This window comes from Symphodus melops (assembly GCF_947650265.1).
Source record: "Symphodus melops genome assembly, chromosome: 4".
NCBI classification, from domain to species: Eukaryota; Metazoa; Chordata; class Actinopteri; order Labriformes; family Labridae; genus Symphodus; species Symphodus melops.
Window position 1 is genome coordinate 4,644,871 of NC_136694.1, and position 120,842 is coordinate 4,765,712.

At 40.9% G+C, this 120,842-nt stretch overlaps 1 protein-coding gene across 1 annotated transcript; it reads right to left on the reverse strand.

Annotated features, from left to right (window-relative positions):
* Nucleotides 1-30,033: 30,033 nt before the first annotated feature.
* Nucleotides 30,034-99,748, reverse strand: fbln2 (fibulin 2). The gene is made up of 17 exons (XM_079340686.1): nt 99,493-99,748; nt 94,639-96,574; nt 68,542-68,665; nt 68,049-68,178; nt 66,918-67,104; nt 61,908-62,117; nt 58,944-59,063; nt 56,907-57,008; nt 46,659-46,793; nt 44,282-44,419; nt 43,033-43,176; nt 41,521-41,649; nt 38,362-38,487; nt 37,241-37,357; nt 34,354-34,482; nt 33,381-33,504; nt 30,034-31,794 (listed from the first exon to the last, which is right to left on the reverse strand). Exons 2-17 carry the CDS (start codon nt 96,464-96,466, stop codon nt 31,434-31,436), a joined length of 4,104 nt encoding a protein of 1,367 aa, XP_079196812.1. The 5' UTR covers nt 96,467-96,574; nt 99,493-99,748; the 3' UTR covers nt 30,034-31,433.
* Between the last annotated feature and the right edge of the window lie 21,094 nt (nt 99,749-120,842).

Genomic DNA, 120,842 nt, shown 5'->3' on the forward strand with positions numbered 1-120,842 from the left:
GCTACAGTATTCTAGGGACAGTCCATCAGCTATGGGAAGTGTGTGATAGAAAACGTCAGTGGTAAATGATTACTTTACCTTTTTAAAAAACTGATGTTCTGCAAAACGTAAATACAGCCTGTTTGCCGTACATTTGACTTAAACAACATTGTGTTAGTCTTCCTTTTAACCATGAATCAACCACTCTATATGCAACAGTCTACTTTTAACTAACTTCTAACTTTTGCGTGCCGTACCAAGTCGAATCGAATCGGACCGCTCAGTGGAAACAGGGCTATACTCTCTTCAGTGTGTCCTGGGTCGACCCCGAGGCCTCCTCCCAGAGGGACATGGCCTGGAACACCTCCCTAGGGAGGCGTCCAGGGGGCATCCGGAACAGATGCCCGAACCACCACAGCTGACTCCTCTTGATGTGAGGGAGTACAGCTCTTCTCCGAGCTCCTCCTTGGTGGCCGAGCTCCTCACCCTATCTCTAAGGGGGAGCCCAGCCACCCTACGGAGGAAGCCCATTTCAGCCACTTGTATCCGGGATCTTGTTCTTTCGGTCATGAAAAAGCTTATGACCCCCCGGACACAACTTCCTTTAAAACACTTGATTGAATTTTCTTTAATCTATCTTACACAAACAATCATCAGGTAACATAACTGGTAAAAAAAAATATTACGACAGAAACACCCACAGCGTTGAGACACTTTTTCAAAATGTTCAAAAGTCTTCAGCTAATTGTTAGCTGTCGACATTTATCTACATCACAGTCTGTCTGAGTTTATCTCTCTACGTCCATCTCTGTTCAGTTTGGATGTGGACAGGATCAGACTGCAGCAGACAGCCAGGTGTGCAGAGAGAATCATGGGAACTGACCTGCCCTCCATCCAGGTCTCACCCCAGTCCAGGGTCAGGAACTGATAATAGACACGCAGGTGCAAAACATGCAAGTAATTTAAATTGTATCCCGATACATCCCTCTTGGAATTAAAGTGAATATGAAGCCATTTGAAGGTTTTGTTTTCTGGTTTTGAGGATGTGACATAAGCATGTTTATTGCAGCTGAAAAGTCGGTGCTTCAGTCTGAGCTTGGGGTTACCTTGTGCAGGCATTTGTGGTTAATGACAGAGAGAGTGACAGCCCTTTCACAAGAATGCTGAATATCTCTATTCAGGAAGTTCAACACCTGGTCCATGCTGTTCATTGTCACAGTGAGAGCATGCAGGCTGCGTCCTAAAATTATCATGTCTTCATAGACGTCCCCTTACGCACCCTACCTCCATATTAAGTCATTAAGTTCTCAACCTCTCCCATGCAGGTTATTAATAGGCATAATTTGGACTTAATTACAGGTTTATAACTCACCAGTAATGATAGGAAGCACTGAGCTCCTCTTTGAAGTCAGATCCCAATCTTCTGGAAGATGGATAAACACCAGTACTGCAGATCAGCCTGATATCTTTATGTCAACAGCTTCGGGTTCAGAAAGGGGAAGGTTTCTTAATTTGTGAAACACACTTTGCTTTAACTTTGAGGAATACACAGGTCGTCTACTGCCTTAGTGAAAAGGAAAGAAATATATTTCTAATGCATTTTGTGTGTGTGTGTGTGTGTCTCTTCCTTTTGTGTACCTAATGAGGGGTCATTAGTTGAGGAATTTCAAGCCTTTGGCATGTTTGAGAAAAATCTGTGATGGATTACTTATTTCTAGATTTTTTTTTTCATGTTTCAGAGGAAAAAAGGAAGGAAAAAAAACATCACTGCTTTCCGAGATATTTATCTTAATCAGACAGTAAGCAAAGTACTCAGAAGGTCAGGCTGCAGTATAGGTGGATGTCTGTCACAAGGTCATATGAACACACAGATATTCACTGCGAGTGGCTGATTTAAAGGTGGCCTGTTTTAACACAGAGTTGTCTTTATATGCCGGCCTGCAGTGATTGTTCATCAGCTCTCCCCTCCCTTGTGTTTCCCAGCACTCAGACAGCTTCAGATCATTCTGTCAGGGAAGTTTTACCTGCACCTGAACTCTGCACCACCTCCCGTTGTAGCCGGCAGCACCGGCAGCGCTCTCTTATCCACTAAGCAAACGGTGAATTCCAGGTTCATGCCCACAGGCTGTGATACTTCCACCACACATTGCCCTAATATGTTTTTACATGGCGCTGCTTATAGAAAAAAAGTAGGATCTGTTCATTTCCCTAACTTAAGATGATCATGTTGCTGGTTGTCAGAACATTTTCCTCCTTAGAAAAACATTGTTATGCACTTAAGGATAAATTTTCTTTTGCACGTCGACAGATCTCTCATCTCAGCCATTGTAAACAGAGGTCTTTCTTTCTCACAGAATAGAGAACCAATGATGTTTCAATTTCTGTTTAAAGGGCATTAAGGGACGCATGGCAAAGTCGCTTTATTCCTACTTCAAATATGAATGACTAAGGAGCTGGTGGTGAGCTGAGTGGCTAGTTTGCACAGCCCATGTGATGACTCCTCAAGGTTAAACTACGAGGTTTAGGTCTGACCAGTAGCTCCTTTCCTGCATGCCATTTCGCACTCTTTTCCCACACTTTCCACCGTCCTGTCTCTTCAGTAAACAAACGGGGTGCCCAAAAATAAATAGTTGAGACTTAAAGATGTAATAATCTCTTGGAGCAACTTGGGGTTAAGTGTCTTGCCCAAGGACATGTTGCTGCAGGAGCTGGGATCTAACCCCCAACCGTCTTGTTAAGAGATCACCAGCTCTACCAACTTAGCCACAGCAAATATTGATCTGCTGCTAAATGCAATTTGACCTAAACAGCTGATAGGAAGCACTGAGCTCCTCTTTGAAGTCAGATCCCAATCTTCTGGAAGATGGATAAACACCAGTACTGCAGATCAGCCTGATATCTTTATGTCAACAGCTTCGGGTTCAGAAAGGGGAAGGTTTCTTAATTTGTGAAACACACTTTGCTTTAACTTTGAGGAATACACAGGTCGTCTACTGCCTTAGTGAAAAGGAAAGAAATATATTTCTAATGCATTTTGTGTGTGTGTGTGTGTGTCTCTTCCTTTTGTGTACCTAATGAGGGGTCATTAGTTGAGGAATTTCAAGCCTTTGGCATGTTTGAGAAAAATCTGTGATGGATTACTTATTTCTAGATTTTTTTTTTCATGTTTCAGAGGAAAAAAGGAAGGAAAAAAAACATCACTGCTTTCCGAGATATTTATCTTAATCAGACAGTAAGCAAAGTACTCAGAAGGTCAGGCTGCAGTATAGGTGGATGTCTGTCACAAGGTCATATGAACACACAGATATTCACTGCGAGTGGCTGATTTAAAGGTGGCCTGTTTTAACACAGAGTTGTCTTTATATGCCGGCCTGCAGTGATTGTTCATCAGCTCTCCCCTCCCTTGTGTTTCCCAGCACTCAGACAGCTTCAGATCATTCTGTCAGGGAAGTTTTACCTGCACCTGAACTCTGCACCACCTCCCGTTGTAGCCGGCAGCACCGGCAGCGCTCTCTTATCCACTAAGCAAACGGTGAATTCCAGGTTCATGCCCACAGGCTGTGATACTTCCACCACACATTGCCCTAATATGTTTTTACATGGCGCTGCTTATAGAAAAAAAGTAGGATCTGTTCATTTCCCTAACTTAAGATGATCATGTTGCTGGTTGTCAGAACATTTTCCTCCTTAGAAAAACATTGTTATGCACTTAAGGATAAATTTTCTTTTGCACGTCGACAGATCTCTCATCTCAGCCATTGTAAACAGAGGTCTTTCTTTCTCACAGAATAGAGAACCAATGATGTTTCAATTTCTGTTTAAAGGGCATTAAGGGACGCATGGCAAAGTCGCTTTATTCCTACTTCAAATATGAATGACTAAGGAGCTGGTGGTGAGCTGAGTGGCTAGTTTGCACAGCCCATGTGATGACTCCTCAAGGTTAAACTACGAGGTTTAGGTCTGACCAGTAGCTCCTTTCCTGCATGCCATTTCGCACTCTTTTCCCACACTTTCCACCGTCCTGTCTCTTCAGTAAACAAACGGGGTGCCCAAAAATAAATAGTTGAGACTTAAAGATGTAATAATCTCTTGGAGCAACTTGGGGTTAAGTGTCTTGCCCAAGGACATGTTGCTGCAGGAGCTGGGATCTAACCCCCAACCGTCTTGTTAAGAGATCACCAGCTCTACCAACTTAGCCACAGCAAATATTGATCTGCTGCTAAATGCAATTTGACCTAAACAGCTGACCAGCGCACTAAAGGCTACAGTGTACAGACATAGTGCTTCAATAACTGGCGTGGAGGATTTTGAAATTATATAAATTTCATTGTACTGTCAAATAAACCTGTTACTGCTTTATTTTTAATTGCTTATCTGTTTATATTTTAACTTAACGTGCAAACATTTCCCACACAGTGAAGTTCGTCACAGACACCAAAGGTTTACAACACACCAGTCTAATACACACTTTCTTTTTTGCCTCACTGTACCGCAACGTGATATGCACAAAGAGCTCTGAAATACTTTGCACATAACGGTTTTCAGCTTGGCACGCTTTCAGATCGCCAAAGGAACAACACATCAGGTTACAGGCAGCAGTAAGAAAACAAAACAGGATTATGGCAGCTTCTGCCAACTCTGAGGTCCATGAACCCGTTACCTGATGTTTCTTTGATTCAGGAATGGAATGTCTCCTCGTCATCACAGAAACATCTAAAGGTATACGTTTACGGAGGCAGAAATACGGCCCGTGCACGCCTCCAAGATTCAGACAAACAACTTTTAAAAGGTGGAATTTTGTTGCTGATCATTGGAAATTCTCGGGCGCAGTTATCACCTTGGCTGAGCAGAGGTTATTTGCTGCATTCTAACTGCGTGTGGCTGTGAGGGCCTGTCACAGTTCTGCTTCTCTGCACACCTGCTCACACTCAGTACATTCTTCTTTTTCGGCAGACTCGGCACGCTATGTGCATTGCTGCAACCCACTAGTGTGATGAGGATAGTCAATTTGCGACTCTATCAGGCTTCTATCCAGGGTTATAGACCTGTGTCTTAAGAAACATTTCACTGCCTTGACTCCCTCTTTTTGTCATTCTTCATTCACAAATATTGATGTCAGAGAGAAGTATGGTATTCAGCAGGGGTGTCCAAAGTGCGGCCCGGGGGCCATTTGTGGCCCTTGAGTGGATTGTTTGTGGCCCTTGACTTCGTTCGAAGAATTAGAAGATTTTGGCCCGAGGCCTCATCAGATGGCATATTTCATATTTACTTTTTTTCTTTTTCATGTTAGCGAGGGAGACCTATAAAAGCCTGACTATTCTTTCCAAAAAATTAGAACATAACAGTTTCCCACTGCAATTAGTTATTGTGTATTTACATTATTTTTTGAAGAGGTCAAAATACAAAAAGTTCCTTCCAATATTTAAGAAAACAAAAAAAAAACAACCTGTGGCCCGAGAGCGATTCTAACACAACAATTTTGGCCCGCAAGAAAAAAAGTTTGGACACCGCTGGTATTCAGTGATAAACAGTACTTCTGCACTCTGCCTTCCAGCCACGCCCACATCATCAAGCTCAGCTCTGCTCACCTGTGCACACAGCTGCTCCTCGTCAGTAATCAAGCAGTATAAAAGCTTCTCCTTTTCACCCTCGCTTTGTCAGATTCCCCTGAGCCCTGATGCAATACTTTGAAACGCTTTGCCTTGGATTGATTACCCGCTTTTAAACTCGGCCAGCCTCTGACCTGTCCTCCATCTTTGCTCATTTGGACAGTTTACTATTACCCGTTTCTAATCCTGCTGCCTCCTCGTTTACGTCATGAACCTAAAACTTTCTTTTCAGTTGTTTCTTGAACACTCAGGATTCTGGACTTTAGATGCTTCTGGCATTATGAACTGAATAGATTTACTGCATTATTTGAAATTGTACTTTAACATGTTTCTTGTGTGTCCTGAGTGCACGTGTGCTGCGTCTGGGTTCAAACACTCTCTAAACACTTTCCCCTCATAAATGTGTAATAGCTCATTTGAACACTAACAACCAGCAGTGGCACATGGAGACGCTGTTTGCTCTGCAGCTCAGTTATGGGAGCATTTAACCCTTTGTCTGTGTTGTGTGAATTAGACGCTGTCTTTTCTACATATCTGCACAGGTTAAGCAGGATATGAATCAGGCCCTCTGTTTATCGTTCTTTGTCAACAATGAAAGAAGGAAAATGAGTTCATGAAATAATTTACAGATCATACGTTCATTAAAAACAGAGTTAATATTTTTAAACTAAACAGTTTGACACATTTACTATGTCAATGGTAAATGGCTCTTTTCTAGACTTCTCAAAGTGCTGGTCCAACCAAGAGTCACACTTATCCATTCACACGCTGACTATGTAAAGTTACTTTCAGAAGTAAATAAACCCAATCACATTCAACTTGGGATTAAGTGTCTTGCTCAAGGAGGCGTCGGATATGTGGCCGCAGTGAACTGGGGATCAAACCTCCAACCTTTCTGTTGAGAGATGCCCGACTCAACCACTGACCCACATCCACTGTGTATAATGATATATATATCTGACAACCTCTTGATATGACCTGACAGACAATTGGCAGAAAAATAAAAAAATAAAAAATCACACTTGCACATAGAGTCTTTCCACATCGTTCCATTAATGAACAAAGGTGTTCAGAATGAAATGGCTCAGAAATGACTGAGAAAACATAGTCTGGCATTAAGTCACTCTGTTCCAAAACTGATGACATGATTATTGTACTCTGGCTGACAGGGTGGTATAATAAAGAAAGGATTCAAGTTCAGTCACGTTAACTTCATTTTTCAAGTTGACCCCTCAAATCATCCTGTAAAACTTGAATGAGCAACAGCGAGGTTCCTTCCTCTCTCAGAAATATAATCTGACCTTTAATCACAGCTTTTCAGTTTATCATTGTGCTGAATCATCAACACTGAATCATCAAACTGTCTGCTAAGCCTCCAGATTCTCATAAACAACCTCAGAATGAGAGCAGCAGGGTGTTACATTTTGTCCTGATTTATTCCACCAAGTGATATGTTCATGTGACAGGTGGAGAAAACTTAGGCACTTCTACTTTGCAGGCCCCTACCACAGACAATTAACACACATGGCTGTTTGGAATAGGGCTCACAAGCAGGTTTTACTAGTGAGGACAGGACTGTGCTGGAATTCCTGAGGTGTGCACTAAGTCGGCAGTAAAAACACTCCATGTATCTATCGAGGACTCCCACACACAGGCAGCCCAGTGTAAAGTGGTCATGCATCCCGACGGATCTGTCACCAGACGCTTAGTATGTCCCACAGCCGCTGACGGCCCTGGCCCGGCTCTTTGTCTGCCTGACTGCTGCACAACAGAACAGATTCGCATTCCCCACATCCACAGGCAGCACTCGGCACCGCTCTGTGGGAGAACACGTTATGATGGCATGACACACATTTTGTCTCTCAATTTGTCTTCCAGTGAAAGGACGTTCATTAGCTGTGGATGGAGTCAATTTTCAATCTGAGTGGCAGAGAGCGTCTGGCCTTTGAGGGATGGTCTACCACTCACCCCCAGGTCAGGCTACATTTAGTCTACAGTGCCTGTTCATTTCAGGGTTTCATCTGCGGCACTGTGTCTGGGAGTCATTGATGATTAAATCAGAGCGGCTTCCTGCTCGACAGAGAGTTGGAGCTCAGCAAGCTGAAACTCAGTGAAGATTCATCCTTAAAAAAGGAAAACTGGCTTTTGAAAGAACAAATTCTCCCAAGCATTTAAAGCTGGTGCATTGTTCTGCAGGCTGGGCATAATGTCAAGGATATATATTTCTTAGTTATGTTGCTTACACATTCAGGAAAAGGCCAATAAATGGCAAACACAACGAACATGCTAATCATTTTAACTTAAACAATCTATTTAAGTTAGCATACTTAACAAATCACACCATATACACTTGTACTCACAGGCATATCTTTTCTAAACTCTGTGGAGGGAAACTGAAATTGCTGACTCATGCTTCTCTTGTCTGCTCCATCTTTATAAAACAGTCAATGCTCTGATCCAGTGACACTACATGAAATGCTCCTTATGTCTCAGTATCTCTCTCTCTGCCTAGCTTTGGTTGGTGGTACGTAATGGATTTATGTACACATTTTTCCTGCACTCCTTGATGCTCTTATCTCTTGTAAAAGAGCAAACATGCATGTGCGCCTTGGCGCCCTCTAATGACCAGCCCCCACGGCTCGCAAGATAACTATTCTCCAGCAAACACTGTTTCTCTAAATGCAGGGAACGAACCTTAAATTATTTTGAGGCACTGTTTATTAATTGACTTTGAGTAATGCGTTGGCGCTAAATTCATTTGCAAGAGGCAACATGCATTCCTCAGCTGATTTGTTTCTCAAGGCAGAAACAACTCACTGAAAAAGAGCAAAGGAATGCACAGTGAAGAGGGAGATAAAGATAGAATCACTGATAGACAGGATTATGTCCAAAGTTGATATTTGTAAGACATATTTTGTACAACTGGCAGAAATACTAAAAGATACTTACATTGCATTAGTTTAAGGCATAGAGGAAAACGTGTTACATCTGTACATATCAGTGCAGGACTGTTTGACAATGCTAAAAAAAAGAAAAGCTGGAACAAGTAACAAAATAAGGGAAACAATTGGATAAATATTCTTTTTAATGATTCCTCAGATTTGCAGGAGTTAAAAAAAGTGTTTTTCAGTTAAACTGTTGGCTAAATTAAAACGATCATCTCGTATGATTCTAATAATGTTGGACCTGTGGATCGAGTGCGCACAATGACAACATGCAGGATTCTATCTCCAGATCTCCTCTGAAGCAAATCTTCATATCTGCAGCCTAAACATGACCATAAATAAAACATCCTCTGAATTATGTTTGGAAATTATGCTGATCAAAGGACACAATAATTTATGTCAATCCAGAAGCACCCAGAGTACATTTAGCTACTAAAATGCATTTTTCCCGAGAGCTTCAATACCCTTAAGCATGAAATAAATCTATGACAGCATGTTTTACATTTCTTGAAACCTATCCGTTAACAGTTTTTTTCTGTAAAGACAAGCGATGACCCTGAGGGTGCTAACACAAGACCAATTCACAAAAAGATGACTAAATGGCTATATCATGAATCAATGGTCAAGAATTATATTGTGGGACTGTGAGTAACACTGCTTGTCATTGCGTGCCTTTTTTTAAAAGTTAAAACTCTGTAAGCATGATTCACCAACGAAGTCTGGTGGACGTCTTTTCACCTGAAACAAAATAAATCACCTTGAAACTGAGCTGATCTTGGCAGAGCCCAACAAGTACCTTTGATTGAGGCCCACAGCAATGTCCCAGTGTGTGTGTGTGTGTGTGAGAGAGAGAGAGAGAGAGAGGGAACGTGTCACAGCAGTAGCACAGAAGCAGTCTGCATGCCACACAGTGAGACAGCCCTGGGATCCGTCGTCAGAACCATTATCCTTTGTTGTAGCCAGACCAACCTACGTCAGGCGATGAAAGTTCAGGTTAAAGTGCACTCGGCTGAGGAAGGCTGGATGCTCTCTGCTTTCTTAAGCCCCCAAATTAATTTGGCTTGATAGGACAGAAATGTGTGCCCATTATGTAGCTGAATGACTTACCATGCAAGAACCTTCAAGGAGACCTTTTTTACCAAAACACACTTTGATGCTTTCCTTATTAACAGTATACAAAAACAATACTACTATATGTGGACAAAGAGTCAGTTTGCACAATGTGTTCTTATGCTCATTTTGACAGCAAAATCAACATGTTTACGGCCTCTTTCAAAAACTGAATTTACATTAACCGTAGAATGGTGAATGGACTTGAGCCCCTATTGCACTCTAGCATTTAGAAAAGTAACTAATCCCGTTCATACACATGCATATGCTGCAGATGAAGAAGTGGCAGCCATTCGGGGTTAGGGTGTCTAGCCCATATCAGACATGTTGCTGCAGGAGCTGGGGATTGAACCCCCAACCTTGTGGTTTAGAGACATCCCACACTACCAACTGAGCCACAGCGGTTAAACTTTTTCTAACTGGGACTGCATTCACAACGATTCTAATCACATAGCTATCAGAGATGATGATGTGACCTAAAATGTCAAAAGGGTCGACTAAGGAAGTCGGTGCAAAAACGCTTTTTCTTTTTTATGCGTTCAGTGAAATGGTTCTTTATGTTAGGGTTTGCAACCTATTTTTGTGCGATTGTGCTGGTAGCTTAACATTGCCACATTAGAGAAAAGCTGAGATGAGATGTGGGATTGAGTTGTGATCGAGTGTGCACTATGACAACATGCAGGATAAAGATTCCCACAAGACTACAGTTAATTCCCTCCGAGCCTCGCAGCCAAACCACAACACACAGGAGAGGCCACCCACAAAAAATATTCCTCATAACAGCTCCAATCTCCACTGATAAACCAAGAGCCAAGATAAATAAGAACACGCTCCTCTGCCAGCCTGCTGGTTTACACAGTAAATACTGCAGGAGTGCGCAAGGCACTTGGTCAACATTTCCTCTTTTAAGTCTGCCACACCCCACCAGGTCCTCAGTCATGGGCTCGTCACAGCCAGAGGTAAAAAAAGAAAAAAAACTGCTGGTGGAGTTTCCCAGAAATCTACTGCAGAGATCTGTAAAAACAACTCCAGTGAATTAATCTGCTTTTCACGCTGATGCATTGTTATTGTGTTTGAAAAAGAAAGTGTAAATACATAAAATGAATTTCACGCTAATAAGCAATTAAAAAAAAAACAACTTAAAAATATCAGCTGTAAAAATCACTTCTCATGGCCCTATGTGCACATGACCTCTAAATACACAGTCACCTGTGATGGGCATAGCTTGAACGCATGAAACAGATCTTTGAACCTGTTTTTGTTTATCAAACAGAGCTAGGTAAAATATCTCACACTTCAGATGGGAAAAAAAAGCGTGTGGTCGTTCTCAAAGGGGGGAATTAACAGGAAACACAAAGTCGTGTGTCGAAAGACGGCTGATGGATCGGAAGCAGAGGTGTGCTTTGTTGGCTGGTCAGGTGTCATCTCTCTGCTGACCCCAGAGTAAACTAGAGCTCTCAGACAGCACACAAACACCTTCTTTGTGGAAGGGCTGGAGTAGTTTAGACTTCTAGTCTGAACAATCTGTATTTGGTTTCGTGCTGTTAAAAGCTTAGTTTTTCTTGTTGTTACTGTTTTTCCACAGTTACAAACCTGGAACAAGAAGGTTTTTTTTTTTTTTTTTAGAACTAAATGTCCAGTGGGTCCAGGGGTTGCTGGTTGTCAGAACATTTTCCTCCTTAGAATAACATCGTTATGCACTAAAGGAGAAATTCAGTTCTTTTCTAGCTTCCTACTTTCTTTTGCACATCTACAGATCTCTCATCTCAGCCATTGTAAACAAAGGTCTTTCTTTCTCACAGAATAGAGAACCAACAGTGTTTTAAGGGAAGCATGACAAAGTCGCTTTATTCCTACTTCAAATATTAACCGAATACGTTAACGACAAATTCGTCTGCCGCATGCATTTAGTGCTTAATTATGGTGTGTTGATGATGATTTGATGACTCCTTAGTGTAGAAAAGAGGGGAGAGAGGTTGGAGGTGTGTGGCGCTGTAAGGGAGCAGAGGATTCAACGCGTTGGAGTCGTCACCAATCAGCAGTTTGTTTTGGTCTAATGCTGGTGCTGATGGGGCGACATCTACCGGATCAAAAGGTCGTACATTCCTCTAAATCAAAAAAGACTTTTTGACAAGTTTGTTAAAGCTAAAAATGTGAGCTAAAAACTCCAGAGTGCAGCATTGATAACTAATATTCCATTGTTTCACTGGTGATTAATACTGTTTTTAACTGTCCTAATCATATGTTCAATGATTGGCTTTAAAAGGTTCATTGGAATACATTAATTTATTAGATATGAGTTTAGATAATTATTATAATATCCTGACACCTCCACACTTTGCTGAATAACCTGGAATTGAACACAGAGGCCAGGACCAGTTGTAGATAAAGCCCTGCTCAGCATACAAGCCTCTTCAGACTTTAATTACACAGTTAAAAATGAAAGGGGAAAAAAACAGCCTTGTATCGGTTTGTGTACAAATATTGAAGAAGGATTAAGGGATAACTATAGGGAAAGGGTTTTCACAGGTGATAAAGCTATATGTAGGTACACAAGATACCAAAGCAAGAAACAGCTGACATTTAAATACGAGTCACTGGAATCCTCTGGTTTTAATGTACATCTACACCTCATGCTTTCTTTTACACACATGACATGTCTTTGCACTGTCTTTGGTATCTGTGTATGTCTCTGAACTGATTATCTTTTTAGCTTCATACAACAGTCGATCGTCACACCTTCTGAAATCTGCAGGATCAGACAAACGCAGCATGACCAGCAGCCTGAGGTTTGGAAAGTGGGAATTCCCTGCAGTGCAGCTGGCACAAAATCCCTCTCCCTGTGATTTATGACAGCTGTTAGCTAATTCCCTTATAAAAAGCAAAGGGCTCTAAATAAAGAGCATCACCCATACATCGAGATGAATAGCTGTTTCCCCACATAATATGGGTTATTAGAAACCAGGATTCAATTATTTCCCCCCCAGCTGTTTGAATCACTTTAAGGGTCTTCTTCTGAGAGGATATCTTACACTCTAACTGAATAATGGGAAGAAAGCATGCAGCAGCAGATGGCTGCTCAACATACTGTGAGTCTAGTTCTGCTCGGGGTGTCTGCCTGTTAGAAGGAAGCTTTTCTTTGCTACTGCTTTTTGAAAAAGGTTGTCTAGACCTGCTTTTTTGTCTCATTTGTGTCTTGAGATTACATTTGTTATGCACTGACTCATGCTTTTGTAGGAATTCTTAATCCCTGTTGGCAACAGCTTGCCGAGTACTGCAAGTTGCTAAAACGCTGATCATGCTGCATAAATGATTGCTAATGGTAGCAATTATTGTAGTATTTACATAGAGTTACTTATGACAACTGTCAGAGATCATGGTGGCACAGACTGGACTCATCCATTCAGAGGACTGTTTGAGTGCAACATTTCACTTTAGCAGAGTGCATGGATTCTCGGAGCAGTGAGAGCACTGACAATCAGAATGTCATCCATGACTGGAGCAACTGTGTTGTGCAAATTATTCTAAAATATTTGGCAATCAATTAATCAATCATTATTTGCATAGCGCCAATTAAAAAAAGTTATCTCAAGTAATTACAAAAATATCATATTGGATAAGATGCAGGAAGGATTTCTCCTTTGTATTCACACTTCCTGACTGTTGAGGCGGAGGTTGGAGCAGGTTTGTGTATGAATCATGTATTTTGTTGTGCATTTCGTTGCGTGCTAAGGGACTGCAGATGTAAATCAGCCTAACCTGGTCTGACTGTTACTCTTGAACCACTTTTTCTTATTGCAAAATGTCATAACCCGGCCAGACTAGAATGCATCATTTGCTGCTCCAAAGCCTGCTCACGAGAAAGCGGCAATCAGAAAATATAAATATAAACCATCAATTCTTTGGTGGTTTTTGCGACAACTCTTCTGTCTTTAAGTGAACAAACCGCCCCGCAGGAGGGACAACTCACACCTGTCCCTCCTTTTCCTGACTTGCGTTTTAAAATCTCACTCATCTGAAATGGAAGCCTTGTTAGAGGTCCGCTCTGCACTGATCTCAGTGAACTAGAGGCTCTGTGAGCAGCATGTTAATGTTATCATTTTCAAGTGGACCACTCGTGGTGTACCTGAGGCTTCAACACTGGTTGATCTTTTCATGATAAGAGCGCAGCCAGAGGTCGCTTCATTTATCATGTTGGAAAAAACTGGTTGATAACTCCGACCATTAAGAACATTCGTTTTGTTTTTGCGTTCTTTAGCAGATAATACATCTGCAGAGAATGTCTCTATCAATGGAAATTAATACCAAATAGGAAAAGTGTGAGAGGAGAAGGAAAAATTGACAGAATGAACGCTTTAATATAATTACCCGACAGTTTATAAACCTGGAAAGATTGACCCAGGTGTTCAGAGAAAGAACATATCTGCTGTTATCATGAGGGCAAGCTCCTTCTGTGTACCTCCTGTAAACTAAGAGCTTTTGGAAGAAGAGCAGAGGGAATTACCAGCGTGCCTCAGGGCAGAGACAGAGCTGATAATAGCTGAACTGCACTCATCATGACATGCAGTGAGTAATTAAAAAGCTACCTGTAGTTTCTTGCTGCCTTACAAAAGAAATCAGGCCGACTGTAAAGGTCAAGGTGATGAAACATTTTTTCATCTTCTGTCTGAAATCAAAAAGCATCTGTTATTTTTACATGGACAAAATACATGTGAAGTATTTATATGGTTTGCAAACAGTTATGAATTGGAGATTGTTTATGATTTCTGGCCTATGACTGTTAAATGGGCTGAACTAAATGACTTGTCAGCAACATGTCACATTGACCCATTCACTGATGGCACAGGATGCTATAAGTGACTTTCATTTTTAACTCAACCCTATTAATACACATCCACATGTCAATGTAAGTGCAAGCGGGAGCCCTTTGGGGATCAGTTTCCGCCAACCGTCTGAACGACAGACGATACACTCCACCAGTGATCCAAAGCTGCTAATAAGGCTCCCTTTTCATTTCTCAACTCCAAATGTCTGTGGAATCTTATCATCCTCATCTGCTAATTATTATTATTTTGGTTGTACTGCAGTTTACTTTCAGTATCAGTGTATGAAACACAGGAAGGTAAACCTCTCTGCAAGAAGAGTTATGGTATTTGCACCATATCAAAAACAACAAGCAGAGAGAGGAAAACAAACTATGCTACAGCATGGAAACATTTTAGCGGAGGTGCAAGTTACCTTCAGTTGATCAAGAGCAAAAACAGATAAAAGGAATGTGACTTGGACTCACATAAAGCACAGTTGACAAGACAATTGACTCTTAATGAAAGTACATTAGCCTGTATAGCCCAGACAGCTGGATCTGGTCATCTGCACAGATTTCAAACAATACTTAATCCACTTTCATGAGGCAGAAATTAGTTTCAGGAAATAGTTTTTCAACCTTTTTGAAGTCCTTCTGCCCTTTAGGACCATTGGAATCAATCAGCACAGCTTTAATCGACAATGTCATCAAGGTGAATGCACAAACTGCAGTGAGCCTGTTACACTATGGAGACAACTATTCTAAATGGTTTCCAATGTAGAGGTCAACAGGTCCCCCCCCCCCAGTTTATTTTAACACCAACGTCTGCCCCACCCGACCCCTGGACAAAACACCAATCATTGGCATCTTGGTCTGTCTGTCTGTCTGTCTGTCTGTCTGGTTAATTCCATTTAAAAGAAAAACAAAAGGTTATTTTAGATGTTTAATCATTGGTGCTATGAGGTAAATATAAAACTTGACGTACCAACCTTTCCTTTCAGCATTCTAATATGTTTGTATGAACCAATTTCTGCTGAAGTCTATGAGGATGATCTTGCCTTTTTTCGGCCATTTTCATATCTGACAATGTAGCCCAGTATTTTAAGGAGTACGAGGCTACATTGTCATTCACTCTCGTAATGATTCTAATGAAATCAGTTGAATCTGTTAAAATTAGGTTCTGATTGCGGTGTATCACTTATTTTTCCTGTAGGTCCTGGGATATTTTTAGATTTAGATAGTACTTTTAGATAGTATGGCAGCTCCAAGTGAAAAGGTTCAAAACAACTGATCCAATACTTAGAATCAAAGTCCACAGACTTAATTGTTGGAATTCCCTTAATTGGGTTGTCTGAAGTGTTTTTGAGTAGATCTTCTATTATCATTCCAAATTGAAAAAGTGGAATTTGTGAAAAAAAAAAAGGTTTCACATTTAAGCATATTTAAAAAAAATATGTATTCATGTATAGAGTTAGATTTTTAAAGACATGTTCTTAATTTGCTTGCTTCTACCTGTTTTATCTGTTCCCATGTTTTATTCCAAAGTTTGTTCAGCCCAATCCACAAGAGGTTAAAGAGATTATTAAAAAAAAAAGTGATACTTTTTTTACTGTGATGAAGATAATCAAAGAGACACCCTTTCTGTGGACACAGATGCTTGGTTCAAACAAACTGAAACATATCTTCCCGAGTGCAGCTTGAGCGTCATAATCACAGCTCTGGAGTGACCTGTGAGGGATTCAGCTGACCCGAGGATCAAAGGAGCATGGCGTACCTGTGCGAGCATCTCTTGTTAAGTACAAAGAGCTGTGCTGTCAAACCAGCCCTCTGTGAAGCTGACCTGACTCAGACGAGGACCCACCCAGCCTCGACGAACACGCTGGACGACTTCAAACAAAGCACTCAGCTCTGAACTTCATTACCTCACATGAAAGAAAGAAGACGACTCAGTTGAGATTTGAGCGAGACAATTCGTTTGATGCACTGCACTGAACTTTATGGGTACAGTGCAGGTTTGATTCTTGAATATCAAGCACCAGTCCGTCTTATTATATGACTGCAACACATGAATATAGCAGCTCTAATAATATCTGATCTCTTTGACTGCATGATGTAGCTTTGACTAAACCATTGGACGACTAACGACTATCCTCATCAAACACCGCTGTTGATGATAAAAGGGAAGTCACTTTTCAGTAAACATGGGATGTACAATATTTCAAAATCAGGGTCCACTGCATTTGGCAAAGTCCATAATGTGCAGTTCAGTGCAGTTGTGATGGTCCACAGTTGTAGGGACTTGGAGCCTGTGACCAATTTGCCCACAGTTTTTTTTAATAATAGATATCCCCATGAAACTTTCTCAGTTGATTACTTATGTAAAGATGAGAAAATAAAGTATTGCAGTTTTTTTGTATATTTTAATGTTTAAATATGCAAATTAGGCACTATCTAACTAAATATGCGCACATTTGCATACATTTTGAAAAATGAAATCTTATCATGTGATAGTCAGTTTCAAAATTCCTTTTTTATTTTGTTGCCATTAGATGGAGAAACAAATTACAAAGGGATTTATGGATATCTACTTTTGTTATCCTGTAAATCAGAATATACTGTCAATAGCCTTAAAAATGCCATTTTCGCTAAGTTTTTTGGAATAAAATGTTACATAAATTATGCTAGGAATAATATTTTTCACAAATCCCTCTGTAAAAGTCTTTATACTTTAGGCACAGGACTGGAAAGTTTGGTGTATATCGGTGCATCTGAAGTGGAGATTTCAGACTTTGAGACTCATTTTAAGAAATTTCACACAATTCTTAAGGAGAACATTGCTAACAAGCAAAACAACTAGTCAGTCCAATGATTATAACAATGTTGACTATGTCTAGCACATGGACAATAACAATTGGATAAAACAACATTGCCATATAAGACCTTCAACTGTATACACAACCACAGAAAACCCCAAATACAGACACTAATGAGCACCAGAAGTGCAGCTCTCGTCCGCTTTATGTCCATCAGAAGACTAGTGCGCAACTCACAGCTGGACAGTGCATTTATTGCAATTAAAGTCAATTTAACTATATTTTTTACTTTATTTAATTTGGTTTATGAAAATATTGAATGAATGGTTGTAGGTGATTTAAAATGATGATTTAATAATGAGCCGAATGCGCGCAATACAGAGTGAGTTTGGGTGTTTGGGTTCTGTGAGAGAGGGGAAAAGAGAGACTATAGGCTGGGGGTGGCACAGTCCCCTGTGAGTGTAAAATATAAACTCTGGAGCATGTTTTGACCCTGATCCAGCACAATTCGGACAAATAATCAAATAAACCAAGCAGCTCATTCAATCGCGCCACATAAAATTGACCAGTGCATAAAAAATTGATGTCTCGCCTTAAACAAAGCTCAGCTTCCAAAGATGTTTTCTGAACAAAGTACACGTAAATGTAAAAACCTTGTGGTTCACATTGTGTACTTTGTTTTATTCAAAATGCATTTAGAGACCTTTCTCTGTTAAAATACAGAAAGAATGCTTATTTCACAACTGTTTTAAATAATTAATTGAACTTTTATTGAAATTTGTGCCAAATCTTTAATTAAGTCCGAATTTATATGTGGGAATAAACCGGAGTGTCCCGGAGTAAAAAAACCCACGCAGACCCAGAGTGAACACGTCAAGTCCTGATGGGCAGAAACCAGCCGGCTTCAGACTGTCAGGACTCTACATGTCCCCACTGTGACTGCTCGGCCTGTTACAGCCGGTGTGTTGGGGGAGGGGGAAGGCGGGGAGAGGATGGAGACGTTGAGGTGGTCACATACGGGGCAGCATCTGTTTTTTTCTGATGCTTGTATTGGCGGCGAGCACTTGGAGTGAAGGCCTTCTTGACCTTCCTCCAAGTAGAGATCTTCTCCTGCTCACACAGGTTTTTATTCTCTGCTGCCGGTTTAGCGCACAGCTCCAGACTCTCCTCAGGTTGAAGACTGAGCTCCTCCACTTCCTTCTGGAGGCTCTCAGCCCTCAACAGTTGGGCCTCGTCTTGTGTTGGGAGGTCCACCTTCTTCTGCAGCGCCTGACTTGTTTCCTCCTGTGTTCTGAGTCCAGAGGACAGGTCAAGGCAGCTGCTCTTTAACACCTCATCACTCAGGACCTCTTCCTTCAGCTCAAGACTCTCAGCTTTAAGCTTGATCTCCTCCAGTTCTTTCTGGAAGCTCTCAACCCTCAACCACTGGGCCTCCCTTTCTTCCACCTTTTTCTGCAGCGCCCGACTTGACTCCTTCTTGGGTTTAGCGAAGTAATCACGCAAGTCTATTTCGAACTTCAGGTGCTCGATTTCATCTTTCAGAGTCTTGTTCTCTTTTTCACACTCCAGCTTGTCAGCTCTCTCTACCTTCAACTCTTCCTCCAACCCCTTGATGTTCTGGAGGTTTCTTCCTGACCCGGCTTTGTTCAGATCCTTCTCCCTTTTCAGATGGAGTTCCACCCGATTCAGTTCGATCTTCAGGTCTGCAATCGTCTGCCAGTCTGTTTGTTTGGAGGACCGCTCAAGACTCTTCTCATGTTGGAGCCTGATCTCCTCCAGTTCTATCTGGAGGATCTCAGCCCTCCACCACTGGGTGTCCTGTTGTACGTAGAGGTCCCTCACCTTCTTCTGCAGGTTCTCGTTGGTTGCCTCTTGTGCTGCCAGTTGGGAGGACAGCTCATGATCCCTGCTGGTCATTTCCTCCTTGGTTTTAGAAGAGAAATCAAGCATGTCTGGTTGTATCTCTGAGGACAGCTTAAGGTGCTTCATTTTTTCTTTCAGCATCCTGTTCTCTTTTTCACACTCCAGCCGTCGTGACTTCTCCTTTTTCAGATGGGTTTCCGTACGAACAAGCTCGATCCTCAGGTCTGCAACCATCTGCCAGTCTAGTGGCTTTCCCAGAATTGATGGGGGATGGGGATCACACTGGTTTTCCCAGCTCTCTTCTTCTTCCCTCCTTTGACGGGAAGTTTGAGCTTCACTGTGCTGGGATCTGTAGTACTGCATGACTGTTTGGAGGTGAAACAGGGTCTTGGATGTAGTACTCTCTGTGTAGTTGATGACGAGTCTATTCGATAATGCTGTTTCTCAGAATGACTCTGCGAGCTGTTAAAGTCTCTGAATGAGTGTGTGAACTGTTCGTCTCAGATCGGTTCCGTGAACTAAAGAGGCTTCTGGTCAGAGCTGGTATTTATAAGATTCTAAATGGCCTTGATGTAACAAGTTCCAGAATGGCATTGATCTCTGTTTCCCAAACATTCTATCACCATGACAACATAACATAACATTTAAATTAGTGCTGGTTGATTCAACATGGCCACCCCCAGCATTAACATTAGACGTAACCTGACACTGATGGCTGAAAAAAAAGGACTTGCACCTCCGTCTTTTGGAGCTTACAAAGGAAACTTCATTGATATTGGTCAACGCTCCGTCCTGATTTAACTCGTTAACTCAGATGAACAGATCCAGCTGTCTGGACAGGAGGGCTCAACAGTGTGTTACCGGAAGTTAAAATCCTGTTCATTTGATTGTTCGCCATGATGTCATAACCATCACAGGTAGAGTGACCCGAGTGTAGAAGGACGATTTATGCTCCTGTAAGAGACACAAGCTCATCTGATATCAGCCTCGTTTGAAGAAAAAGAAGATTTATTCTCCATATCTGTTGAAAGAACTACACTACCCATGATCATAGAGTGTCACAGCAACGTCTCTAATTGATGGAGCTCGCTGTTACCATGGCAATGGTTCCCGCCCCTCAGTAACGGCTAGCTAATTCGTAAGGTATCTTTAAATGTGCTAATAACCTTGTCATGCTGCCAAGAATGTAGTTTATATATTCCAAAACACAAACTACAAGATTGAACAACACCCGCATTAATAGTTTAAACACTCTAACAGTGACTCAAGTTACTTTTAAGAAGAAGACATATCATTCTACAGTGGATTGTGGGATATGTAGTTCCTTGACTCTCAATAGAATGTATGTACACAGTATTGTACCTCTGTAGGGTGGCTGGGCGCACCCTTAGAGATAGGGTGAGGAGCTCGGTCCGCTACTCCTTCACATCGAGAGGAGTCAGTTGAGGTGGTTCGGGCATCTGGTCCCGCGACCCGGCCCCGGATATGCGGCAGAAAAGGGATGGATGATATTGTACCTTTGCCTTCCTTTTTATGACGTTTTGTAGCCAAATTAAATGTATTCACTGAGGAAGTTTTAAAAAGTGGGCATTCACTGTTGAATTCAAAAAAATTATGATGAATAATCTGATCGAATGTTAAGATTTAGGTCTTTTTGGACAAATTCCTAAAGAGCAATAAAAAGTTCAATGTAACAGTCTCTCTCTCTCCCTCTCCTTCTCTTTCTCATCACTAAATATTTTCCATCTGACCATCCTCTTTACAGCCTGGTTCCAAAAAACCAAATAGGCATTCCCTCCAGGATTTCGTGGACTTTTTGGGGGATTGTTGAGGCCTAAAATGCCTGATTTCGCGGCAGCTTTCCCAAAAAGATTGCAATGCATGTTGAGATGTTTTTTGCTATTAAATTGCAGCAGGAAGCAAAAATTGCAAAATAGTTGCGATTTTTTTTTATGTCAATTATTTTGTTGCACACACTTCAATGTGATTAAGTGATATTTTAACCTGAGCAGGGCGATTTACTTTGTGAAGCACATTCCTTTGCCTCTCCCTCTCACACACACTCTGCGTGTCTGCTGGGTTAAAGAACGATCTCAAATATTAAACGTGTAGTAAAAAGTGACGGTGCAGTGTCAGCTACACAGCAGCACGTTGTCAACAAACGGTTGTCACGGAGACAGGACGGACCTTCAGCGCTACATGCTCACTCTCCTGAGTGCAGATAAACAGGAAGTGAGTTTGGCTCATGGTCACTAACCTTTGGTGACGTACAGCTCGCTGTTTTCGCGGATTGGTGAAAGTTGCGTGGAAAATTGTACAAATTTGCAGAAAAATTGCGGAGATTGGATAAAATTGCAAGGTCGCCCAGAAATCGCGGGGATTGGTCGAATTTGCGTGAATTGTTGCGATCACAACATCGCGACTTCCTGGAGGGACTGGATAGTGATTAGCTCATGTCTCCATCCACACACACTGTTTTTTGGAGTATTTAACAGAATACCACCATGTTATTTCAATATATAATTATTACCTAATAAAAGATTTAAGAAGTGGAGCTGCAAGCCTGCTTTCCTTCACTAGCACACGGCCGCTCCCGTTACAGGATGACTGGATTGATAGGTTTGCGTGCAATGGGGGATGTTGGCGGCTGAACTTGAAGTCATGACAGTGCATGCCTCAGCATTTCCTTCTGCTTTATTGGTCGCTCCGGTAGAGAGGACACAGCTTGCTTTTTGGATGAAAAAATAATGTATTAAAAGTGTGTTTTATACAGCAGATTGGTGATGATGGAACATGCTTAGTCCTTGCAGTCCCATGATTGATACTGAAATCCTTGGATGGGGTATTTGAAGAAGCAGAGGAATTTTATTTTGAATTAGCCTGTTAAACTGGATGTGAACAACACTGTTAAATTTCTTGTTGGTATGGTGTCTCAGGGGTCAGTTTTAAGAGCATTTAACATTTCTTGATGTTTACTTCTCTGACATCGAGTTCCTTTATTCTGATGATGTACCAGCCTGCTTTTTTTTGTTGAACTGAATTCAGATGAATAAAGCAAACAAAAAATAAATAAATAACAAATCCTCCCATCTGCTGGTTCCCACAGTGGGCCTGATCCATTCTTGATATCTGGTTTGGAAATGTTACAAGTTTGCATTAGCAATTCCATTTATCTTTTATTGTAGTCAATCAATTTCTAATATTTTAATTTAAAAAAAGTGCAACTTTTAAAAAAAAAAAAGAAAAAACATGAACCAAAGCCCTTTTGTTGGAATAAAGTTACTATTCTCAAACTGGGCCATAAATGAATAAAAACTAAATGTACCTATTTGACAGTTTTATTTGTTCCCTGTTTAGACACTATATAAACATGGAGTTCTCCGATAGGTAATTAATTTGAGCAGTCCTGTACATGTTAAACACATGAAACTGGCTCAAACAATGATAAGCTACCTGTCAGCCAGATTCCCTGAAGGCCGGAAACAGGAATGTTAACGAATGATGAAGTGAGCTTTCAAGTCCTTTCCCTCTTTTTACTGTCACTGCCTCAGGCATAGTCAGTGGTTGGTATTTTAGGGAAAGTCTCTTTTTTCCTGCGGTCATATATCCATGAACATAATAAATTGCCACTCATTCCTCTTAGGTCACGTGAAACCAAATCAGTTAACCTGCAGGGTGTTACATGTTCAACTTTCTTTAGTGTCAAGTGTTTATGGAACACAATTCGCTGAAATTGTAAACGGATGAATATTTTATTGTCATTTATCACAAAATGTTAACTATTTGAAGGACTGCAGATTATTAACATTGATCTTTTTTTTTTTTCATTTTCTGCTGATTTCAAGTGTCAAATTGAGGCATAAAGACAGGGTCTTTAATATGGCTGCTCCAGTATCCAGGCCTTATGATTTTAATCACACTTAATTATTGGCAGCTGGTTAATAGTGGGCGCTACAGCTGTGGGTCACTGTTAAAGTCAGTTTTATCTTAACCGGAAGGTCAGAGGTTCAATCCCCAGCAAAAGCAGCTACATACATGTCCAGTGTGTCCTTAGGCTACTTAACCCCAAACTGCTCCTGCTGCTTTGTTGGCAGCATTTGAATGAGGATGAATGGTAATTATTTACTTCCGATGGTTGCATTCCATAGGAGAGACTACTATTAGTGTGTGAATGGATAGGGGGGGACCTGTGGTGTGAAGTTTGAGTGGTCAGAATACAAGAAAAGTGCTCAACAAACTCAAATCCATTTAACATTAAACCCCTACCTACATGGAGAATGACAGGCGGCTCCGTCACTGAGTGCAGGCGCACACACCAACACACACGCTGACACACGTGCACCAAACTTTTCCCTCTGCCAATGCTCCTAATCACGCAATAAACAACAACATCATCCCCCTTCCCCTTCCCCGTTCCATAGCGCGAACAAGGGTGCACACTTGAAAGCTTTATTTTGTTTTTTCATACATTTATATCAATTTATAGCGCTCTTACCATTTAGGGCGTTAGGTATGCGCTCCGCAGTGTCCCGTTCTGTGCCAAACAGAGGCGGCCCATTTCCGCCAGGTAAATAGACGGACGTGGTGCGCCATTATGATCACATGATGTAATTGATTGTTGAAATGTGTGTTTTTAAATTATCTCTAATTATTATGTTATTCATAACACAGAAACGTTTCTGTGTTGTGAGTAACATATTAATTAAAAAGGGTAAGTTAGTGCTGAGGAATCCAAAGGGATGTAAAGGGTTAAAACCTGTCCATTTATGAGAAAATGTCTGTTGTTTAAAATGTAATGTAAATCATAACGCCCGGTGGGAGGGGCTTTTTGTTTAGAAAGAAGGCTGCTTGAGACAGTTAACAGCGATTGGAAAGAGTTCTTTGTTTTCTCACTGCTCATGTGGGAGCTTTTTTTGTGTAAGTATTTATTGTAGATATGTAAATAATATTATTTCTATTTTTGTTTTTCTCATTTTTGTAAATATTGTGCACTGCACTTGTGGAGGCCAGTGAAAAATATATCCGCAGTCACAATATGTGACTACGCCTGTGTGTTTTTTCAAACTTTTCTGGGTGTTTAAAAAGAGAAACCTGCCACATAGACCTTCACTTAAGTAGTTTAAAATTTTAAAAAGAAAGTAAAAAGATGAAGGCTAACAATGAGGGTGGGACACCACCCTATTGGGCAGATGAGATCAGCTGATGAGACTGCTAATTTACCAATTACAGCCCCAGATGATAACCACATTAATTTTGATCCATTGTTCACCATGAAAGGGATGAATGAGAAATAATCAACAACCATTAATACAAAATATCTCAATCTTTCTGACTGAACTTACAGCTTCATTTCATGGTAGGGAAAAAAATCTGCCTCAGTGTTTTAATGGCCTCTGTGATTTCAGTTCAACCATATTCATACATACAGACGTGTCATGCAACAAATACATGATGAATCTAGCACAATTCCACATGCTGCACTTTGCTGTTTACTTGTTGGACCTGAAATGCAAACATTATCCTTTTTTTTTAAGTAACACTCAAACATACATATTCAATGTGTATACCTTTTCATAAATACTATGTCATTTAAAAAGAGCAACAGGAGCAATAATGATAAAAAAACAAGGGGGGATTTTCTGAATCAGGCTGTCCAAGACAAACACTTCCTTCTCAATCATCCTAAGAAGCAATATATCAAGAATTCAGTCATTACATGGAAGGAATCACAATGAGATGCTGCGTGTCCCATTAAGGAGCCACATCCCAGACACACTCAGATGGCTAATCATTCGCTTGCTGAATATAATGATTATTTAAAACAACATACAAAAGTTTGTTGATTCCTCCGTCAGGTTTTGTTTGTTATACACATGCTTTACAAATGTGACAGTGAAAGAGATGTCAAAAGAGTACTTTCATGTCTCTGTATAAAAAGTGGTTTATCATTCAATTAAATACAACATATAACTGTGGCCCTTTCGAAGTCCTGGTGCTGCATCCGCAGAGGGAGTTCACTGTTTTGGAAGAAACACAATCACATCTGTCCACGGAAAAGCTGACTCATGATTTCACACAGAGTCTGCATGATATCCATCACCTAATAACTTGGACTGACACGTTATTACAATGGGAATATGATCAAATACAGCAGCTCAATGGAATCAGAGGCGTGTTAGTGAGGAAGCCCCTGCAGGGGAGAAGAAAGGGAGGGAGTTTTGTGCTCACATGTGCTGGAATGGAAAATGTAGACATGCGTTTGATGAGCAGACAGGTTACGCAAGTGTATTGTGCAAGTTTACATTCTGTGGCTGTGATTGGATCAGTCTGCTGCCCTCTGTTGTCAACCAGCAGCACTCTAAAGTTACCATAAGGACAATTACAGAGAATAAGCCTGAGGCTGGAAAACATGCGGATAAAGAATACATCCAAAAAGATGTGTAATCTAATGTAATTAATGAAACCACTGCAGCTGAAAATCACTGGTACAACGTTGTGCATGCATTTTTCTCTGCATGTACTTTAAAGTATAAACAAAGAAACATATGTGAAGCAAGAAAGACAAACTGGCACCTGCATCCCAAAAACCTAAGATAGTTTCAGTCTTCTATTTATACAGGTTTCTATACTGGGACTCCTTAATAGAAAAGAACCCTCTTTATATGACACGCAGACTGAAACAGTTTAGACTAGGCCATGATGTCTGCGTGACTGATATCATATTTGTAGAAGCAAACAAAAAATGAAACATGAAAACAATAACAAGAAACATTGAGGCAATCTGACAGAACTGAATCGATTGTCTAATAAGGCTGCAAAAGGTTGTAAGGGAGTTAAAAATACTATCAGAATGTAGTTTTTGTAGTTTGGTTTCTTTTGGTGTTCATTGTTAAACATTTTTGTTTCTTAAATTGCAGATTCAGTAGTTTTTTCTAAAAAATAAAATATAGGCAAATACAAAGGTAATGCTGCTCTCTCATAACTTATTGGCCATCATGTGTGCTGGTGACTGTCTGCAGGGATTCTGTCCTCTGCTTGGATTTTCATCATTTATTTGGTTTGTTTTGGTTGAAATCGGATGTTTCTGGGTGGGAAACTGGGGCATTTCCCTCAGCCAATAACGGCGTGCAGGTGAGTTTAGGAGTGGAGTTCTGTTGGACAGATCAAACACTGGCGGTTAGCTTGTGCTAGCGTGCTATAGCTTGCAGTGAACTGTAGCTAGAAGCATTAAGCGAACACACTGCGTTGTGCAGTGGGCGTGTGCTTCTGGGGGCGATAACCACAGGGGGAGGGAATTTTACTTTACAACAAAGCCTCCTACATTTACATATTAAGCTGTTGCCAAGGCGGTTCTTACTTTTGTCACATTTTGAAGCAAAGGTCAACTAACCAAGCTTCTAAATTTGACCAGAACCTGTTGGAAATGGCAGGTCTATATTAACACATATATGACAGTTCTGTTTGGTCATGATCCGACATTGACATTTTAACTCTGGATGGGAAAGGCCCGACAGCTGAGGAACTGACCAACCCGCAACAACAGAAGCTTTTCATGGTTCATGACAGCACTGAACAAACAGGATACCTGGAAGTTTTCTTCATGTCATGCAATATGACGCTTTTTGCATCACATGAAGAAAACTTGCAAGCAAAGAAAAACACATTTTTCTCGTCTCAGGGCAAAATGAGGGCTGGATTCACGACCATTCAACACTACTACCATGTTTCTAATGATACACAGCTTCATGCAAATGGGTGAAGTATCCCTTTAAGTCTTTAACAACTGCTGCACCAAACTGACCTCCTTCAGTTAGTACCTATCCACAGTAACAGCCTGTGTTGTGCATGTTAAGTATTGGTAAGCATCCATTGTATCACTGAGGCATGAGGAAGGTTCACACACAGAAGATCTATTTGAAGTTTCACTGCTGGATTTCTCTGCTGCTCAGTGTATGAGCTCTGACTCACTTCACCATGTTGGAGTAAGAATACATTTCCCTCATATCTCCACTCAAGATCAAAGCCAGCCTGCCTTGATGCACATTGTCAGGGTCACTGATCACTTTCATTTAGTTCCCTCCTGAATGATCTGATGTACTTTTACTGGAGCCTGTTAACGGTAGTGGTTTTCTTCATAGGAGTCAAGAAGTCTGTCTGTTGTTTTGAAATCTTATTCTTCAGAGCTGCCAGATCCTCACAACCAACATTTATTTGCCTCGTAGACTTTTATGAGTCACATGAGACGCTACAGTGAAGCCTTCCAGTCAAATCCGGCAAATTAAACTCTATTAAACTCACACTCTTCAATCTATATCTAAACTCTAAAGTATGGCCGAGAGCTCTGTAAATATAACACACTGAATTTGATGTGACACTGAGGAGTTAATGTGAACATTTTCAAATTAAATGTGCATACCCACTTGATTTTTATCACTATTTTTTTATGACTGTGTTTCTTTTTTCTCTTGTTAACGCTGTGAATAAAAACTGCTCTGACTGGCTGATATAGATTTAGATCATTAGCCGGCATTCACTGTTTATCACAGCAGCCCTGTTTATGCGTTGTCCACAATTTGATTAAGTTAATCTGACCGTTGAAGCTTATAGACAGTTGATGTTTGAACCTTTTTCATCCTGTACCACGAGCAAACCGAGCCTGCCTTATATATATATATATATATATACACACATACATACATACATACATACATACATACATACACATACATATATACATACACACACACACACACACACACACACACACACACATATACATACATACATACATACATACATACATACATACATACATACATACATACATACATACATACATACATACATACATACATACATACATACATATATATATACACAAACTTGTTATTTTAATTAACGGCAAATACCACTACCAGGTTGGGCTGTTACGCTACATTTTTAAAACACTCCTGCTCTCAAAAGTCAGTTTATCTTTACAGTGCTGAGAGTGTGTGATATTAAATGTGTGTGTCTATTGTCTATCTTAAGGAGTTATTTGCACACCTGGTATTCATGTTGTCTCCTATCAACATGTTGCTGGAGAGGTTAATCAACCAAAAACTTAAGAGTTATGCCTCTTTAATATCACAGAAACATCATTAGATGTATATTAAACTTATTTACCTGTTAAAATGTTTAATTGTTAAAAACACTGTATGAAATATCCTGAAGTTGCAAATATAAATATACACTTAAACTTAAATGCAGTAAAACACTGAAAGCTTTAAGGTGTTAGTCGAATAATGTCAGCTAAGGTCTGTTTTTTCTCATGCTACAGTCCTGGGACTTAATCAGGTGCATTTAGTTTACGTGATAACACTTTGAAATTGAGTCAGAAAATCAGAGGTCACACCCTGTGTGGGATGACATAGCACTCGCCGGATGTGTTTAGGCCTCAGCGGAGCCTGGAGAGGGGACCCTGTGTAGACCAGTGTCTCTGCTGAACACACTGAGCCGCCTCCCACATAAAGAATAATAATAGAAACAGATTAGCACATTTGTGGTTTTGTTCACAGAAAGTTAAGTTGTTCCATTGGTGGACAAGAAGAAATGTGATCACTATTATAATCTGTTTGACAGAAGACCTGCCTCAGCTTCAGCTCTGCGACCGCCACAGACGGGCTTCAAAAACAGCCTTTAAACACCAATAGGTGACATCACTCAGGCGTCTTCCACTATTATTTAAGATAAATGACTAAAGTCACAGTTTTGATTATCTGTGCTTCAATTGGAGGAACACATGGTGTGCTGAAGTAGTGTATATGGCGATCATTTACCCAACGTTTGTTTCATAAATGAGCTCAGTTATGTGAAGCAAACATCTGCATAGTTGTATAACCTAGCTTACATGCCTGCACTCCTGTGGTCTCTGGTTAAAGGGGCCACGCTGACCCACATCTCCTGTGGATAAGACACTCACGTACTGCGGACAATACAACCCTTCTTCAAAAATACCAAACTATCCCTTTAAACTCTGCTGCATCGACTCTGTTTAGAGATGCAGCAGGAAGCTTTACGAAGGGTTATCAACATTCTAAAAACATCAAGGAGCCAAATGCTTTTTCTGTGGTTAAGAAGGAAAGAGCCGAGGGAGGATAAATATGAATATTCGTGTGTTGCTGATTATTGTGTTAATCATATTTCATGAGCTTCACAGCGTCTGGATCTCAACTCAACCAGGCTATGATGAAGGAAACTTTGCAAAGCAGAAATGAATCTCGTCATAAGATACTCTGATTCTGTCCATTTGTCACTCAATATCATCAGCCTAAAAATGTCACTGTTTTTATTACTCTCTGAATCCTCACCTGACTCAGACTGCTGTCTGTTTATATGGCGACCTGAGAGATTCACCCTCCCTACTTTCCATTTGAAAGTTTATCAGTTGGGATGTACTAATAGGCGGGGGTAGAAAAGTACACACACTTTCCGGGTGGGAATGTAGGAGGGTGTAACACACATGCTAAATGTTCCTTGTGGATCAGTGGAATAAGTGATAATGACAGATTAGATAAGGACTTCTCACATCGACTAGGAAAAGTTGATTTTGGAAAAAAAGCTCTAAATTTAGATTGTTCTGTGTCCATAATGATCTGTGTATTGTTTCCCTTTCGCCATTATATTCTTGCCTTAGTGTTCAAAGGTACAACACATGATCACTTGCCTTGTCTCCATGAGTCGAGTTGTGGATACGATGGACTTTGTCTGCTGACACTTTCACCAGTAGATGGGGATGTTTACTCACTATTCCCTTGCAGTGAAGTCATACTTCTGCACCCACAGCCCACACGGGTCACCCTCTGCAAACTGACCGTGACGCTCCACTGTTTGAGCTGCACTTGAACAAAGCTGATGACAATAGTTTGATCTTCATTTAATGATTGGTTTATAGATCAAATGTCACTGTACAGTCTGCGTGAGGCCGGTCTGGAGTTACAACAGCAGGCCGGTTCATTCCTGCAAACCGCACAAGTATTTGACACGTCGACACTAATCTACATGAATTTTTACCCTGAGATGATTACAGCACAGTTACACATAGAGATATGTCCAGTAATAAATGAAAGAATACGACACATTAGGAACAGGAAGGCAACATTCATATTTTCAGTGCTGCATTTGACCATGAATGAGCATGAATGGGGGCTGGATCCCAGCTGTCACTGAGCGAGAGAGCTTTCACCCTGGTCAATCACAGGGCTGACATACTCTCATTCACTCCTACACTACAAGCAATTTAGAATCACCAATCGAACCTAACGAGCATGTCTTTGGACTGCGGGAGGAAGCCGGAGGGAAACCATGCATGCACACGGAGAACATGCAAACTCATCACAGAGAGGATCTGTCCGACGGGGATTCAAACCTGGATCAACTCAATGTGAGGCAACGTGCAGACCCTCTATTAAAATCAATACAGCTAGATACATTTTACATGTTTAAATCTGCGGCTCAGTTGGTGAGTCCTCGTCTCTCAACTGGAATGTCTGATGTGTCCTTGAGCAAGACACTTGACCCTGAATACATTTGTATTTGTTATCACTTCTTATTAATTTAATTTAGGTTCTTGTTATTCTGCTGTATTTCCTTTATGAACTGTTTTTTGCAACAATGCACCAAGGCATATTCCTTAAATGTGTAAATGTACTTGGCAATAAAAAAAGATGAGAATGAGACTGAGATAGTTACTTCTGATGGTCTCACTACATAGCAACCTCTGCTGTCACTGTGTGAATCGGTGCTATAAAAGCTAAAGCCTATTTACTAACAACCAACTTATTACAGCGAGAAAAAAAAAAAAAGATTGGAAAGAACCAAAACATTTAAAGACTTCCTTTTGTATTTTTTAACATCTAAAATGCTTAATTAATTGATGACTTTAGTTTAGTCACAGAGACTTTGAGAACATTCAGTCAGTTTTGTGTCTCATTTCTTCAGGTTTTCATGAATAACTCTCATGAGGGTTTAAATAAAAGGCAGCAGACCTGTGAGTCAGACCGGTGCAGCACCGTGCTCCTCTCTGTTTGAACTACACATGTGATGTTATACTGTGTACTGAAATGTCAAATGAATATACTTTAGTAAATACAAATACAAGTTATCTCAGTAAAAAAAAAAAAAAGATTGCGATGATAAGCTCTTTGGCAACATTTTCACGATTCTCTAGCAACGCTTGTTTTGCGGGGAGTCTTTACGAAAAAGAGTTTGCACATTAAAAATAGCACCATCTGAAAGTTCCAGTCCATCCCTCCTCGGTGTCTCTTTGGCCTTACATGGTGCTCGATGTGATGAAGACATAAATCCTGGTGAGGAAGGAGGTGAGCGAGCCTTGCCTCAGCAGCTTCATCTCCACATCGATCAGGAAGTCTTTGGGCTTGCGCACCTGTCTCTGCAGGTAGACAGCTCCTGTGAAGCTGTTCAGCTTCCTGGTGCTGAAGTAGCCCTCCTCGTTGCCCTTCGTAATGCTGATGGTGACGTGATCGCCGGAGTAGGCAGGGGACGGTCCGATTCGGAAGATCTGTGCAGGGATGATGATGTTTGTCTGGAAGCTGAGCTGGTAGTACGTGATGCGGAGCGGGGACTTCTGACAGTCTAAGGAGTTAGCAGGACAACTGATCCGCTCACAGCGACTGAGGAAGAGTGAGAGACAGATTAGAAAGAGAACATGTGTGTGCGATGTTTTCAGCATCTTCCGACTGTCTGGCTTTGATGTGAGTCCTGCTTCAAGCTGTTTTTTGTCTTCAAAAACAGACACAGCGAAACAAACAACGACACTAACAAGGGTCAGTTTGCCGTCAGTCACAACATAGTTTTCGAGCTAAGCTAAGCTCCTGGTATCCTGGGGGAACGCTGGCATTACCTGATGCCTGACAGCTCTCTCACGACTCTCCCATCCCAACTGTGTGGTTGTCGTGCCAGATTCAGAATCCCAGTTTGAGTTACGTTAAGGTAATTCCTGATGTCAAAATCCTCCATGTTTCTCCATGAAGTACTACTAACGTACAGTCTCGACAGACACATGCCAACCGGGAGAAAAGTGATTTGTTCCCCAGGTTCTGCAGCTGCATGTCAGATGAGTCCCTGGGCAAGACACTTGACCCTGAATACATATATTTGTAATTACTTATTATATTTATTTATTTAAGTTGTTGCTATTTTGCTGTATTTCCTTTATGAACTGTTTTTTTTTTGCATGAAAGCAACCTCTATAATCTGGCTTCAGTGTGCGAATGGGTGTGAATATGTAGGTGTGAGCTGCTGTGTAAAGTGCCTTCAGGAGACTAGAAAAGAGCTACACGAGCTCAAGATCATCCAAATGTAAGCTAATAATATTAACGATACATTTTATTCATAGAGCACTTTACATGTGTAAATCTCAAAGTGCTAAAGCGTTTAAAAGAATAAAAGAGTTGTTAAAACATCCTATAAATCAGCAAAACACAAAAACTATAGAGAGCCTCTGTCCTCCAGTGCGAGCGGAAAGGCTGTCCCAGTCTGTGTTATTGTTTGCATGCTCTCCCACTGGTTATCCATCTCACATCCCATTTGTGGAGTAAATTTTGATGTATTGCTCCATAAACCTTGCACGGCTCTTGCCAAAACAAAAGTGTTTTGGTACCTGCTCTATGACTCACACAGGGCAGCACTTAAGGCAGACCAGGACGGACACTTTAATCTCAGCCTTGGTCTGTGGCTGCCAAGTCTTGTCATGAATGAAGGATGTCTCTCCATAACAAGCCAGGCCATGTCACACTTAAATTAACAAGGTGTCTCTTGATAACACTGATAAGATGTCTCCTCTCGGCTGACTGTGTGTGTGCTCCTTCTGTTCACTGGAGCGCAGAGAGCTACAGAGACAAACCCAGGAAGCACCAGCTGATCGAAGCCATCTGACTTCATTCTTGGGCTCCATAGGATTCATGTTCAATTACCAGCTCGCCTCTACAGCAAGATCAGACCTAACAAGGCCACTCTGTGCGGCACGCTTGACTGCGTGGACATGGATGTACAGTCTGACCATTAAAAGAGCATGAGCAGAGAGAAACTGAGGGGGAAAGCCTTCTGGGAAACCCATTGTTATAAATCAACGTTTTAGGGGTGTAGGATCTCAAATATTCAATGCTGAAGTGACGGGAGAAGTTAAGAAGAGCAGAAACTTTTGTGTTTCCACCTACTGTATAGATTCAACTTTCATTTTCAATGAAACATGACTTACGTTTCAGAAACCTTCTTGTAGTTGTGAGGGCAGTTGAAGGAAAGACATCTGAAGCCTCCCTGCAGGTTATAGCAGGTCTGTGTCAGGGAACAGTTGTGTGTGCCAGCTGAGCATTCATCAATATCTGTTAAAAAAAAAAAAAAAAAAAAAAAAAAGATGAAACAAAAATGGATACCCAAGGTAAAAGTAATTTTACACAAATAAGTAAAGTATCTGCTTTAGGTTGAATTTAGTTGTGTACTGGTAATCTGTATGCCACTTCATCTTCAGGGAGATATTTTGACACAATTAAACGAAGATCTCTCACTTCAAGTTCTACTTACGAGTTGTCTCAACATCTTTCTACCATGACCACAGAGTGTAAATATTAACGGACGAAGCCGGAATGATGTCACCCATCTTTATGGCAGGGAGCTCCGGAGGCTCATGGGCAGCCGCCATGCTGGAAATCCTGTCTCAGCCTAACTTTCATTCAACCTAACGACAGGCTGAGAGCTGAAGCTGAGGAGGGTTTTAAACCTCTTGACGAACCGTTACATCACACTCTCCTGTCAGCTACGCACCCAAGTATGGATAACGCGTAGAGATTTCAAAATCAAAACGGAGCTGTTTTAAAAAATTCACCTCTCGTGTGCCAGTGATGACAATAACTAATCAGATCTATTTAGTTTATTTGTCCCAGGCTGTAAACATGTTTGTTTATGCTGCAAAAACGAATGTAAAAAATGTGTTCTAAAAAAAAAAAATCAAAAAAATCCTGACTCTTTTGTCTGCCCTTTGTGTCCAGTGTACATTTAAAATCAATGATGGTAATTAAAGGTTCTGTGAAGACAGAACAGGCTTAAATTGCAAAAAACACAACTTGTTCTTTTGGACCTTGTGAACTGCCTGCTGAAAAAAAAACAATGTCATAAGATGTAAGTATCATTAAATGGACATGTCAAGTTAAAAAAAGAGCCTGGGTGAGCCTCACCTCTGCAGGTGTGTCCATTGGCGGACATGGAGTATCCATGAGGAGGACAGGCACACTTATAACTGCCGACGACATTCACACACTGGAAGGCACAGAGGCTCCCAATGCTCTGGGAGCACTCATCAATATCTGATCAGGAAAAAAGAAACACATGTCATATATCATTAGTGTGTATGTGTGTGTGTTCTGAACACCTTAATTACTGTTTTTTCCTTTTGGGGGTTTTTGCAAGAAGCTATTAGGAAAGTCATGGTTTTTGCTTTCAATCTGGTCTCAGTATTTACAGAAATATTTACCGTAAATTCCGGACTATAAGCCGCTACTTTTTTCTCACACTTCGAGCACTGCGGCTTCTACTCCGGTGCGGCTAATGCATGGATTTTTTATGGGGGACAATGAGCTTCTGCCGCAAAAACATTTGACTTCGTCACGTCGGATCTTAATATCAGTCATTTTGCGCTTCATGCACGCACCCTCATCATGGAAAACACACGGAGAAATACATATGATGCAGCTTTCAAGTTAAAGGCGATCGACCTGGCTGTCAAAGAAGCTAACAGAGCTGCTGCACGTTAAGATGACACTGACAGCGACAACAGAGACTGAGGAAGTGAGTAATGAAGTCATTCTGAGGCAGTGAATGGATGGACTTTTTCTTGTGAAATATATTACGGTCATCTTTTTCATCAGCCGTGTTACAGACACCGTCGGCTAGGCTTCGTATTGTAACGGTTCATGTTGTAAAGTCAGTAGTTGATAATGTGTTCATAATTCCGATTATGTGGAGAGTCAGTGAATGCACCAGCGAGAACGTGTTGAGTGGCTGTATGAGAGAACGCTGGGGGAGAGAGTTGGATTGTTACGGCAAGTTACGTGTGTTGTTCTCCGCTGTAAACGGCGTGGTCACGGCCGACAGTGATCGGGTTATTAAAAGTTATTATTTGAACGCTCTCGTCGTCCTTTAACGTCCGTACGGACGCTACAGTATTTGCGGATGTTACCGGTAGCCTACGTCTGTGTAAATAGCTCTTGTTATAGCGTGGACACCTGCGGCTTATAATCAAGTGCGGCTTATATATGTACAAATACATTTATTTACTTATTTTTAGCCGGTGCGGCTTATATCCAGGTGCGCTCAATAGTACGGAATTTACGGTAGTCATATCTGAATCAATTAAACTAAATCAAAGCAGTTAAGATTGTTTTAGGGGTTTAAAGTCTTCACACATTTGGTGTAGTGTAAACCTATTCAATAATCAGTCAATAAAGTATCTATCTATCTAAAAAAATAAAAAATTCCCTGAATTTTCCTCGGGATCAATAAAGTATCTATCTATCTATCTATCTATCTATCTATCTATCTATCTATCTATCTATCTACTTCACTACATGGATACACATGCTCTTTAGAGAGAATGCTCTGCAGACATTCTGCTCATTTGTTGCAGATACAAGAATAACTGGTAAACGGACTTGAGCTTGTGTAGCAAATTTCTACTCAAATCGCTTTTACACCGCAGGTCACACCTACACATTCACACCCTGATGGTGGAGGTTGATATGTAAAGTGACCATCAGAGGTAACTAATCCAATTCACAAACATTCACACATGCAGCGGGTGTAAGGACGTGGGGGTTAAGTGTCTTGCCCAAGGACACATTGGAGATGTTGCTGCAAAAGCTTGGGATTGAACCCTCTACTTTCCAGTTAAGAGACCAACTGGGCCACAGCCTTCAATAACTGTGCATGAGAACATATGTAGTGCCGTTTTTAGACATCATGCAAAACCTTGTACTGATTTAGCTGATGTATAGCCATTTTCCTGAAGCATTAAACAAGCAATAATTACAAGCACTGATGGAATCCAATGTAAGTCCCTTCATGCAGCCTTTGTCTTTGAAGCATCCTTTCATAAAAATGAGTAGACTGGACGTCAGAAAGGTTTGGGCTGAGGTAAGGTATGAGTGGTTATCTTATCAGACACGACCACAAGGGAGCGCCAAAGTCTGCAACTTTGACATTTGTATAATGAGAGACCATGTTCTTTTTAATTTCAATGGCACACTCGAGTAAAAAAACACACACACACACACACACACACACACACACACACACACACACAGAAGCATTGTCTAATTATCATGAGCAGTTTAACCAGCTGTCTGTTTTTAACACAGGTTTGTGATGGAGTTGTACTCGAGTCTGCTACTCTACCTCATTCCACCATGTGATGACAGAGAGAAACATGACATAACACTCACAATCTAAAGCAGTAATAGGTCAAACTCATTGAAGTACGCCATGGCAGATCACACTACATTCAGACATTGATGGCAGAGGCTGCTAAGTAAAGTGTCAATCACACGCACATGCAGAACCTATTTGGGGTTGAGTGTCTTGCACTTCGACACATCTGTGCAGTAACTTTGGATCAGACCCCCGACCTTCTTGTTCAGAGGCGAGCAGCTCCAGCACAACACAGACAACACACACTCAGCACACCCAATACACGTAGTCAATAAAAACCTCTTTGACAGGGTCAATTAAAGATTTTATCACCACTTTTACTTTGTGAGGTTGAGTTTATGGTTGAACTGCGTCAGTGAATTAAATCAATTTTAAAGGTGCACTTGACACAGATATAATTACCATATAAAATCTTTACCAATAAAGTTCAAGCAATAAATGGCGTCTTTAACCCAGATAAATGTGTACATATTTGAGGCTGCTCCATGTTTAATGTGTCCTTCTGACTTGGCGTAAACAAGGAGGAACTCTATATGAAGCTGTATGAAAGTCAAATAATAAATAAATAGTTTTACAAATGTTTTGGTTGCCCTTTATTCTTCGAGTAAAAATCTAGGTTTCTTTGTGAAAAAAACATACCTTCACAAGTGTGTCCATCCTCTTTCAGGTAGTAACCTTGGCGACAGTAGCACTGGTATGAGCCATAGATGTTTGCACACTCCTGGCTGCAGGGGTTTTTCTCACATTCATTAACATCTAAGCACACAGAAGAAGATACATGACATGACTTGTTCCTGTTTAGGGCACAGATGGCTGAGCGGTTATGTCGCCTGTCCTATGTACAGAGGCTTTAGTTCTCATCGCAGCAGCGAAGGGTTTGAATCCGACCTCGCTCCTCTGCTGCATGCCATCCCCCTCTCTTTCCTGTCTCTGTCTTCAGCTGTTCTATCTAATGAAGGTGAAAAGGTACAAGAAATAACATAAAAAATGTTCCTGTAATCCATGTTGTTAAAGGATCCTCCGTTCTTTCTCATGCTACATAAATCCTGTATGAAGCACCAACTATTAAAATCACTGCTCAAACCAAGCTCATTGGTTTCTGGTGAAGCTAATATTATAATTTAGTAACAATTAAGAAGCTTCATTGTCCAAATATGTTGAAAAACAGCTGACTACTGTATATTTTAGCTAAGTTGTTGGTGAATTTAAACATGAAGAAAACAAAAAAAAAACATAGGAAGAGACACATTGTAGAATCAAAACTGTAGCTTTGACTCTGTAGCTTTGATTTCTCCTCCGTGTCTGTGTTATAGAGCTGTTTCCCTGAGAACGATATGCTACGAATGTCTGAAGCAAATTAATCTAAAACGCAGTTAAAAAAAAAAATCTCATTATGTTGCTCAGACAAGCGTGATAAATGACAACCTTGATAAATGAAAAAGGTTGCACCCGGATAGAGAAACGACACCCTCACACTTCGACAGAGCTTCCTCAATTTTGGCTGCAACAAACTGAACATAATGTAAATCACGCTCCTGTTCAGCTCTACTCCTTGAAGCACAACTGTGACTTGAACACACTGAAGACTAATGGTGACTAAACCTGTAACTCATTCTATATGCATGTGAGACACCTCTGCATCCCAGAGATGGAGGCTGAAGACTTGGATGCTAATGTTGTCCCTAGAGGCCGACCTTTAAGGTCTTTAAAAAAGTAAAATAAGACAGCGTAAGTGAACAGTGTGTTTGAGTCAGGCTTACCTTCACAGTTCTTGCCATCAAATGCCAGGGAGAAGCCGGCAGTGCATGAGCAGTGGTAAGAGCCTTGGGTGTTTTCACAGGTCTGGGCACACAGCCTGCCAGGATAGCGCCAACACTCATTTACATCTGTCAGTGCAGAGGAAAGAGCCATTAGACCGCAAGAAGGTACCTCTGGGCCTCTGAGGACTTAATGCCAGTTCTCATCAGGACACACACCCGCTGATTTGGACAGCCACTTCTTAACAATTTAGGCTAATTATTCTTATCTAGCTAATTTGAAAATGGGATTACATTAGGAGCGAGTACAGAAGAGCACGCTAACACCGACTCTGTAAACCTTACTTATACAGGCAGAGGGAAATGAAAGGCGAAAGGCTGCACAGGTTAGGACGGAGGTACTCAAAGTTTTTCTATAATTATCCCTGTGTGATTCTTGTTTCTATTAATTGTTGTGTACATGACATCAAAAGCGTGTGTGGAAAATAATCTGTCTAATGTCTGAATTTTGGGACCAACCATTAAACCTCCTCCTCTTTCACCGCTATCTCCTACAATTTTAAACATAGACATGACACTCGTAGAATGAATTTATATAGATACTCGTTCTGATACCATGGCAACAAAAACAGGCCTGCACTCCCAGTGTTGGGTAATTCCTTTGTTTGAATTCCCCAAAAATGCAGGCAGAACTACACACTGTCCAAAATTGCACAAATCCGTTAGCAACGTTTTGCTACCGAAACGTTTCTAACGTATTTGCAGTTAATACAACACAATATGACTCAATATCTGGGGTCATGTTCATAAAGCCTCCTAGTAACTAAGAGTGTCTCCTGGTGACAAAACTCTCTGAAAATTCTTAGAATCAGGACATTAGAAGTGCTCCTCACAACGCCACACCTGAGGAGCTCTCTTTGTAAATAACTTTCACCTTTACAAGGACCTAGTCTGAAATTTCTTTCAAAGTTATATGTATTCAAGTTTTGCATTTTCACACACATCAACCTGAAAACAGAGAATCTCGTCTTAACTTTCAGGGGAAATTCTTGTCATGAAAATGGGTTAAACGTTTCTCAAGCTGAGGAAAAAAATGGAGAAATGTTCTTCAAACCAAACATGAAGAATATATTTGACTCATAGTTCGGCTGAACAAACAAAACATATTTACAGTATGTTAACCTTTTTAAACCATCACTGACTGTTTTCAGCGCAAAATGAGACGAGATGTGTGTTGAGTTTCTCTACATGCGGTCACCTCCACAGGTGAATCCAATCACTAATTAAGACCCTTCACATGCTGATGTAAAGATCAGCAGATGAGGAAGCTGCTACAAAAGTGAACATGTTATTTCAAACATGTATATACCTGTAAGGTACTTTTTACAAATGATCACATGACCATTTCAAAGTGTTCATAATTACACAATGAAATGTCTGACTATTATAATATAGAACTTTAGATTAACCAATCACAGCTTCTGAAAAAAATGTGTCATACCCTGCAATGGGCTCAACCCCGGGGGGATTCCTTCCTGGCTCAGAGTCACTCTGACAAAGTTCCTAAATCACTCCTAAGCGAAGACTCCTCACAAGGATTTATTAAACTTTCTGACAGGATTCTCAGAACGTTTATGAATATGGGCCAAGGAGTTAAAAGAAAAAAAAGCTCTGGTCCTCTTCAATACTATTGATCATCTAATAATAGAGATTGCATCATTTTAAAATACCTGATATTGAAACAGTATGAAAGAATAAAAACTATTTGACAATCTTTCCTCATGCAGTGATGAAGGTGCTAATGTTGGCACCCTTTCATATCCTGTCACCCAGTTTAATCAGATATTTCTATGAGACCCGTCATTTTGATTTTATTAAAGGAAGAATGTGCAACATCACCACATAAATAAAGCAGAAATCAAATATATCCTCTGCAACTGTCTCTCTGAGTCATGACTGTAAACAACGAGTGAGAAGCGACCCACTGGCTGTGTTGTTGTTGGACCCGTTTTTCTCTCTCATGTGTTCCTGCTATAAAAAGTCATTTCTGGTTGATCTTGACTTTTCTAAGTAGTCTCAACATAATGCAGTTTTTAAGGCCAGCTCCTCTCTTTGAGTATAAAAGCTACTTTAGTTGAGTAAGAAAGAGCAACATAACGTGCTCACTGGCTATTCGGATATCATGTCAGGGTTTTTACAGTCATTCCAAGTACATTTCATGCAATGTGAAGCTACGAGCTAAACTGACCAGTGTGCTAACATTAGCCCGCTAACACAACAATGCAGTCCACAGGCAATTTGTTCTGGTTTCATGCTGGTGCTGGAGTGAGACATCAACTGGATCAGAAAGTGTTCGTTTTATTTCGAGTAATTTGGAAACAGGACAGCACACAGGTAAAAAAAGAGAAAGAGAGAGAAAGTGGGAAACAATAAAGTAAAGGAGCCTGGACCACCTGCCGAGGGGACTACAGCCTCCTTAAAAGTCCCATATTCTGCTTTTTCTTGTTGTATACGCTCTGTGGTGTGTTTTCCAGGTGTCTTGTCCATGTTAAGGCACATCTATTTGGAAAAATTCAAAGTCCACGGAAACATGGCTTCTCCCACGTCCTCCTGTTAGTTATAGCAATAGCTGCATGAAACGCTGGGCCCCTAGCCCCCTTCCTTGAGAATATGCGGCATTACAAGCAAGCACAAGCTCCCTTCAGACTGACTGTAGCATAACCAATATGGTAAAAGGGGCGGAACAATTAAGTTAGAGCAGATCGGTCGACCAATCTGATCAGACAATGCACATGTGGGGACCCTTATTTTTTCTCTTCATGAACCCCAAAAAAGGTATAATATAATATAATATAAATGAGGCGTGCAAACCAACCACTAGGCCACCAGTGGCCCAGTTGTATGATTTTTGCAGTAGACTACATATAAAGAATTCAACCCTCTTGGTTATAGAAGTCTGCCTGTGATGTTTTCAGCGTATAAGTCTATTGAATCTTTTTGGATTGGATTTCTTTTCTTTTTGGCTGAGGGTTAAAAAAAAACCAACATCTTAGATTTTTCCCCCCACTTTGGAGCTGGCTTGGCCTTCAAAAAGTATTTGGGCATCAAACCTTAAATCTGCTCATCATCATATTCTTGCAGCCCTGACACAGCGAAACTTACCATTGCAGGCCTTGTGAAGTGCGTCATACTGGTAGCCCGTCTGACAGTCACAGCGGTAGCTGCCAGCCAGGTTGTGACAGATTTGGCCCACTCCACAGCGGTGTGTCCCCATCTGACACTCATCAATGTCTAGACAGGCAGAGAGGAAGATAAAGCACCTCAGCACTGACCCAGTCCACACCTGCCTGAGTGTGGCTGAAATACAGCCAAACACCACCGACACAGCACAAACACAAACCTCCTTCTCTCATAGACTTACAGAAAACACGGCACTAAAGAATTGTATTTAAAAATGTGGAAAACGACAGAGCACGATTCAAGCTGCATGACATACCAACTATTCCAGGTTTGTTTATTTAAAGCTCCTGTCAGGACCTCCCGGATTGTGTCAAGACAAGACAATCATTTCATCCTGCTATGTTTTATCAGTCGAACACATGTCTGCCATGGACTCTGTAACTAAAGTCTGTTTCTACAGCATGCCGTAACTCACTTTGTCTGACACCTACCCCCTGGCAGCGGTTAGAGGCATTCAAAAGGACTCAATAAAAACGATCAATCTAGTCCCTGATGTTCATGTTTGCCTTTGGAGCTCATAAAAAGGTACTTGTGTTAATTTCAGACAGTTTTAATTTTCAAACATTTCATGTTGGCCTGATCTTTTTTACCCACCACTCCGGTGTAAAAAGCAATAGAACAGTGTCATCTTTGGCTCTCGGAAATTTGGAGCTGGAGTTGTTTCATATTTGGTGCCTTTATATCTTAAAAAAAGAGTCTCCTCGGGGCGCCGATAGCTCAGCGGCAGCGACAGCGCGCGTACCATGTTGCGAGGATTCGGTCCTCGCGCGGGCGGCCCGGGTTCGCGTCCGGCCTGTGGCCACTTTCCCGCATGTCTCTCCCCACTCTCTCCCCATTTCCGACTCTATCCACTTTCCTATCAATAAAGGCAAAAAGGCCAAAAATAAATCTTTAAAAAAAAAAAAAAAAGAGTCTCCTCTCAGTGTTATGTTCAATTTGGGACATTTCACGACCTTTGTCCTTCTTATGTTTGTATGCTGACTGCTGGCTGTAGGTATATATTTTAGGGATGACTGCAAAACAAATGACCCTCTCACAGGAACAATAAAATACAAACTTGAACCTTTAATATTTCAAATCATTTTTCAATTCAGTCTTTTTTGTCATTCAGTCTTTAGTTTGGCTCTCTTCTCATTCAGCTCCATCGGTTATGCTATTCAGAATGAAAACTATGGGAGAGAAAGTGGCTTAATGAAATAAAACATGTACATTTCTCATTGATAGACTTTTTCAGGATTTTACTCTCCTTCTAACTGACCAGAGAGGCTTACATTCAGGTTCATTCTTTCGTTTTTTTAAAGGCATTTTGTGGCAACTAAACAGGACATTTGTGTCTGAGTCAAAAAAACAAACAATGCAACGTCCATACTTTCAAATACATCTTTCCATTCCCGCGTCTCTGTCCGTGCTGTCTGCTAAAGAAGTAAATCTCACCAACACACTTGGCTCCATCTGGGCTGGCGTGGTAGCCAGGGCTGCACACTACGCTCTTCTGCTGGCAGGTGAAGGAGCCCACTGTGTTGATACAGTGAGAACCGGGGCTGCACGGCTCACTAAGGCTGCTGCACTCATTTATGTCTGCATAAACAGAGAGAGAGAGAGAGAGAGACAGAGAGAGAGAGAGAGAGAGAGAGAGAGAGAGAGAGAGAGAGAGAGAGAATGAAGTCTCAAGATAGCTGAGAAATGTCTCCACAGGAGAGTGATTGTGAGCAGGTTAAATCCTGAATGACATGTTGACGTATGACTGGAACAATACTGCAGTGCTGACTTGTTGCTGATTTCATGCTTTCCATATTGTGGGGAGCAGTGCTGTCGAAGCAAAATCCAAATGACAACTGTATGTAACACATGCATGCATTCAGGGGAATGAAGGTAATGGAAAAAATCTGAAATATGGGAGAGGATTTTGACTATACAAGTTAGTGAATAAGGAATTAAAATGCCATGCTAAATGTTATTAGTGGCACTGGTTACTTTTCTAGCCCCCTATGTGAACTGATTGAGCAGCTTAAAGGAGCTAAAAGAGTAGTTCAAGGCTTGAATAGAAGATACAGAGTTTTAAAAATGGTTAGAAATGGGTTTGCCAAAAATGTGATATATAACTACAACAACAAGAGACAGGAGATTTACAAAACACACAAGTTAGTATTCAAAGATGAAAAGGAAGCCTTCCATCCTCAGTGATAAATCTGTGGTAGATCTATGGGACTCTGGGCTTCATGATAGTGTTTATATCAGGAGCATCCAGGGGTGAACTTTAGGGCTGCACTATTATATCATACCTCACAAAGGCGTAAATGACTTGACTGAATGGTTTTTGTTTCCTCAAAGCAAAGGAGGGAAGTGTCAAAACAAAAAGATGGAGTTCCGTCTGACAACTTTGTATTCTACGCTCCGACCTCCTCACTCCTCACTGTTTGAATTTACATGCAGACATTTGAGGAGTGATGGGATTGATATCTTAAACAGCCAACTGGAGCCTACAGGTGGATGCTGAGGTGGGGGAGGGGCGGAGGAAGAGCGCAGTACTGGTGTAGGTCAGAGCAGATGGAGAGAGCAGAAGTTGTACAGCTTTAAAGGAAGGAGGTGTTGTCATGTGAGCATGAGGCAGGTCCAGTGTGAAATCGAACCCACTCTTAACCTCCCGCTTAAGAGACAATGACTCGACTCGACTTTGTCTTACCGATGCAGTTGCCATGAGAGTCCTGTGTGAAGCCGCTCATGCACTTCTGCTTGTGTTTACACTGGAAAGAGCCCATGGTGTTCCGACACACAAAGCCCATTCCACAGTTATGGGTGCGCAGCACACATTCATCGATGTCTAGAGGAGGAGAGACAAGATGAACATCAATCCAATGAGTCAGAGTGAAAACCAAAACAATCCACTAAATCATCTAAGAGTTTCAATCTGCAGTCAACGGTCTCAGCTTCAGCCTTTGCTGTCACTTTGTAAACAGTACAGTAGGTGGCACTGTGGCTCAAGCACAGAATAAAACATGTTCACCGCCCGAGAAGTGATTAAGTCTGACAATGTTCAACTTGAGGAAAAACCCCACTTCCATAAAAATATCATTTGTTCCAACTTTGCAATTAACAGAAGTTGAGCAGAACTTTTTGAAAGACAGGTATTGATATCCAAGCAGGAGAATTCAAATAAAAACATTTGTCCTTTCTACCGCCAGCCACTTTCTCAGAAGTTCACACAGTATTGACTGCTTGGAGGCTCGTCCCGTGGTAGAAAATCACAAGGTCTTCATTTGGGTTTTTCTCTAACAGGCATCATCACAGAGATACATTTCCAGCGCTACAGCAGCCATCCATCTTCCCTTTCGAGCAGCTAATTAGTTTTTCCCCTGTTGGATGGTCGACTAAATATTACCTTCATTATCTCGCTACATTGATTAGCCCTGCCTGCTGCCAAGTGTTGGTGACACAAGCCACAGAGCTACAAAGCGCTTTCCCGCCTGCGCAATGCTGCCTCTCTGGGTGACTCCCTTGTCACATATTGAACCTGGGCATCTACTCAAGCATAAACATTACGACTAGGGCCAAGAAAAATCAGCAGAAATCTCAATGTCTCGCTGACTGAGCACTTTAGATCATGACATTGGACCTAAAACTGGTCAAGTATTGTTGAAACCACAGTATGAAAACGATTTTTACTGATCTATATCATTTCTTCACATCACTGAGGATTTCTGTTGATTTTTTTGCCACTAATGTTAATTGTAGTCATCTAAACTGGGACTGAGGGAAACAATGAGATGCCTAAATATATCCTGTTCCTGAAAGCAACTGTCTGCCATCAATAATGCTGTGACACTTTTATACCCTCAATACCTATTGATGATGCACTACACTGAGTCAGATATTTAGGGGTTTGTATATTCCCAAAGGGCCCTTAGAGGACAACTTATTTCAGCTTTTTTTGGGTACAGTTAGACTGAGTCAAACAGGGGAAGTTGGTGACGAATTTTGGGACCAGAATAGACTGTGTGCGCATGCAGGAGAATGGAGCTTGATGTCCCAAAGTGCCAGGGGAGTTGGACAAACCTGTTGTGTGTTGCTGGGTGCTCTTTAAAGTACTGTTAGTGTTAGTGTTGGAGTTTCACACTCCAACACTAACACAAACTAGCTGTTATCCTAGGCTTGGCATGCTTTCTCCATTCTTCTTAAAGTACAGAAATCCACATTTATAAAGTCTTAGGCTTTGTTCAGACTGCCGTCCAAATCCAATTTTTCCCCAAATCTGATTAGAATCCGATCTAACTGACTGACTGTCCACATTGCAAATTGCAAGTGACCAGATCTGCTCTGCCTGTCCGTATTGACATGGCCTGATCCACATTGATTTTGATGGTAACAGGTAACGCCCAGGAAACACAACCGCAAAATGGATGACAGAGAAGTGTGATTATTTCTGATGCGAACAATCTTGTGGAGCAGTCCATCCACGGGCTTGTATTATACTACGTCAGTTTTGATTCTTGCTTGTTTTCTTTCACTGACCAAAGTTAACTTCTGGCCTGCCAGATCTAGGTCGTTGTTATCGATGGTATCGCGTTAAGAGTGAAGCAGAAGACACACTGAAGCGACTGAGACGTTCAGATTGAGTTGGATCTGTAGGAATCAGATTTGAATCGCATTCGAAACCACCTGCGTATGTGGTTTGAATCAGATTTGGAAAAATCAGATCTCATGTGGCTTTTTGTATCCAGACTGGAAAAAACAAACCACTTTATCTGGATGTGCTAAAAATCTGATTTGGAGTTGCTGTGTGAACAAGGCCTTAGCATTAAAACACATGTACATGAGCATGGTGTAAACATGATGGCCCTTCTTGGAGTTTGGTCTGACCTCCAAAGGTCTGCTGATAGCACTTCTGTTTGCACTTCTGTTCTTTTTTGATCTGTCCAATTTGACTCTCTTGCCACTCAAAATAAATTACAATCCTTACTGCTTGCAGAAGAAGACATAATCAGCATCCCTGCTTTGGTGACTCTGGAAGTGACTGCTGGGTAAATTGGCTTAATGAAACACATCAGTTACAATGAACTCACCCTCACAAACACTGTTCCTCCGCTGGTATCCGGCAGGACAAGTGACCTGCAGTTCGCATACAAATGATCCCACTGTGTTCACACAGTGCTCACTGGGACGACAACTGTGGGTGTTAGTCACACACTCGTCCACATCTGCAGGAGAAAGAACAAGGGAGAGTGTGTGAGAGAAATGGCAGGAGGGAGGTGGAGGCAGAGAGAGGGGGTATGAGCACGAGGCAGAGGTGACGCTGACTGTCAGAGGATGCTGATGGACAGGGCCTGAATTTAATCCCCCCCACCCCGACTGGTCCTGACACTGTCCCCATGATGAGGCTCAATGACTCAGCAGCAGATTGACGTCAGCAAAATAATATTGAAAAAACCTAACAAAGCAAGTCCTTATAAGAGTTAGTTGAAACCCAGAAAATTGCATATTTTGCTTTTGCCAGCATGATAATCACTAGCTGGGAAGCTTTCATGAGAGTCTCAGGCTGAGACACTTCAATGGAACTAAAGTCATCCATTTGTGCAGTCCAAACCATGTGGAAGTGGTTTTCAAATTCATTGTTTACATTTTCTTCAAAAGAAAAGTTAGAAAGGAGAACACCATAATTTGTCTTTTTGCTTCGAAGCCTCTGACAGTGCTCGCCTACAGGGCACAGAGACAACACGCACTGCTGACTCGAGCTTAGAAAACCAAGAACAGACAGTTTTTTGTTCCCAAAGCCTCTTCAAACATGAAACTCCTGTGATGCGTCTTTGGTGTCATCATGTGGTGTTTTACTGTTGACATCTCACAGGTGTGGCTCTCATTGGCAGTGACTCAGCAGACCACAGCAGAACAGATGCTTGTGTTGGTTTGGAGAAGACAGTCATGCTTAAGGAAACTTCCTCTCTAAAATCCAGTATTGGATTCTGTAAGGTAAGGCAATTTCTGGACCATCAGCTCCTCAAATTATGAAAAAAAGTGAACAGCCACAGCAGGGTTCATGTCAAAGCAGCATGAGTAAAAGTTCTTCTGTAAAACATCACACTGATGAATGGGGGGGGGGGGGGAAAGGGGTAAAAAAAAAAAAAAAGATTCAAATGTATCATGGGTAGTAAAAAAACAAACACCTGCTATAATCTCTAATACAGTGTTATAAAGACGATACCATAGCATTAGCGACTCGACTGACTGAATTAACATCTTTGGGGAAATTCCAGCAGGGCTATAATGTTACAGCTGATTTGCTAACTAATAGCAAAGCTAGCTTTGCAGCATTTGGTAACTTGTCCAACACATTAAGGTGCAAACAGTCTACATGCTTTGGAAAGTTGTGTTTGTGTTCAAAGCCTAAGCTCCCACTTCTGAAGCCTTGCCTGGTCCTTAGTCAGCTTTGCTGTCAGCGAGCGAGCTTAACAATGAGGATTAACATTTCATGCAAATAGTCTTTCAAAAATAAATGATATGTGAGTCCACAGAAGCCCACGTATACAGTCACTGACGGTGCAATTAATACGATAATATCAATATATATGTTCTCTCCTTTGCACATAGCAATGGGCCGTGATTAAAGTTACAGGCCATTTAACTTAAGCTAGACTGAGTCCGATTTATTATTACAACAACTCATACTGCCCACATTACGCTCCCAGAATACATCATGCAGCGCTGTTCTGCAGGCCGTTATATCAACTTGTGACATGACTGATTTGCAAAGCCCCAGTCAAATTTAAAATATCAGGTCTTGGCAAAGGCTAAGTGGTGTTTTGCTTGTGATGCTTGTTTGTGTGAAATAAACTTCACAGTTGCAAACCTTTAAATCTTTATCAGCCAGAAAGCTCTGCAGCCAGTAAACAGGCGCTCTTGATTTATGACACTGTTGTGCTCATGCCGAGACGGTGGGTCGTTGCTCTGTTGTGGCTCATCTTTATCAAACTGCTGCATACTGTTATCACGCAAAAAGAGTGCACGGCCGATTAGCTGGATGCACTGATAATGTTGGATTGGGAATATAATGGTGTATGTGTCTGTGTGAATGCACGAGCGTGGCATTCTCCCAGATTCGAAGATTACCCCCAAAATATTCCACAGGGAACCAGACGAAAAGGTCTTGTATATATCTGCGAGAAGGAGCCAAGGCTGAAGAACAAAAGGAAGAAACAAGAGGGGAACATATTCTCCTGTGTTGCCTTTGTATCTGTTGGCAGTCCCTTGCTGGAATCCCTTTCTCGACTTTCAAAGCTTTTGCTACGGGGAATTTGAATGAACGGTGTGTCTTACAACACCTTCCAGCCAGGAGCAGCAGGAGAAAAAAAACACTGATCTGAGGTTTCCATCGTGCACCTGGTGTGTGAGAAAGATTCTGCAGCTCTTTCCCTGAAAGGTTATTCACCTCAGAAAACAACTCTCACAGCACAGAACACAGTTTATTCTATTATATGGAGCCTCCTAGGAGCTGCAAAAAAACGCACATTCACCTTACTCACTTAAATGAACACTTTCCCCTTCTGACACTGTAGCAGAGACTTAGTTTGCTGTGCATGCAGCGCTGTGCTGACAGAGTCTCGTTTGGGACCTGCCTTTGCAAATGTCCTCGTTTGTTCCCCAATCGAGACACATCTGCTGTCTTCATTGTAGGGAGGATATTTCCAGGGGCAAAACAAACCGAGTGCTGTATCTGCCTCATCCTCTGGGTCTAGCTCCCCGTCAAGCCGAGGGATGGATGGGACTGTTTCCAATGTTTATGTATTGCCAGTCTTGCAGAAAGTCGCCTTCTCCTTCCACTATGGTGGCCAGCATTTTTCCAGTGCGTCGTTCCAAGAGCCAAAAAAAGAAAATAAAGGGAAAAAAGTTCCTATTGCCTCAAGGTTCCTTTCCCCCAGGGACACCGAGATTAGACAGCAGTGAGGAGTGAAGTGATCCAATACATACAAGGTGGGAACAAGGACTCTATTTTTTTTAAAAATATGAATGCTTCGTCGAACACAGAGGGGAGAGCAACTCGCAGCCTTTGGAAGAATTTCACCTAGAGGCCAGAGGAGAGTGTGCACGGGGAGATGTCTGAGAGGCAGAACGATTAGGCACAGAAGTAAACACACACCCCGTTGTGCTTTCACACCAGAGCCAGCAGACCATGAGGTTTTTGAAAAGTTCAAGCTGAGATAGTGAAGTCAGCCTTGGCTTATTTGCAGATGTGGTTCTAGACATGAGGGCTAGGATTACACATGCACAGACAGGTGGGAGTGTGAGGATAGCAAGCTGTGATCTCCACATCACTAATATGAGGGATTAAGTCAGGAGGATGTTCCACAAAAATGAAACAAATGATTTGAATACATGCAGAGTGATGGGTTTTTTTATGCTTCAGTAAAACGTGCACAAGACAAGTTTGCCTGCATACCTCTACTTATCTAGTGATGACTGTACAAGATGAGCAGTCGTCTAAGAATCTGCTCTTTGAAGTAAAAATCCTGCTACTCATTACTGCCATAATTTTTCAAAGAGAAGACAAAAACTGTATTTTTTTTTAATATACAATGAGAACTGTCATCTCAGGGATTCAGAGGTAGCTAGGTCGAGTGTCAGCGACAAGGATTCATGGGGCAGATCGATACAATTCAGATGATGCTCTGTCATCAGTGATTGTAGGCCTGAGCATTTTGCGGCGCAGAGCCAACGTTGAACGGACGGCGCTCACAAGGCTTACCAGTTTGAAAGTGTTACAAGCTTGTTACGCCACCAACTTCTCTGGCTTCTTGAAATAAATGTCCTCAGCAATCTTGATGATGTTGTTGGTATCAAATCAATATTTAAGACAAACAAAGCATTTTTAAACAATAGAAAATGAGCAATAGCAAATGGTTAGTACTGAATATCTATACTGTATAACTTTAGTTTATTTGGAACTGGATAATGGACTTGAGCTTGTACATGTCACACCTTCACATGCACACACTGATGACAGAGGCTGCTGTGTAAAGTCATCAGAAGTACCTACAGTAATCACATTCATACGCTGCTGACGAAGCAGTGGGAACCCGAAACATTTGGTTTAGAGTCGACCGACTCTTCCACCGAGCCACAGCTGGCTCAGGTGGTAATGGCGAACAAACACTTGTGCCTACAAGTTTGGAAGTATTTCATGCTGTCACACCACCAACTTTTGCAGCTACTTGCAATATCGACAAAGTTTATGTTTGAAGGGTGAAATGGTCGAATGAGTTCATCCAAACTTAAAATGTGACGAAATCAAGAAATTCAATGTGTTCTCATCGCAAACAGAATCTTCCCAGTGATGTATGGAAAGCAACAAAACACCTTGAAGAACGCTATGAAAATATTTTTCTGTATTTGGAAAAATTGGATTGTTCATCATTTGTGACATAAGAAAGAAAATGCAGAGCCAAGCCGTATTATCTTATCCAAACATTGACAAAAATGTGGTATTCTTGAATTATTATAAGCTTGAGCAATAAAACATAAAGGAATATAAGTCAGTAATGTTCTTACTTACTAACCGTAAATCAGAACCTTGCTAAATTTGGATGAGTTATGGCCAGAAGTGGTGCTAAATTAAGAGCTGCTGATGGCTGATGCTGATGCTCTTACTGCTGAACTGAGCCAAATGATCTGGCTCACTTTAAAGAGCTGGTTTTAAACCTCAGTGCACCCAGGGTCCAAATGCATTTAATTGATTAGACTTCTTGAGAGTTGACAGACGTCTCTTAAACTCTCCTCTTAGCTCTGCAGCACCAACAAAGATTGATAAATGACAACTGTACCATTCTTATTGGGTGCCCTCCAAAACCTGTTTATCTCGTTCCCAAAGGCAGATAATGGGTGCTAACAAATGTACTTGATACTACCCGTGTACCACTTGGACATGAGATCTGAATATCAGGAAGAAACACATTGGAACATTTTAGCTACTGATGACACGGGCAAGGAGATGTTTGACTGTCCTCCTCTTTCCTCTTTTTCTATAGAAAAAACATGTTCAGGACACACGTTGATACATGAGCCTTCTATCCACCTGGGACAATGCAACATGTTCCTAACCTGGCTGAAATGATACACCTTGTTTTAACTGTACAACGGTCAAAACCGTTATCATTCTGTGACCAAAAAAAAAGAATATGAAATTAAAAATGGATCACATGCAGCTTTTTGTAATGTCTAATGAATGTGGCGTTCGATATGTTGGAAAAACAACTTGGATTCAGAATCAAAGAAGTTCTATTGTTCCAGCTGATCCATCCAGTTAAGTGTGAACGCCAGCACTCTCACCATTGAGTGAGGCCACAACAAAACCTCCCCTAAGCCTTTGTGCCTTAAGTGTTTGATTGGAGTAACTCTAATTTGGATGAAGTCTTCCCTTTGCTCTGTAAAGCACTTTGAAAGGGTTGTAAACCCCTTTGTTTAGCTCCACTGTGATTCATTCAGAATCAACCAAGACTGCCGTCTGTACTGCCTTTGTTCTCTGTGTGCAAAACCATCCTTGCTGCAGCTACTTTTAAAGAGTGATATATTAAAAAAGGTATCATATTAAACACCTTTCTTAACCTGTCAACCTAATTCCCCACTTAAACTTAGACATGCAAACCCATTAGCACTTTGACCGACAGCTCTAGAAAACTAATAAAAATACAAACACTTTACATAGCTGGTCATAGCAGAATCAAAAGGATCACTTATTTCGATGAAATCCTTATTAACATCTCAAACAACACTACCTGACGCTGAGGAAAACAAAAGTGAAGTAGCTCCAGGCAAAGTGGAAATGTCAGGAATCATGATGAGGTTTTGTCTAAATATTTAATTCATTTCTAAACACTTCATTGGTGTATTTTGTTTGACATTTTCATTCCCAGTTAACAGGGACTTCTTGAAGATACTTTCTTCTACTGCTGTATTCATTAAAGCATCAGCAAACAAAACATTAAAGATAAAAGAGACAAAAACACAGTGGTGCTCTTTAAACGAGCCCTGCAGTGCATCCAAAATCCCTTCACGGTAGATCGTTTACAATTCAATGATCATGCATTCTGTGTGATACAGCACAATGAGATGACCTTTAGCTTGGATTAACCCACAATTTTTCTCTTTGTTTGGCTGGGCAGTGTCTCCGGTACAAAAGAAAAACTGTGATCAATTGGCTGTGATATCTTGCACAACGTTCTGTCAGGAAATCCCACACATAAACCCAAAAAGGATGTTAGAACGAGACCACAGAGATGATCACGCAGTCGGCCTTGAGAACTTTTTGGACAGCAGAAGCTCATTGTGTCAGGACTTGTGTTGGGAACTTGAAGGTCGTCGGTTCAATTCCTGGTGCAGAAGTATGGAAGTTGGCCTGGTAGCTAGAAAGGTGCCAGGTCCCTTTCTGAGCCCAGCTGAGGTGCCGTCGTGCAAGACACGGAACCATCAACTGCTCGGCCGCTCTTTCATGTGATGCCACTTGCTCTGACTTCTCTTCATTTGTGCATGTCCAATTTTCCATAGGTTCCTGTTTGTGCATTTGTGTCTATGTGTGCAAGTATATTTAATGACAGAGTGTAAACGTTCATTCCCCTCATTCAATAATAAAGTGAAAATAATGGAATCAAATGTTTAGTGCAAGGTCATATCTGCGTAAAAGCTCTCAGGGCTGACCTGAATGCACTTATTCATGCAGCTCCTTTGCAAAAGAAAAATCCGACCCTGATCTCAAACACTTTGTTTAGGCCACATTTGGGGATTTTTTATTCATGGATGAAGGTTGAAACCACATGGTTCTAAGCCAGAGACGATCTCTGAATTTGGAGTTGTTGGTGTGCTTTTGGATTGTAAAATGTCTGCATGTGTATCCATTCACAGCTACGTGATGGAGAGAGATAATGACAGATCTCTGATTAACTCTTGAACCCAAACTCTTACTGTTCAGATGTTTAAAGCTCTCTCTACACAGCTCATTTCTGATGACACCAACAGGATCCTGCTTATACACACACACACACATACAACCACATCTCCATGGGAACAGCTGTGTGTGAAAGCTTTATGTGTATACTGCACATCTGTGAATCAAATTCTCACACAGTCAAATGGAGGTGCTTACATTTACTGAACACATTTTAGATTACTCATCTGCAAGGAGTTAATCATTCAGTGTTTTCACAGTCTGTATGATAAACCCCAAGCAACAGGTACTCCATAGTTTACAGTACTTCACACAGTAATTAGATCTCTATTAAATCCTCTAAACCCCCCCTCACACTCACATCTTGTCATGCTATTTGTTTGATTCCAGTCCAGGCCTAAAGTTGCCCACCCACGTGTTCACATGTGGAAACAGTTTGTGAGAAGGTCCCCACTCTGCTCTCTGAATGAGGTGATATGAGGGAAACACAAACTCATGTGTCGAGCTCGTGCATGCAGAGGTTTTATTCCATTGGCCGACTGACAGACAGTTTAAATAAACTCAAAGATAAACTACACTCTGACTGTATATACATTGCAATAACTGAAGGGACTCCCTCTGTCACAGTGGACCTTCAATGAAGTACAATGTGTTAGAAAGCGTTTATGAAAAACTACTGTGATAGTACAATCATTCACTCGTTTGCATTTCTGTCCTAACATCTGGTACACTCACAGGTTTACAATAAATCTACAAGGAGGGATTTGAAAAAGAAACACTTCTGGAGTTGGTGTGTATTGGATTCCAGAGTTGGACCATAAATCACTTTATTCACAAAAGAAAACTGCTGCTAAGTTCTAACCTTGTAACAAATTCACCGACCAATATACTAACTACAGCAGGAAATATATTACTGTAAGGCCGATCCTGGAAAATGGTATTTGGCATGAAAAGACTCCCATTTTTTTCTGTAGGGAGTTTAAATGTTGGATCCATGTCCAAGATAAATAAAGCTTTTTTATTAATTTGATTTGTTTTGATTCTCAGCGGCAGCACCCTCTGCTCTGCCACTTCTCTTGATTTTCACTGAGGGGCGAGAACTAGTTACAGTAACTATCAAAAAGTAACAGAGTTACTGCATGATAAAAGTAACTACTACTTGGGAAAGAAGCATCACCTTTACTTTTTTCTGTCCAATACTCATATCAATATCACATTTATTTATTGAGCTATTTTAAATATGTTAGTATTTTTATTATTGGTTCTTTTAGAAGCCCCTAGGAAGTGCACCGACTGTTGAAGCCAGTTTTAAATTGGGCCCAAAGATAAGTTTTACCACAAGATAATAATGAAAAGAAAAAAGTCAAACTGTAAAGAATATATTACAAAAATCTAAACAATGCTACTGTGCTGATGTTAGCGTGACTTTGCCCGCTAAATTCACGACAAGAAACCTCAATCTCATGTAGCCATCTGCTAAAATATCAAATTAAAGGGTCGTTGCACCTGATTGATGAATAAAAGAGGTGTTACACCTGATTGATGAATAAAAGGGAAGTTACACCTGATTGATGAATAAAACACCTGATTGATGAATAAAACACCTGATTGATGAATAAAGGAGGTGTTACACCTGATTTTATGAATAAAAGAGGCGTTACACCTGATTGATGAATAAAAGAGAAGTTACACCTGATTGATGAATAAAAGAGGTGCTACACCTGATTGATGAATACAACTTTGAGTTGTATTTAATTGAACTCTCTGATTTTACTTGTCTAGTAATTAAGAAATATGAGTTTTAAATTAAAATTGATTTTAAACAAATGATATAGGGGAAGTCTCGGTACATCCCTTTCTTGTTTTATAAAAACAGCTTTATCCCCCAAACTGACCATGAAGTGAAATCAATACGTCTCTAAAAAGCTCACTGCACCTTCATTATGATAACATCTATTGTCAGAATGTATCAGATTTAGCTCAGTGATTGAATGTGGTGTTTTACCATTTTGAACTTGTTATGGATATCATGTTAGAAGATCTTTACCTATTTATTTATGTATTCAGCAGGCTTGGGATCCCATAGCGTGGTTCTGATCAAGTCCAATATCCCTAGGTACGGTGCAAGGATTTTTTTTCCCCCACTATGAATCACACATTTCTTTAACTTCTCTGTTTTTTGTTAAAAAAATATAAAGCAGACATACAGTATGTGAGGGGGGTTAATGATGAGGCTAATTTTCCATGTCCCTTTGGGTCTGTTTTGGTCTCCACCAGCTCAGAAAAATAAATGATTAATAACATTTTCTGCTGCTTGAGTTAGGTCTGCTTGAAACTAGAAAGCCTGGCTGTTAAAAATATATATATTTGTGAACATATGTGTACTTAAACAGGGGACATAGAGGAACATATTAATTGCTTGTAAGGCAACCAATAATTTCAATAATTTATGGCACTGTAAGCAAGATGATCTATTGCTCCCCTTTATGATTCTACATTGGTCTTTTTTCCTTTTATCAATCGGCCGGTGTGCTTCTGTTATCGATACGTTGGCAACAAAAGGCCAGATAGCTTCAATCCAATTACAACATCCAGCAGTCCAGTGTTTAACACAGTACAGATGTAACACCTTCCATGATCAATGGACCTTTATGAATAAGTACTGTACATTTAAATAATATCACTTTATGAAGTACATGTCTTTTTTCCACACCTGGTGCATTATTGGTTTGGAATAGTTTTCAGGGAATAAAACATATAAAACATCGTAGTACTTATGGTTCATACTGAGAATATAGGACTTAAGAATGGTGTCAGAATGTGTCTCTGCTTATGTTTTCAAGCATCCTGTAGCTAGGCTTCATTTTTTTCATAAAAAAAAAACACAAATATGTTTTGAGCTCCACTTTTCTGTTTCTCCAGTGACACTGTTGTTCCATGTTTCCGTCTTTTTGAAAGGGAAAGGTGTCAAAGTGCACAGACACAATGTACAGTGGTTTTGTTCTTGCAGCTTTTGCTCCCACCAGGAGTAATTGGCTAAGGTTGACTAATGCTCCAGGCACCAGGAAGTTGGAACCCAATCAGTCGATGCATTGTTTAGCCAAACAAAAGCTGAGTTTTTCCTGCTTCATGAGTGACTGCATCCAATTAGAAAGTGTCCTGATCTCTGGACATACTGCTCCAAAGCACATCTGTTCTGTTGCCATGACTGTATGTGTTTGTTGTTGTTCATTTATACAGCAGTGAGTGGTATTGTTACTCGTGTTGGGTTGTTTGTTACCTTGTTCCAACCCTGTTTTGTGGGGGAGACAGCTTAAAGGATACATACAAGCGTCGTGAAAGGCTCCAATTACTGCCAAGAAGGAGAACAAGCAGCCCTTACCTTCACACGTGTGTCTGTCCATCATCAGAGAGAAGCCTGGGAAGCAGGAGCAGCGAGCTCGGCCTGCCACCACCGTACACTGTTGACTGCAAGGACCATTTTCTGTAGAAAACAAAAATATGAGCTGCATGACTTCACACAGCTGTGCCTGCAGGACAGCCATTCACTCATAATGTCTTAAATTCGTCATCCTTGTGCTGTTTGTCTGCTGTCCTGCTAACTCACTGCCCTGTTGTTTTGCTCCCTCAGGCTCCATACCTTCACACCCTCACACTGATCATCACCCCCCTGCAGGAAGAAGCCTCTCATGAGCCGTCACATTCAGCACAACAGAATCAATTCTCGCTATTTAACAGCTCGATAGTCCTGTCACAAAGAGGCATAGACCAAGCAGGAACTGTTTCACATTAAAGCAATGCAGGAGAAAGAGGGTCAGAAGGACGCTCCATTCATTGATCAGAATATTCTTATAAATAACAATCAGACACTCCAGGAAGGAGGGCCTGTGTTAAAGGCTCTGGAGAAGAGATTCTTGCATCTCATGTGTTTGCACTGTTGTACTCGATATTCAGCTTAGGATACTTAGCTTGGATGATGCAGCGTCATCACAGCAGGGTAAAAAGAAAGTAGAGCTGTTTTCACGCAAGAACTCGTGAATATTTCAGAAAGATTTCAGGAGAGTCTGCCCCTGAAAACTTCCTGAGTTAATATTCACACGTGTGAAGTTTTCCGTAGAAAAGACGCTACAGAAATCCAAGAAAGCGAACAAAGTGAACGCATTTGAAACTTTAATGAAGTTGTTTGCCTTAATAAAGACATTTTAACAGTATCGACAAAAAGAGTGGGAAAGAACAGACAGGCAAGCGAAGAGAAACAGAGAGTCGATGAAGCAGCTAGTTAAGTAAACAAAGATAGCTCAGGTCGGTAGATATAGTGTAACATAATTAACATTGCTTGCTTGCAGTGAATTTTCCTGAATTATTCCTGCTGTTTTCATACTTCATGCAGAAATATTACAAGACAGTTGGCAGGAAAACGACACATGCAGCTCACCCTGAACATTTGGGGAATTTTCAAGAGTTTCTAGCATGTGTAAAAACACGTTGTTTTCTTAGTTTATCAGGAGGAATGCATGCCCTCTGCTAAGGGCAGTCAAACTGTGCACAGATGCATCCTGCCAGCTCTCCTCAGGTCTGCTCACCTTCTTTGTTATATTAAAGCAGAAGTGATGCACCAAGCAGAGGCATCTGTGTGCTGTAGGCAGAAGAGATGAGTGCTTACACTTCAGCGCCTTCTATGAAACCTTCTCTAAAGCCTCAAACACTCTCGTCACCCACTACACATGAAGCTGCGACACTGAACTTAAGCCAAGCAGGGATCCATCAAGACAAGCTGTCACTGCAAGAAGAAGACATTCCAGCCCTTAATCTGCCGATCACATTTCAAATTCCTATGTTAATATAATAAGGTAAGTCCAGAACTCTCTCTCTCTCAGCGATGGTAAGTAATGCAGCATCAGTGAGTCATCTGAAATCCTGTGGCTTCATTGCTCCTGGATAGGTCATCCATTGTTTCAAATGAGGTCAATTTGCATTGATCACAGTCCCACTCATTTTCACACTTCACCGTTCAATGTTGTGTACGCTGCAGGGGGGACTGGCTCTTACAGACACATATGAGAGACATTAACAGTAATCCTTCCCGATACCTGAAAACAGGCTGAGACATCTGCATCATTGTCTTATTGCTCTGGGTTGAATGAAATGTGTCTCTACTGTTTTACATCAGAGGAAAAGGATGCTAATGAAGAATCACACACAGCTGTGTAATAATGGAACACAAGTGAAAGAAAAGCACGAAAGATCCAATATGAGTTCAGCTGCTCATCACCTGCATCGAATGATCTAAATCATGTCTTGGCTGTCAGTAAATAAAGCAAAGAGGTTTTTGACATTTACATATGGCATTTAAACATCAGGCGTGAATCCTGTGCACATTGGTGTTAAATGCATTGGAGTGTGAGGTTGCTGGGGTTACCTGTGCAAGGGTTGGTGCGGGCACGTGGCGGGCTGGTGGTGGTGGTTGTACTGGTTGTTGTAGCTTGTGTTGGGACCACAGCAGGCTCCTCTCTGACTCTATTGTCCTCTTCAGGACTCACTGGACATGGAAGGAAAAAGCCCAGAGGGAACCGTGAGTGTGTGTGTTTATAAGGTCAGTGAAGGGTTAACCCCCCAAAAGGAAATGACTTCACACTGAGGATGCTGAATAAATGGAGGCAGGCTGAGTCAAGGATTAAATATCCTACATGTGTAACTATTTCCGAAACACACGATATGATTCGACTCCGGCTGGATGTTTTTGTCATTAGGCTCTTTTATAAAGCAGAGAATGTCTGTGAATAAATCATCATTCACTTGAGGTTGTGGGGAATTTTTATGAGTCTGTTTAATTGGCTTTAGCTCGAGTGCCGTAAGTATAATGATGAAACCTGTTGTTGCTTTGAACCATGGCATGGTGGTAGTAAAAGGACCATAAACATGCGCACAATAAAAAAATACGATTCCTTAATTAAAGCTTATAATGGACATAGACGTTACACCATCTCCCCCTCGTTGAATTACAAAGAGATGTTTGAATTGAAATATGACCACAATAACAAAAGGTCAAAAAGGAGGCAACATATAAAGCTTCTGAGAGGCTGCAAACACTAAACAGGAAACACACCAAACCTCTACTAGAGCATAGAGTCAGAGCTGGATGGTTGGAAACACATTCAACAGGCATTCAGCTTTCTCAATTTGGATTGATTAGGTTGTGGAATCTCTGTTTATATATAATATGTGGACCTGAAAATAAGGTGTATGTCATGGTCATTAAAGGAGGTTTATCAACTGATTTTTAATACAATAATCCCCCAAACGCACACGCTAGACGACTCACAGGCAAACTGGCAGCTCTACAGAAGAAACATTGTTTATTTTTAATGCAACAAAAACTATATTATAATATGTTTATATATGGTCTTTCAGAGGACCTATGTGGCGCTCTACATGGTTGACTAACAATAAGAATATGAGACCAAACAGGAAACAAAAACAAGACGAAGACAAGTAACATAGGTAGGATGTCATGACAGACTGTCGGCTGTGGAGAACAGTTTTTAATCTGTCCAAATATGGGGTGGTGGGGATGTCTAAGTGGGAGTCAGAGAAGGATGACCTGAGTTGGTAGTTATTTTTGAAATGGAAGAGGGCAGGTCTGGTAACGGATTAGATGTGGGAGTGGAATAAGGGGGTTGACTCGAGGTTGACGTCCAGGTTGTGGATCTCAGAGGAAGGAGCGGATGGGGCACCCTTCTACTTCCAACAGCAAATCTCCAACCTTCCTGAGCAGCACCTTGAGGTCTTCAACCATGAGCTCAGTTTTATTGCTGTTAAGCTTAAGGACATTGGTTGACATCCAGGTTCTGATGTTACGCATGCAGTTGACCCTCGAGTGTGAGTGTGTGTGTAAAGTGTGCATGTATTGCATGTTTATGTGTAGGCTTACATTGAATTATATCTTAAGAATTTACACCTAAAACCAGATGACGTAAACATCAAATATTATGCAAAATAAACTTCACCATGTTTTTCCAACACTAATATGTGTTCCAAGCAGGGTGCAAAACACCCGGTGGCATTCGGGGCGTCCTCCATCCAACATGGGGCTTAAATCTTCCCCCAGACGATTTTGGACACCTAAGATTCATTTTCCTGTTTTAATGCCCCTAGTTTGTGCCTTTTCTGAAAAACAATTATGATCCAATCTTTTTATTTACGTTCCAAGTGTTAGTCAGATACATGTTCACACAACAATGCATTCATTCTGTAAACATGCGGACTGGTGAGTTGCAATGTTTCGGGTCGGGATCACTGTAATGACAGACACACTCACGCTTGGTGCACGCCACTGAGCGCTGACAGTTCGCTGTAAAGAATTAATGTCCAATGGTTTGGACGACTGCAGTGAACGCACCAAGTCTCCGGTAGCTCCGTGCAAGACAACAAAACACCTGTTTTCAAAAGATCCGATCCCGCACCCAAGCGTGGGAGATTTCTTATTAAGATGCAGCAAACCCAAAAGAGTACCGAATCACATCATCTACAGCAAGCAGCTGCACAAAACGGGAAAATACGTTGTTTGAAGTTGTGTACTTTGTATTGAAAGACCAAACAGTAGACGTCGCTCTCCTTTTCTTTCTTTCTCTCTCTCTTTCTCTCTCTCTCTGTTTCACTGTAGAGTATATAGTCAAATGCAGGTGGGGTTTTTTTTCCAGAGACCTCCCAACACAACACAACTTTTGAGGTTTTCAGAGGGTATTTTGCACCCTGGTTCCAAGTCTTTCTACAAACACCCCCCCCCCCCCCCCCCCCCCCCCCCCCCCCCAACTTATGAGAAAAGTCCATCTTCTCTGTCTTTTACAAGCTCCACTTTTCAGAAAATTGGTGCTGGAAGAGACCGTTTTGGAGATTTTCCCTTCATGACATCACAAAGGGCAGTAACCCCTCCCCCAGGTGGGTGACACTTCCACAGCTAGGTGTTTGAGTCTGCCGTCTTGTAATAATAATAACAACATTGCATTTAACTTTTATAACTTTTATAACTTATAACTTATATAAATACTCAAAGACGTTTAACAAAGAATAACAACAAAACAAAATGTCTTTCTGTAAACAAAAGCCCAAAAACCAGAACCACCCAATCCCATCCAGAGAGGGGCGTGGTCTAACAGAGCTCATTTACATTTAAAGCTACAGGCACTGAAACAGCCTGTTCTGAGCAGGGTTGGAATAGAGGGATTTTAGGCGTGATCAAATACAGAATCTGAGAGGAAGAAACTTCACACACATGTTTTGGGGATCTCTAAGAATTATTTAAACTGGTAGAAAATTAGTACAATATGTGACCTTTAAAAAACCGCATGTGTTTAAACCAACCCTGCCAGATGACTTAATATACCTGGTGCACAGGAGTGTCCGTCCTGCTGCAGGATGTAGCCCTGATGACATTCACAGTGGTAGGAGCCCCAGATGTTGGTGCATGTGTGCTGGCACAGCTGGCCTGCGTAGAGTAGACACTCATCCACGTCCCCCTGCTCCTCCACCGTGTTGGCAGCTTCATCCATGGCACTGATGGAGAAGGCTTCCTTAGGGAACTTGCTGTCAGTGACTGAAGGGAAAGAGAGACAGGACGAGAGGGGTTCTTTAAATTGGACCAGATTGCCTGTATACTTTATCTCCAACACTTACCTCACGAAACTGACTTGAAGACACAAAACAACATCTGCTGCTCCATTTCATTTACATTCAGTGTTAGAGTGAGGCTTTTATCCCAGACTTCAATTCCTAAATTGCCATCATTAGAAAAACTAACAGTAACGAGTGCAAAGAACAGAGCCTGTGCAGTGCATTAAAGGAACTCTTATGAACTCAGGACACTAATGTGAGAGTAAAGTGCACAGAAACAAAATGATAAGTGTTTCTGGAGAGCAATTACACTGAGTAAAGATGAGAAAAATATTAAGCAAAGAGGGAATGAAATGAGCTACTTACCTAAAAAGGGGTTTTTAGGTCATTGCTTCTGTTTTTGCACAATGAACATTGTCTCTGTAACATCTGCTTAACTTCATCAAGACTGTGCACTAAATTTCTTTTAACTTGTGTGTTCATAGATTGGACTAGATTGTACTCAGCTACAGAGCAACACAAATAAATGAGTCAAAAGAAGCCAAAGTGTCATCAACACTTCATGGTCAAGAAAAGTAAAAAAAACAAAAAAAAAGCACACAACTTGCTGTGCATTACTTGACATAAATTGTAGGTCACTCAATTTCTGACTTCTCCACAAATTGTAATAGAGCATGTGAACAAAGGACCCTGGGATAAAATAATATAGATTACAACATTTTGCTAGTGACACATTTTATATTTTATCATGTAAGAACATATCACAGCATTTTAAAAACAAACAATGCTGGAAACAGTAAAAAGTGTTTCAGAAGCACTAAAGAATGAATGTAAATTGTGATAATAGCTAGCCAGCTACAACTGATAAAATATGCAATGAATGTAGTTACATTTTCACGGGTTACAAACAATGACTGCATTTGTTTGCTTTGTGGTCAGTTAAAGACCAGCTGTTTGCGTCATTTGTGTGAACTGTAAATTGTAAACTTCCTACTGTCACTGTTAACTGTGGGTGGGCAATGCAAGATCTGAAATAGTACAAACACATGATTAAAACAAAAGTTAATCTAATTAGATAGGGACAGTACAATCAGTGTGAATTATAAATACTACAGCACAGTCTAATCCAAGGCTGCAAAACCAAAATGTGTTAAATAAAAAAGGTAAAACTTGGGTTGCTTTCCCTGAACTGTGGCCCATGAGGGAATCATTGTTTGAGAAAAAAAAAACCCACATGGGAGAGACATTTTCAACGGAGCAAACACTGTTAACATTTGCTCTCTTAATGATCATAAAGTGAAAGAAAAGAGAGGATGTGTGTGCTGGCTCGATGGATGAGAAGAATGCATCTTTTTTAAATATAAAGTTCTCTGGACTGGATGCGATTCAATGGGGGGGAGTTGCTAGATTGTTGCATTTTTTATTTGCTTTCACATTGCTCTTTGTCAATCGCACCAAAGCCTCTAATGCACTTAAAGCACTCCGGCCTTAATGTAAACCACAGGACAGTGGAAGAATAGTATCCTCCTGTAGTGCGGTGCACTTTGGTAGTATTTTGATCTATAAAATGGAGATAAAGTAAGTTAGTTAGTACTTTATTGTCCCCGTGGGGAGATTCATTTTCACAGCTGTACAGGCAGGGAGACACCATAGCACACACTCACACATATAACACACTACAGTCCTTTGTGGCCAAGCACAGTTATCGATTTCCGTGATCACATATTGTTCAGAGTGTTGATGGCTGTGGGGATTTGACTGTTTTTAAAATGTACTCTGTTGTATCTGACGGACCTGTATCGTCAGCCAGAGGGTAACAGGGAGAAGCAATGGTTCAGTGGGTGAGTGTGGTCCTGGGTTATTGCCTGTGTGATGTGTGTAATGGCCTTAGTGTTTAACTGTGCGAGGTTGGGAGTGGGGAGACCAATGAGTTTAGCTGCTATGGAGGTTATTTTAGTGAACATGTTTTTGTCTGTGAGCAAGTAACATGTCGACTTTGTCAGGGTAAACCGGTTATTTACCAAAACAATGTGTAACAACATTTAGCACAGGCATGTGGATGTTAAACTGCAAACAGGACTAAGGGCTGGCGTTGTTAGCAATGCTAACATTAGCCACGCGTGATAAACCTATTTGACGTTTGTTACATTCAACACACAATGCACTGCTTCGTGGTCCACTTCCCTTGTTTGGTAGAGACCGCATTCTCACCTAAAGTGAACCAAACTGGTGCACTTGGAGGCGTAAGGGAGTTTAGTTCTTTGGTACACACCAGAGTTCATTTGAGCGTTCACATCATATCAAACTCAACCAAACACACAAATGGACCAAACAGCTGAGGTATAAATACCTCCTTACAGACACCACTCTCTTTAGACGTATACAATACTTTTACGTTAGTTTAAATAAAGCGAAAGATCAAATGACAGCTGATGAGGGAGACAATCTGCTAAATAAGTCAGACAACTGTATGGTTTAAGCCGCTTTAACTCTACAGAGTCTGTCCAACATTAGCAAGAACCTTACAGCAGAAAGAAGAACGAAAAGAAAGTTCTTTCACAAAGTAATTATAGCGTCACAGTAATGGCATGGGAATCCTTTTCTTCCACTGTATTGCTGTTGGTGTGTAGCAGCTATGGCTCCAGTTGCGGGGTTTCAAGTAAATATTTCTCACAGTCATTACCTGTGGTTTAAATTCAGAGGAGCAAGGCGATTACATTTTTTCCAGTTTTAATTAAAAGGCGGTGAGTCATAAGAGTGAAAACATATCCCCCAAGGAAATAATTACAGTGCATCTCATCCTTATTTTCATCCATACATAACTCACAGAGTAAAGGCATCCTTCATGCATTGTGAATGAGAGACAAAGAGTGTGTATGTGTGTGTGGAAGAGAGACTTTTTTTTTTTTGCTGCTCCAAAACCGTCCTCAGCTTTCAGCAGGTTAATTGATTCCCACTTCAGAATGACATCATTCACATATCCCTTAAAAGCCGAAGGAAATGAGCCTCAGTTGATGGTAAGAACAGAGCGTATTAAAGTTTAGGATTAGAAGGAATTCTTCTGATGTTGTAAATGAAATAACAGGCTGCATGAGGTAGTGAGAAGTCTGACCTTAATTCACCATCAAACTATGATATAACTCTTTTCATTGAAGTACAACCACAAAGGCTGACTCATAATGAGCTTCAACTCATGATGATGCATGTCTGGTTGCAATATAGGTAACTAAAACACTGAAGAAATGTCCTTTTAATTCCACATAAATACTTTTTTAGAAAAGGTTACAAACTTGATTTAAGACCTTGTGTTTTCTTACAAAGAGATTTAATATTCTAATTGCACAGAAGAGTACAGACAGACCAACACACTAACAAAAGCTGCTTCTTATTAAGTCTTATTTCAACCACTACAATTCTGATGTCATCGATGAAAAACATGCAAATCCCTGCTCACGAAGCATACAGCTGCAAACAGGATACATATAAGGTCATATTCAGAGGTCAGTGTGCTGAACAGAAGAAGAAGTGCTCCAAGACAAACTGCTCCACTGAACAGGTATGTTCTGAACCTCTGCTTCTTGTTCACACATTGACGTAAATGTCACAGGCATTCGATTCTTGATGGATCAGAGATGGAGGGAAACTTTGCTGGCACAAGTAGAGAGACAACAGCCTGAGCTTCCATCTGCTCCTGATTCATCCCAGCTTGCACATTTCTTTTCCCATTACTCTGAAAGCTAACATGACTGCTGACCAATCAACTGAGAGCAGCTGTCTCTTCAGAAGATCAAACTTGATCTGTACTCCACCTCTGACATACACTTCAATGAGGACGAAATATTGATGACTCGCACCAGGACAATTCCATAATAACACTACAGAGCAAAGTTTGTGGAAAGGAGTTCATGGAAAATTGTTTTGTTGATGGAGCAACTAAGGAGCAAGAGTCAGCACGATGTTTTGTGCAAAAGTTCACCAATTCTTTTCTTTGTGACCAATGTCAAAATCACCTCTTAAAAAAATCGTCTCTTAAGTTGGGAAGCTTCACACAATTAAAGTATTATCATCTTAAACTCAATAAAGACTGTTCATTCCTCACATTGGAAAGAGCTCTTGAGAATAAAATGTCCTCTGTTAAAATGTCCGGTAGAATTTGCTGACTTATTACATAACATGAGGGAATGTCTTTTCATTGGAAAGATTGTGTTGAATGATCAGTGGCTCTTCAAAAAATACTCACACATTAAAGGTCACATATGATAATTTCATTTTCTACAATGTTCAATAATTCTCTGATCTTCTCAAAACATATCTGTGAAGTGTCTTGCCAAATAACCTCTGTGATCCTGTATTTGATCATGCCAACAAATCCCTCTATTCCAACCCTGCTCAGAACAGGCTGTTTCAGTGTCTGTAGCTTTAAATGTAAATGAGCTCTGTTTGACCACGCCCCTCTCTGGAGGTACTTAGGTGGCTCCGGTTTTTCTTGCACCTGGGGATTTGTTTACAGTAAGACATTTAGTTTTGCTGTTATTCTTGGTAAACGTCTTTGAGTGTTTAGAGTTGGACGCGTTATAAGAGTTGAATGCATTGTTATTATTATTATCATTATTACAAGGAGGCAGACTCAAACACCTAACTGCGGGAGTGTGATCCACCAGGGGGGAGGGGTTACGGCCCTTTGTGATGTCATGAAGGGAAAATCTCCAAACGGCCTGTTTAAGCACCCATTTTCTGAAAAGTGGAGCAGGCAAACGGAATCAAAACATGCTGTGCTCTGTACCTTTTCTAGGCAAAGCAGTGGGTCTGGGCATCTGCTTTCTCCTCAGCTGGATCTGGCGTGAACTTTCCCCTTCCTCGCAGCAGGTGAGGAAGACGTGACCACACGGGTAGCTTAGGTACTGGTGAGCATCACAGCCACGCCCTTCACCACGAAGCCGTAAACCAAGGGCACAGCAGCTGCAGCACACCTGCCAATCCACACACAACAGCAGTGCTTATTAATGTTGAGTGTGTCCTTCACATCTCTCATCACCTCCTCTTTATTGCTCTCCACTTTGAGCCCTGTTTAGTAAATAGCAGAGAAGGAGGAGGAGACAGAAGAGCTAAACAGCCAAGTGAATATAGCTGCAAAGGATTTCAGCTGCCACCTCAACCTAAAACACAGGAAGAAACCCAGACTTTCACTCTTTTTCCCCCCCAACTAAAACAGTGATCTGGCACAATGGTTTGGCTCAGCAGCCTCAACACATGAAGAGTTTGCCCGAGGGCCAAACCACTGGGTTTCCTCTTTGAGAAATAGTCTCCTGAGCTGAGACATGATTCTCATTTCCATATGGAAGTATTCACATGTCTGCTGGATGCAAACACAAGTGGAAGACCTTGGCAGTTCTTTACAAATATATTTCAACGTGCTTGCCAGCAAACACAAATAAGCTGCCTGGACTTTAAAACAGCTTCTCTGCTGGCATCGACATTTGAAATTAAGTGCTCAGGCTTGCCAAGCGAACATACAATCAATGGGATGTTTAAACTGTGTGAAATAAAAAAAAACACTGGCACATTCCAGGCTCATCATATTAAGGATTCACACTGACCATGACCATTAGTCTGAACTTGCATGGTCTGGTTTTGTTGTCTTTAATTATTCTCAAAAGTAAGTGTTACCCTACCTGACTTTCTTATTGAAGAGGAAGACGTAATCACCTGTAATTAACTCAGTGTTTGTTTATATGAAGCCTTTGTCTCACAAAAATGTGAGCTCCATCCATTCTTCGAGCCACGACTCCACCGTCTTCTTCTTTGTTGTGTCCCAACACGCACTCTTCAATGCATGCTTTTGAATTAAGGCAATTGACGGTGGATGAAAACAACACTGTACTGTAGTTGTCATGGTGGTGAGAAAGTAAAGTACCTGATGGAAGTCATCTGCGCACTGGTCCTCTTCATTCACTTCACATGTGTCACCTCCTCTGGCTGACATCACACCCATTTCACAGCGGCTCTCTCTCACAGCGCTGAGGCAGCACTGCTTCTCTGCAACACTGACACACACACACCCACACACACACATACGCACACACACACGCACACGCACACACACACACACACACACACACACAGAGTGGATTTTTTCATAACATGTCTCCTTTAAACTTTCTAAACAAATTAAAATTCATATTCAGATTTTTCCCAAATAGTATGACTGCCCTTTTAAAAATGTACAAAGAAAAGAAAAGTACTGTAACACCACAGACACTCCTTTGATTGGAACTTCATTAAATGTAATTTTAGGTTGTAGTTCAGTTAAAACCCTTGTTCTAAAAATTTAAATTGTGGTGTTTTTGGCCCCATCCATTAAGTAATTATACAGCCTGTGATACATGTTTTGTTTGTCTTTCACTTACCTGCACAGGGATTGCTTGTCATTGTTCAGAACTGGCATGTTGTTGCAGTGGTGCTTTTCTGAGGCCCATCTGTGGCCTGCAGCACAGCAGCTCTGCAGCAGGGCTTCAGCAGAGACAGCTGGACCTGCAGCACAGAGACATGCAGGTATGCATACATCATCACATGCAAGGCTGATGGAATAAAAAAAAGGAAGCTCAGCAGTAAATCCTTTGAGCCTGCACAGCTAGACTGCATGGAACAGACAGACAAGTGCAGTGAACACTGTCAGCAATCTGATAGAAACATATGACTGAAACATATGGTAGACTGCAGAAGGCCTCAAAGGCGCCTTAAACTTTTCTACAGCTGAATAAGTCACGTAACCAGAAAACAGTAGCCCATTTAATGATTGGAAACTTTTTTCACTCAGGTCTGGGGAGAGTTAAAGTTTAAGTAAATAAGTGGAATAGCAGATATGGTTACCAACAAGAAGTTTGACAAATGGATACTGACATGTAAATAGTTTGGCCAAATCCCCAATTAAGCAGCAAATTGGAAGGGCGGATTTAGGGTGTGGACAGTTTTGTCCCATTTAAATGGTGCACAGACATTGGATAAGTTGGACTAGTCATGCTAAAGATTAACAATAAAGTCAGTAAGCATCTGCTTTAAATTAAGATTGGCTTCAGGCAAGATCGTTTACCCAATTTTCCTTATGAGCACAAATACAAAGTTTAGAAGCGTCTCATTACATTTGGTGATTCTTTGGAAAAAGCATTACTTACCACCAGTGTCAAAAAGACAGAAGGAAATCCTGTATGTAGAAAATCCACCGTAACGCTCCAATAAGTTAAATATCTACTTAATTAAATGTTAAAAAGACCTAATTATGCCATCAGAAATTAAGGAAACGTGCTATGTTAAATGCTGTCTTCCCTGACTACAGATTCTGGACCAGAGAAGGTAGGTGGTTTGAAGACACCCCCACACGGCTGTCACAGAGACAAACAGAACTGGCAGGTTGTCTTAGAGATTGTCTTCTCATCAATCGATGAATAACAAACAAAGACAGCAAAGAAAGAAACTTGTAAAAGGTACAAGAGACATGAAACAACCATTAATGTATTCAAATCAGATCACCAAGCATCATGAAGTCAGATGATGGATGTTTCTGTAAATTCAATCAGTCGTCATTATAAACACACCAGTTAAAGCATTCAGTCAGGAAACAGCTACATTTAATTGCAATCCAGGCTCCTTATTTTAAACCTCTTGCATTTTGTCTTCCACTTCTGCAGAGGAAAAATGGCAATGATATTAACTAGAGGGAAAAATCCATGAAATGTGCAAAACCAGGATCAATTAAATCCCCATGATTGAATGAATGCATTTCATATTTCTAAACCACAGGATTTTGTTGCGGTGCGATCCAAAAATCAGAGTCTTTTTTTTTCTTAGCTTCCAATTAACTGCTTTTGCAGTAAACCTTCTACGTCATGAGGCTGCTGACGTGGCAGCCGTCACGGTGATCACTGTCTTTCTTAGCCACACTGCGGGTCCCACAGAGAGTGAAAAGCCCCCCACAGCTGCTCTGCATGGCGTTCAGTCTGGTGCTGGAACATACTGTGAGGCAGCTGCTGATGCTGCTGCCTGGCACTATAGAGCGCCAGGGGCTTGTCAGCCTCCCCATCGCCTCCACGTCAGACCAAAAGCCATTTCACCCTGCTACTCATACACACTCATTAGCTGTGAGTACACACACGTACACACACAACTTGTCTCTGTGCCCTTTAAAGAAAAAAAACCATCAACAAAGACCTTTTGTTTTCAACTCATCAACCTTTTTTGGCTTTTATACAGCACATAACATTTTCATATTGTTGAAGCTTTTTTTTGTAACTTTTAGGACAAGAAACAAATAGTCAGTGACTGGCCTTCTGTTCAGATGCAGATTCTTAGCAGATTTCATTAAACTCACAAAAGCTCCAAACAGCTACAAAGTAAAGCAATGTGATCAGAATTAGAAGTTCCCAGCATGCATTATTTCCTCAAACTAAATCCATTGTATTTGTTGCATGTATAATAAGTGAGAACTATGCTAATCCCATTCTGCAAACTTTTTATTCTGCTAAAGAAGAACTTAGGAGGCCAGAGTGCTTTAAATAGCTTCACTTTGAGCTTCCATTCCAAACTTCTTTTATTCACTTCGCTGCATTCAACTTCATCTCACTCTCTGCTCCTTTAAAGATCACTAAACAGCATTTAAAGCCAAGGCTGCCTCTGCATAATTCATTTTGCACTGCCTTCAGAAAAATAGGGTCAAGTTAAGAGAAAAAGACGGAAGTCAAAGCGACTTCTCATTCTTCTCCCAAAACAAATATGTTTCAGTAAGTAAAACGTGATCATTGGAGAATTCATGTCCTCGTACAGAGCTGACTTTAAAAAGTGCTTTCTTCGAAAACACTTCGAATGTCTGAAGTGAGCCAGAGCGGTTTGGAGTTCAGTACCTTGCTCAAGGACCCCTCGGCTGTACTCGGGAAGTGACTGGCACTTCTCCAGCAACCAGACCGACATCCATATTTTGGTCCCCACCTGGGCTTGAACAGGTGACCCTCCGGTTTTCATCCTAAATTCCTACAGACTAAGCTGCCGCCTCACGGTGGGAAATTGTTTTCTAATCCTATCAAGGTAAGGTTGGAGGTGTATTGCATTTAATCATTACAGTAACCCTGAGGATGGATGAATAAATACAAAAGCAAAGCATCCAGAATCTAAGTCTGATAATGTATGGTGGAAAAACAAACAGTGGGACTGTGTTTAAGTCAGATTCAAGATTTCACAAGCACTGTAATTTCTCACTCACCAAACATGCGGCCCAGCCGGAGGTTCAGATAAAGCTTAACACTCAGGAGTTTCCTACTAATCACCCAAGAAACAATGGAAACAAGCACATATATTTAAAGCTCAGAAACCACTGGTTTGTAAATTGCTGTTGTTGAAAGAGTCTGCATGGTTTCCAGCATGGCAGCACCGCCTCTCCTCCAAGCTGGCCTGTTTTAAAGCAGATAGACCAAAAGTAAGACACATCCGTCCACTTAAGGAGCTCCCATGGGGTTCATCTGGACTGATTAGCGCGGCCTCACACTGCTCACCCATCATTACTCTGTCTGGGCAAACACACCACACAGAGATGTGTCAGACACATCTGCCCCGCCTGAGAATGTATGACAACGTCTAGGCACCAACAACCATGTCATATGATTAATGGCTGCAACCACTGTTGTGTCTGTAGAGAGGATGGTCATGGTGCTAATGAGGTGAACATCTATTTTCTGACTGGCCATGCTGACATAAGGCTGTCCAGATGTGTCAATTCATGAATATGTTGAAGCAGTTCTGCTTGTCATGATTTACGAACACTGAAATATTTTAATGTCACTCTAGTCACCCTCAGCTGTGATGATTGTTAGCACACTTAGTCAGAACTGGATTTACAGTATGACTTTCAACATCTAGTCTAGTACGAAGTTTTGGCAGGTAGAGGTTTTAAAGGTCCCATATTCAGCTTTTTCTGGTTTTGTATGCACTTCAGTGTGTTTTCCAGATGTCTTGTGCATGTTGAGCCAAATCTAATTGCAAATACTCAAAGTCTCCGGAAACGTGGCTTCTCCTATGTTCTCCTGTTAGCTATAGCAATAGCCGCATGAAACTCTCTGTCCCCAGCCCCCCATCGTTGAAAAATTGTGTTTAGATCATAAGAAAAAGACGTCAGTGACTCAAGCCCATTGGCTCGTTGTAGCAAGCACAAGCTCCCCTGGGACTGACTGTAGCATTCTCAATATGGTAAAAGGGCGGGACATATCCGAGAAAAAAGCCGAAAGTCTGACCAATTATGAGAGAGCACATCGGTCGACCAATCAGATAAGACTTGGCACACATGGGGACCCTGCTTGTTTTTCTTTTTTTGTTGATAAACCACATTTGCCCCCTCCCCCCCCCCCCCAAAAAAAAGGATTGACAGTTGAAGATGAATGGTATTCAAATGCCTTCGATGAAATCTTCTAAAACCCTGAAAAACATGAAAAGCAGCGTGCAGTATCCACCATATCAAAGGGTGCTTTCACACCTGAGCCGTTTGGGCTGCTTGAAACGAATTCTGGTGCGGTTTGTCAGATAGTTTGTTTGGTTTTGGGGTGGTGTGAACGCTCAAATGAAATCCGGTGCGGACCAAGGAACCGAACTCTGATCCGCTTAAAAACGGGGGTCTGACTTACCAGTGCACCAGAGTTCGGTTCGCTGTAGGTGAGAACGCAATCCGGACCAAACCAAGGAACCAAAACACAGTGCATTGTGGGTTGAATTTTGTGAATTGGATTTTTGCTGAGAATGGCAAACATTAGCATTGCTAACAAAACCTCATGCAGCCTTCAGTCTACCTTGCAGGTTGGTTACACATCACTCTGGCCGAAATGCCAGTTTAACCTGACACAGACTATACATAACTTATCTCAATTTTAGAAATGAAAATAGGCCACTGTCAAAGTGTGCCGTGCTAAGGGATACCAATCTTCCACTATCTTGTTTACTTTCAGGTCGTAGCACAAGCTGGATCACAGCAGCTACTGACCGGAGCTGTATGCTGCATTCAGGTGCTCCTTGGAGTTGGAAAGTCAGTCATGCGACTTCAGTGTGTTAAAGTGTTTTTCAGTGACGCATGTCTAACTTTGGTGCGCTTGACAAACTGCTGTCTGAACGCAAACCAAACCAAAGCAAATGAAAAATGCAACAATGTTGCAATGTTACCCCTGAATTGAGCCGAGTCCACAGAACTTTATATGTGAAAGCGACCGAAGAAGAAAAGCCGGTTGTTCCTGTTGAACTCTCACAGACCTTCAAAAGAAAAATCATTTTCCCGCCTCTGAGTGCTTTTTCTTTTTCGATGTGTTTATTTGTGCAGTCAGTATGAATGGACTGGCGGGCCACTGGAGGCATTTTGGGAGTGTCGTTTTCACAATTTAACAACACAAGCAGGCCAGAGTGGGTAATGACTTAGAACAATGTGAGGATGCTAACTGCCTCCGCTCCCACCACTCTGGAACAGTCACAAGCTTTTCTCGCCTTGAAAGACATAGGGGCGGCCATTAATCAATATGCTTCCTACACAAATAAAGCGGCAGAGTGGAACTGACTTACTCCCCCTCCACAGCAATATGAGGACACTGTCAGGATTATAGACTGCTTCTAATGCTGCAGTTAGGCAGGACAACTCTTCAATATTGAGGGTTTTAAGAACAATTTTAAAGTGTTTTGACTTCAATCATTTTGAAGCAATGAAATGTGTTCTTAAAATGAAGGGAATGTTTTCAATTCCCATCAGATATGTGACAAATACAGAAGAACTCAAATTTCAGTGCTGTATCCACGCACCATCTACGTGCTTATACCCTGTACTCCATGGAATAACGCTTGTCTCACTGTATATAGCTTATTATGTTTCAACATACATCATGCCATAGCTTAACTTGTGAAAAAAATATTTAAAGCCTCTAGAAAGGTCCAGATTTCTATCAGTGCAACACGCAATAGCACATTATAGGCTTTAAAGTCAGCTACATTCCTTCAATATGATGTTATGACAGCTTTCAAAAGTATATGAGTAACTTCAAAGTATACAAATAATAGACGGAGAAGTTTGTAAAGCTGAATGTTCTCTCAGATTGATTTGAAAAATTCAAAAAGAATTTGTAAAAACATGCTTTCTTTCATGCTGAGTAAAGTTTCCCCAGCAGCCAATTTGACTGCGAAAAAACCCGCTGCTAACAATTTTGTCCACACACCCTTTCCATCTTCTTTGGTTCCCCGATGCAGTAAAGGGTGGGTTGCTCCTGCTCAGCGGCTCTGCTTGCATTAGCAGGCTGCCAGCATTAGTAAGGTATGGCTGTGTCTGTTTTGTCTATGGAGCAGTTTTCTTTCCACAGACAGGTAGCTGAGAAATCGTAAGATATTGAAAGATTTACACCCCTAACAATTACAGTGATTTTCTTGTGTTTACTCAAAATAGTTTACACTACATGTCATTCATTCACTGATTGCAGAGGCTGCTGTGCAAAGTTTCCGGCTACACATCATTACTGACCTAATCAAAGCCACATGAATTCCAAGGACACTTTAACAAGTGGACTACAGGAGCCATGGATCGAACTGCCAATATAGCAATTAGGAGACAACTTGCTATACAGTACTTCTCAGCCGCAACATAATGTGACTGAAAATGCACAAACTACCTCCAGCTTCAGCCCTTCTTCTCACTTCTGTTTGCCCTTGTGCACATGGGAAATGTCTGCTTGTACATGCAGTAACTATATTGACCATTGTCAAATTGCAATTATTAATATCATATATTACTTGACTCGTCTCGTCATTGCTTCGGTCATGACATTTAGTAAAACCTGTCTTCAGATAAGTTGCCTCAGGCTTCAATTCAGACCAGATAAAAGCAGAAGATAAAACAAACAATTCAACTGTTTCTGTCCCCTTTGACTGCGTATGCATTTAACTTACTAAAACTAAAGTAGTTGTGTCATAAGATTGTAAGCCAGCCAGGAGTCTTATCCAATGAATACATTTCAAGTAGACAGACAGGTCCCCTTTAAAGACAGGGGTATTTTTACATGAGACAACACCAGTGGGTGTTTTAAAATAGCTACTTCCTGTAAAAATAGCTTTTCAATATGTTCAATCACTGTGTTGTTCTCTCAGGTTTCGTGTGCGTTTGTAACACTCTACAATGTCATCAGGACAAAGTGACGTGTCTGTAGTCACAATTTTTAAGGGTCAGTCCAAGGATTGTTTGGAATTTTCCGGCATCTTAATGAGGTTTTAACACGACAGCAGAAATATGTGTGTATCTATCTATCTCTTCTCTGCCCCCCCCCCCCCCCCCCCCCCCCCCCCAGGGTCTAATCTAGGAAGCAGATGGGAATATAATGGACTGTAGGCTTGCAAAGAGTGTCCTTACACTCAGTCAGTACTGTCCCTGAAATACATGGTTTCATTTAAACAGGAAAAAAAGGCTGGTACAGTACAGCTTGGCCTTCTCTTTTTCTCACACTCTTCCTTCCTCGCGGGCAAAGCCAATGATACAGAACGTCCAAACCACCCTCTGCATCGAAACAATAGAGGTTTTTTTTTTGTTCTTCTCAACTGTTATTCCTCTCTGCCTAGAATTTCTAATCTCTTGCATTGCCCAGCATGCCTATCCGGCCTCCCTCCAACGCTCGGCCTTTTTCATGTCTGGCAATCCATCAGCCCCTGATGCCCGTCAACTGCAGCCTGTCCACGACGGCACCCTGGGCCCAGCTTCCAGCTGCCCTGTGAGACATGTCGGCTGCTGTTTTCCTCTGCACATGAAACTGCAGCGAGATCTCATGGATTGGCTTCAAATCTGTTTTTCAAACCTTTAAATAACATGCACGGTTAATAAGGTCTACATCTGCTTCAGCTTGGATGTAAAATGCCTTTTTCATACGAAGATGTCAGTATGCAAAAATCAGTTAAAAACCTGCTAGAATGCTTTGCAATTTGTAGATTTTTTTCATCTTAAATTACATTTCTTTTATATTCTAGACATCTCCTCACTCATACTTCATTGTTCTTAAAGCTGCTGACATAAAGAAAGATGGTTCTGCTCGTAGCCCACCAAAAGCAGCAGTCTGGGTGAGATCTGAGCCGAGGACCGGACGTGTGGCCTTGAAGCGAAGTTTGAAAGAGCAGCAACATCAGCAACAAAATGCCAGACTTTCTTTCAGATCGACCTCTCACATCTGCCAGTTAGAGCGGCCCACAGGGGGAACGTTTTCAAAGTTAAAAATCTGAAATAAATCCTCTCTGAATGCTTTTCCAAGAGAAAAAGAAACATTTCATCCGTCAGTGGTCAGAGCAAAAGGAAGAGCCTTCACACTTATTTCAATATCATTCTATTCTATAACAGGTCGTTGTGCCTGATGTTTGACAAAGTACCTCAGAAGTTGAGAAAAAAAGATACGGTGAAAATGCGAGGAGTAATGATTTCGTTTTGAAAATTGGATACAGCCCAAGAAAATGATTGGCTATCTCGCTAAAATAAATATGTTCAGATTGAAATCAATCTCCTGTTTGAGCAGTGAGCGCTGAGCTGGTTTCAGAATGTGGTTATCTTAACAAAGCAGACTGGCAATGGGAGACTCGCTGACTCTTTCATGCTCTTGACTTCCCCTATCAGGCAGACAGCCATCCACGAGGCCCGTTCTGCTCAAAGTTCCCACCTACTCAAGAAAGTCTTGACTGGACTTGATGCCGGTCCTTGTCATGTTGGAGTTGTTAGTTTGCATCTTGTGATTAACAAAGTCAGTGGTTGTTGGCTGCTTTTCCAGCCCACATTTGTAAGCATGTGTCTTGAGGCCACTCATCCCCAAGTCGCTTGTGTATTTGACAATGAAGTTTTACCACTTGTATACGGTGTCGTACTACCGCCCACAGCTCTAATAGTTGAAATAGAAATTTGTTTTGAACTTGCGCTGCAACTCTTCCATTTCTACATCAATTATGGCTGCTTTCTCTGAATCCAATGTGGTTTGATTTATAGGACGGCTGCAGCATGACATAAATTATTGTCATCCATGTTTAACCAGCAAACAGACACCAAAGCTGGTTGAATTAATAACCTTATTGGTCTATTGCTGTCATGATTTCCTTTGACGTGTTACTGTCCCATCCCAATCCCATGATCAGTAGTAAAATTCATTCATTGATTCCTGTGAGACTCATTGAAGAAATGTCATCCTCTAGCATTCAGAGAAGAAAACTGTTGCACTGATTAACCCCAGAAACACAGATGTGGTGATAGACTGATATTAACTGCAAGTGGTACAATGACTGTTGTACTGCTGCTCAGTAACTCTTAAAAGCACACTTTTAAAAAAACCTGAACTGTCCCTTTAAACTGAGCCGACCTGACAAAAACTATTCACACATCAGGAGTTGAAATTTCGGTACGCAGCTCCACTATTTCCTTCAAAGACATGTTGATATTGTGTTTTTTTAATATTTCAGTGTGGTGGAAACAGAAATTGTTTTCCATTAACCCTCATGGATAAGATGGATGTAGAAGCCTATCAATCTCAATGTCTTTTTTACAAGTGCTTTTTGTTGGTTTCTGTTGAAGATTATTTTGGGAAAGACAAGATGTCTAATTATTGCTTTCCTCAAACAGTTCTAACTCTTTTGACAGTGGAACAAACTGGGGTTAGTCAGCTGCAGCTCACAACTGTTTCACATGTTCTCCTCACAACACTGTGTTAATACAAGAGCCTTGATTAGCTGTTCTCTATTTCCCCAATTATCTCCGCTCCTCCTCAACTACAAACAGGGTTTTTTATTTGTATTCACAGCAAATCCAAGTGTTTGTTCGCTCCGTCTCATTCTGTAGTCCAATAAAAAAACAGAAACAAAGGCAGCCTTTTGCATCATTTGCTGCATGATGTTCCACTTTATAGCTGGTGCCCCCCCCCCTCCAAAAAAAAAAAAAAAAAACTGTGTGACTTGGGTCATAACCAAAGTAAGCAGCCTGGAAACATGGCCAAGCTTTATCTCCGGATTCACAGCAGAAAAGAAACGCTCTGATGACAGAGACAGATGAGGGACCCGTTTTACATCATCATCCACTTTTATTCAGGCGCTTCGCTTCCTCTTCCGAGGTATCCCCAGAAGCGAAATGGCTCAGACGTCGGCTGAGAACAAAGCAGGAGATAGCAGGATGAGAGACGAGAGCCCTCACAGATCCACTTAAGATATGTAAAAAAGAAATAAGGCATCAAGTGGAAATATATGCAAGACCCATAACAGGAGATGAAAATCAACATCATCCATTGTTCATGATATCTATGCCAGTTGCTTTTAATGCAGACATCTTGAGAGACACTCTGCATTGTTGGGAATAACAATAACATGAAAAAAATATTCTGTGTCTGATTTCCCACCCAGACAGTCAGCCAAGAGTTTAGCTTTATTCCATTCAGAGTCGAGGAAAAAGCGCCTGAGGCAGTGAATAAAGGAAGTAAGTATTCTTTAGTGGGCCTGATAATCTGCTCAGACAGTAGGATGGCACATGTAGAATCAGTTCTAGTTGGGAGCATTTTTTATTTTCTAGGCCACCGTAAACATTGGCATACCTTTTATGCACACGCACTGGTTACTACAAGACCAGAGAACTGCACTGGGAAATCTCCGTTGGTCTATATTTCTGGGTAGACTCCTCTGAAGTCTATGTTTTAATATCTGCACAGATTGCAGTATTGTTTTTGTGATAGGGGTCATACAATATGTCAGGCTGACATGAGGGGGAGGTGGAAGAGACCCTCATAACAGCGGTATTATCCAGGGACAGCAGGCTGCGGGAACCGCTGAGGCTCGAGGGGGTCGTACTGACTCTCCTCTGGGGCCAAGGCAATAACGGAGCCCACCTATCTATCACAGGTAATGCTGCTTTCACACGCAGACGCAGAGAGCGGGGAAAAGAAAGGAACCTCAGGGCAACGGAGGATCTCGTGTTAAATCAAGGGATCTAAGAAGGCTCAGTCTAGGGACACCTAAGGATCGTATATCTCAAATCTCTGCTGAGAAGGAGCTTCCACTGACATCGTAAATAACTGATTGCGTCCCTGTCCTCTGTTTGACGTGCACTTACCCAGAGACACCCTGCCTCGGTCAAGTCAACACTGATGACAGCCTGATGATTTGTGGCTGCTGTTGAGCCTTTCTGACTTCCTTTAAAGGTCTCACTCTTGACCTTTGACACCAATAGCTTGATAATGTAAAGGTCAATCAAGCCATAAACAGGCCACACTTCAAGTCTGAGGCGATTTATATGAATGCCCTAAAGAAATAAAAAGTATGTAAAATAAAGCAGCAACACTGCAAAAAGAGAGTAAAAATCATCCTCGAAGTGCAAAAGAAAATGCTGTGTTGAAAACTATTTTGGATAATAAGAGATGATTACACGACCATCTGGAAGAAACTGGTGTGTTTGTTTTGGAAGTGTTGGCCACAGTGTGTTTCAGCTGAGCTTATTTCAAGTCATTGCAATATGTGACTATGCCTGGAATGTATCACTGTGACATACTGCTGGTTTCCTTCACATGCTAATAAAGTTCTCACATTTCTCCCCTACAAACAATCACACACACACACACACACACACACACACACACACACACACACACACACACACACACACACACACACACACACACACACACACACACACACACACACACACACACACACACAATGCCAAACACTGAACTACAGAATTAACACGAAACTCAATAATAAACAGAATGGCACATTCAGTACCACAGCAAAACCACACAACATATTGCATATTATTCAGTGCAACCCTGTTATGTTTAACCCCAGTCCAATTTCCTGGGTCAGTTTTCTTTTTCTGACTTGCTAAAAAGTAATTGTTGGTGATTTTGGAATTCAAATTTAAAAAATCACAGTAGTTATTTAATTACGTAAGCATTTTCAAATCATTGTCATTCTGTGTAAATTTAAAAGCAATGTGAAGCTACAAGCTAACTAAAGAGCGCTAATATTAGCCTGCTAACACAACAATGCAGCTTAAGACAAGGACAATTTTGTCCGCCGCGAGTAGCGCTTCATACTCAGTGCTTGATCATTGTGCGTTCCAATTTAATAACTCCTATGTGCGAACGTGAGGGGATAGAGTTTGGAGGTGTGTCGCTAGGAGGAGAACAGAGGATTCAGTGTGGCGGAAGTGTCACCAAACAGCAGTTTGTTTTGGTTTCATGGTGGTGCTCAAGGGGCGACATCTACTGGATCAAAAAATCACATTATTCCTTTAAGTTGACTGAATTTTGTAAAAATGTTTAATTTGTACTGTAAGTTCTTGTCCTGCCATACGCTCCCATGTCCTCACAATCCTGATAACCTTGTATGACAAAAAAATCACACTTTGTGCTGCATCAATCAATTAGGAAATGCACAAACAAGTTCATACCGAAAGATGGCAGAATAGATGGCTATGGGCAGAAGGACACTGCTTTTTAATTCATTAAAAGCCTGATGGTCACTTGTTTTAGATGATGTGTGTCGAGTCTTTAGAGTGAGCTCTGTTCTCTCGCTTTAGAGCAATGGCAGCTATTGATTCTCATACCGCCCAATAATAATTCCAAACAATTCAGCAACGTAAAACCTTCTGTGCTGCAGAAGCTTATTTCTAGAAAGACCTCACTCATATTTTCAAAAGGAAACAACCAACACAATCAAATTACAAAAATGTTTTGCCAATGAAATACTTTCACTGGTAAAAAATGCTAATGAAGACTACTGCTTTATTTTCATCTGAATGAAACTGTTAAATTATTGTGCCTGTTGTGACTCATCTCGCACTCAACCTTAAACACTAATTAATTTGCCATTTTGAGACAGTCTGTATAAATAATCAAGCTGTGTTGCCCAGATTAACCAACCCTGATGTTGAAGCAAGTTCTTGGTTGATAAAGCCAGCCTTGGGTTGACGCGCAGACAGAAGTGCTAAGAACAAACTGCAAATGGCTTGAGTTTAAGCCCTTTTTTGGTCATGTAAAATAGTGCAACTTAAGTTTTCAGAGATTACCTTTAAAATCTGAATCACTTTACACTACAGTACAAAACAGATCGATTTTGGTCCCAATGGCTCCCTTTTGAAAATATGAAGCAAAGCCATATTTTTTGAGGGTGATTCCTATGGTATGAGGTGTCTTAACAGTCATCCAATCTGCTTGGAAAGACCTTGGGGCTTCCCCCGATTTCAGATACCAACATTCTGTTTTGAGGTGGGAACCCCAAGGGCAGCCCAGCACACACTCTGCGGTTTGACCCATGAACCAAACAATAACCAATTGGGAAGCAAGCTAACTAAAGTAGAAAGCACAACTACCACAGACAATCTCTCTTAATCTTAATAGTCAAAATTCCTAGCCTATCACCCACCATAAGGATAAGGATAATCTTGTATTGATCCCCCAATGGGGGAAATTTGGGTGTCACAACAGCTCCAAAAAACAATAAAAACAGGGAATATAAACAGCATCAATAACAAAAAAATAAAAACAAATAACGGCCATGTGTTTTTTCTTAATGTAGACATTAGATCCTTTTTTTCACTTTTTCAAACAGTTCCCTGTGCTCTATATGAAACATGTGTGCTTTGCTTTGGTCCAAACAGACTGGTATAGTTTTGAGTCCTAAAACCAGGAAGTGAGTTAGCATTTTAGCGCCATAGGTTCCTAACTTTTAAAGTCAATGGTAATTTTTAATGGGTTTGTGGTTAGACGCCTGAAATAAGGTCTGTGGTTAACACAAGCTGAAGAGATGTTGACATACATGTTGACGATAGGATTTTTATTTTTTTTTTTACCAGAATCCAACTTGTGATGTCACAAATGGAGAATTTTTCTGTGTGTTTTAAGACTTAAGACCTTAAACAAAGGACTAGATGGATATGGATTTATTTCAAATTTTTTGAGTCAATAAACACTCAGGTTACCCATATAAATGTGTAAACACTGTAAAAGTGGATTTTTCATTATACGTCCCCTTTAAGTTATGTTGGATCATGAGATATTTTGCAAGAATGAGGTCATATCGCTACTCCACACATTATAGAAAGGGTAAGATCTATGATTGTTGTTATATGGTGTGTCTTTCACATTTTCAAAATATGATCGTAAATATCGATTGTTTTAATAGTTCAGATTTGAAATCGGTGTGGACATGATGTTCTTCCCAGCAGACGGGATTATTCTCAACACACCTCACACCAAAGTAAAATCTGGCAAAATAATCTTTGGAAACATAAAACATTTATTTATCTTAGTTTGGAGTTATTGGCTTGTCATGTGTTCCGTGCTCAAGTTCAACTTTTTCAGGAAAGACCCCGTATATGTTAGAGACATGCAATACATGCAAACACAATGTGTAAATCAGTGCTGTGGTCTGAATCCCTTGATGTATGAGACAAGTGGTTCAACATGACACCGCTGTCAGAGGAAGGAAAAAGATGACAGATAAATATCCACTCAGCCAGGATATACAGTCGGGGTCATTTCAGCCAAACTCACATGTGGTACATTAACATTCATAAATGATGTCATCTTGTTTTAAACATAGGTCTGTTTGTTCTTTAATTCCTAGAAGAAGGAAATCATTTCTGTCACTAATCCAGACATTAGACCGCTCTTTTGAGCTTTGTGTACACGTTCTGCTGCTTGGATACAGTCCAGATTTCTAATCAAAGTCACATTTTCTTTCAAAGCACACAAGCTTGCTATTTAATATCCCAGAGGAAGCAGTGAGATTATAAACGAAACATGTGCAGTATAACACTCTGCCCGTTAGAGACAGTCCGTTTGAGCTCTGTTCATGGAGTAGAAAGACATTTTTCAGATAAGACGACTGTTTTTGTTGTTTAGCAGAGATGACAGCCATGAGCAGACTGTGAGACGCAGATTCCATGACCATCCGTTCTGGCCAGTCTGGGTAGTGTGACTGGCGTTTTGATAGCTGTGTTTCTCGGGGGACTATCAAGGACCTTGAATCTGAATCATGCTCTGTGGTTGGGGAAGCACGATGGATCCATTTAGGACTCAATTCAAGAAAAAAAAAAAAAAAAAACATGTTTTCTTCGATGGAGATTTGTAGTCTGTTATATCCTTAGTTGTGAATGTTGTTTCTAGATGTGTAATTCATTGCTCTATGGCAGCTCATTCTAAATCTGTTGACAGTTGACTGTGTTTTTTTTCTTAATATCAGGGTCAGTTTTATTCATCCACTGTGAACTGAGACTTCAGGCTTTTCAACAGATGAAGTCCTGCAGCTTTAAGACTGTCAAGAATATCTCAGCAGTGACCACACTTAGACCGTTTCTGTTCAATTTTAGCTGACTGTTTAATACCATCTGACCCCCCCCAATCTGACCACCCACCGCCACCACAACAACCTGCCATGGCTGTCAAAACAATTCCATTTATATAATCGCAGAATTTTAATAGTTTAAATTTCAGTGATTTTTCTTTTAAAGCATTACTTATTTTGAATTGCTGGGCTGTCTTAAAGTTCACTCACGCTTTACGAGTGAAATGTTTTAGACCCACAACCAAAGCTCACACATTTGTCAAACCCCCACAGATGAAAGTCACATTCATGTGTATTTCAGTTGAACCTGAAAGGCTGGAATATTAAAAAAAAAAAAGACAATCTCTCATGCACACAGCTTCACCAAAAAACCCAAGCTAACTAGAAGCTAAATGATTAACACATATTCCCTGGGAGCTGGACGTCTGAATCTATATCGTGTTTATTTCTTTGATAATATGAACTATAAGCACATAAGCATGCCTGTTGTTGCCATGGTGCTTTCTGTGCATGTCTGCCGTTTTGCAGAGCTAAACCTGCAACAAATACTTGTTTAACTATCATTTACTGTTCATTAGCATGCATGCTAGCAAGCAAATTGCGATTATTTCATGAGCTAGAAATATCTTAGTCTAGTTTTTTTTTTTTTTTTTGCCAAAGTCACAATAGCGTATTCTACATGCTAACAGTATTCAAATTAGCAATCAGCCAGTGAAACTTCATTCCATGTGCTTTCAGTTCAGAGGAATCACCAACCAAAAGCAAGACTTGTAACAGATGGTAATCCAAGCTTCAGACAGCTGTTGTCATCATGCCTGATTTATCATGACAGTAACCTTTGAAGAGCCACTTCAGGACTGACTCACCTGAGTCCAGGGACAGAGAGTGTGAAACATCCATCTGACAAAATAAATCATCTTCATTTGATTGACCAGCCACTCTATCAGCCTGACAGATCGCTTAAAATGTCTGACTGGCTGAGCATCATTTATGAAACTCACTGTAGGCAGAAGACGGGTGAAGCTTTACAATTACATCCACTCCAACAAACACAGATGGTGAGTAGCTCCAGATTCAGTTTCAAGTTTTCAGAAACAAGAATTCCATGTTTTCTCAACAAAATCGACTCTCTTTTGCTGGGAAGAATATTTGGCCTAACCTGAGATTTTGTTCCACTGATGAGGATTTGTACTTTTTCACATGTATGGAAGAATAATGCAGTAGCCTGTTGCAGTGACAGAAAAGTTATGGTGCAGCTGTGGCTCAGTGGTAGAGTGGGTCGTCTCTCAACTGCAGGTTCGATCCCCAGCTCCTGCAGCTACATGTCTGATGTGTCCTTGGGCAAGACACTTAACCTTAAATGAATCCCACTGAGTGGTCAATATGTGATTGATTAATGTGATTAATTGATACTGAGAGACACTTAAACCAGCAGCCTCTGCCATCAGCGTGTGAATGTGTAGTGTGTTCTCTGAGAAGTCAGAATACTAAAAAAATCACTGTACAAGAGCAAATCCATCTACCAAAAGTCTGCTCATAAGTTAGACTGTGAAGAAAACATCACAATCTATGTTCAGCTGCTCCAGAGTTGTGGCTTGATAGAACTACGGAACACTCACTCGCACAACCTTTTTTGTCATTTTCACTCATAAGACATGCTTAAGTATTATTTTGGCTTATGTCATGATCCTTTCTGTAACCTGAATAAATAAGTCTTTGTGTGTTCATCTTACCAAAGAGATTTGATGCCCAAAGCTAATCAAACAACACACTTTTCACGAGGAAAGCCATGCGTTAGAAATATTTGAAATGGTGCAGTTAGGAAGGAAAAGATCATGTTTGCGTTGAGTATTTTATATAAGCCAATAAATAGTAGTTTCTTGCAGGACTCCTGTGCAAAAAAGATGGACTAGATGGACTTTTCTGTTGCTCTTTTTTTCTTTTATATCATGCTCGGAAATGAGTTATTGAAGAAACAATAGCTGTTGTTGAAACTGCCCATAGTAATTCCTGATTTGGACACATTACAGTACGCAGTATGTAAACAAATGCTAGATCTGCAGTATGCCAGAAAAACCCAGCCCTTCCCTCTCCCTCGAGGGGAAATAAAGATCAGTGATCACATTAAGGACATCTGGTCCCTTTATATAGGATTACCTTTTAGGTTGATTTCATGTCATACTAATAGCTCCCTATCATATTGTTTCCCACAATGCAAAGTGCCAGGTCAGAGATTCAAAATGGCCAACATCAAACAAGTGAAATAATCACAATCAGACTAAAACACACAAAGATAGCACCAAATAGCTTTTATGATTCTCAATAATCAAGAAACCTAAAATGAATCACTTCTCAGATTTTTCAGACTGTAAGTGCATGTTACGCTGTAGTGCCAGCTGCCTTCAGCTGGGTTGCTGTTCCTCACTCCAGGACTGAATCCCAGCTTAGTAGAGCATGGCATACTGCAAAATAAGCACTGACTGGCAAGTATACTCATTGACTGTAGATATAATGGGACGAAACCTGAGTGACGTCACTCATCTGTCATTGCACGGGGCTCCACAGGCCCATAGCCAGCAGCAACCAGGTCCAGGACAGGTGGTCCTGTCTCAGCCTAACTTTCAGGGTGCACTTACACTAGCAATGGTCTTGTACCATGCTCATCCCCACCCCTCCTCCCCATGTTCCCCGTGGGTCTTCACTCACTGTTCGTAACATTGTAATACAACACATGCATTGCTTGTTTTGGGTTTTTTTTAAGCATGTTTAGTTTACAAGACAGATGGAGTAGAAAAAATCTAAATAAAACAAAAAAAGGGACGTGCAGTCGAGTCTGAGAACCAGACAGCTACATCACTGACTTTGGGGCTAATTTTAAGTAATTTTCGAAACAATCTGAACACTCAGTGATTTATTGATAATGAAGGCTGTCCACATTGTGTAGCTGTTCTTGTGCTAATGCATGAGCTGTATCATGCCGACGTGCGCCTCTTCCAAGCGTGCCAGGGCCATGGACCAAAGGGTTGAAACGTACTTGCGCATGGTACGGATTTCCTCGTGTGAGTGTGCCCTCAGTGGACCGTGGACAGGCTGAAAGCTGGAGCTGAGGCAGGTTTGAAGCCTCCTGAAAAGTCATGACATCGTCCTCACCTTTCAGTCAGCTCAGCTATGTGCATACAGGTGGATAACATGAATCATTTTCAGAATCGAAAAGGACACATCATTAAAAAAAATGAGGACAAACACAGAAAATATTGTTTTCTGTACCAGGCTGTAAACATGAGTTTACTGTTAAAACTGTCTTTTTGAATGGGCTGTGTATGTGATATCTGGGGCTCTGGAGTCAGCCTCAAGCAGACCCAGATGAAACTGCAGGATTTTGCATTTCCCCATTCACTTCATTTTTCAACAACTGAGGTTAATCACTTGATCTTACTCCATTCTACTGTATAAATGTCTGCATACTGGGCTCAACAGTAGTATGCAGTAGGCTGTATAGAAAACAGCCTCAGTGTAAGGGCATTCACTTAGTTGGAAAATCGACTCAGTGCAGAGTCAGGTGAACGTGGTGCACAGTTAGGTGTCTGGGGTTTATTGGCCTTGATCAAGACCAGGTGTTAGAAGGTTATATAAACTATGTGGCTCCAGTGCTCTGTGCTGACTCATTATCTCACCATCAGAGATTGTTGGAGGTTCTTTCAGTGTTTTTTCTTATTGTGTAGGGGTTTGTGTATCCACAGAAGCACCACTTGACACTGTCTGTTTGCCCCTTTGTAGTGTCTCAGTGCTGGGCAGGTCCTGTCTGCCTCAGCCTTTTGAGTTAGGGAACAGAAACTACAATCTATAGCAGGCGTACTCAAATACAAATCTAAAAGGGCCAAAAATATTTTTTTCAATGACTCAAAGGGCCATTTATTGAGGTCAGTCATGTCATGTCTGTAATATTCAACACAAAATGTCATTTTCATTCAAAACAACAACAAAAATACAAACTCAAATAAAATAAAAAATGGAAAAGTAATTTCCATTTTTGTTGTTGTGTCATGTGGGCCTGGACTTTGAAAGAAAAAAGAAAAAAAACATAAGAAAATAGAATTCATTTTAAAAAATGAGGACTTGTAAGACATTAAAGGACCAACATGTAAGCAATCTACTAAAATAAATCATGAATTATCTTACTACAATATCATCAGACATTAAGGAAACATGCTGTGTTGAAGTGCTGGCTTCTCTCACAACAATGCAGCAGTCATTATGACCTCCTTGTAAGTTCAGATTCTGGTCCTGAATGGTCTGGATTAGTTTGGACCACAGCATAGCAGTTTCAGCTGCCCCTTTGGTTTGCCAGATTTATTCAGATATACCTCTGCATTTCTTTTTTAAAACTAGGATAATTATTGGAGAGGCTATACAATAAATGGAGAGAGGTTATAATGCATGATCTGGCTAAACACTGAAGCTTCCGTATGCAACATGGTAGGTTCACATTGGCTCTGGGGAAGAGGGGGCGAGGGTGAGAAAGCTCCCTCCAATGTTTTTAAGTGAGATCGCAGTGACCTTTTGAAACACTACGTGTCAGAGTTAAACACAGTATTGCTCCTTTAAAGATTTGCTAAATCCTGCATCCCTTTGTTGGTGCTCTCCTTTGAAGATATGACATCAGAACTGATAAAGTGTCTTATCAGCAGCCTGGAGTGAGGGCCTGCCTAGCCGTCCCTCTATCTCCTCTATTAGATTGTAAGCAGCCACCTGTCTGTAGTCCAGGCTGTTTCTATCTGGAGGAAGGACTTTATCAGGAATTAGAGGACCCTGTTACCCTGACAGATAACTCCTCCGCACTCTTCAATCTTCCTGTGTATGCTACAGAGGACACAGCCAGTTTACTGGCCTCACTCCCCCATTTTTACGAGTTGACATGCTAATGACTTGCAAATAGATAGAAAGGGTCCCACAGTAACTTTGTAATTACATCCTTTCATCAAAAGTTCCAACAATGAAGTGCCGCCTCCAAAAGGATAAAGAACTACATCATTTAATCACCTTCATGCTGTATTTTAAGCCTGTTTTTAAAAGTGCTGGGTATCTATTTATTTCTCACTTCACTGTATCACATACAAAGCTACTTTCACACTTTCTGAGGCAGGACATTGTCCAGTTCGATTTCCTGTTAGCTAGCACAGACTCTGCTCGGCTCGCTGAGAGGATTTCTTTGATGGTGACCAGTAACCAGGGTTACTAATAGTCCTGATCGCTCGATATGCTCACATCTGTTAACACTGTCCTCAGTGATTCTGTGTATTATTACCAGTGGTTTCATACTATCTAAGCTTTTGGTCTGAAGATGACTGCAGAGTGATATCAGACACATAAGATTACCACAAACCACTGCACGTTCTTCCAAAGAAAACATGACTGAAATATGATAGATTGCCAAATAAATCATAACAAACTATTTTTTAGTGTTCTCAATTGATTAAAAAAAAAAAGATTGTGATTAACGACATGAGAGGCTGTGCTCACGGCCTGGGAATGACTGGATGGGGAGATGTGACTTGCAAGTTAAAGACAATGTAGTTTCATAACTTATGATCTTTTATGACCTGCTGGTTTGACGTCTGCTGCTCACTTCGAGTCCAGGTCTCTGCTTTGAGTCTCATTCACTGTTTGTTATCATGATTATGTTTCTAAAATCAAGGGGAACGACGCTCAATATACACGTGTTTATGAAGTAAAAACCTTTGTGTGAAAGGGTTAAGGTCTCTAGCCTAATCATGCATTCACACGTTAACGTTTACAATATTATTTGTTAAATAATGAGGTAATACTCTATTGCATCTATGTACTGCACAGTATACAATGTGTTTCTGTAAACAGATCAATATGTTGGAGTCTAAAGTGTAGCTTCAGTGTTGAGTTTTGAGTTTTTTGGGCAAGTTTCCCCTGACCATGCTGAAGAACGACTGTCTGCCCTCCCCAGTCTGCTGCTGGCCTGCACTCCCAAATGGACAAACCGGATGTCAACACAATTACCTGTGTACATACATGTGGTGCTGGGAAATCCAGGAGTGGAAACATAATTACAGTCTGCAAAACCTGTTTCACATCATAGATACTATTTTGAGCGCCTCAATTTCCAATCATCACTTAAACGCAATTTCCTTCAGATACACTTTTTAAGATTTTGGTTGAAATTGTCTTTAGGTCCAGACAGTAATTAATAATTCATGTGCTCAGAAAAAGAAAAGAATCCATCATCTGTCGCAGTTGTAAACGCGTAAAAACTTCAACCAGTGTCGGCACTCAGGTTCAGGTTTCATAAACCAATCAGGCCTCTGCTCGTTCTGCACCCCATGCATGAGCTCACACTCAAAGCATGAGCTGAAATCTGCTTCTCGACCGATGGCACGAGTGCCTGTAAGTGAGGGGTGTGGCTTATGAGGGAGCACAGAGGGGCTGGGTGAATACAGAGCAAGGAGAGGATGCTACTAGCAAAATCCTGCTAGTCTTCGAGAATGACCAAGCCTGCGTATAAGTGTCATGCAAGAGAGACGGTAAAGGCAAACACAATGCTCAGTTATCATTTTGACATTTAAGGTCGCTTTATTGATTCCCAACATCAACTCATGCACAAGAAGGCACCTTTAAAAATTCTGGTAGCTGTTCAATAGACTGATCAAAGTGATTCAAAGTGACTTTTCTCTCGTCGAGTTAATCAGTGGAGATCGGATTTCTCTTAATGCAAGGCCAGGATTGATTATTCATCACATCCATGTTGCGTTCCCGTGCTTACGCCTGCACATGATCAACTGTATACCGTGCTGAAACACACCAGGACCAGGACCAAGACAAGGTGCTCAGTATGGAGCACACACTCAGGTCACATTAACTTCAAACGTGCCTGAGTCCAATACAGACTGCCAGTGTTAGTGTGGACTTAGTCTGAATAATTCCTCCAGGGCTCCAACATCTGGATCTTGTGGTACCTTGCGCTGCACACACCTTGTTAAGGCAATCTCATATGTACCAGAAGCAGATCAAATAACACCACTATCCTGCATGAAGTGCAATGACCTGCAAATGTTAAAAGGTATAAATGTTTGAATAGTAGTCATTTGATGTTTTGAAGAAAATATATTACATGCTATACTCTACCAGCAGTTTATATAACACTCTGTGTGGTTCAATGTAAAGCTGGCTCATGGGAGATTTATACTTTATATCATGAAGAAAAGTACAGAAACAGATGTGTTTATCTTTTAGGTTGAAGTCAAGCAGTAGAAAAGAAAAGCTGTCTATTCTGTACAGTGTTTGCTTCTGCTGGAGGACTGAATGACACAGTAAATAAACAGCACAAACGCCCTTCAAGCATCAGGATATTACATTTATATGAAAACACAGTTTCACAGTAAACAAAATCCTTGAAATAAAAGCATCTGAAGGTTGGAGGCCTGAGATAATATATCACCAGTCCAGATTCTTAAGCCATGTCTGTCTCCTGTGGGAGAGCTGAGGCAACGTGCAGTAGAAAGCAGTGAGGCCCGGTGTGCTGGCTGAGCGATGGTGCACACTGGAATGAGACTGCTGTGAGAGGATCTTCACCACGGGAGGAGTGTTTGACTCCCTGCTCCAGACAGACCCTGTGCTCACTATTTATATTCCTGTTCAGATGCCTGGGGAGCCGCAAGTGTCTCTACTCCTTCCACTTGCTCGTGACATATGGCTTGGCTGGTTATTCAGAAAACAACAGAGAAAGGGAGCTTTGTTCCAACAGGACAATGTTGTAAAGCCAAAAACTTCAGCTGGGTATGCTTTACTGAAAGAAATATAACTAGGATTTGTGAAAGGGTGGAGATTTACATCGTTGTGTCATTTTCAGAAATTATAAAATGTATAAAGAGGGGATGTTGCTGCTATACATCAATATTTATACTGGTCAAAAACCTACGGTACACTTCCACCGACAGACAGAGGGAGTGAAATGTATCAAGTTTCGACTTCAATTACAGTTTTGGCTTCCCACGACCATGAACCCCCCCCCCATGAGGCAAAGAGGCTGTAGTCCTCAAAGCAGGAAGTCTGGCTTGGAATCCAACCTGTTGCTACTTTCCTGCATGTCAAGCACTCTCCCTGCCACGATTCCCCACTTTACCCACTGTCCTGTCTCTCAAATAAAGATGCTCCGTCAATAGACTCATTTAAAAGTATATGTTTTTCATTGTTTTGATGTAATCAAACAGTTGTGTTCTATTTCTGATCATTTCGATTTATCCTGTGTCAGTTTTGTAAAGTTTTTAATATTATATATAAAGTTATTATTATTAGTTTCATCACAAACATTAACGGACAATGTATAGGATATTAAACTAGCGCCTCGCGCAGGAAAAGCTTCCATCCTCTCTCCTTAATGACACACATTTGTCTTTTGTCAGGGGAGATACTTGACGACAACACAAAGGACTTGTTGATTTATCCTTTCTTTTTTCTCTGTTGAACACAGGTATGGGGGTGTTTTTGTTAATTGCTTGATGTATAGGACCTGTGATTGATATAAATACTAATGTTATCAATGTGAATTTATATGTACACTATGTATCCATTTATTCTAACATATTTTGAATGAATGGGTAATTGATGGTTGTAAATAGAGAGCCGTTGACAGTTTGGTCAGAGGGGAGATACTTGAGGACACACACAACTCGTTGATTTGTGCTGTTTTTTATTTCTCTGTTGAACACAGAATATAAAACCAGAAACCCCAAGCTGTCTCCTGAGTAATTGCAAAAACACCAGAACACAACGCAGAAAGTACAGTCGGGTTTCAACAGTTGTGACTTAATATCTGTTTTAGGAGAACTTTAAAGGCGTGATGGGATGAAATGTTAAACCCCCTGTCGGCGCCTACAGGTTGATGGTCGTGGGCCTGAACAAAGTACAGTACTGGTGCAGGTCAGAGCTGGAATAAAAGAGCAAAGGGAGGAAGTGGATATCTTGCAGCTTAAATAGATTGCTTAGTGGAAGGAGGCGTTGTCAGGTGATTGTTGAGAATGAGGCATGATACCTGGGACAGCAGTGTGTCTTCAGTGGACAGCCTGAAGGAGCTCGCCTCAAGTCTGGTAAATGTTGTTTGTGGTAGCTGTTTGTTTTAGTCTGACCACCTCAAAAACATGGTTCAATAATGTACACTGTTCCTGTTTAAATAAAGAAATAGTTATTTATTATTATACAATATTATTAATTGTATATGTTTGCATTTATTTCACTTATTTATTTCCATTTATTGCCTGTTCTTTTTAAAGTGTTCACAACAGTTAATGCACGTGATGCAGATGATGATCAACGCGTTAAAGGCAGGGTTGGTTATTTTCAAATAAACTAGCATGATTTTAAAAATGAGCTTTCCCTCAGTGCTCCTTCTACACACAGGACCTTCCCCTCTGTGCTCCCTGAAAAGCCACGCACCTCACTCACATGCACGAGCGCCGGTCCTCCAGAAGCAGACGTCAGCTCATCGCTCGCACCCTGTAGAATCTACATCATCTCGTGTCTCATTCAGCGGCAAGTAAACTCAGCGTATAAACTCCAGTAAACTTCAAGTGTGGGCTCATGCACACAAGGAGAGAACAAGCAGTGAGGCACAATCATCAGACTGGCACTTTTTGCCAGACGTTGGTCAAAGTTTTGACAGCCTTACAGCAGCTACAGATGACAGATTTTCTTTGTTCCTTTATAAAGCGCGAGTTGAAAGAGTTTGTGAAGAAAATTACCAACCAGCCATTAAACAATTGTGATCTCAAGATCCTTAAAAATAATCATGATAATTGGATTTCATTTATAGTTCAGAAGCCACAGTAGTCACAAAACACTTTCTCCGTTGTTACCACTGCTCTGTTCAAGCAGCAATGATTCTGAAATTGTTGAAACAATCAACAAAGAGACCCAACATTTATTTTAAGTCAGTAAAACAGCATCACTCCAAGCTGTCATATAAACTGTTGTTGGGAGACTTCTGGTTTCTGAACACCCGAGCCAACCTGAGCCAGGCTGCGAACTAGTTAATAATAAAGCATGTATGGAAATAGTGGATGAAACAGGTGCTTGGTTCACTCAGTGCAGCAAACACAAGACAGATCAACAAATAGAATCTGAAGACTTTCTCATGACGACTTTTTACTGAACAGCCCATGTCAAGCATGAATGTCACTTTTTTGTGGTTGATAGATCACACATTTCTGTGGACACGTAAGAAAAATGGAATTTTCATTAAAAAAACTGCCACTCTATGTCACAGGCATACAATACCCAGAGGGCCCACTTTGACTGAATCTGCGACCCAGACAGGTGTGAGAGACACTCGGACAATAGACGAGGTGAAGCGAGGGGATGCAGTCTGAGGCTTTTATTTTCTGCCACTAAACAACCAATTCAATATTCTTCAAGAGTCTTTTCACTGCACTTAACGATCCGTTACTTGCACTGCACTTGTCCGTACGATTTGAAATGTTGTTCTTCAAGAGGTGCACCCTCGAAAAATCATGTCAGATGAGGATTAGATTTAATTTGTTGAAGTTTTAGTTTATAGATCTTTATGTTTCTCAAGTTGAGATGACAAACGTTTAATTTTAATGCTAAATTCATTTACATTTGCATGTTGTACTTTGCACATCATAGCAGGAGTTACTGTGTGATTTGAGGTGCTTTGCCTTTAATGCTGCCATGGTTATGTGCAGTGTGTCATGCTTTGCAACAAATATTTCAAAAAGTTTTGAGAGAAAGAAGTTGTCCCACCCACACCCAAGGATACATTTAATTCAGTACATGTATTCGTCATGTAGTCGTCGTGTACTCTACACGACGACTAAATGCAATGAAATGCATGCTACGTTAGCATAAAACATCAATCATGTGCAATAGCATGTTTCACTGCACAGATTTTAAATTATTTTCCAACTAAGCCAAACACTTACACTTCATGTTCCCCCTAACATTTCCGGCCTTACTACAAGTTTTTACGATGTGAGAATGTATCTACAGCCACGTCATGTCGGTCAATCTTAAAATGTTATATCTTAAATAGAGATTACAAGCTTCTATCTTCAAAAGATGGGAGTATTATTTCTAAGTGCACCTGTCTGTGCCGTGTAGTTTATGTCTTAACTCACCCTCATCAGGTTCGACAGGCACCACTGGGCGATCTTTCCTCTCTCCATCTTTCTCCGTCACCGTTTCCTGCTCTTCACTGTGAAGGTTAAACATCCTCTGACCTGGCTCTCCGCTGGGTTCATGCTCGTCCAGCTTGAACCTTTGCGGTCTCTGGGTGGTGGTGGTGGTGGTAATGACTCGGTCCATGGGAGTTGTCAGGTCCTCGGTCCTCCTGGGAGAGCTGCTGCTGGGCTCAGGTGTAGTCTTTTCGGAGCTGCTGGTCGGATTGCTGCTCTCGGGCTCCTCGTTGTTTCCCCCCTGCTGCGTTGGCTTCACCTCGTAGGCCACATCTCCTCCCTCAGGCCCTGTCACACTATGAAATGTTACTACTTCTGCTTCTTCTTCGTCTTCCTCCTCTTCATCCACCCCTTCCCCTCCGTCTGCTGTGAATGTTCTCTGTGATTCTTTTTGACCATTTGAACTTGCTTGGGGATGGATCAGACTCTCTGGGCTTTTCAGTGTGTATAGTGTAAAATGGTCTCTCTCTGATTGTGTCTGCTGATTGCTTTGACTTTGTGTTTCTCTCACTGGATGACGAACATCGATCGGATTCTTTGAACCACTGTCAGATGTCTCCAGGTCATATGTCTCGGTGATTCTCTGATGAACTGTTCTCTCTGAACTCATACGTAGATCCTCTGGGAGTTTTTCACTTCTTAATTCTGGGTTTGGTCGAAATATGATTCTATCTGAACTTTTTAGTCCGTGCCCTGGATTATCTACATCTGTGTGTGCAGTAGGATCACTGAATGTTTCAGTTTGCGCGCTGTCTAGACCCTGTGATGGCTGCCATGAAGTCGTAGCGCCCATGTGAATATGAGGTCTGACAGAGCTCTGCTCCACTCTCGGGGGACTTTCTGTCACTCCCCCTCTGTCCTCAGGATGCTGAACTCCGTAGCTCTCTCTCAGCTCCAGCTTGTTCTGTCTGTCAAAGCCCTGAAGAGCTGCCGTTCTGTCAGGTCTGTCAGAGCCTCGGGACACAGAGGCTACTTTTTTGGAGGAGGGGGGCTGGGTGGAGAAGACCAGAGATTGATGGTAGTTCTCTGGAGAATCTATAGGACCATAATCATAATCTTCTGGATCCCCTTTGTACAAAGGCAGCTCTTTAAAGAGGGGAAGAGTCGCATTCACAGGAGGTTGATGACGAGTGGAGATTTTATCCATGTGCTTACGTGGCTCTAAACTGTGGGGGTAACTGTTGTGCCTGTTCACTGTTTCCCCCTCTCTGGAAGCAGCCAACATGGTTTTTTGGACCTTTAGTGGGTCACAGTCTGGCACAGGGTAGCACATAAGTGTCCCCCCTTCAGTGGGGCAGTGGCAGACCTGGCACGCGTCAATGTGGAACGAGTGTCCAGCCTCATATTTTTGGCCATCATGGACACATCCAACACGTTCGCACTGCATGCAACTGTCCATGGGCTCTGAAACGTCGATGCAGTTTGGGGGCAGATCAGGACAGCTGATGAAGTTGCAGCTGATCCGTCCTCCTCCAGCAGGGCAGGAACACTCTGTGCTGCCATAGTCCACAAAGTAAGAGCTCCCCTCTGGCACCTTGCCATTCTTAAATCCCGCATTAATGCAATCGTAATACTGGTACCCCTCACATGTGCATCCCTTTTGGAGGCATGAAGCACAACAGGCGCCACTCTCCAGCCCTTCTTCGATGCAGTTTTCCAGCTGGGGACAATCCACGCCGGTGCAGTCACGCTGGCAGAAGCCCACGCTCAAGTAAACAAAGAGAAATGTAATCCTTACTAGTGTTACTTCTGCCCGCACAACAATAGCCATGGCCCCAGGTGTACGTCTGAGATTCAGTAAATATCAGGTATCATCCAAGGCCTTCAGTTTGTCTTCAAGGAATCTGGCGCGATCTGCTCTCGTGAAAAAAACATTACTCTGTAAGAAATAGGAGAAAGGGAGACAGGCGGGCAGATGGAGGCTTATTTCTGAAAATGAAAGCAGAAACACATCTGGCTTTACAGTTGAGCTCACAAGAGTTCACTTTTTACAGCCTCTTATTTGTCCTGACATAAAGACTACACACGTGCCATTAACACCAGCTGCACTGCAGATTCTTAATCACTATACAGGCTGTCATTGTGAAATTGGAAATCTGCACGAGACGCTTCCCCCCTCTTCCCTGATTGTCTTCATGGAAAAAAGGACGTAAAAATCTGCAATCAAGCCTAAAGTCTTGCTGCTGGACATAACAGATATAAATAACTTAAGGAGTTTGGTCAGTTTAGAGATTGATTCCACTTAAAGAACAGAACATTCTCCCAAGTACTGTAGTTAAGAAGAGACAAAAGGGAGAATTACATTTTTGACTTCTTAAAGATGTTCAATTAGAGTTACCATTTGAGACATAAGCTGTTTTTACACATGCACTTTTCTGTGAAATCTCTGAAAGTGGCTAATTCGTAGCATGTTTCACACACAGCATGAAGTGTACCCTGTCGGTCATGAGGGCGGGGGGTGATGAGGGAAGACATGATCTAACAAAAAAAAGGGCAGATAAAGAGACAGAGTACGACTGTATAACTTTCATTCCTTAAAGGCAGAGTGGGTAATTTTCAAAAACGTTCGTTATTTGGAAAGAAGCATCCTCTCCGTTCTCCGTGTTCACTCACCCCTTCCCCTTTGTGCGCCCTCAAAAGCCACGCCCCTCACTTACATGCACTTGCGCCATTGGTCCAGAGGCGGATTTCAACTCATGCTTTGAGTGTGGGCTCGTGCATGCATGGGGTAGAGAGGCTTGATTGGTTTATAAGAAACGAACCGTCATCCGACGTTGGTCGAAGTTTTTACAGGCTGACAGCTGCTACATGTGACAGATTTTCCTTGTTCCTTTGATAACGTAAGACCTTAATTACTCTCAGATACACTTAAAAAGTCAGATTCACTTAAAAAGTGTATCAGGAGGAAATTATCTACATGAGCTTTAATATCAAAGCGACATGTAACTGGAGAAACAGACGGGTGGATAAGAACCTACTGCTGGGCAGAAAACAGTATAAAGCTTCATTAGATATATTATTATTATTATATTATTATTATTATTATTATAAAACTCACATCAGTCACAGAGATTTTCACTGAATATGTTTGCTGCGTTCACATATGGGCCCTGACTTCACGCAACATTTCAACTGGAAATTTAAAATTGATTTACATGAGTTTTTTTGCATGTGTGAAAACACCTAAACACTGCTGGATCCTGGAGCCAGGTCATTGGTTGTTTTTCGTTTTCATCTGAGTGACTTTCATAAATCAGAGCGATTCATCAAAATAATGGCTAAAACTGAACTCAAACTCGCTCAGCTACATACCGATCTGTTCTAAAAGACGCACATTTTTCTCTCTGCCAAAATCTTTGTGGACACAACTAATACATCATCAAAGACACAAAGCATATTTTCCCAAGGCAAAGACTTCTGACTTACTTCGAAAGTAAACACACACCCCAACATCAAACTTTCCTGCTCTATTCCTGGCCTGATATTCATGAAGTATCCATGAAGTGTTGAATTCAACACTGATTTGTCGCAAAATGGTGCAGCCAGTTGTCTTTAGATCTGCTCTGGATAACGACCTAACCATCATCTCTGATCTGAGTTTTCAGCTACCTGGGCCAGAGAATGACTTCAACATGTTGGAAATAGTTCACACACTTGCCACATCTTGGGTTCTCAAACTGAACTTGTTTTGGAAAGGCAAAAAAGGAAATGCTAAACAATTGTGTTTAGTCATAAAACAGTTGACAAGCTCTGTTATGAGGTTATTTTTGTTTTGTTTTTCCTCTGGATTCTCAGATCATTTTAAATCTAAGGCTGGTTTTGATATTTTACAGAGTTGAAGTCAAACAGTTTGAACCACAAAAAAAAAGAAAGAAAGGAGAACTAGTTTTTTTTTCTACAACACAGCTTCTTCTCATAGGGAGATAAAAAACAGCCCAAGCCCACACTCAAAGCCCAAAGTCACCAAACAGCTCATTTCTGGTCTGAGCAGTGACGATCGATGCAGAGCTGTCAGTGAAAGTGACATGCTCCTTTACTGTACACCCCTGTTAAAAGTTTGCAAAGCAAGGATGTGAAAGAAAAACTAAGAATAGGCTATTAAAAGGTGTTTGCAGAGTCAAGTGAGGGATGGGGAATTCCTCCTTGTTCTCCGTGTTGCCTGAACACACATTCAAAAGCACACAAACACACACTCAGCTGATCCCTAAACATTCCCTGATGTCATGCTGCTCTGCCAAAATGACCACAATGAGGGGATGCTTTCAATCTTCAAAATTGTTCATAAAAAATCTGTAACAAAACTATGTCTTGTGAACGATTGTGCATTGCATATCAAGATATGTCTTTGGAATAAAGACTAATACTAATAAACGTTTGTGTTCTAAAGAAAACTGCACTGAGTGGTTGTACTGTATTTCATTTTAATAGCCAAAGTCATTGGTCATTCATCAACTTGAATTTCCCTCGGGATCAATAAAGTATCTATCTATCTATCTATCTATCTATCTATCTATCATTGACGTTTTCTGAATGTCGTTGCAACCTGGATTTATTGCAGCACGAATTACAATATGCAATCTAAGGTCTCAGTGCAACATTTAAGGTTAGCCTAGATTAAAAAATAAATACACCAATTGAGACTTCTCTTTAGTTTGTCCTGTGTAAAAAAGTGTGTCCCCTTTTCTGTCTGATAAATGACTATCCTCTTAAACACTGATTGCAATACTGCGCAGAAGTTGAATTTCAGAACGAAAGCAACATTTTTCAAAAAGTTATCCGCATGAGCGACATTCTTACCATAACATCAGCAATGGATGAGAGCAGGCGAACAGTGTCGATCAGAAGCTGCGGACACTTCGGACGGGTTAACGACTGAAGCAGTTTACACACACCGGGATGTTTTTCTCTTGTGTTCCTCAGAGCAGCTGGCAACAGGTCCTCCAAACGCCACAAAAAGTGAGAACTTTGAGACTGTCGAGGATCTGCTGGGAGCAGACAGGCAGGGAGGCGGAGGGGGAGGGACAAAAAGTTTCCCCGACTCCTGGCTGAGCCGGCCCACAACAGGTAGGTAGCCTACTGAGACCAAGAAAAACATGTTGGAGAATGTCAGTAATTTCGGGTTAAATTGAGTGTAAGCAATGAAAAAAGCATTATCTCATGACATCAGGGGCTTTCAGGGTCATGTTTTCTCATATTTATTTTCTTACATTTCTTGTAGGCCTGTCCGGTTCTGCATCACTCCAAAACACCTCTGCAATATCAGCACCAACAGAAATGATGAGAAATAATGAGAATAACTCAAAAGTCAGTTAATTTGAGGGAGTTTTAACCTTTCTGAAAGTCCTGACAGTTTTGCACTTTTGGCAGCTTTATGCTTCACTGGTACACTTTAGTTTTTGAGATAACAGGGGGGGAACTGCCCCGAGGCACAAATTACCCGCTCTCCCCTCTATGTAAATAATAATAAAATACAGTAAACAGTTTTTATCAGTAGATTAAAACAATGACAATGCTACACTCATTTTCAAGATAACAAAAATCTTCCAAATGTATAGGCCTATATTGTTGTTACCACTGGTTTATAGTCACACCAGATAAAGGTGTCAGTCAGTGCAAGACTTTAAAAGCCTCTGCATTTCAACAATGGGGTGGTTCGTTACAACACATTGCCGCTTGTTTACACCAAGATGTTCTCTGTCTCAAATTACTGTTGGTAGCTATTTTTGCCATGCTTAAAAGCATAATTTTTGCTAAAATAGTTAGCCTACTTTCACAGTCTGTTGACACCTAAATAAATGTCCATCTCTGTGTATGAAGTAAGAATAGCCAATAAGTTTAGCATAGTATGACTAGATGGAAAACTTCCTGCGTCTGTCTTTAAAAACAAAAAGAGTGTGAAGCCTTAAAGTTAACAAATGGAAAATTGTTTCTTAGTGCATTTGTTTGTTCTCAAACACAAATCTGACAATGTCCAGAAGATAACAAGGAGTTAGCCAATGTGGTGTAGCCTTGCGGAATCGCTGAATCATGTCGGGTTGCCCAGAAATGTTGCCTTTTTATACATCAGTATGCAGATAGAACACACCAGAAAGCCTCCATGTAAAGGTGAACTAATTGTTTAACATTTGACATAGAAAGGCTAAGTGTTGTCCCGATTTCAGGCCAGCAAAAGGCTATTATGGTTTTCCATATCTGAGGCTACATCATGCACAGACGTAAGGGATGAACTAAAGTTGCAGTAACAAAGTTAATAAGCACATTTTCCATTGTGAAATCTTTCACCCCTTAGGAGACTATACAACAAAACGTTTGTATGCAAAATCAATATTTTTTTATTTCTTTAAATCCCAGCACTCGTAGTCTGCTGCTGTGAAAAGTTGAGAGTCTGTTAATGATCCTTTTTATTTAACTTTTTGTGTGTGTGCGTGCGGTGTAAAGTCCCTGTACGACTTGAGTAATTCCACTGCTGCTCTCTTTTATGTTTCCTTTAGAACCATGTTGTCAGCCCCCATGGTAAACTTTGGCTGTTGTTGTCTGCTGTGTTTTTAAGGAACTAGCATGTACCTCCTAAGAAGAAGGCTGTTACCTTCTTCAAACCTTAATCATTCCTCAGGCTTCTGTCCGTCTGTCTCGTGCAAATTGAATGCACGACACGGGGGGGTTATGTGAACTACCACAAAATAACAGATCTGTCTGTTTTTATGACCTGTTTGATCCCCTGCTGATCCCTGTCGCATGAAGGATAAAGATGCATCTCTTTAAAGTGAGAATTTCCTTAAATTCACATGAGGTGAAGAAATAATTCATCCTTGGTCATTTTCATACATTAACTCCTTTTTTAAGGAAGCATGACCCTGCAGCAACAAATGGACTTTACTACTTCTCACTTCGAAGACACCGTTCCTTTAGTTAAAGCAGCGCCCTTCTGAAGGCATCATAAATTTGGAGTTCAAAAAGTGTTTTGGGAGAGTGTTGTTTGGAATAAAATGTGGCGTTCTTGATGCCTGAATGGGATCACTCATTATGTTAGAACTCCGTGACCTGATCAGCAGTTTGGAGCCCTCCCAGCAGCCCGTATAAAGGTCCTAATGAGAAGCTGTCAGGAGCCTGGGGTGAAGTGGTGGTCGGTGCTGTGAAAAACAGATCGCCTCTGATTGCAGATAAGACCACTGCCAGGGGAGTGGGCCGGCTTTCAACTACAGATGAGAGATGAGGTAGAACAATGGGAGGACTCACTTTCTGAGTGTTCAGGGCCGGGTCAGCGGAAGGACACGTTAGAACTTGCTTGTAGGGACTACTTTTATTATCAATCTACTATACTTATTTGTCACATATAAAAATAGAGTTGGTCGTGACGGCGCTGCTCCCAGGACCTAAGTGCAGTTTTGTCTGAAGTCGCACGGATGATACACAGTATAACAAGATCACATGGTGCAGTGAACAAACATGGATTTGCATGAGCGGCTCAGCGTTGCTGTAAAACTCTTAGAGAGACTTGACAACGCATGGGTGAGATTTGTAGAATCCCAATGTGATCTCCGCAAAATGCCATCAGACGTGGGCAAGGCTTTGAAATAATACAGGGGGGGGGGACTCACAGGTTTCCCACCTGTGTGATTTCTTGAAGAAAGACTTGGTAGGGTCCTTAGAAATGGACTTGACATCATGTCTGGGGCCATTGTCTTATGCCACACTGTTCAAAAGCTTTTAGCCAAATATATTGTACTACATCTATAACAACAAAAAAAAAGGCAAATTAATTAAAAAAAACGTTAAAACCTGATATCGAAAAACAAAACAATACAAGCTGTCTCCAGTTTTGGGCTGATATTAAGATTTGACATCACGTCTTCCCCATAACAGCTGGAGCTTGAAGAAGGTGAGATCATGTTATAGATGTGCTTGAAGATAATCACGTGAAATCATTTGAGCAGATGGAATGAAAGATTTCTGGCTCATAAAAAGTTCTGCCTTACTCAATAGAAAACAACATTGACCTCCAAAGTCTTATCTTCTTTATTGCCTTATGAATTCATTGTCTGGAACAAAAGTACAATAAAAGGGTTTCAGAGTTAATGGCAACATTTTTTTTTTTTTGCCAAATTCAACGTATAAATAAAGCGATCCTTAGTAAAACACCCGAAGCTGTTGAGCAGAAAGCCTGTTTTCCATTGGGGGGAGACACTTTTTCCAGTTTATTGTTAAGCCAGTCTCAAATATCCTCCTTTTTTTTTTTGAGGAAGTAAAGGCCACTGTTACCCTGCCTATAGCATAATGGCAGTAGACAGTCTCCACACTTTTGGTTAACATGTACCCATATCTGCCAGAAAATGTTGAAGCAGGTTTTCAGACTCTATTTAAAGGTAGATATGTTGTCATGCTCATGAAAGTTAGCACACCTTGTAATGCGGCCACGTTAGTATCAACTCTCAGCAGACAGTCATTTTTTCTCCCAAACTGTGCATAGCTGTTAGCGCCATCGTTTGTGAATTAGATGGCTTTTTTAAAACAGGGCTGAACAGGCACATTTTACCCAGTCTGACACCACCAAAGCACAAGTTTGGCGAGCATGTAACCCTTTGTGGTTGCATTTCTAATAAAAGCATATCTTTTTGAATCATGTCCACAGGTTCAGCAGGTGTAAAAGGCCCTCAGTATTCATTTCTTGATCTTCCTGAAAAAAAGAAAATGTTCTTTGGGTTCACTTTAAAACGTTTTGAAAAATGAAAAGAGTAAAATATGACTGACTTTGTGAACATGTAAAAATTCCCTCGCTTCCTTGCCTGTGTTAACTCAAGACATCTTAAAACACACACACAAAAAATGTAACCAAACAGATTTTTTTTTTTTTTTACAGAAACTTAACCTAAACTCAAGACTAAGCAGTACGGTTAGACTCCTTGTCCCAGAATGATTTGCAATTCTTATCCTCTCCAACAATCCCAAAATAAGCCTCTGAAGAGACTCCGGTTTTGATGTTCACACTTCACCGTATTGTCATGCAGTGTGCCTCCTGTGATTAGACGAGTAACTAGGTAGTAACACATAAGCGGCATGATTGAGCACATTATTCACCTCAGATTTCAGGCCCCACATTACAGAAGGTAAAAAACCATACAACACTACTTCCATTAGCTGAACAGTTCACACACAGTTAACCGTTATCCTGTTTGGCTGCGTCTATAAAAAGATATTCATCAAATGATCTCGACATCCTGTTTTTACCCCGAATATCAAAAGGTAAACATCAGCTTTTGGAAACATGGGAGTCTTTTAACAACTCCTCTGAAGTACTAAGTGATGATTTTTTTTTTGTCCTTGACTGGAAAATGTAATGTGATGGAAAATACAGTATAGTTAAACACATTGGAGATATTTAATTTGTGGAATGTTTTTTATTCAGTCAGCGTGGCGCTGGCTCAAACTTTCGGTGCATAAATGAATGTAAATTACTTCCAGACTAACAATATTCAGAGGATAATGTCTATTGAAAGTATAAATAGAATATTTGAGGGAGCATTTTTTTCACATCAGTGACTGACTGGAGACAAAAAGCTTTTGGAAATATCTTCCTGTCCATGAACCGCTCTCCTACATGCAGCATGTTGCAATTAACTTCTGGCACTAGTTTGGCTGCAGAGTCTTATTTCCTGCAGATATTGAAGTACTTAAAGTACATCCTCTGTAGTTTATGATAAACATTGAATACAGGGTCAAAGCATCAATACAGTATTGCAGATTCCTTTTCGCCAAATGCACTGAAACATACCTCTGCAACATGAGTAAATATTCTCCCTCTAGTGCGCTGTTTCACAGACTTAAAGAGGTCTGCAGGTTATCTGTGGGTTACACTGCACATAGTGATCTGCAGGACAAAAATGAACTCTGAAGGGAAAGGGGAAGTGGGTGGTGTTGTTGTGCTCTGGAATCTCCATTACCTGGGCTCTGTGGGGGACAGAGCGACCCTGCCCGGAGTCTCTTAACACTGGGTCAGGTAACCGAGGGCCCTTTTACAGGCAAGGGGAAAGTACACTGTCAGTAGACTGTTTTATAGGAATAATATGTGCTGAAATCAAACCTTTATAAGGCTCAGGTGAACCATATATAGACCTGGCTCATGCTGTGTTCCATCTGTATTTGTGTATGCACCTCTATCTGCGAATGCAGTGAACATGCACCAGGTTTAAGGCCCAGGATGAATCACAACACTTACCCAGGTTGATTGTCAATCAGTAAGGCTTGAATCGATTTTAGCCGTCGCACTTCTCTTTTGTATGAAACTGGATTAAAACCTTTCTATGTATCCAAACTTTTTTTTTAAGCCAAATAGAAATTGTCATAATGTGCTGTTTGTATTCTTCGTGCTCATGCTTGCTTATTTAGTGGCTGACGTGTCTTTGTTTGGCAGGGCAGAATGTTTGGACGGAGCAGAGTGCGGAGCATTGACAGACATGTGCTCTGATTGTTGCCTGCACCAGTCAACAGGATGCTGAAGTCTTTTCTTCCCACTGCACTGATTGAGTTTAATGGTGTGTTGTTGGGTACTGAGGGATAAACAAGTGAGAGTGGCACTCAGAATGAAGGTTAACATCAAATCTCACTGATTGTTTTATGTCTGCATGGAGTTTAACAGAATGGCCTAAAAAAAGCTAAAAGATGATTAGGTATTTACCAGGCGGCAACCTCCGCTGTTGACAAATGAAGCCAGTGAAGAAATGTAAAATCCAACAGTTCATAGAATTTCTGTTTGATGTTGGCTGCAGAGGCAGGTGACTTTCACACCCTGTTAAAAAAAAGGCAGTTTTAATGCAAAGTGAGCATGTTTACAGCCTGGTTCAAAAAACTCGATGGGTCTGATTACTGTAGCTCATGTCTCAACCGGCACACTGTCTGGGGCCTCAGCTCCAGCTCTTAACCTGAATGGTGATCGTCATTGATATAACTCCAAAGCCCCCTGCAGATGTGTGATGTCACTGAGGCTTCGTCCATTAATATTTACAGTCTTTAGCACGAACCCGTCAACTAACCAGCTGCTACTGAATGTGCTAAAACAAGGCAGCTTTTTACATTTGTCACGCATTTGTAATAAATGCTGCAATGTATTTCTTACCTTGTGTACAGCTAAAGAACCGTCTTAGTCCATAAGTGACAGGCAGTAACTGTTGCAAAGAAGCATTTTTTAATGTAGTTTCTATAAACAAGTCATATTGAAAACATTTTGTGTGCCCCGTCTTAACTATCGTTTCTACCTGGATTTTAACTTAAAAAAAGATGTTTCTTTATAAGAGTGATTGCTTTGTTCAATGCAACTATTTTTCACCGATTCAGTTAATCAGCATCTGATTTCATGAAAAATGCATGGGCGATCAGCAGGCGCTCGGCAGGGAGTTTCAGTTTCCAGGGGATGTTGCTCGATACGGAGGTGGCATCCAAATTATGCATCGCTCCAAATTGGCTTCCCGTGTCTTCAGCCTTCGACGGCAACGCATAACAGCTGAAAAGTTTCAGGCTTTCAAAACTCTGAAATATGGAGCTTCAAATTCACTTTAACCCCAGTGGGTCTAAACTTCAATCTGAAGGCTTGCTGTATCAGCGCTGATTCTCCCCCCATGTGATGACAGAGAGATGCATTCCTGTCTTAAACCTGATGAATGGACGTCCGAGTAAAGTGAACATCCACTGTGTCTGTTGCCATCTCCCTTTGTGGTGAAGGAAGTCAATGCTAAGCCAAAGGACAAAAGCAACCTTTCAAAAATGCAGGAAAAAAAAACAACAAAAAAAAAACACATCTGTAGTAGTCATCTGTTCTGTCTTTTAGCGCGGTGCCTGGCTGCAAAAAAAACAGCATCAATGTGAAACAGGTCATCATGGCATTATCGTCTGGCCTTTGCCTTGAATTAAAAGATAAGATTGGTAAAAGTTATTGCTTTTGGTCAAGCTACATAAATGTCAGATATGATCTTGCTTGAAAAAAAATTCCCATTGTTTAATACTTTACAGATAAAAACCCCACTCCCAATATTTTAGCATTGCAACAGCTATTCAAATGAGTAGCCTTCGCTTACTATGCAAATGTCAACCTAATCAAGAGCCATGCGAGTGTCGACAGTGCACCTTTGTTAAATGTAGCCCTAAAGGTCGGTTGAGAAAGCAGTGATTGTGTGTAAAATAGGGCAAAGGATCTCTTCCCATCTGGTCAGCAGATCCACACGAGCCAGTCTTGAGCACTACACCTCAGTCTGCAGGGGGAATCCAGTAAGAACTGTGGACTGAAACAATTACATAAAGCAGCTGTTGTTCACGTTCACAGTCCGGTTCTAACACTACTGTAACCTCCCTCTTTGGTGATATTTGCTTCTCTTGCCGTTAACTAGAAAAAACACAAACTTCAATTAAATGTATCTTCAGGTGAACTTCTGCTGTGCATTTAACTCTTTTTTGTCTGTTGATAAGCATCACACGTATAATGAGCACCACCACCGTAACCCTGGCAACCTTAAAGGCAAAGTGCTTCACATTAAATAATCACTCTTGAACTGATTTTTGCAGTCTCACATTGAAACTCAATATTGGCCAGATTATTGACTTGTTATCAATTGACATTATTGACAGTTATCAATCTTTATTTTATTTGTATAGCAACAATTCATACCAAATATTCCCTCAAGACACTTTACAAAAGAGCAGGTAAAAGACCGAACTCATTGTTCTATTATAGGTTAATACCCAACATTAATCCATCATGAGCAACATTTAGCAAAGTTACTGAGGCAAGACACTGAACGCCAAGTTGCTTCTGCTGCTTCACTGGCGACGTATGATTAGATGGCTTAATGCTGATGGTCACTTTACATAGCAGCCTCTGCCACCACTGTGTGAATGAGTAGGTGTGACCAGTTTAACAGTGCTTTGAGTTATCAGAAGAAGAGAAAACTGCTGGAAAAGCTCAAGCCCAAAGTGTGCCTGTGTTCAGTTTTACAGTGAACAAATGTTCATGTCCTTTTTGTTTCACGTTAAATAAAAGCATACAAAAAGCAAACAAAGTGACGATGAGGTGTCTGTGTGAAAACATCTGAATGTATTTACCCCATGTAAGAACTGTTGGGGGTAAATGTGTGTTCACGTTGATGTGAGGTCTTCGCCTCAAAAGAGCTTCATGATGACATAATGCAACCCAAGGCTACTATTTTGAAGGTCCTCAGCTGTAACCTAATAAAACTCTGAACATCTGCTTCTCTGAAACACTGTGGCCGCAGAGGAATTAAAAAGAAGTGGCTGACTGTTGTGTGTATCTGTTTGGTAGCTAAGCTAACATCCAGCTGATCATTATTACCAAATTATCTGAGAAAAAGCAAATACACAACCAGCACAATTACTTTGAAGGTACACTGTGTTAAAGCCTCTATAACCATGATTTCAAACATGACTTTCATTTCTCATTAGTGCAACACTTAAAGGCACAGTGGCATCATTCTCAGGCTTGTTAGCCCTGATGTGACTGTGTACACAGGGCTGTTCAGTCTGTACTCATTCTCACTTGCCCCTCTCTGATTTTGTCACTGAGTCAGCAAGAAAATACAGGAAGGATCCCCGACAGATAAATTAGCAGTTTGCAAAGACGTTGGTAATCTATCATAAGTCTGTAAATGACTGAGAGTTGATCTGATATTAGACAATCCGAAAACATGAAATCTATCAAGTTTTAAGAAAATCAGTACATAAATAAATACAAATGTTTAAGTTATACATTTATGAGTGATGTAATTAAAACCCAGCCTCCTAAATAATATCTAACATTGTATTTCTCTTTTAACTTGTGTCATTTGTGTTCTGATATGAATTAACCTCTTCAAAGGGAGCATGTTGCTCCACTAAGGGCTCCCCCTAGTGGCCTGGTAAATGTCTTTCATGATGACAAGATATGAAGCCATTTCTTGTTTCTTGCTCTTTGTGACAGCTTTTTATCTTTTTGTGTGACGCTCTACACTTCCTGTATTTTCTGTTGGTTTTAAATTGTTAGTCGCTTTCTATCTGTTTTTTTCCTTTGAATCGTTTTTGTTCCTACTTTTACAAAAGTGATGAAAATTTCTGTTGTCAAAAATGTCGTCAAATTTACAGTAAAAGACAATTTTCTTGTTCATTTGAATGTGTTCTTTAATACGACTGTTGTATTTGTATATTGTAAAGCACTTTGGCACAATGTTGGTTGTATTTAAAGTGCTATATAAATAAACGTGGTATGGTATTCATCTGTTTTATTTTATTGACTTTAAATCCTGCACAGTATAGCCTCGAGGTTTTGTCGAACGCCCCATGTACAGAGGCTGTCGTGCTCGTCACAGCAGTCATTGGTTCAAATCCGACCTCGACCCTTGCTGCACGCCATCCCCCCACTCTCTTCAGCTTTTCTATCTAATAAAGACTCAAATCCCCCCCCAAAAAAAATCTTTAAAAAATAACCCATGAAGACTGCCTTTACCCCTTTATGTTCATTATTTGTAATATATTTTCATAGAAACGTGCTTTGTAACCAGACTTTTAGTTTCTTTCCCTGCTCTGCTGTTTCCAAACAGATTTCTCTGGTTCAATTTAAGATTACTACACATGAATACCAATAATCTGTTTGCACAAGGGTGACTCTCAAATGTACAAAGACATCAGTGTTTCTTCTAGGCCTCATACACTGTGCGTCCTTCTAATTGGAAGCAAAGTGCCAAGCGTGCATTAGATTACGTGGAGGGTTTTATTCATCCCTCATATTATGTCACTAGTTGGCAAGGCCAGCTTGGTAACACTGAGACTCTTGGACGATTTAAAAGCATTATGGATTGGCTGTAAAAGCTCACAAATCGCAGTCTACATTTGTACAAAGAATCACCCAATAAAGCTCACAAATAATGAGGTCTGGGCTCATTAAAGGCTAAACGCTGGCCTAAAGGAAACCAACAGTCTCAACGGCAGTGCGTACGTTTCAGCACCAGATTATTTCGCAGACTTTTCCAGGGCCTCCTCTATTATTCAAACTGCTCGTTCTGTTAAGAGAGGACTGATGACAGTGCAGGGAGAACAGCGGTTATTTAAACACCAGTAAGGTTTGAACTTGCAGTTGTATTTTTGTCACATTTTCCCATTCAGTGAGACTTTGTATTAAAGATGATAAATCACCCCCTTTATTACCAATACAGAACTGAACTCAAGACACCGAGACTATGTTCTCCGTGTCTTCTGAATTAGCTTCATTTTTTTTTTACATCTGGGCTTTAGGAAAAAGTTTCAATATTCCACTTTACAGTGCAAGAGTTGTAAAGTGTAACAAATGAAACATTTCTTAAAAAAGAGCGAAACATACTAAACGACCCTTAACTCTATAGCTCATCTCATTAAAGAAAACTTATTTCAGCACATAAGACAAACCCTTCATTTTAAATACTTCGTCACATTATTTTAACTTTCCCAATCTGACAATTATCCACTTCACACAGTCATTGAGTAAGACGAGACAATGGGTATTTTTAGAGAGAATCTAAGGAGAGACTCTTGAAAATGCTGAACTGTAAATCTCTTTTGATATGACTCGTCTTTATCCAGCAGCCTGGAGAGTATTGATTAAGGTGAGGTACAAAAGCTTTTAGTTCTAATATAAAGTAGTTAACTTGAAGCTCACTGAACTCTCCCCTTGAGTGCTTCAAATCCACACTGAAGACTTCTCTCTTCGTTTTGGCTTTCCCTTTACAAAGTTTTATCCCAACAGATTTTACAACATATAGATTATTTTATCACATCAAGCCATTTTCATCTCATTTCGAGCACCATAAAACTAGAAAAACAAGGCAAATAAAGCCAAAATTAACAATCAAAAGCAGTTGATTACAATTCCTTATAAATATGTAAACATTTTAACATTCATTCATAAACAAACATACACATCACAACAGGCCTGATTCAAACACACGACGCATCACATAACAATATTGCATAATCCTTTATACCAGCGAACCTCACTTTTCATTCATAAATCATTCAATTAACGCACGCACTACCTCGCTCCGCTGGCCGAGGGTGCACACTTTTCATTGGACACAGGAATCTCCATAAAAGCCAAAACAAACCTTAATGCTTGTGTCAAAAAACAATCCATAAAGCTCAGTTTTAGTGTCACGTTCCGCAGCAAGAGGTTACCGTAACAAACCAATAACAACAAAACAACAACAACACTGTGTACATACCATCAACTCTGCTTAAATTCACTGCCTGCTTCCTGCTGCAGATGTGTTTGTTCACCACCTTATTTGCTCAACCGAGCGTGCGCTAAAACGCGCTATTCATGTTCCGGGGTGGCGCTACATGCCCGAAACAAACCACAGGCTCCTTTGGCCACATACAGTATGTGCTGCCTCAAGGCGTGATGAAGCCTCTCATCAGAAAACTATCTAATCTTAGCTTCAGAGCTAATTAAAGCATTTTTTTGTAAATGTGGGTTCCAGAACTGTTTTAGATTTTTTTTTATTTTTTTTTACTGAAGTTAGGAAATCACCTTGTGGTGTGTTTTCATTGCACATCTCATGTGATCCAGAGCCCCTCTGAGGCTCCTGGGAGCTGAAGCTGTGGGCAGTCTGCAGGATTGCACTGGAAACAGCTAACACCATCTGTCTGCAGCAGCTAATCACTGTCCCACAACTTCCTGCTCTCCCTGCAGACCAAGGGCTTTCTTCTCTGCAGGTTTCGAGTTGAAAGCTGAGACATGCAGCAAGTCTGTAGATGTTTTTTCTCCTGGTGCTATTGTCCCTATGTCCGTCCGTCCCCCCCCCCCCCCCCCCCCCCCCCCAAAATACATCTGCCTCAGTATAACAAGACACATGCCGCCTGCAACTTTTCTTCAACTAAACTTTAGAGACATTTAACCTTCTCTCTCTCTCTCTCTCTCTCTCTCTCTCTCTCTCTCTCTCTCCCTCTCTCTCTCTCTCTCTCTCTCTCTCTGTTATATGAGAAGTTTTGATGCATCAGGGAAATGTTCCACAAAGGGAAGTTGAAAGACCTCAGGGGACTCTCTACAAAGACATAGAAGTGTTTGAGACGTTCATTTTCAGGACAAAAGCACATGCTTTCATATTTGATCTTCTTCTTCTTAAATGTATTCATGCATCAGCACTGACTTTGATAACCCTTGTAAGAGTCCCTGACTGTCCCTTTATTCTAGCCAATATGGGGGATTTTTCAAAGATGGCAGAAGTAGCAGGGGGTCTGTGCCGGTTTATGGTTTCACTGCAGGGACAGTGAGGCAGCTGAGTCAGGGCCACTCTGATATTAAATCCCTTCTGTATTCCTCTATGGGAGGTAGAAAAAGGCAGATGATATGGGTATATGGGTTAGAAATAGAAGGAAACGCTATTTCTTAGAAATGTCACAATTGTTCTTCAATTGTACAATCATGACTTTGAATTAGGCTCCTCTGTCATATTCCAGAAAACTAAAAAATGAAAGCCCTCGTGACCTCCCTCTGTTTATTAACAGTATCCTGAATCAGCGGCCTAATCAAGCTTTCATTTAGTCTCTCTTCAGTTTTCAGGCGAACAGGATATCAAGATAAACTGACAAGTCAGGAAGCAGAGCAGAAAAATCTAATATCTGCCCAATGAGATGCTTGCAGGAATTGCAGACATAGGCAGTGACTGTCATTATTTCATTTCAGTCAGACAACTCACGTTTCTATTTGTTTGAATTTGTATTGTAGCAGCAAAACTTAGTTTATGTTTGGCCTCTTCTCAGACCTCATCACTCATTGCAGTCTTATTTAACATGCACACATTTCAAGAGTGATTAGTTGATGTCCTAAACCTCCCAGTCTTAACTTGTGGTGGGTGCAGGGATGGTGGTGGGCCTGAGCATGAGTGCAGTAGTAGTGCAGGTCAGAGCTAGAAAAAAATGAAAGAGCAGATGGAAAGACAGGAAATCTTAAGGCTAATTAGAAGGAGTTGTTGTCAGGTGATTGTGGAAAATGATGCAAGTCAAGTGTGACATCCTCGCAGCTTGAGATGTCTGCCTGAACTTGTTTTCAGAGGTTGCCTTTTGAAAGATTATTATTGGGGGCCTTTGCCTATACTTGATGGGACAGTTATAAAGAGAAAGGAAATATGGGGAGATGGAGTCTCTGTGCATGCATCACACTTAGTAACTACCATACCTGTGAGGTTTGATCTCCTACATGTCAGGAATTCCCATGTTATCCATTCTCCAGATATGAACATATAACACACTGTGAATTGAAATAAGAAAACAATAGGACTTGAAGCACTTTTTAAGTCTTATTTGTGTTCTCACATCAGTCAGTTTTAAACAGCAACCAAACTCTGGTCTCCAAGATATTAACTGAATAAAACATGGACATAGTCTTATTGTATAACGTCACCTATTCATTTCTGATGAGGCATCCTGAAGCAAATCTTTGGTGGTCAATTTTTAAAAGTGGCCAAGAGCTACTTGCATCACATTGCTTGCATGTATTCACATAGCACACACCAGCTGAATTAAGCTACTATTTGTAGCAACAAATATTTTAGACTTGTTATCATGCCACATAGTAAGCTATGTTACTGAGAATTCATGTCAATGTCTCTGAAAACATTACTACTCTGCACTTATATAATAAGTTTATAGTTTATAATATAGTTCTCACTATATGGATAGTGAGAAAGGTACATTTACTGTCATCGCATTTATGTGTTTAAAATAAAAAGAAGAAAAAACTATAGGCGACCTACAGGTGAGCTACTGAATACCTTCCTGCGAGCTAGCTGTTGGAGACCCTTGGTCTAGACACAGACGAAGAGTTGGAAATAAGGCGGCCCTTAAGCTTCTGGGCAAACAACTTGAAGAAAAATAGAACACATCAACCTGGCGTGGCAGTAAAAAGAGAGGTTATTAAAAACATTTTTTATCTTCCTGTATCTTGTTCGTTTGTGCCTCACCAGTGTTGATCCTCTTTGTAAATTCATTTGTGATGCCAGCTTTTGAGAAGTTAATTATAAATACTTGAAGCATGCAACTCATTTTGTCTTTTTTTTAATTTGGAGATTTTGCTGCAGGAAAAAAAATCTTACAAATTCACATCAGTTGTTGTTGTGTTGTAGATCATCCTATTTACGGTTTGTATAATAAATTATTGTATAATAACTATTTTCAAAGTAGAGAAAAAGTCACACTACTTTGGTTCTTGAAGCTAAATTTAGGCAGACCATTCAAACTTAGCACCATATTAACTTTTGTCATAAATTCCTTAGAAATTGAAATAATCTCTGTCATTCACATATTCAACGGAATGTAAAACACTGAACTCCAAACCCTGCTCCAGCTCTGTACTGACGTGGATCGCTTAATTTTTGTCAACCAGATTTCGCTCTTTAGTCTTGACAAGTATCTTGACATGGAAGTATTGAGGTAGTAGCAACACGAGTTGAGTGAGACTTCGGGCGGCACCATCTGGTGTCATGTGTTTGGCATCATTTCTTGATGTGTCATCGTATAAAACATTAACCATAAAAGAAAATCACCCCAAATGTAAAATTTTCTACTTGCATGCAAATATGTAAAACAATCAAAATGTGGCAAGAGGAGAGTTAGAGCAGACGCTCAGCTACAGCCTGAATGGAAGCAAAGATACAAGTGGAATTTATGAGTATTGGCTTGTGGAAGATTTCTTGGGAACAATTATTCATCCAACCCTATTATGCAAAAATACTCTTAATGTTTTTTTCAAACACTGATCTGTCCCTCGCCTGTCTGCAAACACCACATTAATAAAAGAAGTCCATCCACTCTGTCTTTTGTCTGCTCCACTTTTCAGAAAATGTATGCTCAAACTAAACAGCAACCTCCAGTACTGAAAAATGAAACCAGTGCAAAAAAGCAAAACCCTGCAGTTTGTCAAGTGTACGCTTGTGGCTGGCTGCAGCAGCACCAGAAGTTAAACCCATTTTTAAAAAAAGCAACTTTTTAGAACATAAACTGACGTGATTTTTTTTGGACAAATCATCAGTTTTGATTTTATGAAGCATTAGCGTTATTCAGAATGAGGCACGTAGCTGACCTGATTGCCAGGTGGGTACAACGTAGAAGTTTGTCAAGTGTTACGGTACACAGCAAAAAAAAAAAAACTAGGGCAACAACCGCTAACAGACAGTCCAGCTAAGACTGATGGACAACAATCTCCTTGGCGTGTCAATCCCTTAAAGCTACAGACAAGAAACAGCCTGTTCTGATGACATAGAAGGGTTTATAGCTCGGATTGACTTCTCGGACGTGTTTTGGGGAGCTCTGAGACTTATTTAAAAATTGTTGAAAAGGAGTATATGAGTATGTGACCTGTAAGGGTTGAAATGATGGCCATGCATCAGAATAAAAATCCAATCTTGAAGATTACTGTGTGAAACAAGCTCCATATATCTCTACATGCTGAAGTTTCTTACAGACTCATGAAATAACTAATAAGCAACCTTTATTTATGAGCATGTTAACTGCACTCTGTCATGCAGGCTTCGACAGACTCATGCAGTCAAACAGTAACAAGGTGTGTGCAGCCCACAGAAACTCAACAGGCCCACCAAACCATGCCTTGTTATGACTTTTTGTTTTCCGTTTTCTTTGCTCCTAATTGACTGTGGCAGCTTGGATGTGGACAGCGGTTTCTCCAAACGTTCGTGGCTGTTTCAGAGACTTCCCAGGCAGCTTTGTCTTAGGTGGATGAATAAAAATGCTTGGCTCCTATCCTAGTCCCAATGGCAGGCCTACCAAATGAGGGCTGGGACATGACTTCTCTGTAGTCCACACAGCACGAGCAGCCGGTTCCCCCAGAGGAACACTTTTAATGGGTCAGGTAATCAACCTCTTGGACCCAGACACCCTCCCTTCCTCTTTCCTTTACATGACTAACCTGCCTTTCATTTTCTCTTGTTTTTCAGGCTTTGCTAACAAAATCCAAACAGCAAGCTGTATGGCTTACTTTAAAGATGCAACAGTGAGAAACATCTTCAGACCTCTGAAATAACAAATTGAATGTCTGGTATTGGGTTTTATGACATCTGTCTCCAATCTGTTTGAATAATATTTCACACATCACATCTTTAATCTGGGATCAGGGATGCTATGTTTTGACACTACATCCAAGAAAATCTGCATCAGGAAAAGGAGCAGAAAACAGGATGAGACTGAGGTCCAAAGGGTCAATTTCATTAATCTCTCACAGCTATGTAAAATCATCATTGTTAAATATTTTCATATGCATGCTTATTGAGGACAAGACACCTGTAACCACCCTGTATACGACTGATGTCCATAGATCCATACATATAAGGATGGGGACTCCTAGTGTCAAGCGCAAGGATGTCCAGGTCTTGAAGCGATGGAAACCTGGGAATCGAAAGGATGTTAATAGCTAGCAACCTGTTAGCTGAGCTAGCGCACGGTAATGTGATCTCTATGAAATCCACCGGAGAAGTTACATTGTTTCATGCACTCAAGGCACATTCAGTACCACAATATTTCAGAGGAGAGGAGTTTAACAGGGGAGGAGAGGAGTGGTTTTCACAGGCACATATCACAGAGAATGGACATCCGTGCTGACTTGCCTGCATACATTATGTAGAAGTGAGGTGTTACACACTCTATACTTTAAGTTTTAATACAAGCTTCATGTTTCCCATGTTTTACATCTATAGACTAGGGATATGCTAGCGAATGCATCAAGAGGCTATCTGATTAAGCCATCAAAGTTAGATTTAACATCAGAAAGTCCACAAATGCTCCAAAATGTTGGAGCATTACTTGGTGGACAATATAAACGGTTTCCTGAACAGTAGTCAGTTTGCTCACCAGAAAAAGCTCAACTCGACAGCACATTTTTGTACTTCGGTATAAAATCATCACATGCATCACTTCACTCGACTTCTGCATGTTTGAAGGTCAGAGTGCTGAAAGACTTTTACTGCTGTTTGGAAACAGACCCATGCAACTCAAATTCCCTCAGACAGAGGCAGGGGAATCTATCAGAACAAACATATTCATTTACACAAAGAGACGGGGAGCGTCTCTGTGCGATAAGTCAACTGCTTGATTGATTATTGCTCTTCTTGTTTCCAGGCAGACGGCCATGTCTCTGTGGCTGATGGTAGATGGAAGTATGAAAGCTCAGTCTGGAGCCCTGTGTGGTCCTTCAGCTCCGGAGGCGTCCACTCTGGCAGCTTCCTCGTGTCAAGAACACACCTTAAAAAATGTTCCTCAAACTAATTATTTAAGGGTGGGAACGCATAACTTCATGAACAGTGACCTTGTAGAAAGGGAAAGCCTAGCCTTTGGAAATGGATTAAGTTATGCACAGCAAAAGAATTATGTTGCTGTACATTCTTCCTCCTTAATTTTACAGCCTTGAAAAGAAGACCACAAGTGTTCACCAGAGCCAATATTAACAGTCGGGGCTAAAGGAATGTTTGGATATAAGATTTTAACAGGCTGATCATCACAAGGAGTCATTGGCTCTATTATTTAAAGCCCCTGTTCAAAATTGTTCCTATGCTGTGATTCACTGTATTCACACAAATGCACTTGTATTTTTACAAGAAGGCTATGGCTTCATCAGCCATGTGATCACATACTACAGATGGTTGTGTGAGTCACTGACACCTTTTGGTTAGGGATTGTGTCTTCAGTTTATGAAGCCCGGACAAGGGTGTAATCTTTGACAGATTCTAATTTTCATAATTTAGAACACTTTCTACACACTATTGATAACCGAGGCCCCTGGACTGTCTCCAAACAACCCCGTCTCTTTCTCTCATGAGTACGGCGAGCTTTCCTGACGGTGTTCTATGATATTTTGTATGCTATCACTTAGTGTTGTCTCTGCTTTTATCTGCTGTTGCAGGAAGGTTTTTGACAGAAGTCTCTGCAGTGAGAACAAAATGTTCAAATGATGCTTTGAACCAGCAGCAGCACTTCTCTCCTGGCATGAGTGATGACTGGGCTGAAAGAGCCCATTTCCTAACTACTGTTTTTAAAGCTTATGTCACTTTGTTTGACTGACATAAGAGATGTTATTCTTATGTAAAAGCAACTCTTCAAGTATTTGTGAGTGGGCTTCTTGTCAGTCCCCCATTTAAATAAAAAAATCCTGCTCCTATGCTTCTCTGTTTTTTCACATATCTTCTCTTGCAGATATGTCTTCATTGTCTGCTTTATTTAAAAAGAGTTGCAGGTTTACTTCAACTTCTTTTTAGCACTAAGAAAGCTGAGAGCGGTCTTAATCCATCCAGAGCGATATGGCACATCTATCTACAGGGAGTGTTCATGACATCATCCAAAGACAACAGTGATTTTCTTTGGGCTCACATAAAACTGCTGCATGTTATTGTTGTCAGTGGATGAAAAAAACGTGTTGTACAATGGGATCCTTCTCAGGAAAAAAGCACATTTAATGATCACTGTGAAAACATGGCGTAAACAGTAACAGAAGTGGGAGAGCTCAGAGTTTTTGTTGTGGGAATATCAATCTTACCTCCCGCCTGTTTGAGTTTCAGAACAATGAAATACCTCAAATGACTCTGCTGCAAACATTTTTTGGCATAATGAGAAAGTTTGAGGCTATAAATATAGCATTTACCCATTGCACTGGTCCACCTGCTGGTTAGGGTACAGCATAACAATTTAAAGATATGAATAATTCATAGACATCTGTAAGGTGGGAAACTTCAGAGCAAGCTAAACAGCAACACACTGTGAGTCATTTCATTCAAAACATTGCAGACTTCACACGACGCTGCCAGCTTCACTCTTTTTCTCCACATCATGAATCACACAAACAGACGAAGGCAAAAAATGTGTGGACTTAAAGCTTTGTGTTTCAGTTGCTCTGCCTGAGTTTTTGCAGATACAACAAAGGTCTTTACTGGTTACAAATTGACTCCTGTTTGTTCCAAAGAAGGGAGCTCTCTTGTCTCATATAGGTTCTTCTGGATCGATTGTGTTGACAGCCTGCTGCTATGGTTGCTGCTCATCATGAGCTTAGTTTTGCCCAAGATGTATGCCTCTTAACCCTTTATTGGGCAAGTGACTATTTTTGGTCATTTCTGTACACATTACATATGGCCCGTCTTCTGCACCTCAGTAAATTGGAGAAGCATGATCATCACTCAGCCAATCAGAAGAGATCACCCTACGTCACTGATCCTGCTTTTGTGGCATTTGAACCAAATATGGTAACTTTGTCAATGTTTATTTTTCTAAATGAAATTGAACATTTTTAATTTTTTTTAACAGAAATAAAGTCAATAAAGTTAAAGTTCTGTTATGTCCCCCAATAACTCTCTGAGGTTGATTTTTTTGAATTTCAAAGTATTTCAATGAGTGCCCTATGAAGGGTTAGAATGAAGTGTTTTTCTTTCCACTTCAACGTTGCTAAATGTTGCTTAGTGCTGTTCCTGATGTATTACCAGTGAAAAGTCACACTCCATACTGAAGTGTGACTTTTCAGAAAGGGCAAGTACAACCTGCAGGTTGTCACAAGGCTCTATGAGAAGAAGTAGTTTATGAAGTCGTAAGGTTACAAGTTCTACTTTAAGCCTCCTTTAATAATTCAAACCTGATTTCTTCTTTAAATCCTTCTGTATTGTTTTTTCTATTTTGCACGAGTGTGTTTAGTTATCTGATCAATAATCAAAAGTATGTCCTTCACATACACAATAACAAATTCAATTAAACAAATCAACTTGATGTTTTACATAACATGTTGTGAGTTAATAAGTAGGAAAAGGAGCCAGGCAAGTAACTTAGAGCGGAGCTTTCTGAACACAGACAGTCTCTCCTCGAAGCTGTAAGCCCAGGAGGCAGCATGTTAGAGGTGGGAGGAACAGCCTCTTAGAGCTCAAGAAATATGTGTGTGTTTACACTACCCACCAATAGACTCCCTGTGCTTTAATACAAAGACATTATCCACTTAATGTCTTCGAAGGTGGTTGTTAAGTCCTTCTGATTAAATTCAAACCCAGAGGGAATAAAATACTAAACGATACCCAGGAGTGTGTAGGCAGCCTTCTCGCAATATGAACCTGACAAGGTGAGTGAAACAACTTAATATTCTCAGCGCATTGCAGAGGAGAAATGGCATAATCTATCATACATTAGGTAGTAAATAAAATTCCACTGTGAGGCATTCGCTGAATTGGAGGACAATAATGATAGAAAAATCCTTGCTCGTCATCCCAGGAGGTCTGTCTGCCACACAAACATCTCTCACTTCATATAGATAAGAGAGAGAGGTGCACCACTAACAGCATGGAGGGGACTGGGAGAACTCTGAGAGAAGAATTTTCTAGATTTAAGGTTGAATCTGCTGTCAGACATGTTATATAAGAGCTGAGATACAATCAAAACTGAGAGCAAATATCATTAACTACATTTTTCTCTTGCAGTCAGGGTCCGAATGAGGTTTATACTTCTGGGAATGGAGATACATTGTGTTGTATTTCTGTCAAGAGGGGTCTACAAGCCCACCAATTATTCCTTCCAAGCAGTTCTGATTTATAATACTGCCTCACTTACAAGGGGGGGGGGGGGGGGGGGGGCAAATCAGTCCTGCATTCTTTAATTAAGAGGAGGTGTCTATTTAACTTTTTTCCTTCATGACCGTTATTTTTTCATAATAACACAGTATAAAACAATGACAAGGGGGACAACACTATCAATAAAAGACAAATTAAAAATCCTCACAAACATGAGAAAAATAAAGCAGAACCAGACAAAAACTACAGTCACACATTTACATTTCAAAATAGACTGCATTAAAGAGTTTGTTTTTCTGCTGTCTACAGAGTATATTAAGTGTTTTTGGACCAAAGAGTTTGGAGGACTTTTTGAAATAAGTCCACTATAGAGAGTTCCCTGAGAACTACACACCATGCAGACTTTTTTTCTGTCTGCATTTGCACCACCATGGTGCTGGTCAATATGAACCTTAAAGGGAAGTTACTTATGCGACACCACTGAAAATATGTAACCCTGTGGTGGGAGCTGTGAGACTGCTGTGTGTGACTGAGTTTTAGAATAACACAAAGTTTGAAAGAATTGTCGATTCTTTTAAAAAAAAAAAATTCCCCCATTGTTGT

Bases quoted from the DNA above. Each gene is read 5' to 3' on its own strand.
- fbln2 (XM_079340686.1), bottom strand. From the start codon at position 96,466: ATGGCTATTGTTGTGCGGGCAGAAGTAACACTAGTAAGGATTACATTT. The intron at 43,177-44,281 runs GTAAGACAAAGT...CTGTTTATGCAG, and splicing joins CTCTCATGGCAACTGCATCG to ACATAAATGAGTGCAGCAGC. The intron at 34,483-37,240 runs GTATGTTTTTTT...TTTCCTGATCAG, and splicing joins GGATGGACACACTTGTGAAG to ATATTGATGAGTGCTCCCAG.